We start from the raw sequence: 112,912 nt of genomic DNA, 5'->3' as shown, positions 1-112,912 counted from the left end.
ATAAAGACTGGAATACGGGTATGTACCGCAGGAGGATGACTGATCTCGTCGATTAGAGAGATATTCGGATTAGAGCGCAAGTAGCTGCGAACGAGAGTCGCGACATGTTCAAATGTTATCTCTAGTTAAGGACGAGCTCGTCGAGAGAACAAACAAACAAACAAAAAAAAAACAAATTATCGAGGAAAGAAACACGCGATGCTTCCAAACGAATTCCAAGTTATTTCTTTTATTTTTCAATTATCTCGATTCGAAGCTAGCCATATTAGGTAGATCGTATCGTTATTTTTGTCGTTGCGGTTTGGTGCTCTTCTACCGCTACCCGAGATCGTAATTATCGATTAATTATCAATTAAAAAATTCGCGTCACCGGATTGAGCTTTTTTTAGACGCGTAGTGGAAGCAATAAAATATAACGGGTGTGGTAGGATCGACACCGGCAACGAGCGAACGAACGAACGAACACGTTTTCCAAAAGGGTCTCGATTTGTTTCAACACTTTTTTTTTTCATTTTTTTTTCCTATTCTATTATATTGTTTTTCGCGTTGCGTATCTAGGAAGAACTTGCCCGCGCGTTTTCCCGAGAAATGTCAATTCCAACTGCTGCATAGGATCGATCTTTTTTTTCTCGACTTTCGATGCGCGCCCTTCTCGGGAAAATGCAACGCAACGCGACTCTACACTTTCCGTAAAAATAAATAAACAAAAATTACACGCATCATACACTGGGACGCGAGAGATATTTGCATGTGTATGGTACGCGAATACTCTAGATAACACACGGCACACACATTAAATACTTGCATACATGTAATATTAACATATGTAAGGATTAACATATGTCGTTTCGATCGACAAGAGTACAGACAAATACGTCTAGGATATATGATGTATAGTGTAATACATATATATTTTTCTTCGAGTAACGGAAGACAATATTTCTCCGATCTTCGTCGCGCGTACATATTATAATAATAAGTTTTTAGACGAGACGCGTTCGCGAGATTATCAGTTCTCTCGCGTAAATTATAACTGGGTCTATAACACGTTGCATCAACGCATAGAGAAAGAAAAACGCATACGACAAAGTACCCTCTTTGTACTTGTTGTACACGGAGAGAGAGCGGGACGCGCGTAATCGTACGAGAAAACGCATATAGGTAATATATTTAAGAAAACATTTGAACATCCATTTTGAAAGACCCGCGGCGCCACGTAATCGTCGCGAGCGCGTAATTGGTCGAAAACGACGACGACGACGAGGAGGAGGAGGACGATGATTCTTTTTTCAAAGACGGGTGTGTTATAGTAGAACGACTGCGTTTTCCTTCTATCGCGAATACGGTGAGTCTACTTAAACTCAATAATTAATAAATGGTGATAAAAATGATTAAGAGTTTCGACGAATAAGAATAAGGAGGCAAAATAATTTAGCCCGCGAGCGCGCTCTATTCGCGCTAAAAATAATATAAGATATAAAATAATAATTATCATTATATATATATATATATATTATTAAGAGAGAAGAAAACAAAACACAGAGATACTCGTTCATAGGTTACGTTTTAACGGTATGTTTATATAAGTGTATACACGTATGTGCGTGCGTACTGGACACGTGCTCGATGGGTGCCGTTGGGTGCTGCCTGTGCTCTATGCAATGTACAAATGTACGTGCGTGTATGCTCGTATATATGCGTATGTATATTATATATACATAAATATTCTATAATAATGTGTGTAAGTCGCGTTCTTCGTACGTTGGCAAACGAACAAAAAATGAAATCCAAGATTGAGATTAGCTGGAGAGAGGCGTTTTGATCGAGCGAGTCTAATAATGAAATTAATTCTATTTATAATAAGTGCAGGAATAAACACTTAGTCAATAAGAAGCGATTAATTTATATACTAAAATTCCCGCGTGGAACACGCGTCCCGAGTTTCTTCGAAGTCCGAAACTTGACTAACTAAACATTTCGAGCCGTGAAAAATGCCAAATTCCCTCGGTCTGTCTCGGGGAAATTTCATTTTTCTTTCGCCTCAGATTTGTCCTCCCCCACCGCGTAGAATTAAGCGATTTTTTTTTCCTCCTCTCTCCTATTTATTATAATTAAGGCTACTATTTACTTTACTATCCCGTTATCGAAGTATTATTTAACAAATCTTTCCTACCCCTTAAGCGATTTGTTCTTTTATTTTTCTTCTATTTTCTTTTTTTTTCCTTTTCATACCATTTCGTAGCTTTTCTATTATTATTTAAGTCGCGATAGACCGAGGGACGGGATGCGAGGAATGGAAGATAAAAAAAGAAATTAGGAGAGAAAAAGTGGCAAGCGAAATATCAGGGTACGTTTGATGAAACGGGAAGACGAAAAAAAAAACAAATGCAGCGTTTATTATCATTACCATTATTATTATTATTTTTCTAATCAATATCGGATATCGATAATCTCGGAACGACGTTGTCGTCGCGCGAGAAGGGACGAAGAATGTGAGAAATTTCGAGCAATAAGCGATAAAACAACCTTATAAAAGCATCTACAATATTACCACTTTATCAATATGTACCTATAATAATAATAATAATAATAATAATAATAATAATAATAATAATAATAATAATAATAATAATAATTAATAACGATAAGCGAGCGTTGCGTACGTAGTAAGTCTTACGAGATGATGGAAATAAAATCTAGAGATACGAAAACTTAATACTTAAGAGGACGCTGAGAAAGAAAAGAAAAGAAAAGAAAAGAAAAGAAAAAGGTTCGGGGGTGGGGCTTTTGAGGGAGAAGGTGGAAAATGAAATAAACGAGAAAGGGAAAAAGAAAAGCGTGAGAGAAAGGGCATACGCTAGGGGTGAAAGAAAATAGGGACGGGGGTGGGAAGGGTTTATCATCCCTTCCGAACGACAAGTAATATTCTCTAGTGATATACACATATACATATATTATTATATATGTATATATATATATATATAAATATATATAATAATAAATATAATAATAATAATAATAATAATAATAATAATAATAATAATAATAATAATAATTATAAACAATATATATATTATTATATGACGATAATCATACCGTATTATTAGCGACGAGAATACTTACGAGCTATGTTTATGACTTACGAATGAAAAGAATATGTTTTAGGTTTGTAAGGGATATTTGGTGAACGAAATGAACAGGAAGGGATGAGTTTGGCGAATAAATAAAGCAATTTACGCCATCGATCGATAAAGTAAACGTGGATTTGCGTGTGCGTGTGATAATGCTAACGAAAAAAAAAGAAAAGGGAAGATTACTTACAATTAATGCTATTGGCAAAGAGAGATGAACGAGATACCGGGCCTGAATCTTTACTTGTTCTAATCCATCAAATTCTCTCTCTCTCTCTCTCTCGTCTATTAACAAGAAAAATAATGATTAACGATTTTATTTTGTTTGATTCGACTGTAATAGCAACCGGTATCGCAAACGCGTCTTCCCTCTCCTCCTATTTCTCCTATTTGACAAACGGAATTTTTGCTTTTCGAGGGAGAGAAAGAGTCGTCCCTGTTTTTCTTATTTGAACACGCGCACGCTACTTACACGTATACGACACGTACGAGATAAAATTTCGGAGGAATTCTCTTTCTCTTTTTCTCTCTCTCTCTCTCTCTTTCTCTCTCATTTTTTCCGTCTTTCCCTCTCTCTTTCTCTCTCTGTGTTGTACGGCTTGCTCGTCGATAAGAGAAAAAAAAAAAGTCGAGCTTTCGTGATATTTGTACTTAACTGTTAAGTCCATTAAAAAAGCTGGTGTGTTTTTAAGTAAAATAATACAAGCGAATAATCGAATTAACGCGATTATCAAAGCGTCGTTGATAGCAATAACATTTTTGGTATATGATGATGATGATGATGATGATGGTGGTGATGATGGATGTTTGATGCGTTCGACTCGACGAGCAAGCGAATTAAATCGGCAATAATAAGTAAAAATCGCATTAGGCGAACGGGAAAATCGTCGATCGTACTTCGATGGGATTTTTTTTTCATGAAAATTGCTCGAACAAAGTTGGGAATAATTAGGAGAGAAACGAGCGAATCGAGTAGTTAGTTCATCTCTTCGCGCGGTGCACGGATTTCGAAATAAAAAGATGGAAGAAAAAACAAAAGAAGAAGGTGCGTCGAGACTGCGTTGCGTTTCGAGAATTCGTCATAGTTTCTCTCTCTTATTTTTTTCTTGCTTCCTTCCTATTTCTCATCCCTTAACGAATAAATCTTCTTCCTGGTTTTTTCTCTCTCTCTCTCTCTTTCCTTGAAATTCATATTCCCCCAACCCCCCGAACCCCATACCAAGAAATACCTACTTAATATTACCACCACCGATGATCATATATATGTATTTTACATTGCGGATGTCGAAAGTAATTTATTATTAACGTAGCTTGTATTTTGATGAGCGCTAACCATCTACTAGTTGACTGTATGAATCATTAGGTGAAGCATGCTGGTTGAATTATCTTCCACTTAATATCTTTATCTCTTTCTTACCTTTCACAGATATATATTGTCATATACATATATACATATTTACGATCGAGTAGTATATGTCTAATCGTTATTGATGAAATCACTTTCTTATTATCAATGTTGAAAGACTACCAAAATGTCGGCGACAGCTTTTATTCATTTTGCCAAATAATAAAAGTTGGAAATAATTCATTGCATCGGAAGATAGTTCTCAACAATCCTAATTAATTATGTATATATGTATACGAAATATGAATTCTCCGCTTCCTTTAACATTTTCCTTCCATTGAAGCGAGAAAGAGAGAAAGAATATCGATTCCCTCTAACTTTTTCATATTTTCCGGATTTCTTATAGAGATTTCTTTCTTTATTTCTTTTTTTTTTTGTAACTAAATGGGAATATACTGGAAAGAACGGATCACCCAGTTTATTCCGAAGATCTAGATGCTGATCCTTTGGCCGATCCACTTTTACTTTTTTTTTTCTCTCTCTTTTTCTTTCTCCAATCCAAAGTTCTTCGAAATCTTCCCACGTATTTTCTTCTATTTCATTGGAATACGTTTTGTAGCTCTCTCGCTCTCTCTCTCTTTCTCTCTGTCTCTCTCTCTTTCTATTTCTATTTTTCTTCTTTTTTTTTCGCCTATGCTTTTTTTGCGAGGAAGAAAGATGAATTATGACGTAAAGACGAAAATAAGTATAGAAAAAGAAAGAAAGAGAGAGGGAGAAGGGAGAGGGGAAGGAGATGGAATAGAGTCGTCGAATGTAAGAAAAGAAATACATTCTGACTCTCTATCTCTTTTCACGAAATCCATTTGTTTTCCTTCGACAACCACCCTCTCTTAGCCAGCTATCCAACGCCTAATTATGTAAAACCGATATTCGAAGACTTGTATTATTATTATTACTTATGATTATGATTATTAATTAATTGCCATTATTATCATCATTATTCTTATTATTAATATTACTTATTATTCTTATTCATATTATTATTGTGCATCAGTATCGCTATTACTATTATTATTATTATTATTATTATTATTGTTATTATCATTATTATTCTTATTCTTATTATTATTAGTATCATTAATGTCATTATTATTAATAAGCTACGAACACGCAAGACACTAATTCAACACACGCGATATACGGGCGCGTAAAATACGTATGCTGACGGATACATTTACACAAGCACATCATCCCACATCTACGGAAAATATATAAGGTAGTATAAAACTTGGAGTGCGTGCGTGCTCGTAGTGTATATTCTTTCGTGACTCTTATACTATCTCTCTTTCTCTCTCTCTCTCTCTCTGCCCTTTATTTTTCTTCGTGCCACTCGCATGTGCCATAGAAAACGCGACTTTTATCCCCCCCTCCCCCTGGTCGTCATTTCTTATTCGCGTCTTTGTATTCGAGCAGACACACCACACTCGCACACTCGCAGAGAGACCAACATATAAAGATTAATAGAGAAACGCGGAGAATTTTGTTCGTTAGGGCTGAGAATTCATGTCTTCCTCTCTCTCTCTCTCTCTTTTTTTCTCGTGCGCCTCCCACAGATACAAAAGCCCAGCAGCAACATCAAAATACGCAGCAGCAACAGCAGCAGCAACATACTCTTTTCATTTATTTAGTCGATTTTTACTTACTACACGTTGCTGTAACATCCGGAAAGAGGAGAATAAGGGCAAAAGGGATGAGAAAAGTGTGCGCGCGCGAGAGCGTGCCGAGTGCTCGTTTTTCCTAGTCAAGGGTGATGTACCATCCCCCGAACAACCACCACCACCCCGATCCACCCTCTGTGCGTGTGCGTGTGCGTGCGTTAAGTCACGAGAGGAGGAAGGTGGTGATCGATGTTACGGTGCGACACTCTGTATATGTATATCGTTTATATCGTCTAGGGGGATAGAGTCCTATAGTCGCGCCAAAAATTTTCATTCGATTAACGATTAACGATTAAAATCGTAATGTTGAATCATCGATCGATCGAGACCCCCCCTCTCTTTGTCCCTCTCCCTCTCTCTCTCTCTTTCTCTCGCATCGACTAATCATATTTTTCAATGTTAAGAACGAAGCAATACCACGTTTCCAATTATTACTAATATGTAATACGATTTACACGTACTTACAATCCTACCGACGATTATCAATTCCTAAACCTTTAAACTCTTAATCATCTACCGGACGTTATCATGCCGACAATCTTCCTCGACATTTTCGATTGTGTAACTATGATTTTGTATGTCGAGCGAGCTTTATTGTATGGTTTTTTTTTTTTTTCACGTACTTATCCTTTTTTTTTCCCTTTCTTAATTAGTTTATTAATAATGTACTTACTCTAAACATTCGTTGTATTTAAATGCGAACACTGTGTGTACTTACGTTTGCACCGATCATTACTTTTGTGTTTTAGCGAAACAAACAAAAATATGTTGCTTTTTCATCGTTCCAACGATTGCGAATTATTATTCCGATAATTGTTTGCTTTTGTTTAGCATTACAAATTAGTTATATTTATTTGAATCGTTTGCAATCGAACGACAAAGTTTTACATGCACGCACGCATCTCTAACGCAATCATTTTACACGTACAAACACACAGGACACTCATATACACGTACACACACACAGATATACAGTTATGTATATTGATTCACTCGCATAAATTCCGTTGTTTATTGAATCATATGCAAAAAGCGAGAGTAATACGCGACGAATAAAAACGTCGAGTAAAAATACGAAACAGCAAAAATAAAAAAAAGTAAAAGAACAAAAAAAAATTAACATAAACGTATTAATTAGTTTAGATAAATGCTTAGAAAATTTGCCAATAAAGTAGTCGTTTAAAACTGGTAGCTAACATCTTTGTGTATCTTCCCTTTGTATATTCTTTGATGATTCACCCTGCAATTTCCTAAACCCTCTTTAACAACAACCCGATGCCGTACCCATTCCCGTTTTGTAATTCATTACTATTGTTATTATATTATTATTCTTATTATTATTATATTTATTATCATTATTATTACTCATTATATTACCTGTAACTCGCCTAACCGTTCGGCAATTATTAGTACTTACTTTGGTGCCTGTGCATTTTATTATTTGTTCACACACACGATGTTCTCTATCTCTTTCTCTTTCTCTTCCTATTTCTCTCTCTCTCTCTCTCTCTCTCTTTCTCTCTATTTGTCTCTTCTTCTGTTCCCAAAATCAATCTTTTCCTAATTTGAGTATTTATCTTTGTGTATTTATTGTCATAATCGTCATCGTCATCGATCATTCGTCGTCGTCCTCGATGTGTATCATCATCGTATTCATCGCAACTGCAATCATCGTCATCGTCATCGTCATCGTCATCGCGATCATCATCGCAAATCATCGGCATCGTCATTTTTGTTGTTCGTTATTAAAAGGCAGCAGCATCGGTCCTGTTCTGTTTGTGCCAGTAGCGGCCCGCGGGCTCTCAGCTAATTGGCTAATTAATATTAAGCCGTAATTACCGTCGTTAACCCCGCTGGGCACTAGTTTCGCGTCGCCCTCTGGTTGGTCAAAATTCCACGGATTGTCCTCGAGTTCATTTGCTCTCTTACTCATTCTCGTTTCCTCTCTCTATGCTTCTGAGGGGGAGAGAGAGAGAGGAACAAAATCTGGCAATTTAGCGAAAACGAGACCACTAGATTTCAACCTGGAAATGACGAGCTCTAATTTTTCAAATTTAACAAGTAGAGCAGCAAGAGAGTCCTCCAAATATTCGCCGATTCTAAAATGTTTTTTTCTCTTCTTTTTTTATTTTTCTTTTTTTCGATGGATCCTGGGATACGACCAAACAGATAGCGTCGTTTTCTGCGTATATATTTCTAGTATATAGATATATATATATATATATTTGGTATACATTTAGATATCCTTTTTAATATATTATTCCAAGAACCCCCTAATATCATCGATCCTTTCCTCCCTTTTGTTATCTTGCTTATCGAGCGGTTTAAGATAGCCAGTGGATTTGTTGTAGCGGCGCATGCATCTTAGCTAGACTGACCCTGGCACATTCTAACCGGCAAGTAAGAGTACAAATAAAACGTAATTGATATATATATATTTACTCATTCTCTATTTTCCTGTTTTCCTCATCTGGGGATCGTTCATCCCGATCCGGCAAACCGATCATCGCCCACTTTCTTTCTCTCTCTCTCTTTCTATATTTCCTCCCCATTTTATCATCTTCCTCCTTGTCCTTCTTGCAAACGCAGTGGTACCACATGTATTTCCAACGAGATGTATATTTTAATTAAGTATCGTTTCATTCCCTATACCTCGTCTCTATCTCTTTTTAGCCCAACTCTTTGAAAATGATTGTAAGCCGATAAGAAGAGAACAAAAATAAGGAAACGAATTGTCTTGCCTTTGATATATAACAAACAAATGATCTCAGCTGTGTTGTACATACATACATACATTAAAAATATAAATGCATTAATACATACATACATACATACATATATACATAGTTACGTATACCGTAATGCGATTTCTAATGGATTACGGCTAAGCTATCCGAAATTTCGGACACTTTTTCTGCGCGTTTTTATTCAAACGCGTGTCTGATTAGTAATATTATAACTTAATCGTACTTATTGAGAAGAAAATCAAATAATGGTATAATACACGCCAAAGGACAAAACTTTTTCTGTCGGGAATAATAAAATGCGCGACGAGTTGATAGAATTCATTTTTCCGAGGGTTCCTTCGTTTCAAATCGTTTCTATCTCCTAAAAATGAAAGAAATAAACCAAAGAGAAACAAAACTCGAGAAAACAATTATAAATGAAAAAGTTACGCGTAAGAAAAATGAGAGAAGTAAAAAGATGCGCGCGTGCATCTTCGAGGAATGATGATGGACGAAGGGGGGCTGAAGCCGGGAGAAGGAAGGACTGTGGGAGCTAGGGATAACCCTATCTCCATCTTGATGTTTTAATTCAGTAGAATAAATAATCGCGTTGGGATTATTAAATACTTTGATCTCGGAGTACCAACGGTTAGATTTATTAGATCGTTCAAGACTCTAGAGTAGTAGATTAATATTAGTCTTCTCTCATCGTAGATCATTCTAGCTAGTCGGTATATTGAAATATATTAGTGTTATATTATTATTAATTATTACTATATGCATATATATATATATATACATATCAGTACGTGTAGAATTTGGAAGAAACAAAGAAAAACCTAATCGTATAGTAGTTTCTTTTTAGACGAAAAATTGTCTATCGCGGTGTGTGCGTGTGTGATATATTAAAATAGATCTCAAAGAATTTAAAAAAACTCGTAAACCGCGATTAGAAAATGATATTCGATCGTTTGATAATTATTGCCCTTGTACATTGTCGTTCATCTAGTCATATTCGATCTTTTAATTACGTGTTTATTAATTATTGGTAATACAGGGCGTTTATCACTGGTAGCTTCTTTCCTTCTCCAATTATTTCTTCGACAATCCCACGTATCAACCTGCTTCTTTTCTACCCCTCTCTTTCTATCTCTGTCTCTCTTTCTCTCTCTCTCTCTCTCTTTTCAACGTGCAAACGAATCTTCCTCCGTGAGTATCGGAATAACCCGTGTGCCTTAATCCGAACCTTTTTACCTATCTTTTTCTCCCGTGATTATGAACTAAATAAAATAAAACTAAAAACTAAAAAACAAAAAAGAAAAAAAAAAGAGAAAAAGAAAAGAATACAGAAAAGAAAAGGAAGTCAAAGGAATTATCGAGGACAATTTAGATGCATATTATAATCCTATAGGCAGTAGAGTTGTGTGTCGATCGCTAGAGAATCCAACCGATCTTCGATCTCTGGGTGGTTTCACAGTGACCGGGGCGAAAGGACGACGATATCAGGTAAGAAGAAATTCATTTTATTCCTTATCTCTACGTATATATTTCGCTGTTTCTCTCTCTCTCTCTCTCTCTCTCCCCCATATACCATATCGTATAGATTCATCTATCTCTATCTTCCACTCTATCTATCTATCTATCTATCTATCTATCTATCTCTTTCTCTTCCGTAGATGACAAATTTAGAAGTACACATAGATAATCGTATAATTAGCGTGTTTAGTGCAAGCATATATCATTTGTTAAAACTAACCAAAAATTTTGGAGCCAATTTAGGAGTTCGGCTAATTTTATTTTCCTAGCACTCTGCTTTAGTTAGTTTTCCCTCGATGACGGAGGAAAACGATGATGCATCGGGACGTATCACGCATTATTTGATAATGAATGTAATGGCGTAATGTGTCTTACTCTCGGGTGATGATCGATCGGTCGTCGATCGACAGTAGTCTACGCGTTTTATTTCTTTTTTTTTTTTACCTTTCATTTTTCGTTCTCCTTCACGAATATTTTTCTAGGAAAAATTCCAACGAGTCCCGACATCGCACACCCCACACTCACCCTCGTTGTGTTATCTTTGCCATTGCTATTTCTTTGTATTTATTCATTTATTTTATTGCAGATCAATGTGATGTGTGTGTTACGGTCAACACAACGGGATTGCCACATGTGGATTGTTGTTTTTTCTTTTTTAATATTTTTTTATATTTTTCGTTGGAGTATTCGTTGATTAATCGTAGTATACGTAACGTTTACGATCGTGAAAGACCGAGCTTTCCCTCATCAGCAGCATAGAATAGCATATATTAACAATGTAAAAGCTATTCGCGTTGATAGTTTGAAAAGGCAAGTCTGTCGAAGTTGTGTGGTGGTACGACGCAAGTATACAACGTGCATGCGTAATGAAGCCTATGTAACTAATCGATAGATTAAACGATTGTCTCGTATCGGTTATATTTTTCTTTTGTCTTTTTTCTTCCACTTAAAAAGATACGACAAAGTTCATTAATTCAAAATAATCATTAGGCAACGATTGAATTAACTTTGACGATACGAGACAATGGTGCGCGTAGGTACGATGAATGTGTTACAGCGGAGCCTATAATATTTTTAGTAGTCGCATGCGTGATTTGAGGAAAAGAAAAATTGTTGATCTCGGCAACGGTGAACACCTTTACTGCCATCATCCATTTAACCAACCAACTACAACCATTACCTCAGTCGACGGCGAATATATCGAGGGAACAGAATTAATATTAAATTATAAAAGAAAACGTGTTTCATTGACGCATTCGACACGCGAAAGTTCAGATGTCAATTTTTATGCGAGTCATTTCCGACAGTCGGAACATTTGAAAACTCCGACGTTTATTTTTCATAAAATCGTTTCGATTATTTATTTCTTGTAGTCATTTATAATACGAATTTATCAATTATAGTATTAATCACGTATTATATTATATATATATACAGGGTGTTTTTATTCATTTATTTGTATCTCGAGTACGAGCAAAATGTGTGTGTGCGTGCGTGCGTGTGTGTTATTTTTTTTCTATTGATTTATTTATTCATTTATTTATTTATTTATTTATTAATTTATTCACGTAATTATTTATTTATTCGTTCCCTTTCTCTTAATACATAATTCGTTTGAAAAGTCATGGGACCCGCGCATATTTCATAGCGCTTTTACAAAGGTTTTCTAGCCTTATCTCTGGCGTGTGCCGGTGTCTTGTTCTTCCAATGCATACTCATGTATGTAATACTTGTAAATATATTCACATACATTACATACATACATATACATATATATATATATTTATATTAGTTACATATTATCCATGTACATTGATTTTAATAACGTATACACATATATTAGATTTACAATTAGCATTATTATTGGCCAAATTGTGCCAAGCATGCGTTCAAACGTAGCTCAGTGTTTGTAGATCTTACGGGAGAAAACCTAGTGGAGAAGAGTCGTACTAAATTTATTCAAGATGGCAGGTGACCCCCTCCCTTAACATTTTTCGCTTAGTCCTAAGTTTCCGTGCTCGCGAATTAAGAGAATTTATTTGAGAAATTAATCGTAAAGATCAAAATGACTGTAGAATCTCCACGAGTCTCTCGTATCTTTGTCTCTCGTTTCCTACCTCCCTTTGCTCCGAAAAATTCTCTGTAAATAATTGCATATTTCAAATCCCGTTCTCGCGTGATACGAAGGGTATACATATTGTTGTTAAAGAAGAAAAAAAAAGGAACAATTCGTTGAATTTTCTACACGCCCAAGTACGAGGGAGAGAATGGGAGAGAGAGTGAGAGTGAGAGAGAGAGAAGAGAGAGAACACACCAACGTGGCCTTGACACGTTTCATTTCTTTCCCTTTTTCTAAGAAAAATATCAAATAAAATAAAAAACAAGACAAATTGAAAATGATGTAAAAGAAAGCTTAATGTAGTAAACTTGTTTTCGACTCTAACGCAATTAGGATAATTTAGATTGATCGACGAGTACCCAGAAGTGAGTGAGATAGCTCATTAATTAACATTCCATGTAATCACGCAACGAATTCTTCTTTAAAACCAATGAAATCATTCTCGATAATAACACTTTATCTTGTTGTAATTTTTTTTTTATATAATTAGTATTGTCTAGAGATGTTTCTTTTCTCGTATCGTACAAACTTTGAACAAATAAAAATAAGAGACCAAATCGAAAGAAAAGTAAAACAAATTTCTATCATTCTCTTTTAAGAGATTTATTATTAGGACAAATTCGAGTTTTGAAAAAGAAAAGAGAGACGGAGAAAGAGAGAAAGAGAGAGAGAGAAGACTCGCGTTACGTGTCAAAATTATGAACATTCGAGTAAGATAAATTGTAAAAAAAAAAAATGCGCAGTCTTCCAAGATGGTCGCGTTGGGGGAAATGGAAGAAATAAAATAAAATAAAATAAAATAAAATAAAATAAAAAACAAATAAAGAGAAAATCTTTTAATCGGGAATTATTGGAACTCGCGTTGATCCTGTCAAGTTCGGTAAATATATATATATATATATATAAATTATATATCGTGTAAACATATTAACATACGTACTATATTATATATACTACTACGCATACACACATACACATATATATAAATATATTTTTTCAATCTAATCCGAGTGTGATCTCCCTCTTGTTAACTCTTTCGTTATGGCAAAGTTTTACGTAAATTCAATCGGTCGTCGTTCATATGGGGCCTTTGCATGGACGCCGGTAACGAAAGGGTTCAAATGGATTACAAAAATAAAAGAATAAATGAAAAGGGGATAAAAGTGAATAAAAAGTTTCCGATATTGTTCGTTGATTGATATACGCGGATGGATTTTTTTGTCTACGTAAGAATTAAAAGAAAAAAAAAAGTAAAGAAAAAAGGAGACTCAGCAATACTCTTCGAAAGAATGACAAAAAAGGGAGGAAAAGAAGGAAAAATAATAATTGCCGAATTACCTCGATTTTCACAATTTGGATTCTTTTCGCGCGACATTATATTTGAAACGCGAAACTCGAAAAGAATCTCTCTTTCTTTCTATACTATTTACGCATACATATAAGTATATTACACGAGACACACATATTTAACAGACACAGGTGTAGTATATATTTCTTTTGTAAATAGTTTCCTCTTATGAGCGATCTAAGCCTTATTCTAATCGGACGAAGTTGTAGTACTCTCCCCGACAGAGTTATTTCAAAAGTTGAATCGATCAAAGTTCATTAACGATTCAAACCGCGCGATTAATTTTTCCCACATATCTTTTTTCTAATTCCATTGGATAAACATTAACGATCGCGGTTTGGATCGTTGCAATATATCGATATTGATTTTTAGAGAAACAATTAGAAAGTAGAATTAGATCTTAGAGAAGCCCACTCTCGCAAGATTTCGTCGTTAACGCGAATATTATAACTTCTTTTCGATACTATAATATAAGATAAGTGAAAGAAAAAAAGAAAGATGACAAAATAATCGTCGTTCATATCAAAAATGTTGTGAAATATATTTATTATTCCTTTCGACGAAAAATTGCAAGACCCCGGAACACACACGCTTCCTCGTAACTTTAGTATACGTAGCAGTTAGAGAGAGTTCAATAAAAAATAATAAGAACAAAGCAAGAGAAAAAAAAAATGAAGGAACATTATTTAATCGTTAATCTCGTTAACCGTACATGAAACGTATTATAAATTATTGCGAAGTATAGTAGTTATCCAATGTTTCTCTCCTTTCGTCGAATTGTGCTTTTGAATTATTATTCGTTTCCAATGTTGTTCGGATATCGAACGTGTTCTCTCCATTGAAAATAAATCACGTTATGTATGTATGTATAACGTAGCCATAGTGTTCGCTGGTTCGTTTAACACTTGTTCCTAAAGGAAATGACTCTTTTTATTTTGTTTTAAACGAGATCATGGTCGTACACGTAAAGAGTTGCAAACCTGTATGATATTATTATTATTATTTTATGTATCGTTTGTGTTCGCATCGTCGAAATAAACCGACGAACGTAGTTTTAATCATTTTCAAAACCCGTGAACGTATGTACCAAGTGGCAACGATTTCACATTATATTTTCTATTCTATATATATATCTATATACTTATAGAATAGATGAATTTATTTGAATCGTCGTCGAGTCAAGACACAATCAAAAAATAACAGTTTACAATTTCCTTGATCTTGTATCGTCTATTTGTTTTCTTCCAATTTTGAAGACTGATGCTAGATCGTTGCCAGTAGAGAAAAAGACCCCGAATTCCGTAAATAAAATTACAGCTATCATAGAACGCTAGTTAGTCAGAGCCGAATAGTGAGAAATATGTAGCGAGTGTACGTAATCGATAAAAAGTTATACTTTGATTATTAGGTAAGATTTGAAAAGACAATTAATAATTATTTATATATATATACATACATACACACACGCATACACGTGATTATACAAACACAACACACATACACGCGTGTATAAATACACCATTAGTGAGTAGTCAAGAGAATGGACAAATGAGAAAGAAGAGATGCGAGGATGCTAGAGCTAGATGATGGAGAAAGGATTGTAAGCGACAAAAAGAAAGAACAAAAAAAGTCAAAGATAAGATAAGATAAGGATAAGAAAAGAAAAGAAAAGAAAAGTATAGAAGAAGAAGAAGAAGAAGAAGAAGAAGAAGATGATGAGATAGATGATGATGATGAGAAAGAGAAAACGAACAAATAATTACCAACGTATTTACTGCAGGTAAACTGATTAACTGTGTACCTGTTGTTGTTGAAAACATTAAAAATACTCTTATTCCATGCTAAGCGCTTGCGGTATATATCTTTTTGCTCCTCTCCACCATCGTCCATTATAAAAAAACATGAAAAAAGAAAAAAAAAAGTTAAGGACCTTCGTCCGCGTATTTCCTTTCCTATCTCGGACCGAGCAAGATTTCAATCGCGATAATAACGGTGTTTCCAAAGAAGGAACGATAAATAAAAGTAATATATTCGTTAAATAAAATCTTCTATACATATGAAAATATAGGGAATGTAGAAAAATTTGTGGGATACAATGAAACATTGGTTTATCGGCGGGACACGTTTTTAACCAATTTTGTTTTTCTTTTTATCGAAGTATGTATGACGAAAAGTACGCGAGTGTCAATATTTGTAAATAACATAGATATTATATCAGTATTTAGAGAAGTAGCTAATAATCACCCAATATTTGTGTCCTTTGACATACACAAAGAGAGACGAGCAAACAAATCTACTGATACCTATCATCCCCCCCCTTTATTATATACATGTGTACACGTATATTAACATACATTCCCACTGTAAGCTACGACGTTGAAAGTTGAAGCAGTAATTATTAATCGAGCATGATGAGATACGTAATAATAAAAAAAGAAGTACGTTTTAACCAGGAAAGTTCAGCCTTCTTGAAAGTTTATCGAATCGAATTATTTGTTCATTTCTTTTTCCAAAAAAAGGAAATCTTATCTTTTCATTAGAAAAATCTTCTTCGAGAGATTCAGATTCGATATACTTTCGAGTAACACGTAGAAGGACGAAGATGATGGCGATGATGATGATGACGATGATGATCGAAAAAGTAGATAACTCGCTTATTCGTACCAAGTCGGAAAGTAATTAGGAAAGTTCTGAGAGGTGAGTGACAATAAAGGAGGAATATTTTTGCATATATTTTTAGCTTCTAACAAACATATATGTATATGTATATGTATATGTATATGTATATGTATATAATTGTGACGTGCGTGCATACGTTTCAATTCCCTCTTACATTTGAACCTTTTCGATCGAGAGACATATTGTTCTTTTTTAACAATCCCAAGACGTTAGTACCACAATCCTGTATATAGGTATTATTTATACGAATACTAGTGTAAAATAACGTTAGTAGTCGTCGTTGCGTAGAAATATTAATACAAAGTTAATCGTCTGTGAAATCGTATAATGAAATTCTTTCTTTTTGGCAACGAATTTCCGAATTTATTTAGGATCTATCGAGAACGATGTGGCCTACGATGACGTTAGAAAAAACTAAACGAGAAAATCAAAATAAAGTAGAAAACATTGTACGTCGTCTGATTCATTATTAAATATACATATATTTATATATATACATAAAATATACTCGTATACACATATAAAATGTATGATTCCGTAGGATCTTCCAGCTAAGGTCCTTCTTTAACGCGCAGGGGAAAACTTTTGAAAAAAAAGAACAAAAAAAGAAAAAAACAAAGTTTTACGCTCGACGGAATGGGAAACTAGGGCGTGAACGAAACAAAAAAACAAAAAGAAAAAGAAAATTAACAAAATCTTCTTCTGCGCGCACTTTCAACGACAACGAAATTTCGGAGGAATATTTTTGTTTCCAGAAAAATGGCTAAAGGGAACACCAGGGCAAGCACATCGATTAGAAATTAATGATAATGAATGATGATAATAATATATTAATGATTAATTACGACGAGATAATAAAAATACCTGCACGTGTTAGATAACTCGAGATAAATATAATGTACGTTAGAAAATATTTGTACGTTGCAATCGTATATGAAAATAATTATGGATGAAAAAAGAAAAAAGAAAGAAAAAAAAGAGGAAAGCGATCGATCTTTTTGGATTCTAACAAACCTCGATTAAATTTCCCATGGACCACTAATTAATTCGTTCATTTGATCAGGACCATTTACCCTATTTCTCTGTGCATAAACAGCGTGTCCCATTTAAACTCGAAACGAATCGACGAATTTTTCGACGATTCCTTTTAAATGAGACACCTCGTAATTTAACCCTTTCGTTAGGGCATACTTTGGCCGATAACGAAAGGGTTAAATATAATATCATACGATATAACATAGAAATAATATATAGAAAATATGTAAACGTTTAAGAAACGATCTCGAAAGGTCTTCCACGTACGCTTTTCTCACGTTTCACGGATTCTTCTTATCATCTTATCGTCTTAAGAAGAAATTTTTGTATCGTTTGATCGTTAGAAAAACAAAAAAAAAGAAACAACAAGATCTCTGATAGGTGCGATAAGGAACGTTCAATTAAACGAACTTTATATATAACAAAATTTCTATGTATAATTCTGAAACGGGCAAAATGAGATCGAATAAAGTGAGGTGCGTTTATTATTTTGTGGAATATAACGCGCACGCATACACGAATATGTTTCATATATATGAACGTAAGAATGTACGCGTGTTAGCGGCAACAGTAGCAATAAACCTAGGAAAAGTAACTTAAGTTAAGTGCTTTTATATGTTTATCCGAGTACAAAGGGTATAACATAGGAATTACATATAACACATATACGTATAATATACTATATAGATATATGTATTATTTATTTGTAAGAGTGCGTGCGTGTGCGTGAGAAGATGAGAAAATTTGGAAGCGATAAATGAAAAAAATGTTGAAAATGAAAAATAATAATTGTATTACTGTAAGCATACGACAGAGAGATATATCATCGACACTGAGAAGAAGAAAAATGTAGATGCGTTCCAGATGCGTTCTAGATGCGTTCTAGATGCGTTCTACATGCGTTCTAGATTCGCTTGATTAAATGTTTTCCAACTCAGTCGTCCCAGTACTCGAGGACGAGGAACGCGTTTTCAACGTTTCGTACCAAAGAGAAGAAATCATCTCGAAGATACAAAGAAGAGAATGAGGACCAGGAAAGAGATCGACAAAGCAGGTTTTCATTAAAATTAAGATTACAAATATTCATTAATATCATTATTATATAAATACTATCGCTATAATTTTTGTTCTACTGTGATTATTATGATTATTATTACTATTATTAATGACGTTGTCATATATCCCACCGGTGTTACTGTTCTCTTATCTCATTACGTAGAAGTATTTTATAATGGAAAATAGTGTAATAAGGCGAAAGCTTTCGTGTAATAACCCCATGACCCTATTTTTTTCGCACGAGCAGAGGATATACACGTATACGTGGTGTCTCGTCGTCGATGGAACGACTAAGCAAGTAAGTAACGTAGTATTATATCGATCGAATTTCAGCAACGCGGTTACGACGCGTTTACGCGTTACGTTACGGACGCTTCATCAAATTATTATAATTATTTCTATTCAAATGATAATCATAATCCTTGGATTAAGAATAAAAATGAAACGAAACATTTTTGATAACGCGTTGATACGAACGAACGATTGGAATAACGTTAAGGAATAGGAGATAATAATCGATTAATAAAATTTGCGTTATTCGGGTATAAAACGAATATAAATCGTTCGCCGGATAGGAGTAGAATAATCTAGCATATAAGCAAGGGAGGAAGGAAGTTCGTGACGTTACACCGTTAATATCGGTCGCATGTTCGTTCCCATGTTCGTTTCCATGTTCTCTCGCATTCGCTGCGTTTCGTTCTAAGCTAGTTTAATACCTTGACACGAGTCTTCTCGTGTCCTCGAAGGTCAGGCAGGCGAGCGAGCAAGCAAGCAGGCAGATTTACAGGCTTGGAAATGCCTGTCGTTGACCCAGAGGCGGCGGCGGTCGAAGGAACGGTTCTGGATTGTGGAGGTTGGAGAGGAACCGGAGCAAGAGGAGGAGGAGGAGAAAGCAGATCGATATTGAAACCCCCTAGGGTATACGCGTTACCTACGCTCCTGTCTGCTAAATAGCAGCTCGACCTGAGAAAAAGCTGCTTCGGGGAATATAGACCATGTGTAGTAGTAGTAGTAGAGTATTATGTGCGTTTGCCTACCTCCTTTTCTCTTACACCCCTTTGCTATCATCCGACGAGGACAAAAAGAAACAGAAGCGGACCGCTTCGCGTAGATTTTCTTTTTCTACCCAACCCCCCAGCCCCCCGAGTGTCGATCCGTAAAAATTCTTTTTTCGTTAGATGATTGAAAACGTTAGATTCGGTTCGACGGTGACATATATTCGTTTCACGCGCGTTCCCTCTCTTAAAGAATAGGGTGCGAGAGAGGGCGTTTACGCGAATCTTCCCGCAGACACACCCCTGCTGTTGGCCCGACACGAGCGTCCTCCTGCTCTATTTTCCTTCGTTTCTTCCATTGGTAAGAACGCGAGAGAAAGAAAAAGAAAGGAACTACATCATTTATTTATTCTTTCGGGAAAGATATTGCCAATTTTTTCTTGCCCCCCCTCGCGAATTGATATTTTAAAGATCCCTTTTCCACGTGCGCTGGGTAGTTTAATAATAAAAAGTAGGATACATCTATGCCTTTTTATAAGATATATCTCTCGAAGAAATAAATACACGTAGAAGAAGTTTTTCTCTTTCTTTTTTTCTTTTTTAGTCGTCGCTGACTCTCGATTTCGTTGTATAATATTCCGCGTACGTAGGCACGAGGGGGCTTCTAGAGGATTTTGTTATCACTTTACCGCGACGTGATATTCAATATAGCTGACTGCATTATGCAGCGACTCGGACCTGGACGCGTTGTTCGCTCTGGAACACGGAAAGAAAATAAAAGTAGGGAGAAAGTTGAAACTGAGTAAAGTATGTCGTTTCTTGTTCTTGCATGCCAACTAAACTAAAACTTTACGAATATCTCGCAGACTTTTGTTCGGATCTTTGACGAATTCGGTGTTATATATATATAATATCTATTTTTTTTTCTCTTATCGGAAAGAAAAAGAGAAATAAAAACCAATAACGTAGAGTTCCGATACATTTTCTTATTTTCCAAGCAAATGCACATTTCCTGTAACTCGTTTCGTACTCTCGTTTAATGGTCCACCCCTTGAGTAGGATCAGGGAGCAGAGAGAGGGTTGTAGGTCTCTTGGTAAACGTTGAAAAGAAAGGGAGGAACGACAGGGCAAAGAGTAACGGAGTTTAAATCTTTGATGCTGGAGGGATCGTCTAAATGCGCGCTTCTTTTTCTACTCGGTTTTTCTCTCTTTCGTACAGCCCAATACAAAACTTAATAAAGGTAAGAAACGAGAAACATCGACTCTGTTTCACCCTAATAAAGGGCCTGCCTCTTCCCCCTTTTTGTCCCTTTCTTTCCATCGACCCGAGAACTACTAAAAAGATCCGATAAGAAAATATATGCTTTAACGAGCGTTAACTATATTATTATTATTATTATTTTGCACTTTTATAATTTGGATTCGTTCGACGAAAGTGCGTCTCGTCTCGGACATTGAAAAAACATTTCCCGTAGAAAAGCGATCGTTTTACGAGGGATAGACGTCGAGACCCGGTTTCCTCGACATTTTTCCGTTAGGAAAAGAGGAGGAAAGAAAAAGTCGTATCGAAGGAGGGAAAGAAAAAAAAAGAGGAATTCCCGGTGGAATTCTCGGTACCATGGTACGTTTCCTTATATCTCAAGGAAATATACTGCCCTCGTCGTAAGAGTGGTACGGGTGAATGTGTAGGGGAGAAAGAAAATTGCAGCTACGTGTGTGGACCATCGAGATGGTAGAAGAGACACGCGACATTTTCTTCGAGCAGCTTCTATCTTTCTCCTTCGGTATTCTCGTATCTTTGCCCTAAACATGTCCGGCTCGGCGATGTTTTAAAAATAAACTCGAGTTGGAATATCGTTTCGACCGTCACCATTACTATCCAAGCTACGTCTCTCGGCCAGCCAGCCAGCCAGCCAGCCAACGTTCTCATCGCATTCGGAATGATGCTTTTACCTCGATTGAACTCGCGAACGAATTCCACACTCCTCCTCCTCCTCCAGGCTTTCCTCCAATTAATATATCCAATTTCTCCTGCCATTCCAACCGATTTTATCCACGCGAATCCTATGAAATATTTGCTAACGCCCCGCCGCCTAACCGGTTGGTGGTGAGCTCTTTAGATTTTCCCCGATCGAATACTAAACGGGCTGCGTTGATGATGACCTATCTCAAATTTAATCTCACTCACCTCGAATACTTTTGGCGGTTTAATGCTCTTGAAAAAGTTCCAGCGAAACTGATGCTGGAAACGCGACGAACAATCGCCCTGTTTCTTCTCGCTCGTCATCCCGATAATAATCTTTTAGATTGTACGATTTTTTTTTACGCGGCGCGTTAATTTTTATTTTGAAAATATTTATCGGTAAACGGGAAATCGATTTTCTATGTAGAAGTGACTCTAAATTATTATTTCAACCTTGAATATGATTGGCTAATGGGGTTACACCGATGTTAACAACGAGCGACGTGACAATGCAAGTAAGATTTTTTAAATTCCACGCGTCGCCGCGATATGTTGCACATTCGATTCGAGATATTTATTATATGCGTCGTCAAGGATCACGTTTCGTTTGTCTATCGTCATTCTTTTATCTCCGAAACGAACTGACATTGTATTTTGAAAAAGTTTCGATCGTACCAAATTGCGAATGCAGAATTCCAGAGAACTGTATAAACATGTCGGCCATTGGTTCGCAGATAGCAACCAAGTTACCGCTTATGCGGACGAATTTTGTAACAAATACGTTCTCCTCGATGCGATCCCGTTGTTCTGAAAAAAATAATTCAAAAGATAGCGATGAAATGTTAAAAGAGAAAAAAGCATTGCGAGCAAAAAGAAAGTTTGCATTCTTATACTGCACGTGCACATAAATAATATCTAAAAACATCCAAAAGAAAAATAGTCAATTCTCATTGGTTAATGAGAATGAAAACAAATGAATTCGTTGTTTAAAAAGTTGCGTCTGTCCGCAGCGTCGATTGGTCGTGCCATTGGCGGAGGACGCCGACATTTTTTATCTACGATGCGATTGGTCGGCGAATAAAGATGGCGGTAGTATTTAGATCGTAGTTCAAAAAAATAATTCTTCGAAGCCGGCATCGCGTTGGAGGAAGAAAAACTGAAGATTCTCGGTTAGTTTTGGCGCGATTTTATTCTTTCGGTTGGGTCTTTGGCTGGTGTGAAGTTGTTTGCCTCTGTTTTATCAAGTTGCTATCGGTTCAGGTATCACAAAGAAACTCCCATCTGGCGTGCACGCCGCGCCGGTTCTGCTGTTGTCGTTGTCGTTGTCGTTGTCATCGTTGCCGTCATCGTGCCGTCATCGTTGCCGTCATCGTCGTCGTCATCGTCGTCGCTTTGATCGAGAACTGCGAGAACAGAAAAGAAATAGAGGGGAGCGTGAGCGAATAAAAAAGCTAACAATAATGCTGTCACGCTGCGGTGTTCTCTAACGGGCTGGGAGAGATTTTTGGCGGTAGGAAAGCAAAGCAAAGCAAAGCACGCGCATCCGCGAATCGCGAGAAATTGATGTCGTGCTTTCGCGAGAGAAGGGAGACCTCCAGCGTGTTAGACGACGACGACGACGAGGAGGACGAGGAGGAAGAGGAGGAGGAGGAACAAGAAGAAGAAAAAGAAGAAAAAGGTGAAAGTGAATGGTCGACGGCGGTAGAAATAACCTAAAAATAATAATCGTTCTCGTAGGAAGTAGCTGTGTGCTGGAACAACGATAAGAGAATCCTTCTCGATAAAGAAAACTTTATAGAAAAGAAAAAGAAAGAAGAAAAGTTTAAGATAGAGAAATAGATAAATCTTAGGGTGACGTCGCGAATCGTTACAGGTGATCGTCGTTATGATCGTTGTCTCACGTTGTCTACGATGTCTCGTACCGTCGTACGCGTGACTTAGGAGATATTCAAAGAAACATTTAATTGCCGGTAAATATGGATACTTGTAACGAAAACGTAGACCAAACAGGATCCACCGATGTAACCGTCACGAAAAAAACCTGGCAGGAAATACGTGGATCGGTTAGCGATTTGAGAAGAAGAATGTCAAGTGTATCTGCAGGGTCAGTGCCTGGATCTATAACGTTTCGATCTTTACCCGATGGACGGTAAATCATTATATTTTTGCTAATATCTATTGGAAACCTTTAACACGCGTATCTACAAATTTGTGTCTATTTTTCAGCACCAGAATATATTTTCTCAGTACACCGTACAACGGTTGGGAAACTACACTTTTATACGTTGACATTGCGCACTCCGATCATGCCAATGGGTATCGGCTTCATTGGCAACCGGTTATAGAAGCAAATTTTCAGAGGTAAGAGACCGCGTTCTAAAATATTAGTGGCCCTCCATTGTACCATATTGTTTCTTATTTCTTGCCTCCCATGTGCTTTTAGCGTATCCAGTACAAATAGATTGTCCAAGGAAGAGCAGCTATTGTGGGAAAGAAAAAGGCTAGCTACTTGGGGTATAACTAGTTATGAAATTCACGCAGAAAGCGGCAAGTTAGTTTTCCCAGCTGCGAGTAGTTTATATCAATGCATAGACACCGGCTTTATGGTAATTGATCAAAGACATATTGTAACGCGTGCTTCATTTATTTATCTTGAAAAAGAAAAATCTTTCATTGTTTTTCTTCAACTTTCAGCCAGGACCCCTGTTTCCATCTGAGATTAGAATATCGACTTCTGGTGCTAAACTGTGTCCACAAATTTGCCCATGGAACAATGCATTAGTTTCCTACACCTGTTCCGGTGACTTGTACTTGTCGCATAGCGTTACAGGATCATCGGTGAGATTAACTCATGCTAGGAAAGGAGGCAGAAATATGGCGGATGATCCTCTTACAGCTGGAACTCCTTCTTACGTTATGCAAGAAGAATTCACTAGGTTTGTAACTTCGATCGTAAGTCCTACTTTGAATTTCTTACTAACAATAATGCATTTCTAGGTATATAGGCTTTTGGTGGCAGCCAAAATCTAATGATGGTATTTATAGAATAGTATACGAAGAGGTCGACGAAAGTGAAGTGAAAATATTTTGTTTTCCCTCCACGTCGAATTCCGAGGATATAGATGAATTTAGATTTCCTAGAGCTGGTATGCCAAACGCTAGGAGTAATTTAAAAATGGTGCAATTCCGATTAACGGAAACTCTACAAATCGTTGACGACGAAATATTAGAGCTTCAGTATCCTCTACAGATTATGTTTCCATGGATGGAGTATATGGTTAGAGTTGGTTGGACCCCGGACGCCCAATAGTAAGTATAAATAATCTGTGCAAGCGTATAAATTATGCGTCAAATGATTAATAATCTCCTAATGTTTTTTCCTAAATGAACAGCGTTTGGGTACAATTATTAGACAGAAAACAACAAAAGCTCGAACTGGTTTTATTATCGGTGGACAATTTTTGCGAGCCTCCTACGAGCGTATACAATACTAAATCCTCGTCCGGAAGTGTTCAGGTTTTATATTCCGAACAGAGTGCCGTTTGGGTGAATGTGAACGATTTGCTTTACTTTCTGCCTTCGGATGACCCAACCGAAGTTAAATTTCTTTGGGGTAGCGAAGAATCGGATTTTAGACATCTGTATCTTATAACATCCAGTATCACTGGTACATAAAAAGAGACCATATCTTCTTCTATCTTAAAAATAATTTATTGGAATGTTGAAATGATTCTTTTTTCTTAGGATTAAGTAACGGAGTAGAAGAATCTTTGGATCGAATGGATAGTATCTTTCTACAGCCGCGCGTTACTTCCAAAATTGCATTGACCCAAGGCGATTGGGAAGTATTGGGCAAAAAATTGTGGGTGGACGAGACCAATTCTATAGTTTATTTTTGCGGATTGAGAGAGGGTCCATTGGAACAGCACGTTTACGCAGTTTCTCTTCGTCGTCCGCTAGAAATAAGACTTTTAACAAGACCCGGTTATAGTTATAATAATGTATATTTTAATAAGGAGTGCAGTATGCTCGTCACCGTCTACAGCTCCATCAAAATATTTCCCATTTGTCAAGTACGGCGGCGATTATATGTTCAAAATAATTCATGATACGATTCTCTTTGACTATATCGATTATGCATACCTGTTTTAGGTATTTAGGGTATCCCAATCCGATTGGACGGTAGAAAGTATAACGTTAACTCCGGTTGGTTACTTGTTGGAACCATCTTCTCCCGAATCGGATTTATTCGCACCAGAGATTTATACGCATAAAATAATGTCAGGAGACACGATATACTCGATGATTTTTAAACCGCATAATTTCCAAACAGGAGTTAAGTATCCTACGATATTAAATGTCTACGGTGGTCCAGAAGTACAACTTGTATCAAACACGTTTAAAGTGAGTAGGAAATGTGTCTCATAGGTAACTAAGTTTTACAATTATATAAAAGACGAAACATTCAACAGGGTATGAGACACTTAAGAATGCATATGCTGGCTGCTCAAGGCTATTGCGTTGTTCTAATTGATTCTCGTGGCTCGCAGCATAGAGGATTGGTATTTGAAAGCTATTTGCGACGTCGTATGGGAACTGTCGAATTAAAAGATCAAGTAGAAGTTTTAAGGTGGCTAGCGGAAACGACAGGATACATCGATTTGAATCGCGTAGCTCTTCACGGTTGGTCTTACGGTGGATATCTTAGCCTCATGGGTTTGATACAATATCCCGATGTATTTAAGGTACGTCTCCCCGTTAATTAATCCATTGGATGGTAGGTGACAATGGAATCATTTGATATTTGACATTTTTTTCTAGTTGGCGATAGCCGGGGCACCGGTAACATCCTGGAATTTTTACGACACCGGCTATACCGAACGTTACATGGACCTTCCTCAAAATAATCCTCACGGTTACATGAGCGGTTCGGTTCTAACTTACGTTAGCAAGTTTCCCGACGAAGAAAATAGACTTCTTATTATTCACGGACTGATAGACGAAAACGTACACTTTTTCCACACCAGTCAGTTGATCAATGCTCTTGTAAAAACTGGCAAACCATATCAACTGCAAATTTATCCTAATGAAAGGCACAGTCTCCGAAATCTAGATGCTAGTAAACATTACGAAACCACCTTGCTATCGTTTCTGCAAAATTATTTATGAACCTACTCTTTTATTATGCTCACTTAGACAAATTGATTGACACATCAACGGCTAGATAAAAAGAAGAAATTTTTACAAAATTTGAGTAACTGCCATTGTTTTATGTATATAGAACTCAAACCGAATTAACGCGACCTATCCGCCGTTTCTCTGTATTTTTGCGATGGCATAGGCGGGCAGGTTTTATTCATTTTCAAGTTCTATATTTGGGATGGTTTAAACAGTATTAACATTTTAATCACGAAACTTGCAATAATGTCTACACGAATATGTATGTTCTATTTTTACGTATGGTTATTAATATTATTAACAAGATCCCCTCGTATGTGAAATGAAAGAAAAGATGAAATGAATTCTCCCCCCTATGCCATGGAACCATCGCGGAACACGTGTTAAACATACAACGTTCTCGAGTTTTGATAAGAACGGATTGTAGGTATTTTTTAAAAAAATCGACAATACTCGCAATTATTTTGTACATACATAGGATATGCATATATATATACATACACACAAATACATACATACATACATACATTCGTGCGTATAATCAAACGTAGATCTCCAAAAGATTTGTTTAGGGCTTTTACCCTAATTGTACTTAGAAGATATTTGTGCTATATATATATATATATATCTCTATCTTCTTTTTTGATTATTAAGAATTTTCTGCTTGACAATGTATATACGTGTGAAACTATCAAATCTTTTTACAGTAAACAATTATGAAAAGTATTTTAGCATAACACCATTTGCGATCTTGATCATTGTGAAAATAATCGTATATCCGATGGATAATTATTTGTCAATAAATAAATTCGCTATTTTATACTTTGTAAGATGTTCGACAATAACGTGCGAAGGAAAATGCATTTTATCTCCGATGATAGAAGTAACTTGTCAAATTTACATTTATTAATCTTGAAGTATAACAGACAGGGTCATTTGATTTCTTACGATTTCCTAGAAAAACCTGTCTTAGTTTTTCTATTCAACTTCTTATATAAAAACCTTATTCTCTTTTCCATTTCTTTCCATTTGGTTGGTCTTGCAATAGGGAAGATACCTGGTCCCCACATTTTCCTTTTCCTCAACAACACTTGATACTCGTTTCCTTTGACTCCTCTTAACCAAGAATGCACCTTGTACATTATTCTTGTCGGATGCAGATCATCAGATCCTAGAATATCGATATAATCATTTTGTCCAAACAATGCTCGTTTTTCTGACCAATGATTGGTAGGACGATAGATTGGCATTGGGAGTCTATTCAATCCACCAGTATGGGGCATTAATCCTGTCAAATCTATTGGATTACGATAACCATGTCTTCGTACTAAAGGACCTCTTGCAACTTTATCAGCATGATAACGATACCGTACAGTATTCACTTGTGGAGTCCAAGCACGTATAGCAGTGCGTATGGTATTAACGATGAACGACATTCTGAAAAAATAATTCTTCAACATTTGTCTAATCGTAACGATCAGAAATGTCATTTTATTCCTATACCCTAATTCACCGTGTTCTCAAATATATCATTTACGTTTGTTCAACTATTTCGATCCATTCTTGACTTAACCTCATACTTGACATAACTAATATACCTCATAGTATACGTAAATGACAATTAATCGTAAGATGATTACATACCTTTCTATTTTTAATGCGTCAATTTGTTTATACTGCAATTGAACGCATTATAGGTGTCTCATAGATTAAATTGCAGTGTCCACCACCAAGTTTCGCGATGTCGTGTTACGATTAGAATACAGAGTGCGTTGGTTTAAAACAGTATGACCAACTTCGTAAACGAAAATACGAGTAAGAAATGTGAAATCCGCGTTTTATTTGAAGTTGGTAAACGTTTCGTTATGGAATAGGATAAAAGAAGGAACGAAAATTGAATGTCTAGATGTAAAATTGTTGTGTTTTTCGCTGTTAACAATATTGTACAATGCATTGTTATAGGAATTAAGCTGTCCGTGCTAAGATTAGAGTCGATACGATTAATCCTATCGTTGCTGCAACGAACGTACCTAAAAGAACAAAAAATAAGTGATAGAAAGAGTAAGAAAAAATGAAGACGAGTTCAAAAGAGGAATCCACATGAACCTGTGTTGCACCGCATATCGTTGTCCCTGCAAACGCATTCGTTATTTTTGCATTGTAAAATATTGGGTTTACCATCGAGGAAACATTCGTAATCTTTGTTACACGAATTATATAAATCTTGAAAAGAAAATCAATGAATTATTATCATCATCGTCTATTTGGTAAAACATTAACCCTTTGCACTGGAGAAACAATGCACTCAGGGTCGCCGTTTGATTCGCCCGAATTCAGTAAAAAAGTCTCCAGTGCAAAGGGTTTATTCGAAATGCAAAGATGAAAGGCAATTATTACTGCGAGTATGAACGCATTTGCCGGTTTCGTTGACGAAATGTAGACTAGTGAAGCAACGACATTTGTTATCGATGCATATCGCACGTTCCATGGCTTCTTCGCATTCGTCCCTTCTCTGGCAAGCGTCGCCTTCCCTCGATGGCCCTAAAAAATATATGATAGTCAGTAAAAAGGAAAAGTCACGATTTGATGACGATATAACTCGAGTCACGGTTAAGTGCATCGATTAACTTTCTTATCTTCCGTCAATTTGTTTTATTTTTCCGAGGCTGATCGATGATACGCTGATATAGAAGGAAAAACAAATGAGATACGCTTACTTTTGATACAATTAGACGAATTATTTATGTCCAATGTGAACTCGTCTTTGCAAGAACACACGTTTTGACGGCAAACTGCATTGGACATGGTTGCGCAAGTAGAGTCATCCTCGCAACTCAATCCGGCTGCTGCAAAGGAGGCAAATAAAATTGCCTGTATCGTTTTTCTTCGTAATCGTCGCTAATGTAATTAACCCTAATCGTTAAATAATATTATACTTGCGAGACAAGCCGTCTTCTCAGGATTCGGTGAATAATGTTGTTCGCACTGACAGATACTTTGACTACGACAAAATGCATTCTCGATGCAATGGTAATCCCTTTCGCATGACTCACCGAACAACGCCGTTCCATGTGGTTTTTCTACGATCCAAAAAATTAATTACTAATTAATAGACTGTTTTTTTATTATTAACACCTCCTAACGCACGTTACGTTTGATGCAAGTAACACACTTACTTATAGTTTCCGCCGAACACAAGAAAAATTCAATGCCAACGAAACAGAAGACGAGTCGTCTTGTAATCGTTATCATCGTAAAGGCTAGAAATTTGTATCAACAATAATTAGATGTAGCTATCAATCGCGAAACAATGAGAGCATCGGCCACGATTTTGTCAACTGAATACTTACGAGTACATACACGTTAAATTGACTCACTTTTCTCCAATGTGCACACCTTACTGCGATAATGCTTATCTCTTTATCTATCTCTTTTGATATACACTATACTCATTTCTAATGAGAACCTTTCGAAGAATTCTAAAGAACGAAATACAATTCCGATCAAAAACTGTCCGAATAAACATTTCGAACGGATGTTGTTGTTGAACAATGTATCGGATGACAACATGTTCATCGAAAATGAATATATTTCGTACCGTTACTTCTTATGCAACGAGATGCAATAGATTTATCATTAATTCTAATATCTATTAATTTGATTTAGACTATGACGTATATTGGAATAGTAAAGGACACGCCATATCTCTTTCATTCGGTGCATAAACTCGTGCATGGCACATAACAAAGTTTCCTCCTACTCGTAGAACGAAACTTTGAATTTATTTGAAATCAGTCGGTGGTTCGAAAATACGAGCTCTTTTCTCTTATCTATCGGATATTCAGCGTCAGCGTCAGCGTCGAGAAATATCTTTTGAATAAAACGGAAATAGAAACAGAAATGTACATCAAAGCTAACGATCTTTCGATAATAAACCGACGATGATGTGTTATTTAGTTCTTCGACGTATCGTGGGATCGATTTTAAAAAGAATTGACGATTCGATCGTGGATAATAAACGTGGGATGACAGTGTCATGGTTCCTAGATTTACGTGAATTGTGATAGACGTGTAGAAGGTCTCTTTACGACAATTTATTTATAAGAACTTATAGAAAATGTAGACAATATTTATATTTCATCTCGTTCATTTTTAATTTCACTCGAAACATCGTACCAATTTGAAGGCCAGTTGTTTAAATAAAGGGAGTCAGATTTATTTCATTTGACGATGCACGAAAACGAGAGAGCAAAAGCTACGAAAAATTTGGCTTTCGGATTAGCGTTTCTTCGGAAATCGTTGACGAAAAAAAAGTATCACACGTTCCTCAAACATTTCTCTACTTGATACTCTGTAACAACCTGGTTTCGGGTGACTGCTGGTAGAAACGAGACACCTTGTATAAAAGACACAGAAATGCTGATGCGGAATAAATAGAGTAAGAGGTAGCGACGAAATACAAGTAGAAAGACAGAGAAGGAAAGTTAGAAGGCAAAATCAGAGTGAGAGAGAGTGGGAAAAGACCTTCGCTAGAGAGAACAGAGGATTCGTATTCGTCAGTCGCACGTTGCCATTTACGTTGGAAGGCACGTTCATTTCTAAGTTTAAACAATATAGTTTTCCCAGTGATAGAAAATAGATAATCGTCGTCTAGGATCCAATCATCATGAGAAATTATCTCCTTCTTTTTGGTATTTTCCTTGTAATCGATCGTCCGATCGATGGTCACAATTTTGGTAATTATTTGATCCGGCCTAACCTCTGTGCATTCTATGCACATGTCGCATGAATCATTCCATCGGAATTTGATTAAAGGATTGCTTTTAATCGACAGATTGTGCGCGTTCGCGATCAAATTCGAATGATTAAACAACAATCTCGGATCTTTTAGATTTGTAATAAAGAGGGAAGTGTTCAACGAGAAAACAAATTGACCAAATGTTCAATAAAATTAGATAAATTCTCTAATTCTTCTTTCGTCCAATTGTAATAAACGTAATATTCCGCAGATTTTCGATTATGATAGAAGTTTTCTCTTATATCGAGCACTAACGCATATTTTTCGAGTACCTATGGTTAAGGATTTCTTTTTTTTCCTTTCTCTTGCAAGAACACTGTTTATCGTAACGCGACATTGAAGCTTAGTCACAGCACGGGAGTTTGTTTTGGATTCAGAGAAATATTTCTAAGAATTACATATATTATATATATATATGGTGTGCACCTATAATTGTATACGTGTATATCGATATTATGAGTATCGAGGTTAGAACGGTCGACGATTTAAAAAAAAAAAAGAGAATAGAAAAAAAATTGCTACTAATAGAGTATAATATTATTGTCTTTAGCCAGCAAGAGGAAACGCGTTAATTGCTATGTACGCCTAGATATCCTTGAAGAGATTAAAACGATGATCTTATGAATCGACGCTAAAAATTTGTCTCCTATCATTACACTCGTTCCCGAGGATTAAATAAATTATGATTCTAATCGAAAAAATAAAAGCTTTCCCCTCTCCCCGATGTTCGTATAGCTCTGCAGTTGTCTAGTTTCTACAAATCTAACGAAATTAATTACAGATTTAACATTTCCATGTAAAAATGATCTCGATTGTTCGTCGTTTTCGAAAGATCAGAAGAATTCGACCTGCCAGAAAGGATTTTGCGTTTGCGAAAACGAGCAAGGAAAAATGTTGAATTGTTCCGGTTTGCAGATAGCTTCTCAGCAAGAAAAAGCAGCCGGTAAAGTGAAAATTACACGTGGGACAACATATATTTTGACGAATTAATGAAACACAAGGAACAACAAGTGTAGTTAAACAATTAATCGTGTTTCAGTATCGGCGCTTTATCGCACGTGCAAACACGACGTTGACTGCCAATTAAATAATAGTTATTGCAATACTAGTCGAAGTCAGTGCGAATGTGCGAAAGGTTTCGTGTCATCGATGGACAAGCAACAATGCCTTCAAGGTAAGGAAATTTATTGCGAGGAATTATGAAAACTAGCGTCAAATCGTTCAATCTTTTTTCCCCCGCAGCTGCCAAATCATTGAATTTTCCTTGCACCGAGGATAAACAATGTTTAGTTTTTCAATCTAACACGAGCTGCCAAGAACAGGAATGCGTTTGCATCGATGGCTATCACGCGGTTAACAATGTTTGCTGGAAGATTGCTGGTAAAAAGTTGCACTGCTAACAAAAATCTCTTCGTTCGTTTCTATTTCATTGAAATTTTTCCTTTAGTTTTCGGTGGACCATGTTCGAAAACGGAGGAATGTAATCACATAAAGGGAGCCATTTGTACGGACAAGAAGACCTGTGGGTGCAACAAGAACAATGCAATCGATAAAACGGGACAAAATTGCGTTCCTTTCGTGAACAATATCGACGAATCTTGTACGGAAAATATCACGTGTTCTACGATACTCGATTCGGTTTGCATAGAAAATAAATGTCAATGTCCGAATAATAAACATTTCGTGGGAGGAATTGGACAATGTATTCGCAACAGGAGTAAGTTATTAAAATATTAATAATTATCGCAATAACGCGTGGTACTTTGAATAATTATCAAATATTTCATTGGTATAGTCATCGACGAGCCTTGCAAGCAAGATTACGAATGTTACCAGCTCGACGATGATACGAAATTGGTAAATGAAGGGTTGGTATGCATTGGAACCATTTGCGATTGCGCAGTAGATTATTTTAGAAGCGGAGACAAGTGCGTTAATGCAGGTAAGAATCCACGTGGACGGATTTGTCAACGAGAAGATATCATACGTTTTCGAATATTTGTTTTTCAGGCGTTCTAATGAACATCGATTGCTCTCTGATCACGATCACGGTTGCCTTATCGTCGTTCATTTATGGTTTCTATCTTCAATAGAAATTTACTCGACGAACATTCCAATTGTTTAAGTCCGAAGAAGTTAAATAGATCTGCTGAGTCGACCCTGTCTTTCGAGTATTTAATTACTTTCATTTTCGTTACTCGCCACGTAAAGTGGTCGAGTACGAAAAACTGTGTAAAGGAAGTAACTATGTTATGCTATAAGAATAGTAGAGTTACCTGTACGCGAAAGAAGACATCAAGACATCCGAGCGAATCCGTGGTGAAAGTAGCAAAACTATTTCAGCGACTTAATCTCATCTTAATGTTAGTTATCGATCGGTATTAAAATTATGCGATACCAAAGAACAAGACAATTTTTTCAATGGGGAAGAATCTCTCGTTTTTGTGTTTTTTTTATTTTTATTCTTTCCCTTTTTTTTCTTCATTTTTTGCCTAGTTTAATCGTTCATTTTGTTCTCTTGCAAGAGTAAATGAATGGAGAAAGATTTTTTCTAGTATTTTATTTCAAGAGTATCGTGCATATATTTTATGCGAGTACTGCACATGTATACATATATAATATATACGTTTATATGTAGAAGTAGAGAAAAAGAGAGAGAGAGAGAGAGAGAGAGAGAGACAAATTGTTTAAAGAATACTTTTATATGAAACTTTATCGGAGTTTGATTTTTCTATTAAAAAAAAAAAAAAAAAAAAAAGAAAAAATTCTAAACTTTAATAAAATATATACATATATATACCAGGAAGGTTTTCGTATCGATATAGGGCGAGTTAATAAAATGTTTAATTAAATTAATAAAAGATTGTAAGTAAAAACGCATCGTTTTAAGATGCCTAGATGTAAGAAAGTAAATGGGCCAGCCATTAACTCGCTCCGTTGAGAAATATAATACGATCGTACGAGAATCTAAGCGTTCTATTATTTTGTTTTTTTTTTTTTCAATTGTGGATAAAACTTTCTAATTAAAAGAAGAAGAGAAGAAGAAGAAGAAGAAGATAAGAGTATCGCGAGAAAATCCCACCACTTTCCACGATTCCAACTCCTCCTACCACAAAAGTATCACCGATGACACATCGTTAGATAGTTGGCTGGCTAGCCGGAATTCTATAGGCAGGTGTGTGATTTTCACCTGGCATAAAAGAAACACGATCGCGACGCGTAAAGATACTGTAAAGATATTACTCGTACGATGATCGAACGGGTTCGTTCGTTCGTTATCTTTAGGTCTCGCTAACGATTAGATAAGATAAAATAAAAAAGGCATTAGCGGAACAATCGTAGGTAGAGAGAAAGAGAGAGAGAGAGAGAAAGAAAAACAGTTTCGGGCAAGCTCGTTCGTAGTTAGGAGAAGAAAAAGTATGGAAGAAGAAAGGATTTCGTCGAGGATCATCCAAGAGGACGAAGAAACGAGGAGGAGGAAGTGGTCGTCGTCGTTGTTGAGCGAGGGTGGAGCGAGGAAGAAATGGTGGTGCACGCCGATTCGAGCGCCGACAGTGTTTCTATGTTTCCTCGCGCAAACATCAGTCGTCCTCGCGCACGGACAGCATCAACATCTTTTGCAAAGACGTGAGTTTGCAACGTGACTACTTTTTATACCGATTATAATAATCATCTTTCTTTGCTTCTTTTTCGATCTCCTCGTCTGTTCTCGTTCTACACTTTTGGCACCTATCTTTCGTCTATTTTTTCGTTGATACTCGTTTGCTAGTGTTTAGTAGATTGTCGAATATACTTCGATCTTAATCGAGTAGCGAATCATTTTTTTGTTTGTTCAATGATCGATAGGTATACATTATCGCGCGTCTTATTTGTATTTCGTTTTCCTAAGATAATCGCGCAAGAATTTTCATCTCTTTCGTTATTCGTTTACTTCCGTTTAGCAACGAAATTATATCGATTAACATTTGTTCGAGGTCGGGAAGGAATTATCGATCCGAAAGGTTGTTGTAAGACGAAACTTGCACCGGTCCCCCCGTCCGTGGCAACCGGCTATTAATTTCACCTTTTCTTGCCGTTAGTTCGGCTCGCTGACTCTTTCAACAAAATCTTCTTTGGTATGTTTCCATATTCGATTATTTATACGAAGACTAAATTAATCTCTTTTAAGGGAGCTCGTTAGGATCATTGTATTCTCTTTTGCGACCCAGTAATCCATTCTTCTTCTCCTTCTTCTTCTTATTTTTCACAAAGAATCGTGAAAAGGCCGTGTTGCGAAGAAGAAGCAGAAGAAGAAGGCCGGATTCACGCTGTTGATTCTCTACCGGTTAGGTGAACCTTTTGAACGTAAGAATAAGAGGCTCGTGTGTGTAATTAGTTAAGTAGGAGAACGCGATGCGAGATCTCTCGAATCCTCCAACATTTCTATTTAATTCTAATGAGTTTAGAAAGGGAAAATGTAGATGCAACTATCTTACAGCTTCTATCTACGATACTAACGACAAACTATTAGTATTTTTCCATTAACTTAGATTTATCTGACACGCTGACGTAACACCGAACCGACGCAGTCTTCTTCTATACCTTTTTACGTAAACATTTCATCGAGTATTGTAATTCGTTTAATGACTAACAGAACGCGCGAGGAAGAAAATACGCGCTAAACTTTACACATTTTCCTTACGAGTATAAACCATTAAATAGCAATTAAGAACAGTTGCAGTTAGTGCAGTCGTGCGTGTTAAATAGATGAATAATGCAAACATATCCGTCCGTCACGAATGATTAACGGTGTAGAAACAATCGCGTTATCATAGGCCACTTAATTATTTTCTAAAGGCCTTTTAATAATTAGTTGGATTAGCTGGAAAATGACGTCTCATCGATGCCACGTGTTTTGGGAAAAAAACAAAGTAACTTTACGCGTGGAAATATAAGATGTTCGCACCTTATAAAATCAGGGCTTCGCGGGGAGCGTGGGTGTGTGTGTGTTTGGACATCGAACAAAGCACATAATCGCGTTGCGCAAGCGATCGAAACAATAAGAGTATCGTCCATTGAAGGATTGGCCTTCGGAGAACGGCGAAGAAGAGAGGACAAAAAAGTGAGATAGATAGAGAAGGTCTTGCTCGTCGGGCTATTCGGATGTACGATCGGGAAAGAGGTGGAGCTGTCGAAGCAAGAGGAAGACGAGAGGGACCAGGAGGAGGAGGAGGAGGAGGAGGAGGAGGACAGGGTCGATGGAACAACGTTCGAAAAAGGACGAAGACGAGGAGGAGACAAGAACATTCGTAACATCTCGAGGATGGTGATCGGTCTCACGAGATTCCTCGTTCTCGTGGCCGTCACCGTCTGTGCCAGCATTTCCTTACCCTTAGAGGATTACCCCAAATGCAACGATCGCAGATCGCCACCTCGTACGTAACATCGTCATCCTCCTCCGAGGACCCCCACCGATCTATTTTGTTCTTCCTTATCCTTCCTTAACTCGCATATCTCCTGCTCGCTCCTAAATGTAAATTTTGTAATCGCAGGACCGACCCAACGACGCCCCACCTATTTCCATCTATTCGGATTTATTATTTTTCCAGAGACCCTAGCGACGTGTCGTTACGACGCGGATTGCATGGAAAACGCTTTCTGCTGGAATCAGAAGGCTTGCTATTGCAAAGACGGCTACGTCGTTTACAGGAACAACAGCAATTATCACTGCTTGAAAGGTATCAACGCGTTCTTTTTCCCTACCCCGAGTTCCCACGGGAATAAGGGCATTTACATATTTCATTGTTCGCGAGTTTAACTTCTGAGAAAGAAAAAAAGAGAGGAAGAAATGAGAAACGATGGGAGGAGACTTTTCCGAGATCATTCGTTTCGATTAGTTTCTCGAAAGTTGGGCTCGAAATGATAGAAAAGTTGTAGGCCGAGCGGTAAATCGGTCTACTAAGATTTTGATTAATCGTCTTGTACTGGAGCGTTGCACGAATCGGTGTCGGCGACCTCTAAGGTGCAACGAGTGTTCTCTTCCTCATCCTACCGAACCTTCCCTATTCCTACCAGTCCCTTTCTCACGGTCTCTCCCGCCTCACTCGGAGCGTATCGTCGTTCGTCGTGCTCGCCGATCCAGCAAAACTCTTAACATAACGAAAGAAAGAGACGGGGAGTCTCGTATATACGCTCGAATATACGTATGCGCAACCCTAACCGATTGCGAGAAATCTCCTCCTATCGGCCTCGTTTCCCTGCGCGAATTTTCGAATCTTATAATTCTTATAATAATTCAAACTTTTTACATTCCTTTTTTATTTCGACGTTTTTAGTGGCCGTCAACATCGAGGATACCTGCATGGCCGATGTCCAGTGTCACTTGACCTTTACCCTCCATTCCGAGTGTCGCAATAACGTTTGTCAGTGTTCTTCCACGGCTCATTTCGTAAACGGGAGGTGTTACGAATCCATTGGTTAGTTTCGAGATGAAAATCAGATCGCAGAGATTACAAATAATACGCGTATAACTTTGTCCATTTTTAGGATTGGCCAGAATATGTCAAACGAATTATAATTGTTACGTCAAGGATAGCTATTGCGTGAATGGTTACTGCGTTTGCGATAATCGTCAACATCCCAATCCCGAGAGAACGAAATGCATCAAGAATGCTTGTAAGTATTTGCATTGGACGACTGGAATGCGAAGTTTACATTTGCATTTAATATTTCCGATTCGGTTGGACAGATTTAGGCGACAAATGCGAGCAGGATTACGAGTGCGTATTGGAGAACACGAGGTGCATGGAAGTATGCAAATGTAAAGTCGATTACGTACTTTCGGAGGATGGTACGCGATGTTTGAAGGCAGCCAACTCCGTTGGCGAAGGCTGCCGAGAAGACTCGCAGTGTCAGGAATTTTTACAGAACACCGTTTGTCAGGATAACGTTTGTACTTGCATAGACGAGTATCATCGTCGCGGTCCTGTCTGCGTCAGGGACGTTGGTCAGTTTAAAATGAAGTTTCGACGCTAAGATTACAAAATTTCCTCATTCTCAATTATCTGATTTTTCATTTTTTAGGACTGGGTCAACGTTGCGCGTCCCACAACGAATGCGTAACTCAAACCTACAAGCATTCCAATTCCACCGAGTTGATGAAAGTTGATTGTTTGGATGGTACGATACTTCTTAATCTAATCAAAAAATTCATGAAAATAGTATTACTTCGAAATTACGATAATTTGTCTATTTTTTTAAGATCGCTGTACGTGTGCAAAGGATTACATAATGTCGCAAGAACTGGACGATTGCATTCGATACAGCGAAAGTGGTAACGCAAATCAATTTTGCTCTTATTATTTATCTCGTTTCTCTTTGTCAGTCGTTTGTAACGAATAATATTTTCAGGTGCTACCAGTTTCCAAACTTATAGAATCCTCACTCTGGTAGTCTTTGCAAACTTATCAATCTGGATGCTGGAAAAGTACCGAACCAAATAGCAAAGCTCCGCGATGCACCATTTACCTTCCCCTAGATGATTATTTTAATGATATACGTATTTATTGAAAAATATTCCTTAGCTCGATCGTGTAAATAAGGAAGAAACTTGCGATAGGCGTAGATACAACCAAAGACAAGAATATTTATTTTTCAGGGTTTTGTATTATTCAACCCTTTTCCCGTTAGGGCATGCTTCCACGCGAGTATCGTCGTTCGTACATTCGTGTCGCGTCGCACGATACGATTCCTGTATAGTTTTTATGGGATCTTTGCATGGACGAAATCGTTTCTAGGTCTTTAGTAACGAAAGGAAACAGTAAGTAGAAGAAATAAAGCGGAAAAATCGTTCGCCTTTAGATTATCTCATCACGCGTATAATATTATTTGGATTTTAATTCATTAATTAATAACATTTGGTATATTTCAATTGGAGATTAATAAAAAAGAAAGAGAAAAGAAAAACCGAATTGCTAAGGGAATTTCCAATCTTCCTTTATCATGTCACTCGCTTTTTCCGCAATCATGTAAGCGACGGAAACTAAATGGCCGCTGATTATAGTCGGCATTACACTGTTGTCGACGACTCTCAACGATTTAATACCATGAACTTTCAATCGATGATCTACCACGCCTGATTTATCTCTCGGACTCATTTTACACGTTCCAGCGTAATGCCATATAGTTCCGGCGGTGTGCCGAACTAAACAACTCCAGAAAGAGTCCGTCAAATATTCCGTGTGGTCGCATCCGGGAAATTTCAAGGGCACCATGGTGATGTTGAAACGTCGAAAAGATTCCGTTGAAGTTAATTCGATCATCTGTTATCGGACAAATGTAACAGTTGGATTTCAAACGTATTGCATTTCTTACAAAACGAAAACGGAAAATGTATAGACATTGGAAAAGAAGATAAGACAAAAAAAATACCTTTTTGATCGCCTTAACAAAGGTTTTTACGTCATCTTCGTGATCAAAATAATTAGTGTCTATGATGGGATCATCGAGAGGATCGGCACTTTTTAAACTCACTCTTCCGCGACTTTTAGGATGCATCAGTACTGGAAAGATGGAGAAGCTGTTCGATCCTAGGTATTTGGCATAAACGTTCTCGTAAAATTCATCGGACAATCCAATGATCTTTTGAAAAAGTTCGGATCCCATGCCAACAAAACCGCCTAACGAGAGGATCAACTCGGCGTCTCGTTTGACGTTGATATTCGATTCTATATTCATCGAAAGTATCATTAGTCGATTATTCGTTGTCGTATGAAAAAGTATTTGGATTAAAAAATCACCATCGAGTTACCTTCCGTACCGTTGTCATTTTCCGTTGATATAAAACCAAGACATGCTACGCTGCCAGGTAGAGTCAATGGGCCAGTTCCCTTGAAGATATATTCTAAAACAGTACTTATTTTAATGGTGTCGATAACAGGCTTCTCTAAGATGAAATTAAAAACTGTCATGACTACGTGATCCTGTAAATTGAATCCTACGGGAAGATCCTCGATCGGTTTGATATCGAAAGATTTTAGATGATCCTTCGGTCCTATACCGGACAGCATCAGCAATCTCGGTGAATTTATAGCACCTGATTGTTTCACATTTCGAGACATTATTTTCGAATGAATTTTTCTTCTCGATAAACAGCGGAAATATTATTTTGATTTACGTACCAGCACTGAGGATGACTTCTTTGCTCGCTCTGACAAAATACTTTTTCCCGTTCTTGATAAAAGTAACGCCGATCGCAGTCTTGGTTGATTCGTCGATAACTATCTTTGTCACTTTACAGGATTTGTATAAATAGAGATTTTTGCGATGTTTTATCGGTTTCAAGAATGCCCTGGCAGCATCCATTCTATGCCCATTATCCAGAGTAGCCTGCGCCGTGGAAAAGCCGATGATGTTCTCTTTGGAATTGTAATCTATCAATTTGTAACCTAATTCCTCGGTAGCATTGAAAAAAATCTCTCTAATCGGAGCTACGTAGGAATCATATTCGATGTCCAAGTATCCATTGTATCCATGAAATCTAATCAAATGAATTGGATGATCGTTAAATAATATCTAATTACCTTATCGAAAATTGTGCGACAAATCGATCGATGACTCGACGAGTTTGTTCGTAACGCGCATGAAAAAAAAAGAAAAGAAACTACGAGCAAATAAAGTTACCGAGTGATCTGATCATCGAGAGAGGTATAAACGATACCTTTTGTCCGCATCGGGTACTTTGCAATTTTCTGATTTTATAAAGTATGGAAGAATCTCGTCGTAAGCCCATCCAGGATTTCCAAGAGCCGCCCAATCGTTGAAATCATCTGGCGTTCCTCTCGCGTAAATCATAAAATTAATCGTGGAGGAACCACCGATAGCATTGCCCACGTCTAAAGGACAACGTTTATTTTTGTGGGATAGACAGTGACCGTTGCTTTCATTCATTTCTCTTGACGGACTATCCACGTAATGATAAGCGGAATCGGTTAATAATGTAGCCGGTGCTGCGGCTGGTACATCCGACACAACGGTCTTCTCTTCTCCACTTTCCAGCACCAATACTTTCCATTTTGGATTCTCCGTTAATCTGTTAGCTACGACAGATCCTGCTGAACCAGCACCGATTATTATAAAATCGTATTGCGATAGAATATGTCTACTTTCGTAGAAATGATCTGTTCTTAATAGATCCCACAATACGGATGACAAAATATTGGATTTTTTCGTCAATACTGGCGCAAATATTGCCACCAACAAAATGACTAACGTATTGCCAAAGTATTTCTTCATTTTTAAACCGAGCGAACCGCGTTCGACGGTTCAACTTTTACTAATTCGACTTCGATACTCTTCCAATCTTCCTTTATACCCTTTTTCGTATTCTCAAAAATTTACTTTTAAAGAGCGTCAATATTTGTACGATATTTATTTCTGAAATACAAAATAATTATTTGCAATACACGTAATCGAGAAATCTGTGAATAAACTTGCGTTGTATCTTATGAAACAATAACGATGTTAGCTAGAACGATTAGAACCTGGCTCGTAATTCATTTTTCGGCTATTTTTGGCACCATAAGTAAAAGAAGAGAAGTTTCACAAACCTATCGCTAACTAGGATCGATAGTATACGTTGTTACGATCCTAATAGATTGTTAAACGATGATCGATCGATGTACGATTCTACCGATTCAACTTTGTCGAGTCATTTCATCGTATCACTTTTTTTTTTTCATTTTGCTATTTCTGCGAAAATTGCGATGGGATACGTTTACGTATCAATTTTTTACAAGAATTATTTGAAATTAAGCCGATATTGAGGTAAAACCATTTAAATTCTTTTCTTTATCTACGTTTTTACGTAAATTACCATTTACCCGCCAAAATGGTAATCGTAGTAAGGAGATAAATTTAGAAGCAATAACGTACGAATGGTAAAAATTCGATTACGATTATGCACGCGAAACGAATCATTTTTCATGTCAAAAAATGAATACGACCTTGTTTCCGACAATAATTATATTGTTGTCAAATTTGACAAGAAATTATCTTTCCGTTATCCATTACTAATTCCGCTTGCTTCATATGTTTGCATTCATAATACGTTTGGAATAACACTCGTTAATAACACGTTTATAAATCTTAAAAAATATATATATCTGTGATGCATTCTCGTCGTTAACTGCCCGAATAATTTAATACCGTACTCTCTTTCGTTCTCTTTCAATTTTTTTGTTCATCGAAGCGTTTAAAATTTTGCGAGCGTCATCGAGTCGGTAATGAGTTTGTTTAATTTTTTTTTTCATTGTTCATTTTGTCAGTCTCCTTGGTTGAATTTTGCCATGGCCATTTGCAACGATACGTATCGCACCAGCAAGGAAAATGAAAAAGAAGAATAAATCATGCTAAAAGAATTCCAAGTAGAAGCGAATTACTCGACTAGTTAGCCATGAAAAGTTTCGGCCGAGTCTTTCTTGATATTCATCGGTAAAAATAATACATTTCTATATTTCTTTCTTTCTTTACTAACACAGTAACGACTAATTACAATCCATTGATCTTTTGATCTCCCGCATGACTCGACTCTAAAAGCCCATGAAGTCTGAACGATGTTCCTCGTACGCGTAGACCGATTAGCGTGACTCGCATAAAATTTCTTGACCGTTCTTGGTATGATTAACAGACGGAGAGATAGAGAGAGAGGGGGGTGGGGGAGGGGGAGGAGGAAGATTAAAAAAAATATCTTCTCGTCTATCGCTAAATAGGATCGATCGAGCACGCGTGCATGCGCGTTTGTGTATCGCGATCACGATCTTATTCTACTTAAAATAGAATCTTGAATTCTGAAGTGGTGATAAATCTAGGACGACGATACCGATCGACAGACGATTTCTGTTTTGTTACTGATGCAATAACTAATTCATTATTTTATGCGGAATCATCGTGTATACCCCCATTGGCAAATTAGACTAAACATTTTGAAAAGCGGAAATTTTTGGCCGACTCAATTTCGTCATCGTCGATCAATCCTATCCACCTAAAATCTCGTTTTATAATTAAAACATTTTCATTTATTTCGATATCTCGGAGATATCAGGAAGTTGATTAAAACGCTTATTGGATTTTGAAAAAAATGATTTTATCGAGAAAGAAAGTATCAACGATGAGAAAAAGAAATGCTATGGTAAAAGAAGGGGTATCGAGAGAAGAGGAAAAGGAGCATTTGCAGGAAGGGGAATTACACTTCTCTCTCTCTCTCTCTCTCTTTCTTTCTCCTAGAATGATAGAAATACGAGGAGCTCGTGGTCATACAAGTCATTGCGAATCTTGTGTTTGTCGATGTAACGTTCTCCGTTATATGTATACAAAGATATTGCACGTATAAATATATATATATATCAATTTGTTTTATCTTTTGGTTTAATCTCTGTAAGGTGTAGTTGTTAAGATATCGCTGAACTTGCTCACTTTCAATTTCATCATCGACTCGTTAAATACTTCACGTGTTTTTAAATACTCAGTGGCAAATAAAGTAAAGTAATATAACATAAAAATACTCAAGGATAGATCGAAGATAAATAAAGTTTAGCAAAAGAGTAATAAAATGCGAAAAATAATAAAGGGGATAGGATACCATTGGCAAACTGGATTATTAGAAATCATCTGAATAACTCAACTGGAAGTTTTGCTTTTCCTCAATGAAATCCGACGAAAGGGTGAATCACTGGATCGTTCTAATACTCGATGAGAATCTAGGATAACTCGAAAGGTAAGAAAAATGAAATGACTAAAAAACTATTACACTCACGAGATCGTTACCGAGATTACAGCTTCTAGCATTTTCTTTTTATAGTTCATTTACTCACAGCTTAGAGTCTCCGGTAATTTTGTCGTTCGTTTCATCAACGACTCGTCGTCGAAAGAGTTTCGCAGGTAAACCTTTAATTGAATTTTTCTTTACAGGAGAAATCCAAAGTCGCCAAGTTTCTTAAGAAGATCGCAAGACTTTCCAAACCTTTAATTCGAGTTACAATACGTGAGTTAAGAACATATGTAATACAAAATACGAAAGTAATATTAATATCAAGAAAACATGAATATTTAACTTACAGATCGACGACGCGTCGTGTGCGATAGAATAAACGATACTGAAAATAGTCATCCTCGTTACGGAATCGTTTTATATACGTTTCAAAATGTTATCTTTATGTCAAGACTTTACTAATTCAAAACAAATAATCGTAATTATTTGATTTCCCATTAATTAAAGTCTAAATGACGCTTTTAACATATTACTTTTTTCTTCATATGCCTTTGAAAAGCGATACACGTACGATAATTATAATCTAAACGATGATAAATATCGTTGTTAATTTTATTTCTATAATTTCAACTGTTTGCTTTAATGGGAATTTTTCGAAACGTCGAGAAAAGTAAATAAAAGAGACTGAATAATAGAATATTTAGAAATGTAACACGCGTTATCGGCTCCTTTTGAAAATATAAATTATTGACAGATATAATTATGCGATTTTTACAGTTATTTCTCATAGTGACATATTTTTTACTGTTTCTTTATCGGTTGGAAATTGTTTCAATTGCTGAATATTTATACAAATATCTAATCGCGTATACTTATCAATTTCATAACGATTCGTACGCGCAATTTCCCGATTAATTCCTTGCAACAAACTATAGGATCGTCAAATCCTTACCGTTTGTTTCATACTTATTCTAATTCATCCCAACGAGTGTTATCATTCTTCTCGTTTTATCTAAATGCCGGAGGGGTCCCTCCTCTGACATATCTCAAAACATTTTTCTAATCTCAATGGAACTTCACCGAGACTTGACCCACTAAATTTGACGAAGCTTCTTTTTATTTTTACTTTTTTGTTCTATCGTTAAAACAAATAATGAGCAAGGCCAGTGATATTTTATTCGTTCATAGATCGGATATGAGGAAACGAACGTCTCCTTCGTTGAAATTTCAAATCTTCCGCGTATTTAATTCGAAATAATCAAACAATAACGTCAGACCGAAGTATCCAATTCCCATTGTTCTAATTTTCCATTGAAATATTTTTCCATTGAAATATCGGGACAATGATTCCGAGTTTACATTGTTAATCGATTTTTTCTAATGGAAAATTTCACCACGAGTCGGAATATTTTCCGATACGTATAATGTTTTCTCAATTATTTCAGGAATAGGGTAGAGGAATCCATTTTGAAAAATGATTGGAGACGTTGCGAAGAAAATATTTCGCACGCGCGCACGCCAAGAATGACACAATATCTCGAAAACCTTGGAAGATATTTTGTTCGTTATCGTTCTTCGTTAATCGCGAATACATTCTTATAAGAATAATTTTAATAATAAATAACGAAACGGAAAAATCGCGTAAAAGACATTCCGTTGGAAAAATAATTCGTCCGTTCGCGTTTCTGCCTAAGAATAGTTCGTCTAGAAACGAACGAATGTTCAGTCTTGTCGGAAAATTAATTGCTTCAATCGTTCCAATAATCGTCCTGAGAGTTCTTCAATCTTTAGGGTCAAACAATTGGCAAGAACTAAGAAAGAAAATGATTGGCATGCAAATTTCAATTATATCGTAGGATGGAAGGGGAAGATGACTATGCATGCAACGCATCCTAATCGGGTTTCAGACATTTGTACTTGTAAAACAATACGTAGATTGCATCCGTCTGTTATTAAAAGTCTCGATTACGGAGCCCCGTTTCACTTATTTCCTTCTAAAGGTTTCTGAACTTTCTAACGGAGTTAAACGGAGGATAATCGTAAATGGCAAATACATATATACATTATGCATCCTGTTATATCGATGCCCCCCCTATACAAACTCGTAACAAGCTCCAAGATCTTTGCGCTTTTGAGGTTAAGTTCGAGCCGCTGGGTATCGATCCGAAAAAGTCTTTTTTTTCTTTTCAAATCAATTACGTGCAGTAATATTATAGATTCGATGTGTATCATCGTACGAGATTCTCCAACACCGTCGCGAAAACGTGCGATAGGTGTGGAAAAATTGATCGTCGAATCGGAATATTTTTTAAAAGGACACCACCACCTCGTGGCACTCGTTCGTTCGTTCGCCGGTGCATAATTATTGCATCCAATGTGTCGTACGTGGCTCGCGATTTCTTAATTTCACCAGCAAGCTTCGCGTTACGAGGTTAACCAAGCAACTTTCTCATGCGGTTTGTACATCGATGTTTTTTGCAAAGTATCTTTCTCTTGGGTCCATGTGTGTACGATTATAAAACTACATTGACATACATTTTATCGATCGTTGATTATTCCAAAATGCGGAATAAACGATTATTATTATTATTATTATTATTATTATTATTATTTCTGTGCCAAGGATATATCAATTCAAATTGACCATTCGTTTTGTTTTTTGCAGAAGTCGGAACAATGTTTTCCCTGGGTTACGTCTACTTTTTAACCTCGTTAGGTGAGTTATTTAATGAAATTAAACTCGTACGAGGTGTTTTATTTCAAACAAATGATTCAACGAAACGTTTTAGTTAGCGTATGGGCCGATTTCAACGTTTCCACTCATGATCTTAAAGTAGGACTTTATCAAAGGAAATCTGTGAACATATACTTGACGTATGTACCTGTTTTATTATTAATTTTCTTATCGAGTGCAATTTTATTGCATAAGAAAATGACATTATTATCCCAACACTTTTCTGCTATCGCTCTAAACGAGACAGAGATAACGTCGAGTACGTTCCATGTATTCTGTAACAATATGTTTAACACTCGATTAAAACGCTTATAAAAATTAATCCTTTATTGGAGATATCTGAATGGCCATCTAATTGATTGAAATTTATTTGACAGGGAATCTATATCGCAAAATGTAACGGTAAACATAGATATACAACACAAAGATTTGATATCCGTCGAGCCACCTGAATTTTCTGCTACCACCGACAAATTGGAATACGAGATATTCGTTAAAGGTATTTCTGCTGGGCATTCAACTCTAAGTTTAAATGTCACACCTTCGAATGTTACAGTGTATGTATAGAACATAATTATCTACTTTAATAAGATATTAAATATAATTGGCGATAACCTAACGACAAACATCATTTCCAATTTGATCTTTCTTCTTTTATTCTTCAGCTTTAATCTTGCATCACGTATCTCATTGCCTGTAATAAACATTGACATCGTTTATATAACATCCTGCAATTATATATATTCATTCAAATCTTTCATATTATATTTTACATACCATAAGATTATTTATGTTATTTGTTCGACTCTGGCACAATCCTCGCATTGTTTGTTTTGTCTGACTAAGTTTTCAAAAGATTCCAATCGTTACACATGCCATTCGAGTATTCAACCGTAATTGTACAGATAGCCTCTTGACCTGACTTTGTCATCAAATCTGAAACACGAGATTCAGTCAGTCTATGTCCAGATTTGGAGCTGTATACTTCCTTTCGATCCGTGTTCAAATGTTTCTCTAGTGTTTTACGTTTCAGTGTATACACAAGTGTCATTACATTTTTCAAATCAATTGTTAAATTAAAACGTTACCGCATCATTAACGATATCTACGTTATTTTGTGAACAATGACCGCTTATAAAATCATCATTATACCCGAAGATCAATTAAATACCCTTCATTTGAAGTAAGAACATTTTTACCATTAGTTTTATCCTTTTGCGACGAATTTGTTTCTTTTTTTCTTTTTTTGGAAATACTTTATCGAGACCATTCTAAAGATTTTCCTTTCGTTTCTTTGCAGTTTTACGGATGCATTCGTTAGAGTGACAGTGGAAAAATCGGATACAATTTATCATTGTAGCGTTGTTGTCGGGTGGATTTATTTTCTAGCATGGAGCGTAAGCTTTTATCCCCAGATCTACAGCAATTACAAACGCCAAAGTGTTGTAGGCCTTAATTTTGATTATTTATCGCTAAATCTCGTTGGATTTATTATGTACGCGTTATTTAATTGCGGTCTCTTCTGGATAACAGAAATAGAGGTGAGTTTTTAACGATTACGTAAATGAAGTTTTACTCGAGTAATTACTTTTAATCCGAACGTTCTTTCATTCCTTTTCTTTTTTCTTTTTTTAGTTAGAATATTTTAATAGATATCCAAAGGGATTGAATCCTGTACAAGTCAACGATATATTTTTTTCCCTACATGCAGTATTCGCCACTGTGATAACTATCGTTCAATGTTTTATTTATGAGGTAAATACGATGAGCAAACCCATTGTAAAATAATAATAATAATAATAATGATTTGTTTAAATTAATTACAATTGAATTTGATTTTTAGACTGGTTCTCAAAGAGTTTCAACTACGGTGCGTATAGTTCACGCGCTATTCGCTATATTTATATTTATTTCTATGTTACTTGCCGTAACAGCTGTGATAATGTGGCTGGATTTTTTGTATTACTGCAGTTACGTTAAATTATGTATAACTCTTATCAAATATGTGCCACAAGCATTTTACAATTACCGAAGAAAGTCCACCGTTGGTTGGAGTATTGGGAATATATTTTTAGATTTCACCGGTGGTATATTGTCGATGCTACAGATGATACTGAATGCGTATAATTATGGTAAATCAATCATTTCATCGTTAATCCTATTAGATTAGATTCATATCAGATTTTAATGAATTTATATTATTTCTAGACGATTGGGAAAGCATTTTTGGTGATCCAACGAAATTTGGACTTGGATTCTTCTCTGTAGCATTTGATATCTTTTTCATTATACAACATTACGTTTTGTACAGGTATGATTTAACTTCTGAAATATTGTAACGATTGCTTTTTTAATCTTTGTTCTTTTTTTTTTTTAAATAATCTTTTATTATAACTCGACTAACAATGTAATCAAGTGCATGTTGCATGTATTTGTAAAGACATTTATCGTCATTCCCTGCTTAGATAATGATATCTTCGAAAGGCTATTTGCAAATCTTCATTATTTTATCGAATGCATGATTTTATTATCAAAATAACTAAATCATTCTTATTTCTTTTTTTGTTAAACCTTTTTAACGCGGGAAGATAAAAAAGAGATTAAAAGTTCGTATCGTTTTTATCGGATAACAAATAACAATTTGATTTTCTTTCTCGGGCTTGCTAGCTAATGCATTTCTTTTTGCATCGGTTAATATTATTCGAAAATTAATAGAAATATGTGCTTCGCAAGTGCTGTTTGAAAAATGCAAGTTGGCAAATTTTGAAATTTTTCAATTTTTATCTCCATACGCAAGATAGGGAAGAATTTTGATTTTACAGATTTATCAGTGAAAAAGAAATCGACCTGAATGGCAAAGTATAAGCGACCATCTATCAACGGCATATCTTTAATCTCATCAAATAAACATCCATTATTTCTGTTCGATAAAACAATAGATACAATTATTATTATAATTCGTTCAGTTGAAATAACGAATGTATATTAACGATTTTTCTAACAATGGAAATGCCCGAAACGAAATAAGAAAGTACGAATCATTTTTTCTTTTTTTTTTAAATACGGTAGAACTCATCTTATTTATTGTTGCGTTAGTATTATATAAATGCAAAGTATTTTGTTTTTCATTATTATTATTATTATTATTATTATTATTATTATAAATAATTATGATATTTAATACACAGTATTATATTCGTCAATGTTAAGGAAACATTTAATAGAAATTTCTTTTTTGGAATATTTAATCCGTTCGTTATGGTATGTTTTGGCGCGAGTATCGTCCCATAAAAATTGGCACGTGGCATCCCTATATGGGGATCGAGTAATTCATGCGATTCATTGTAATATAATATTATATACTTGATCAAGTTCGAAGATTACGAAGAAGACTACTTAGTTTACGTAAGTTAGATTAAAGTTTGAATTAGTTGACGATTGTTAATTGTGCGCGGGTTTTAAGTATCTATAATGAATTATTTTTGTTTTGTTATAATTTGACAAAGTTCTATTTTGTATATAATTATAGCAAAATAAGTTAAATAAATAATGTATTGCGTACGTTACTCAGTATTTCCCCCATTCATTCAAACTGTTATTACGTCATAATATGAATTGATAATAATGTTTAAAAAATGTTATAAATGTATATCATGTTTTATTTAACAATTGTTAAATCACTACGGAAATGTGTTTAATATTATGTTTTCTTTTTGTGTGATATATGCATGCGGCATGTTTTTTATATTAAGCATGTTTGTTTTAAGTTTGTCATTTTTTATAGTTTAAGTAATTAGAAATTATTTAATCAAAATATATCGTAGCAATCGTTGCACGTAATCTCGAGCGAGTAAATATACGATATTTCTTCGATAATTCATTCTAAATAAGAACGAACGACGTATATGGTAGATTGTTAGAAAATAAAATAGCGAAAAAAGAAAAGCTTTGTAAAGTAGATAAAAATGTCTTAAATTCCTTTTTCCACAGAAACCGTAAAGACTACGTGGACATTCCTGGTGACTGTCATGGTGATATAGAAGAAGGCACTTCTTCTTCTTCTTCTACCGGCACGCAAACCTAATCTCATATATATACATTTTTATACTATTTTATATATTTTTCTTTATTTTTAATAAATATTTATTTATGTATTAAGAAGAGTAGCGCGATTAGAAAACGTGACTAGTAATCGAAATGAAATCATTTCGTTGTGGCATTTTTTAATCGGTACAAACGAAAAACGTTGACAAAAATTATAAAGATATGTATGTGATAAAATTGATTTCCTAAAAAGTGCAATATTGTTGCAATTGTTACTGTTATTATTACGAAGAAAAATAAGATTTTATTCTCATAGGAACATGTTTTACGTAGCATGGAATAAACAAGTGTATAGCGTTTGAAAAATAATCGTCTAACGTGAAAAGAGAGGGACGTAGAAAGTGAGATAGTACCCCCATAATGAAATCAAATTATGGTAGGTTATAATTTATTGTTTTTTAGTATGGAGCGTGCGTTTTATGAATGATACGTCGAATCGATAGTTATTGCGAGATGCGTTTGTTTATAGAAGGATGAATGAGTATGAGAATAAAGAATATTCAAAATGTTTTGTTACACGAAATATAATAGTTCGTTGAGTTGATTCACGAAGATACGAATCATCGAAGAAATCATCTAACTGTACTTAAACGAAAAATATATTAAACCTGAAAAATGTTTAATCCTTTGCACCGGAGAAGTTGCTCTCGATCGTCACTTGATTTGATGCAGCAACTCTAGAATATGATCTGTTATTTCTGTTTAACAAATGTATCAAATTATATCAAATATTACAATATAAAAATTGTTTGTGAAATCATATAAAAAATGGTTGTAAGAAATTCAACAAATATGCGAAAAATCGTCTAGTAAAAAATGCCTCCAAGTAGAAAGAATTAATAATTATACTGAAGTAACAATGCGGACGGGTAAAACAACTGATATTCTCATTAAAAAATGAAAATTGAATAAACAACAATTTTTCGTAAAGAATAATGTCTAAAAGCTCAGAATATATCTTCTGCAATCCGTCCTCCTCGAAATCCACCGTTGATCTGAGCCATTGTCCTCTGTTCAAGTTCTTTTGGCGAAAGTTGTTTACAAGACCTTCCGAACGTTGCGCATGTCTAGAAAGGAAATAAGACAACTAATCAATAAAATTTAAGAATAAAACGTTATGATTTTCGTATTTTTATGATTTTTATGTATTTATCTCAATGCTCCTGCGCAGTGATGACTTCGAGGGAAAAATTCTGCTGTAACATAAAGAGAGTGCATCAATGCATTGAAATAATTGTTAAATAATCGAAAAGAATGTATTTTTTACCTAATGACACGGAGTATATGTTCGGAGCACCGTCCTCCTCGAAATTCTCCTTCAGACTGGCGCGTTGTCATCTGTGAAAATACTTTTATTGAATATTGTTTATTTGAGTTTTCGAACGTTGCGCATGTATATAACGGGTGTATTCCGAATAAATAAAATTTTTTCGTTCGAAAATCGCGCACAAAAGTCACGCACGTCATTTTTTTGAAGTACCGATATCTCTATTGGCTATCGAAAGCTTAATCAATGCGGATTGGTCGAACTAAGAGATCACGTGATTTCTACAGCGATACACAGATCGCGCTGCTATCGATTGCTGGATTTTCGTCGAATTAAAAAACAGGTAAATTTTTAAACACGTTTACAAACTAACTTTCTCTTTGATATAAGAAATATAATTAAGTTTGATAGAAAATTTTCGTCCTATTTTAATATAATTCTTGTCCTATTTTAGTTTTAATTTTAGGTTATCAACGAACATAACCTCAACCCCAAAAAATGTTAGAAATGCTATCATATACTTATCTTTTTATGCGTTTTCTCCATGATATTATTTTAGGTTGTAAGCATTGCAATGACATTCTAAAATATTTTCTCATATTCCAGAATGAATGCATCCTTATTTCTACGTGTCTCATCACAGTTAAGACCGAGTTTTGCCAGAAACTTGAATTGTTGGACAGCAGCTATAACAAAAAAACACCAGAAAGTTTTTGTGAATATGTATCCTACTATTCTCGTTCTTCCTGATGGCAGTAGCATAAACATTGAATATAATATGCCAAGAAAAATAATTGTTCTTCCGTTAAACATTGCCGAACTTTCAGAGGAAGAACAAAAGCTTAAAATTGAAACACGCAAACCAAAGACTAAGGTTGTTCTAATGGATGAGATACTACAAGATGACTTTGATGAATTTAAATATGTTAATATGAAGAAGCGATAATTTAAACTATTTTTATAGTTGTATATTTTATACATCGATCAAAATAACGAAGAAAGAATTGACGTAAAGTATGACAAATGTAAGAGTATAATTATCCGATGATGTTTATCTCGTTTCCTTTTCCATATTTGTATTACATCAAATGTCATATAATTGCAGTGCTGTACTTTTGTCTTCGTGTGCATATAAAAAAATGCAATAAAGTATTTGCTGGATGACCTCGTAGATATACATATACCAATTCAAGTCCATGAAACGAGCATTGGAAAGTAAAAAATACCGATACGAATTAATGCAAAACTAATGCTATATAATATTACGTAAAACGTGGCTAACAATAAGTTAAAAAAAAACCCCCCATCGTACTAGTTATATAATAATTAAAAGTTTCCTAATCTATTATGCATTATCTTACTGACCTCCGATCATAATATTTTTTCTCTTGCATAATAAAAATTTGTATATCAGTCGTTGCAAACGAATGAATAATAAAAAAAAGAAATAAAAACTGAAGATCGATGAACGATCTCGGTCCGGTCGAGCGAGTCAAGGATCAGAGTTGTTTTGATTGATATTTCGCAAATTAAAGTGCCCCTCGGGTGGATATTTTTTGTTGGCAAAAGAATCACGCGTATTTTTGTTTTCTCTTTATTTTCTTTTTTTTCTTTTTAAGAGATAGCCAAACAAAGATTGAAAACTTTCTCCATTTAACGCGTACGCGTCTTGTCTTCCTCTTCTTTTTCTCCCTCCCCGTGTCCTACGGTGTTTCTCCGAGAGCCGTGTTAACCACAAATAATTGTCCTATGTACCGAACGGGGAATAAACTTTCGACCAAGTGCTATGATAATAGTTGAGAGTCGGAACCCTCGTCGTAATGTGGACAAGCGAAAGTAAGTTGTCTAATGCAGGTGTTGTTATTAATCGACGATACAACAACCGGACTTGCACTTTCGAAAACGGAAGGAAAACTTGCGTTCGCGTGTAACTATGCGCGTCGATTTTATTCCCGAACGATTATCCCACCTCCTTATCGTTTCTATTTGGGTATACAGGTTCAATTTCAAATTGGAAAAATAATTCCGGGAACGTCGATGACACTACACTGTTACGTCCTCTAGACAGAAATTACGTAATTACGTACGATTTTGCTCGGTCGATCTCACAAATTGGATGCCGCAATCAGCACCTTTGGATATTTTTTTAATATTCGAAGGTAGTCAAGTTTGTCCTTTTCGTGATGTAATATTTAATGCTAATCTTATCATTTACTGATGCAATGTTAACTTTGGGACAATCGAGAGGATTGCAAATATTATGGGTACTCTTTGATTTTTTCATTTATTATATTTGGGAAAGTATTTTGTACTCCGTGTAATAGTAGAAATTAGAAAAGGTTGTTTAATAAAAATTCGTGATATAGATTGGCACCGCTCGTCCCTTCTAATATAATAATATTTGGTAACACGGTATACATCATAATGGGCAAGCAACAAGCACTTTCGATTACGGTGAAACTTTTCTATTGCGACAACCCGAGAAAATTCTGCGGTCTAAGTTAGGCAATGGAACGAGATATTGGAAGCACTTATAAGGTGCCGAAATCTAATTGATATTCGAACTTGAATTGGAATTTTGTCTTCGTTCCAGAGTCCCCAAACAAAGATATCCGATTAACATTGCTGGAAGAAATTGACGTTACCGATGATCGTCCACTCGTCGATAAGATTTTAGCCTAAATTTCATTCAAATATGAATTTAATTAACATACTAATTACGATCCTAAAAAAAGAAACGTTTCTCTATTCTCTCGGCAAGTATGTTTACTCGGTAAATAGAAAAAGGAAACGATCGATTAGAAATTCTATTACTCCTATACGATTTCCTGACGATGATGCTAAAGAAAACTAAGAAGGAATATGAAGGATTAAGATGATGAACAAGGAAAAGAAAAAGATGATCCGCAATAAATGTAGGTGTTATTAACGATAGACCAGGTGTGGAGAGGAAACGAATAGCCGAGGGCATGCGCTTATGGCAAGTAAAGAGACGGTGTTACTCCTCGGTGGGAGTCAGTTCTGTTATAGTAGGCCACGAGGTAGCAACGACTCGTGTTCCTTCAAAGTCCACGACTCTCTCTTTGTGTTTCTTCGAAAGCTGCTCGTCGTCTTTGATAGTCTCGCGTATCGTCATCGTCAAAGATTTGTTTTCGAGTCAAATTCACTGATAGGATAGAACGCGCACTTTCCAAATTTTGCTATACGCTTAGGCGGCCATTTTGGAGAACGCCGGAGGATCGAGTGAAATACGAGGAAACGTTTGGATGTAAATTTTCATCGACGAGAACAAAAAAAAAAGTACAATCGAAGGGAGGAAAGAAGGAAGGAAGGAAAAAAAGAGATCGGTGATAGACCGAATGATTCCTCGGATACTTTGTTTTGAGTTAGGCTCGAGGTAAAACGCGCGCGCGTGCCCACCACCAATCCAACGTGCTTGTACTCTCCTTCTTTCGAAAGAGAAAGCAGACGACGAGGAGGCATCGTCGTAGTTCGTCGATCGATTTTTTTTCTTCTCATTCCTCTTCCTTACAAAGACAAATATATCTCGAGAGTTTAATCATTTATTTTTCCAACGCAGTTTGAGATCAACGCATCGAATATCTATTTGCCAGTAGTTGCCGGCAAAGTATGGAACAATTTTGAACGCTACCCGCCGGCATACGACGAATCTACATTTTCTTTTTCTTTTTATTATCTCTCGATTCGTTCGATTATCGATCACCCACAATGGTGCTACTGATTTGATGTTCGATCTATCAACTTACTTCCGCGCTGATCAAAGATCCGTGCGATGATCGGCAAGACTTTGTTATTTCTTTGGATACTTCGATGGATCAGCTTTCTCGGTAAGCAACTTTCATGTCGTCATTGCTTTTTATCTCTTCTTTCTTCTTTTTTTATCCTCCGATAATTATCATTTAAACGCAACGCGATCTTCCCGTTGAGGTTTGTTTCCTCAAACGACACTTCATCGCAACTAAATTTACTTACGCGAAATAATCTGTTAACGTAGCGTTAATAAATCAGTCGTCCAAATTACAATCGTAAAACATTAAAGTCCCGATGCAGCGATTAAAATGTTAAACGCGGTCTAGGCCATCGTTTTATTGCGAACGAGAAGTTCAACGAGGAACGTGCGAATAATTGCAAACCTTCGTGTTATTTAGCGAACAGTGAAAGGGGCAGCATTCGTCGGACCCGCATAATTTTCCATACATTACAAAAATATTATCATGAAATTCTATTTCAAAATAATACTTTTCTTATTTCGGAAGAATGTAATTAGTCACATTTACGCATTTTGTAAGAGTTTACCTCGGTGAGAGATTTCTCAAAGTTACGTTTAATTCATTGTACGATTATCGGGCCAATTTCATGAACATAATCATCCTAATTTTGTTGTTCGTTATTGCGAAAGAGAATCTTTCGCGTGGCATTGACCGTGAATATGACAATTCGCAGAGATTGCGATGATTAATCATAGAAAGTAAGTTCGTTCTATAACGCGAGTAAAAAACAAAACAAAAGAAAAAGAAAAAAAAAAAGAAAATTGATCGAGTCCTCTCGTAATTGGCTCAAGTGTAACGACGTTATTAAAAAGAAGCCCGATAGAGACTTCTGTTGAAAACTATACTTTTCTTTTTGCACGTGTGCGTGTATAGAAGTTTACTACGTTCAGGTCCGTTCACTGACTCGCCAACGGATTTGACCCTTTTTTCTTCACGAGCACACGGTCCACTCGCCTTTCTCCGGCCAATTAATTTCTCTCCGGAACATTATAGTACTATATCCGTATGTGCTTGTGTGTGTGTGTGTGTGTTGTGTGTATGCAAGAAAAAAAACATCTACTCCACGCTTCAAAGATCGTGCGTCACGAAATTCGAGAACACCGTTTAGCTCTTGGATCCATCATCAAATTCTTTTGTAATAGGGGCTACTTCGTACTCGTTTCCTAGATCGTTTTAATTTTTCTTCGTCGTCATCAAAGATAAATTATTTCTTTAAATATTCGTACAAATTAGACGCGATTTATTTAATCATCATTATCGAGACATCTCGCATGATTCACGTTTCTCCTACTCAAATCAATTCGAATGATTTATGAGACAATGTCCGTTTATAGCGTTTTTAGATTTGTAGGTTAAAATAGATTTAAAAAAAAGAAAAAGAAACATCGAGAGGAGAAATGTTAGAGAAAAGTATCGAGAAAGGAGACTCTATTGCTTTTGCGAGATACGTCGTTCGATCAGGTTTTGTCTATAATATACCGGGTGATTGTATTATCGCGTTAGTTTTATTATCATTTCTATTAATTTTGTTGCCGAGAGGACTAGACGTTTACTTTAATAAAGAAATGGTTCTTACGAAAGACAAAGACAGGGAAAAGAAAGAAAAAAAAGTAAAAGATAGATAATCACTTTCGACCACGCGATTACTAACGGAGAAAGAAAACGGTTCTTTGACTATCTTACTCTCCGTTATACTCTTATATTTCGTAATACTCTTCTCGTTCCAGACTTTAATTCTCCGTCTGGGAGAATACATTTTGGAATAATTTCGTGCCAGTTTTGAGTATATCAATGTCAGGGCTACGACTCGTCTGGATTCTTCTTTTTCTTTTCCTTTTTTCCAAAATCCTATTGAAATTCGAGATTGTTTTATAGGACACACCGTAGTTCGGTCATAACTTTTGTCCGAAACTTTCTCGCGGATAGAAACGAGATTGGTCGGATTTGTAATAGTAGAAAAAAAATAAAATATTTTGTATAAATGAAACGTTTTTTGAAGTCTTGTAAAATGAATAGAATAGACAATGTTTAGAGTCAGTTAAACAACGATTATTCGTTTGTTCCCGATATTCCTTGCTTCTTCTAGTGTTTGACGAACGTCGGCTGATTTCTATTTGATAGCCTACTCATAACGAAAAAAAATAATAAAGGCATTCGAGCCAAGAAAAATAGACTAAACTTACGATGATTGAGATATCAGCTAATTTTACCGTCCACTATTTATGCACAGGAAATTGATGGTAATTTAATCGAATTTATCCGAGTAAAAGAAGGTATAGTCGAACTTGGATAGAATAATGAAATGCACTCGCGTGAGTTTGTTTTTACGCGAAGTGAAATCAGGAAGGATTCGTTTCCGGACAAAGACAAGATAGCAGTCGATGCTACGTACAGACGAAGATTAAACCTTGAAAAGTAGAGATTTATTTACGCCCGCGTTCTCAGTGAAACGAGAAAGGCTGATAGAGTATGTTGTGCAGTTGGTCTGTGCGGTATAATCTTTAAGAATTGCCTGACTTTCATCGCGAACCCAGTCGGGCGTCCACTTTCAATGCGAGTGTCCTTTCATATGTAAATCAGAGCAACGTTGCATTCCAACTTCGACGTTATTTATCAATTATTCTAACAAACTCGTTCGTTTTTCTTGACATACTCTAAACATATACCTACGACAAATTATTCCAAGTTATTTTTTCCTACGAATCGCTAATTTCTCGTTTGTTTTTTTTACGAAAACACTGAATTACGTTTGTAAGATGCAACATTGATAATTTGAGTTTGCCGACCCTCTTAATTCGTGGATCACGTAACTAGGTAAACGACTATGTTGGTGCCTACTTTTCTGCGGAGAGGTCATCATCAACGAGTGGTTACGGTTGATCCACTTTACCGTTTCATTCCTCATCTCGTTAGAGTCTAGTGTCAAGAGATGATCGTCGATGATATCGAGAAGAAATCTCTCTCGTCGACATTTTCCAAATCTTTATCGCCAAGCTTTGTTTCATTCGTCGACGCTATTTCGCACATATCTCACGTTCGAAAAGAAATACAGGTCGCTACGACGAATGATGGAAAAGGTATCTTTGTGTCTGGCTTGCATCTACCACGTCAATTGTTTTTTTTACGTTCCTCCACCATTCTCTTATGTTACAGACAATAAACATAATTCAATGTCTTCGCGTATGCGTCCCCGTGCACGTATAAAAACCCATACAAGATTAAAGGATGACACGGTTTCCATGAATCCGAGGTTAGTGAACCTACAACTAGATGCACCATACAACTCGTTCAAACCTAAATTGCATATACGTCTGACTCACGTTAATCATATTCTTGTTTATCGATCGATCGATAAACGAGAATCGCGAACAACTATTTCAACACATTCGATCGTTGCCTTGAAAAGCGAAAATCGATAGTTTGCCATTCCACTCGTGTCTTCTTCGATTCGATCACTTGGAACACACTTTGATTCAACGGTTAACTACGAAACGAGAATAATAAATCTACCTAACGAAGAATAAACATAATAATAGGAAGTATTCCTTATTAAGTTTACCGTTAATCGGATCCTATTGTCTTATTCATTATACTCAACGATATTCAACCGTTCAAATTGTCCTGTTGATATCTAAATGTGTCGTGAGACATCGGAGATATGTATACGCGTTAATTACAGAAACTCTAATTAAATGTTGAAAATGAATAGACCCGTAGACGAATCCATTGTTAAATGAGACGTTCGAATCGTTAGGAAGACAAAAACAACCGACAACGACACAAAAAATATACAAAAGAAAATGAGAAAATTGCCATTGCGAGTGGTCTTGATTGATAGAAATAAGAAATGAAGCTTTGCTAAGGTACGAGTAATAATCGTTTATTATTAAATTGGCAACGAGCGTAAAATGTGTCTCGCGTGATCCCGTTGTCGAGAAGTATAGTAGTGTTAGTCCAGACACGGTCTTTTGTCGTACCGTTAAGTCGTCCCTCTTCGAAACTCACTTGACAGCAATTCGTGTCTCTTGTCACTCGGAGAATGGCCATGACCATTACCGTTTTAAACATTACGAGGGAAAGAAACCATCGAATGATAATGAACGGATGAAAGACCTCCTTTTTATTCTTCATTCGTTGGAACTCGTCAATGAAAATTGGATGAATTATTAATCTAATCGAATGAATCTATTTCATAAATCGTGTGACAGATTATTATTATTATTATTATTATTATTATTAGAAAAATAAGTATCGTTTTATAATTCATTGAAAATTATAATACGTTTATAACACGCGTATCTGATTACGTAGAATTCTAATATGCATTATGCAATTTCCCTGACCGTTTATGTTTGCACATAGATGTAAGTCGATGCATGGATGATGATCGATTATGGTTAACGAAGGAGAAGCAGCCCGACAACGTTCTCTCATAATGCGTTTTCGCAAGGTGTCTACGAGAGAAATTAAGGTCGAGATTATCATCGAATGAGAAACGATAGAAGTTGCACACTCGAGCGTGCAATACGCCGTGTACACACGAGTTTATAATATGCCATCTGCAATCTTCTAGTTGAAAATGAAATTGACGGATGAAATGTTGATCGCCTGTTCTCCGTCGACACGCGTAATTACGCGTCTCAAATATTTACACAATGGTGTGCTCGACTTCTAACACAATTCGTTAGATTCAAATCGCAATTTTGTAAGAATTGGGGATTGGACGAAATTTCGATTGCAATTATTACGAAATTCGTGGGATAAAACACGTGCTGGTATCTTTTACGCTCGTGCGAGTTTCTTTTTTTTGGTTTTTTTTTTAGTTTCCAAACTAATGAGCACGAATAAAATCTGGGTCGTAAGTTCAGGATGGATGTACCTACACGAAAGAATCATTGAAACGTTGCATTTACTATAATTGCAAGCTCTTTATCTCATTTCCTTTTCTCAAGACTTATCTTTTCGTAGCATTGAAAATAATCTAGCCCCCATATTTCTTTCCGCTCCCTAATTGATAATCTTTTTGGTTGCCATACCGTAATTTGCAAATGCCGTCGAATGAACAATCGTTCGTTTTATTTATTCGACTATAAGATACGATCATCCGTCTAAGCTCGTTACGATTCGTCGAGGATTCCGCGAAGTTTCGAGACAATCGGATCAGATTTTCAGAGCATAATAAACGAGGTGGAAATGTCGGAGGTGGATTGATCTATAGATCGCAAAAAGAAGCCCGTTGTATCTCCATTTCAGGATGATCTTGTTCCGGGCTGAGTATTTAGGCGCGTTATGCTAATCTAAATAATTGCTGTCCGTGCACCGAACCGAGGACGACACCGTTACAATTCCTGCAATTGTTTTTTCCTCTCATTTTATATAAGAATTAAAATATTAACAAATACAATGTAGGACGATGCAAATTGAATTTTGCTCGAAGAAGAAGAAGAAGAAGGAAAAGGTGGGAAGGGAACGTTTGTTTAATTAAAAATGATGACAAATATTTGATTAGGAGATCGCGCGTTGGCCGAGGCATGGCCGACGAGCCTCGACGAGTCATTGGACGAAAAAAACGATGCGGAGATTTTTCGAGCCGTCGTAGAATCCATGAGAGAATGGTCCCTGCACAAACGCGAGCGTCACAGAAACAAAAGGGAAGTGTCTAAGGTTTGTTACGAAGATGTCGGATGTTTCGAAGATACCGGACCCTTCAGCTATCTCGAGATGTTACCTTCTCCACCGAAGGATGTTGGTACCAGGTGAGAAATGTCCTACTTTGTATTAACTAATCGCAAATAGGAAAACTTAACGAAAAGTTCAAGATCGAGTACCAAGTGTCTATTTAAGATTAAGTTAAGTATTACGTGTCTAATCGTACGTTTCTGCTGGATAATCATATAGTCTATTATTTTCTATAACATTAAATAGTATTAGAAAATAAATAATTGCACGATAGGAGCAAAAAGATTGGAAATTATTTCTATATATCAAAAGAAATAACAAACGACGTTGTTCAATGTGTCTTGATTTGTACCCGCAGATTCTTGGTTTACGGTAGCAGAAAAGCAAGATCGATACCGATGGAAGTGCCAGCCGAAGATATAAACGATAACGCTCACCGTGCCATAGATCCAGATCTGCCGACCAAAGTTATAGTACACGGCTTTGGATCTAGTTGCGATCACGTGTGGGTTTACGAGATGAGATTGGCGCTAATGACCGTTCACGAGTGTAACATCGGTACGTCCCTCGGCAATCGTTCGCAATAGAAAAATCAACTGAAGCAATAAAAAAAGTAATCTACGAACTAGTTGTGGCAAATGATTGAAATCATTGCAGCAAGGCACTTTATACTACGAGCGAGAAAGTTGATTGCCTTGATCCCCCTATCAGTAATAAATGTAATTTCGTTTGATTTTTCATGAATTTATATCCGAGATGATTATTTTGAACGAATACGAGTTCTAATTAACCTGGGATCCTCGTGGAATAATAACGTATCGCGTTGTCAAATATTTTTCTAATCGTTTGAAATTGTTCTCTCCAGTGTGCGTTGATTGGGGTCCAGGAAGTGCAGTGCCAAATTACGTTAGAGCAGCAGCCAATACTCGACTGGTCGGTCGTCAATTGGCCAAATTGATTCGAAACTTGGAAGTTCCCCAAGAGAGGGTACATTTGATCGGGTTCAGTCTTGGCGCACACGTAGCTGGTTTTGCTGGGGCAGAACTAGGAAACGTTTCTAGAATCACCGGTAGGTATATCGATCTTTTTTCCTTCTTTCTCTGACTTTTTAACGCGGATCAATCAACGCGATACATTTTCATGGACTCGAAACTGGTTTTCAGAATTCATTTTCTCGCGAATTCATTTATAAATCTTACGAAATCCGAGACAAACGGTGAACGAAACAACGTTTAACTTCGTTCCTTGGGTCTAATGTATAAGAAATGATTAAATTGGTTTTTATGTCATTGAAAAAATGCCGCAGGACAGTAATGAAAAATGAATCTGTTTAATATTCAAATAATCCATTGGAAAGGTATACTTTGCGCAACTCGGAGTGAACGTAATTATTAATCGATCAGTTGATTGATTCCCCGTTGAAAGAATTGCAGCAAGGTTGCGGCTGTGAAATTTCAATTAAAATAAATAAATAAAATGAGCTAATAAATGTGATTTACGTATCTTTTTTCTCAGGATTGGATCCAGCCGGGCCACTGTTCGAATCCCAAGATCCCCGAGCACGATTGGACGAGACGGATGCCAATTTCGTCGACGTGATACACAGCAACGGTGAACAGTTGATACTCGGAGGGCTCGGTTCTTGGCAGCCAATGGGTGACGTTGATTTTTATCCCAATGGTGGACGAATGCAAACTGGCTGCTCGAATCTTTTCGTTGGAGCTGTATCCGACATCATTTGGTGTAAGTTAGTTAAATAATAAGTTAGAAATATGATTGTTCGTATTTTCTAAACCGATCGAGCATCGAATGCACGCGCGTGCGTGCATTGTATAGATCGCCGATTAGAAAGCACAACCTCCGTCCGTTCGTATTTTATTTTCGCTTATATGTTTTATTTCGAATCGAGAGTATCTCATTACCTCCTACACGAAGGAGAAAAACTGCTTGAATTCTTCTTCTTCTTGGAAGAAAGTAGGTCGTATAGTTATACGGGTCGAGGTAAACGATACGATACGACACACCATCGACTAACTTATTTGAAAAATGACGGTGGTCGTATACTTTGATCGCTGTGCATCGATACTTTCTAAACTCGGTTACAATTTCTTACGATTATTGCATCGACATTTTTGTAGCTGCTCCAGTGGAAGGTAGATCTCTGTGCAATCATCGACGCGCTTACAAGCTATTCACCGATTCCGTCAGCCCGAAATGTCGTTTCCCTGCATTCCCCTGTTCGCGTGGCTACGATGGTCTTCTCAAAGGCGAATGCTTTCCCTGCGACGTTAACGGGGAGAATAGGCCTTGCGGTGACATGGGTTATTACAGCGACAAATTGCCAGCTAGAGGTCAGCTTTATCTAATAACCAGAGATGAAGAACCGTTTTGCGCTCATCAATACAAAGTGAAGGTGTACAACAGTCGTGGCGAAAGACCAACCAGAAGTTATGGCAAATTGCAGGTGAATTGTTTCGTTGCTTCATCAATTTTATATTAACGATATGATTATCGATCCAAGCCGTATGACCGATAATTATTACGATACTTCCTGCGCGAGTAATAAGAAATGAATTATTATTTTAGATAACGCTGATCGGGGAGGGATCCTTCAACGAAACTTTTGCCATGACGCGAAAGGACGAAGAACTTTTAGTAGGAGTTACGCTTCAAAAGATCGTCGTACCTCATCCAGCAGTTAACAACGTAGAATCTATCGAGGTTATTATCGTCCTATTTTCGATCTATTACTTTATCGATATTTATAAATATTTTCTATGAATTTTGAACAGATAAAATATACAGCCTACAGCGGATGGTTATCGTCCGGATTGGTAACTTGGAGCATAGACAAGGTAGCTCTAGTCGATAGTTTTGGTAAAACGCTGTCTATATGTAAAAACGGTTTGATCTTGGAATCTGGACGAGCTAGTCGTCTGCCACTTTATCCGGGTGATTGCGAAATACCCGTTGAGGGAGAAAACGTCACGAATCCGATGATTGTCCCGTTGGAACGCATGGTCGAAGATAGACAAGGCGGTATCGGGCCGTTCACGAAGGATCAAAATTATGATTTTAGAAATGCTTACTCTAACGAGTTCGCGTCGAAGAAGAGAACCGGCACGAAAGGTGTCGGACCATTCACGAAGGATCAGAATATTCGATTGGTCGATGGATCCAACGATTACGAGAATTCCGACGATAGTTCCAGGAATTCTTGGAAAATCGTAGAAATTTCAAACGGCGGCGAGTCGAATTCTTTGGACAACGGGGAAACCGAAAGCGGCAGAAGTTTTTCCGGCTCGAATTTTATCCAACGCGTATCGTCGTTCACCGAAAGCACCCCCGAAGACGACGAGGTCACGACGAAACAATACTTGCCAGAAATTCGAGAACCCGTCTTACGTTCGAATAAAAAAGAATCCGGGAGGTCTCTAAAGTTATCGGAGATCACCGAACCAATTTTAAGACCGCGTTCGACGAGACAAAATCTCGGTAGGAGGAATACAACTTTCGACGAGGAAAGGCAAGACGACGAGATACAAGAAACCTCGTCGACTTCTACGAGAGGATTTACCGTACAATTTTTACCCGAAAGATTGGCCGGAATACTCGCGCAAGCCGAAAAATATGCCAGGCAGACGTTGTTGCCGTTGATTTCGCAATACACGCCCAGTTTCGTTAGCGGTCTGCGTCAAGAAGAGCCGAAATATTTTCCACCTTTGGGCGATAGAATGGATACAAAGGAGTCTTTTGAAAGTACGGTAAGATCGAGGGACCAACACGCGAAGCAATTGGATTTACAAAAGGAAAGCGTTGAAAAGGACGAGAAAGTAAAGGATGTCGTCATTGATCGGAATAGTTCGATGGACGTTATTGTAAAGAAGGAGGATAACATAACCTTAAAAAGAAATGAAAGTAACGACGAGTGGGTGCCGATCAAAGAACCGGATCCTCGATCTTTCGAGGAGAACGATCGAGAGACGACAACTTCGACGAAAAAATTCAACGATTGGGTACCGATAACCGAAAGTACGCGTCAGTCGTCGACTACCATCTCGACCGATGACCCCATGAACGAGGATTCGCTCAGATCGACGAGTTCTTCGATCGATCCCGAGGATCGTTTAATAATTACCGAAAGATCAACGCCCGATGAAACGAACGAGGAACGCAAATTCATCCCGCTGATCGATTTCGAAAACTCCGATGACTTTTTTCCGTCGACCAGTCCGAACGAGATTACTGAATCTCGTACAACGATTAGCTCGACGACTCACGCTTCGCACATACAAAAGATTCCAAGATCGTCGAGTTCAAACAAGAGCAGAGAAGCTAAATCTTTCCCGAAGAGGACGATGATCTTTCCGTACGCTTACGAAAGAAGAAAGGATCCAAGAACGAGGTACATACCATTGATTCCCGAGGAAGACCTCGGTAGATCCATTACGTCCTTCGAAAGGGATCGTTGACGATCTTATCATTAGCCATGGTTAAACTAATTAGGTTTGGAACTATGCCTAAGACTTTGCTTCGATTCTCTACACCGTTGATGATATTAAAATGAGCGCGAGTGCCGATCAAATTGATATTTAAGAAAAGGGAACGATGTTAATTTATTCTTTTCGCTGAGCATTTCATTCGTCTCGTAAATTATTATCTTTATGTAATCGGTCCTTTCCATAATTAGGAAAACTAGCGTTTTTCGAATGTCGCGATGGCGCAAAACGATCGTTGATAAAAAAAAGGAATTTGCGAGGCATTCGCAAGGATAATATTGTTATTACTTTTTAGGACTACGTTCTTTTTTGTTATTTGTTAAGTCTTTTCGTTCGATGAAAGAATGTAAACGACCAGGTCGACGACAGTCGATAGCTTTTAGAGAAAGGCTTTCAAAGTTATCATCACTTTATTTTACTTTCTTTCCATTGCCTTCTATTTTCTTCTTTTGTTTTGGTAAAAATTTGGAGTCTCCTTAGTTTTTATTACACTTGTATATAGGAATCTTTACAATATAATATAGTTTATCTATATAGAACTCCGCCGAAAATTCTTTCATTCACGTTCGTCCATTACTTATTACCGATTAATCGTTTACATAACTATTATTATCTTCGTATCTCGCCAAAACGCCATTATCATTCTTTACTCTATAACCTTATTATCACTCTCTCTCTCATACAATTTTATAAATTCATCTTACAAATTCATTCGTACTAATCCGTTCAGACGTTCGCACTGCGTTTATATTTCTTTTCAACGCGAGATTTTATCTCTTTTTATTATTTACTCTAGATTTTTACTTAAAATAAATAACCCTTTTTCTTTTCTTTTCTTTTCTTTTTTTTCTTATTTTGTGTAATTTTTTTTTCTTGAGAAATGCGTCTCTCGGACCACCAATACTGTCCCCTCTCGTTACGCACACATATATATATATATACTTACAAATACTCGTAATATATTTTATTTTTACAATCGATCCCCCCCTTTATCTTTACGATGAACGATCATTTCAGGATATGTTAACTCCCGATATGTCCGCATAATAATTAATAATAATAAACCTAACACACGTTCGCAGTCCATTCGTCTCGATTCTTCAGGTACCGATTGACGCGTCGTGTAAAAAGCTGGAGAAAAATAATCAAAAGGAGGAGGAAAACATTAACGACGACGACGACGACGACGACGAAAAGAAATAAAGAAGGAAGGTAGGAAGGAAGAAAGGAAGGGTATAGGAAAATAAAAAGTGAAGAAGGAAAAATACTCTGCAACGATCGTTGCAGTTCACTGGCCGAGGAAGAGACTGCGAATATCGAGAGATATATTTTTTCAAAATTCGTTTCTATCATTCCCCTCCCCTCCCCTAACTCGGGGATACATTCATTCTATCCTTTACAAACAATATTCAACAAACGCGCAGTCTTATCAGGTAAAACCCGTGAACGAACTTGAATAAGTAAAAACGGTGTGGACACATATGTTTTTTACGTGTACGCGCGCAGATGTATGTGTGTTTCTATGTGTGTATGTACGCATATACGTGTAATGCAAATTATAATTATAATATTAATAATAATAATAATAATAATAATAATATATAATAATAATAATCATAATAATAATAATAAAATAATCTATCGGTTCTATATTAAAAGAAAAAAAAAAGGGAAAAAAAATAGTAATAATAATAATTAAAAGAGAAAAAGAATAAATTTGGTTCGACTCGTCCTATAAGAAGTAGCGCGACGAAACGATTGAACGTTTTTTTACAAGCGATTTTTTTCTTTTTTTTTTCACAGCTGCACTATTGTAATTAACGCGGACGCATTTGATTGGACGCGAACTAAGGACCACCTTCATACACCCCCACGTGTGCATTCTTATTTATTCTTTCATTCTCACTCTCTCTCTCTCTCTCTCTCGTTCTTTGTATTCTCCTATAAATAAGTCGTATCGAAAGAGAAAAAATAAGATGAAGAAGAAGAAGAAAAAAAAAAGATAAGACCACCCACTTACGTCCTATACTCTGCCCCCCATCGAATCTCTCTAACGTCCTAAGTTACTTTTATTTTTTTTTTTCTCTTCGATTTAACCATTACGACGTACAAAAAGATAAGGCCGCCACATTTAATTACACTGACTAGATCAGTTTCATATGTTTTTTTGTTGTTGTTAATGTTGTTGTTCTTGTTGTGTAGTTGTTCTCTCTCTCTCTCTCTCTCTCCCGTAATCGATTCATTCATTCGTTCATACTTTTTTCTCATTTCTCAACAAAAATATTCAGGACACGGATTTTCCCCGCCAACAAAATATAGTATATATATATATATATGGTATATATAGTATATATATATATCTTCCATTCATTCGTCCTGAGTATACTAATCTATGAATATATCTTACTACTTTCTTACTAACGATCGGGCACGAAAAAGATCGGATGAGTCTCGCGCACAGTCGTTGATTTTTCATCAAATCTCGACGAACATTTGTAAATGAAGACTCATTCGCGGAAGTACTTGTAAGAACTTAGGCCCTAACGAAATTCTTATTCGATAATCGAAGAAATACGCGATCGTCTATCTAAAACCTTTTTCAATTTATGGTAAGTATATATATATATATATATATATGTAATGTATGTACATTGTAAAATTTGTTTTCTCTTTTATCGTTAATTCCGAACAATCGTATCTTCCACCGAAAGAAAAAACGAAAGAGGAGTTTAAATAACGTTAGCAGAAAATACTCCTCCCTGACATGAAAAAATTATTCTATACGCGATCTAGGAAGCTCAATATCACCGATCAGGTCTTCTACCCCATCATCATTGTGTTTTAATTGTCGGCCCTTTTTATTTTTCCCCCCTAAAAGGATTCAAATTATTTGGATCTCTAACACACGTGCGGAAGGACGGAAATGGATATATATATATATATATATACTAGGAACTGCGAGGCACTGCAAAAAGATAAGGGCGCGAACAGTGCTCCTCCCTTTCGCACTGATCATCGTTATTTCAACTAAACCATTTTTATATTGCTTTTATCCTTTTTTTTCTTTCCCCCTCGATCGGTGCACGAATATAAGTATGTATTAATTATGTATATATATATATATATATATATATATATATATATATATATATACGGTACGTCTCTGTTCAATTATCGCAGATATATTATTCTATTCTATTCATAGTTGATCAGTGTGTGCGTCTAAGGTTGACTATGAATCATTAGACAATATTACCAGAATATTGCATCAATGCGAATGGACGAAATTTTGTTTCTAGCTTATTACAAATTAGGCCACTATTTGCAATTTTATCTCGACGAATGTTATATTGAGAGAAAGAACAAAAAAAAAGAAGAAGAAGATAATGAATAAATTTGAAACTGAAAACAGACATACCATATAATCGCAAGCATCGTGTTGCGCATAAGAGATCTCCCGCGCTAATCGGTACTCTATTATTCTTTGTAATTAAACTTCAGTGGTCGCGTTCGCGGTACTTTTTTGTATTTTTTCTATGTAGATTATCAAAAACATCACAGTCGGGTTACTAGATTTCATTGAGACGCGTTATACGATACATATAATCCGTTTGGATATTATTTATCTTTTTCTTCTCGAACATCATCTTCAGCGACATCTATTATGCGCAACAGAGCGTGCTCGGTTACGTGAAAAATGGCTTCCTTTGACACGTGGAAGGTAAATTTGCCAAGGGAAATATCTTAGACGAAATAAAGAAGTCTAAGTAACGAAGGTTTCGCGCGTTAACGGACTCGATCATTTCTTATCGAAAAGAGGCAGCTTGCTGCGAACTGCACCCTCGCACACGACCAGCCTCTGAGCTGCCGAAATACTACACAATGGAACTGGACCCTCCAAACTTGCTTTCAACAAACTCATCCTACTAGGAACTACCGAGTCGTGATCGCAAAGTCTCAGGCTACCCGCCGTAGCCTGTTTCCTCTCGAAATATTCGACTATCTTTGAAATGGTTTTACTAGAAGACCCTATCCCGCTAAGTCTATCCTCCCAACAAGATGAATCTCCACCACCGAGACTCGCTATGTCCTCGGAAGAATCCGTGTATATCGAGCTGGTTCTGTGATCGTCCAATAAGAATAGGCTACTAGCTGCCGAGCTGCTAAGGGTTGACGTGTGTCGACGATTGGGTGGTTCCGGGCTGAGATCTTCTCCGACGCAACTCCAGAAACCCGATTCGCAGCTGCCTCTTCTTCTTGGTTCCCAGCCGTCTCGGAAGAGGGGATGAGCGAAAAGACTAGCCGCGCCGACTTTAGTAGCCACCTGCAAAAGGAACACCTTAATAACGTCATTCGTTTTGCCATTGATTTTCAACGACGAACTCGTCTCCTCCTATCCCACCTTCCTTTCCCATTTCTTTCTCGCCGTAGGACTGCTAGGTTCCGAATTAGGCTTCTTTCTATCGAGAATTTTGGCGATACTATCGTTTTGGGCTGGCTTGAACTTGCCAACGGCGTCGGTAACGCTTGGCCTAACATCCTCGAGCGATGGCAACTCCAAACAACTGGAAAAAAGGTCTCCCAAAATTTTCTTAACGCCACCCAACGCGTGAAATGGATTCGCCGTCATCGGCCTGTAATGCGGGTCTCTTCTGCTAGCTAGCTCGGCTACTCTTCTCGCCGAATGACATCTGGCTTTATCCGATGGCGTCGCGTTATCGCAACCTCTCGCATCGGCGGATTGACTTCTGAGTCGAGCCGTCCTTCGTCTCATCGTACGGCCTTCTCGTACGATTTCGTCCATGCTGGACATTAGAGTCGGATCGGCCGATTGCCTATTACCAATATTATTCTTAGATTCCTCTTCGTAGTTGCCGATCATGCTATCGAGACTGGACGTGATCTCCGGGAAGGTTGGCCTCGATTTCGGTTCGTACTAAAAGTTAAATCATCGATTATCCAAACTGGCAAATAAAAATTCCTGCGTAAATTATATACCACGGTTCTTGTCTCGTAGATATTTATAAAAGAGACATAACGCATCGAATCTAGTAATATCGAGTAGCTAGTTACATCAGGCGAACTTAAAATACCTATGTAGATACTTTATTCGCGAGTTATTATCTACGGCAAGCGCGTATTACGTAGAAGAATATATCCAGATGCCAAGAAGCGTGACAGTGCCAAACGCATACTATACTCACGGTACAGCAATCGAAGGCTAGCTGCAGGAAGGCAGGTGGTGGGTCGGCAGCCGCACAGATCTCCGCCACGGCCAGATAATCGAGGCCAAAGTTATCTGAGCGTGGTAGAACGTCTGGATCAGCGGGAACGCGTCCGATCAGCTCGCAAACGACGATACCAAATGAGAAAACGTCCGATCTGTGATCGTACCATTGACCCTTCAAACATTCCGGGGACATCCAATAAGGACTGCCGACCGTGCTCAATCTATAACCCGAACTGGGATCTGGAATCTTAGCCGCTAATCCAAAATCGCCGACCACCGCAGTCATCTCGGTCGTGTTCTCGTCCTTCTTAATGAGAACGTTCTTTGAAGTTAAATCCCGATGAAAGAGGCCACGACTGTGCAAATAGGCCATCCCGCGCGCGACGTCTCTCGCAAGATTCATACGTATCAGGTGGGGCAACGGTGTATGCCGTGACATTATTAGTTGCTCCAGACTACCACCGTTTATGTATTCCGTCAAGGCGTGCAGTTGACCCTCGTGGACGCAAACTCCCATGAACCTTTAATAAAGATAATAGAAAGATGAAGCAATACTCGATGCAATTGCAAACCAGTTTCTTTTCTTTTAACCTAGAGTCTATCAATGGTTTTTATTTTTTTCTTTTTTTTCTAATCCATTCTACGAAAAAGATAAGAGAAGAGATAGGAGAAACCGTTGTTGATCTATCCGATAAAGGAGATAATTAGGATATAGGACCGAGTTTATACCATCCAAGCCAGTTCCTCGAAAGAGTTACGTCGAGTTAATCGGATTAATTAAGTTACTTTCAACGTTTTCAAAAGATTTCTTAAGCCGATAGGAACACACCTACTACATTAGAGTCTATAGTACTCGTACGCGTAAATCTTGATAGGAATTAAGCGCAACCTGGAACTGTTTAGTATTGAAATTTCTAATCTATTCGCATTTTAATTTCGTTGGTATCCAGAAACGGAAGGAATCTCTCGATGCATAAATATTCCCGGTTATTTGCGAGTGTAACAAATTAATCGCTTCCTACGTGAATCACGTTAACGTTTTATAGAGACCTCGAGATTATTCGAGGTCTTCCTTCCCCAACGCGCGTGATTCATATTTATTGTCTTTCTATTTGAGAACGTTGACGTATCGAAATAGAAAAAATATGATTATTTTCGTACAATGGAAGATTGAAAAGAGTTAATTATATTTTACGAATGATCCGTAAGACGTGGAAAATAAACGAAACGGAGACTTCGAAATGACTTAACAGATACTTAGGGCTCTCTTGGTATCTTTGTCCGGGCTGATTAAAATGCTAACCAACGAGCGAATTCAAGGTTTTCATCATTGAGATGAATCGTTCGTACGTGTCTTTTTAAATCAATTGCACGCGTACGTGGATTATTGAGTTTGTAAAAAGGTCGTTTGACGCGTTAGTCATATTTCCTTATAAAATACGTAACTCTGTTAAGTCGTTGAATGACAGTAAAGGGACGATAGCCTTTGGATTGATTGCGAGTCAATCGGATTAGTCATCTAATGTAAGAAGAACAAACGAACGATCTATGATAGATGATAAATCAATAATATTTTATTTCTCTTATATGGTTTCTCTTCTCTTCTCTTCTCTTCTCTCCTCTTCTTTTCTTTTTTCTTTTCGTCGACGAGGTTTGGTAAAAGTGGGAAGGAGAAACTACCTTGCACGGAGGTGTACTAGAGCGAATTGCATTCCGCGGGAGGTAAAAGAGGATAAATATGTGTTCATTATTATTCAGTAGCTTTCATTTCGCACGATTACGACTTTCAAATTTTGTTTAAAAGGAACGTCTCTCTCTCTCTCTCTCTTCTCACCTTTTCACGAATTAACGGAAAAGAAAAGTCATCATTTTGAAACTGCCAAAGCTTTTAACAATATTCATTGAGTTATAATTTTGTTCGATATCGTACAGGTGGTGAACCGACAAAATTAAAGAGGAAATGGCGATCGTAGGAAAAGGACAAAGTTGAAAATTACGTTGGCAGCTTAGCAATCATTGCGTATCGCTTAATATACGAGAGTGTCGTATGCAGAATGTCAGACCACCTTTCAAAATGTCGGCCAATAAAAATCCCTCCGAATAAATTCGTACCAAGTTAAAGATTATATCGACAGATATCGAATCTCTTGACCATTTTACGCGTTAACCTTTCAAAATTCGTAAAACGTACGAAATCTATGCAAAATTAGCGAGAAAAAATATCTACGGTATTAGAGAGCTCGTAAAAAAGGTGGGGGTTGAGAGATTAAAAATAATTTCTAAATGTCACTTCGCGATCGCTGAACCGAGAATCTAATCGTATAAAAAGCAAGCTCTATTCAGTTTTTTTCTTTCACGTTCCAGTAATAAAAACTACAGATTAATGAACGTCCTTATATATTTTTGTCATTTTTTCTAATATAAAATAATAAATCTAATTGACCGAAAAAACGCTCGTCGATGTGCAAAAATGTGCTGAAGATTTTTATCTTACAAACGAACGTGATAGATAGAGAACTTTGTTAAAGAAGATAAGATAAGATCTTATCTCTCGAACAACTACGAAAAAAAAAAAAAAGAAAATAAAAAAGGATTCGTCGTGGATTAAATCATTCGTTTCGTATTATAAAATTGACCAGCAGTATCGTCGAATTAATATGAATTTTTCTCGTAAACGACGTTCTTTTCCAGGATGTGAAATCACGCGTTCCTTTTTTTTCTTTTTTTTTTTTTTTTTTTTTTCGAATATAATTACACGACGAAGGAAAAGTTAATCGCATTTCGTTCTGGGCCAATGAAACCGATATCTCCAAAGACTCGCACTTTTCGTAGCCTTCAAGGAGAGAAATGCCAGAAATAAGATCCGCTAGAGGCAAAGGGGAATAAACACATTCGAAAGTGGGCCAAGCCGTTTATAACGACGGAATGCGTTGTCGCCGGTGAATGCGCACGTTTTCCTTCCCTCTTTCCACCCCTCGGTCTCCTCCTCGTCATCGTCATCTTCCTTTTCTTTTTCTTCTTCTTCTTTTACTACTACTGCTACTGCTACTACTACTACTTCTTCTTCTTCATCTAGCAAGATCGCGCGGGACACCCGTTATGTCATAACTTCGAGTGTTATTACAACAGCTAAACCCCCGAGGAATCTTTTTATTCTTTTTTTCAATGGTCTTAAATCGTCTAATCTTTGGTTACAAATCTACCTAATTATTAGCACCAAAATTACGAGTATTATCCTACGCGAGGGTCCTTCTCTCTCTCTCTCTCCGTCTGTTTGAAAAGTGAACCGGATTCGACCGAAAAAACGATCTTACCTGAGTATATTCGAATGGCTGAGCTTGTTCATAAGTTGAACCTCTTTTAACATGTTCGGCCTGTTCGCAGGCAGCTGGTTCATCTTTAATACCATCACCTGACCAGTTACCTTATGCGTAACCTGAAAAAATCAAAAGAATTCTAATGAAATTCAATCGGAAGAACATTGAGTTGAAACGTTACAAATTCATTTATAATTAGTTAATTGCGGTGTTTCAACGAACGAATTATTGTTTGGAAAGGAGATATTGTTAAGGTAATTTCTTGGCCGTTTGTAATATCCATAAAAGACAATCCCGGCGACCAGGTGATTTTCATAAATTGTTCCCTCGAAAAGAAAAAGAGCAGTCGCGGCGGAAAACGAGGTGCGATTACGCGAGTTCTCGAGGATGACATCGCAATAAGAGATCGTTTCCTTCTCCTCGTCGTCGTCGTCGTTGTCGTCGTCATCTTCGTGTTCGTGTTCGTCGCCGCGTTCTCGTCCGCCTTGATACAAATCTTGCCTCGTATTTTCACAGCTCGAGTGGAACGCAGTGAAAGAACGCCGAAGAGATTCTCACGAAAGAGAAACTTATTAATGAAACTCGACGCAACATCTGGCCGGCGAAGAACATACACGAAACATAAACGTCTCGCGAGAACGTATGGCGACCTCAATGAACACCAAAAATGGCTTTGAAATGAGACGAACTTTATCCTTTCTCTACCCTCAAAATCGCTGATATTTTTCCTTGAGATTTTAACGATAAGACCTCGGCCCGTTAATTGTCCCATTATTCCTCTTAAGATCGCGATATTACGTTTTACGACACGTTTCATTGCTGCAATCAAATGAACGAACGACGACGACCGAGAATTATAACCAAACGAAAAATGAATCGAGCAATAATTCGTATCACTCGTAAGGACGAAATTCTCTACTTGGAAAAAGAGTCGCGAAAATTTCTCTCGATAGAATTCGTTTGCCAATACCCGAAGAAGACTCGATTGATCTTAAGCCAAAACACGATGACGAATAAAAACCTACCGCAAAAACGAATCTTTCGTTTACTCTTTTTAAAGAAAAGATCAATTTATTTATTTATATTTATATTATCTTGATCTTTCAATATTTATTCCGATTAGAACAATGAGTAATTTCCGTCAATGTTTGAATAAACGAATAAACAAATAAAATGCTCGTTGGTTCTTGTTAAAAAAGACGATAAAGTATAAATTCGTAGGAAAATTTTCGGTTAAACGTTATCCGCTTCCCCGTTGTCGATCGAATTATCTGCCAAGTGTTTGTAGAAACGCAAGGGGAAGGATATTTGCTCGGTTAATTAGTAAACAGTTTCGTTTTACATGCTCGCTATCGGTCTAATTAAATACCAGAAAGCTTTATATGCGCGTATGTATGTACCTACAAACGCGCGTATGTAAATTAATGCAAATTACTTAAGAGGAGGAAGAAAAAAAAGAAGATCGATAAGTTTGATCCGTTGTTGAATCGTCGTAAATTTTCATTCTCGTAATAAGCGAGGAATATATCATCTGTTAGGGTTCGTCAACTCGATTATAATGAATCGAGTAAGAGATGTAGGTGGCGATGGTGGGGTTGAAATGGGAAGTAGGGAGGTTCGAAAAAGAGTGAACGACCGGGGTCCGTAAGAGGGTCTCATTAGAGAGTGTTCGTACTCCATGGCCAACGCGCCGTGACCGGCTTTCTCGTCTCTTCCTCCTCCTCCGCCAACACACAACATTCAACAACATTCTTTTATACGCTTGCTGGCTCCTTCGCCATACTCCGACAACGAGAAGAAGAACAACAAGAGCAAGAGGAACGAGAAGGAGGAAGAGGGGGCCACAAGAAGAGGAAATAGCTGGTGCGCCGCTGCTAACTCTTGTGTCACACAAGGCAAGGTCGTCTTTTTATCCTGGTGCCGGTCTTCTTTCGATCCCATCGAAGCGCCACTTTCCCCACCTTCGATATATTTATCGATGCCGAATATCAAACGAGACGGTAGATCATTTTTTCTCTCTCTCTCTCTTTCTTTTCTCAAAGAACGATTACGATTCCGATAAGAAAATAGAAATATCGAGAGGAAGTCGTGAATTACTGCGGTGTCAACGATTGACAAAAACAATGAGTCAACTTTTGAATACCGTCCAAGATCCAGGGAATTTCGTAATACTCGAGACGAAAACTGTGCTGCTACTGCTACTGCTGCTGCTACTTCTATCCAACGAAATTATCCCGTTCCTCGATTAGACTGAAAAATCTCCCACGTATTTCTAGAAGTTTTAATCATATCTTTGGTTAACTCATCCTATGCATGAATGCATCGTTGCTAACAAACGAAAACAATTTTATCGTCGTTCTATAACCGGGAGGAGCAGACTAAATCTCTGACGAACGTTGATAAATTTGTGGGAGGGGGGAGAAAAATATAAAGGTGGGAAAAGAAATTGCGATTTACTCTGAAAGATATCTTCGATTAATCTCTCCTTTGGAGTCCTTGACCCCGATTAATTCGCTGCGAGATAATTAATTTGACGACCTTCGCCTGAGAAGATCACGATGATAACGTCTTTAACGAAGTCGACGAGAGAAACTTGGATGGGGAGAGGAATCATTTGTGTTGCCAACGAGAAACCACTCACTCGCTCGCTCGCTCACTCTCTCTCTTTCTCTTACTCTCCGAGATGGTCGTCATCGTTGAATAATTCTCATGTCAGTGGGGAAAACTGCTAGAACAGCAGTTCGGTCCAAAATCTTGGCACCAAACTCGTACCATCCTCTTATTCAGACACGAGTGCCAAGAATGTGTGACCTCTGGCTCACAAGTGTAACCCTACATCCATGTTGTCTTTCTTTCTTTCTTTCTTTCTTTTTTCCCCTCTTTTTATTCATACACGCTTAAACTATGAATTAATGTAATGAAGAGTTCGAATTATTTTCTATACTTTTTTTTTCTTTTATAGAAAATCTAAATCATATCGGACGTGATATATTAAAGGAACAAATTGATCGATTACTTTCATTCTACTTCGATTTCGCGTAGATCGTCGGTAATACAACACTTTCTAATTGAAAAATCGAAAAAAAAAAGAGAGAGAACCGATTTTCATGATTTTTTTCGATTAAATCGGTACTTCCTCTCTAACGCATTTCTAACTACCAGATATTCTCTCTCTTTCTCTCTCATTCTTTCTTTCTTTCTTTCTTTGGAACGCATCTGTCGGTTAAATTGTAGCATCCGAGCTGCCATACGTCAAATAATAACATTCGTCACGTGTTCTAAACGACCAAGGCGCTTTCTAAAACTCATTCGTTTAACACGCGGAAGATTTTTCTCCAACTATACATATATGGTACAATAAAAAGTACGATTCTATTTTCCACGAAATTTGTACCAGGAATGTTTGGAAGATTTCAATAAAAAAAAAATACCTACGAGTAGGAGGAAGCCAGACGAAAAATAACAACGATGATTCCTCAACGATTTCCGTTTTCTCTATCAACGCAAAGTTTTTTTTATATAATGATAAAAATAATCACGAAACATCCTATCCTTCCTTTTTGTTATCCAATATATCTAATACGAATTTTACGTTACACTAAGTACCCACGAGAAATAATTCAAACTTATCCAACTCGTGCACGTTTCACGTTTTACGAGTTTAAACGATAGATCGATCAACAGATATTGGTCTAATGATTATCATTTAAATTGATTCGCGTGTGTGCTACTCGAGGAAAAGATACTTTGATATTTTCCGTTAAATAAAATTCAAATGTGATTTATAACGTTGAAACGAGAAGAGGAAAAAAAGGATTAACTTTAGACATTGATTTGAGTTTCTCGAAAAGAGAAGTTTCCGTCGAGAGACAGGAAAAATATAAAGATCCGATTACATCTCCGAAGAAGAATAAGAAGAAACGCGATTTCAATTTGACGAAGTAAAGACAGAGAGAGAGAGAGAGAGAGAGAGAGTTCTAAGCTGGTTCTTCGTCGTTGTTCTACGTGCTCGTTTCTCGACGCGCAACCGTATCTAATCTGAACCGATACTAATCTACAAAAGATAACGTTCCTTCGCTGCGAAATTGTATTTGCAAGTTTCTACGGATTTCTTTTGGCACGATAAATATAATCGATTCGATAAGAAAAACAAATATAATAAATATCTTAGTAGTCAATTATTTGACGAAACAAAACACTATGTGCATATATAAAATAACGATAATGACGATAACAATAAAAATAGGATTTCGACTTTGACCGTCAAAAGAATTTGTTTATCTAACGGAAATATTGATTAGCGATAAATTGTAATCGGTGCGATCAACGCGATACGACAAATGAAAAGAAAAAGTATTCCGATCTAAAGTAGAATCTTGTACCTTGTAGACTTCGGAAAAGAAACCAGCGCCGATTTTCTCCATATAAAAGTCATCGAGACGATTCAAGGAAGCAACGGCGTGCCTGAGGGCTTGACAGGATGCACCGGTTCTCCTCTTGGACGAGCTACCATCTTGGAAGGTGTCACCGGAGCAAGAGTTCAGTCCGCACAAATTTCCCTCCATCTCGGTCGGTCTCCAGGTGTCCCGAGTTTTTTCGCGATCCTTGTAACTTCTAGGCGAGGATTGCAATTCGGTCGGTAAATCTTGAATGACGAAGTCGATGCAATTTTGTTGCAAAAGTTCGGCCGGCGTTCGGGCAAGATTATTGCGATGATGATGATGATGATGGTGATGATGGTGGTGTTGTTGATAATGATGATAATGATCCTTGGCCGAGATAGAATCACCTTTTTCCGTCGTTCTTTCGAAGCAACAAGGATTCTCGCAGGTCGTCGAGTTGGACCTCGAGCTTGATTTTTGCGCAGCTCGCGTTTGGTGAACGCTCGACGAAGTGGTGCCCGTCAGGATCGTCGAAGGATCCACGTATTCCTCGACGACGTTCGAAACTTCGTCGACGTTTTCAGAGGTATTGTCATCGTTGTTTCTCGATTGACCAAAGTCTCGGAAGTTAGATTTGGAAGAAGACGACTCTCGACTACCGACCGAATGTTTTCTCGTAAGTTTCGGCTCGAGATTGGAATTGATGGCAATTCTCTGGGATCTCGGCGAAATACTACCGATAGACGTTTTCGTTGCCGTACTCGCTAGTCCAGGACAATTCGGATTGGAATAGCATCTGTGGATCCTCGTGGAATCTTTAATGGAAGAAGAGGATTTATTGGCGAGTTGCGGATTCCTGTTGGTCGAGAAGGAAGCTTGTTGTTGTTGTTGTTGTTGTTCGTTTCTCGTCACCCCGTTGATCTCCGAAACGGAGGACGAAGTGGACAAGGGGAAGGAACGATCTTGAGTTGACGATGACTCGGATACCACCGGACACCAAGACTTTGCTTTATCATCGGAAGCACTCGACTGAACAGCTGGTACTTCGTAACACGAAAGGCACGTTGTTGTTGTTGTCGTCGTTGTCCCAGTCGTTGGCCTCGCGTACGACACCTTGCTCGTGGGATTTTGATTAGGTGGTCCAGGGCCTGCGTTTGAATTTATACCGACTGGCACCTTCCCGAACATCCTCGCCGTTATTCTTGCAAATTCCACTCTGCGCAACGCGAAGAATAAATGCGCGATAAGGTTCGACGATGATGGCACCGCATTGCCATATAAACGACGATACTCCTCGATGTTGATCTTAATGACGAACTAGGGGAGATTAATTCTTCTTAGATTCGAATCAGCAACAATGCTTCTTCGGGAAGACTTCCAAGTTACGTGGGCTCTCTAAACTAATCTAACAGCTTGGCATCTTTCTCCTTTTCTATCTCGCTCTCTTTTTCTTTCTCTCTCGGAACTTCTAAAGTCTCCCTTTTTGGCAGTGGAATCACGACTTCAAATCACGTTCGATCGATTAAAACGACGATCACTCGAAACAATCGTAAAGGAAGACTCTGTTTCATCGATTGGCACACATTCTCTTCTTCTGGATGAACTTCCAAAATTGTCTTGCTCCTTTCGTACCTATGACATGAACGTCTACGAGTTAAATAACATTCGGAATGCAGCCGCATACCTGACTGCTGCAAAATAAATAACTATTTTATATCGAAGAAAAAATGACTCGATCGCCACTATTATTTCAACGAAATATGTTCTTAAGGTGTATTTCTATCGCATAAAAAAGTATCCAATTGATCGACGAGCGAATAACTACGATAGTTACCGGTAAACCGATTATCTGGTTAGTTACGTAAACGAACTCGCTTCGACGCATTCTAATCTTAATTGAATACGTTAAAAAGCATCTATTTCTTTCTCGGTTATTCCTACCGACAAGTGGAATATATTTCTAAATCATTTATTATAATTAATATGATCATTTATAAATATAAGAGAAATGAATTTCCATTCAAATTTCATCGTGTTTTAACGCGTTAGATTCTAAATGCTGTACTATATTAATCTTCGATGTATTTAATCTATTCAGAGATTATCACGATCGAGCCATCGATACGCGCGTCGGTATTCCTTTTTTTTATTGATCAGCTGAACGCACGTGGTTGCGAATAAGCCGGCAAAAACGCAACGTGTCGCGATTCTTATCGAAACGAAGTACACAAAATTCGTTCCACGTGCCGGTAATTACGAAGGTGGCTCGAGTCACGTTTTCTTCTTTTTTTTTTTTGTTCTTCTTTATTTTTAACTTAACGTCAGACGGTCAGGTTTTTACGACTTGCCCGTATACAATTACTTCGGACTGCTTATTTCATGCAATTGCTTTACGACGAAATGTTCTCGCTGAGTTATTTAAACAATTTGTTATTATTCGATAACAACTAAGAACAATACTCGAAACGAATACTCGAATAAGCGTTCGCAGAATATCGACAATACTGTACTGCATCGAGTATCGTAAAAAATAATAAAAAGGATGGATGGATATCATTTTTTGCGACGAGCTCAGGATGATTTGTTCGTCTTTTATATAAGCAGCGTCATGTTAGGAAAAAAGAAAAATAATACAACGAAATATAGATAATAAAAAGTTGGGCAAAGTCTACACACCTGTTCCTCCTTATTTCTTTTGCTCTCGGCTTGAAAAGTACACTAGATCGACGATACTTTTTCTTAACGTAAAGGAATTAAAACGTGAACGTTAGCGCGTCAGCGTCACCGTCAACGTCAAAGTCAACGTCAACGTTAATGTCAACGTCGCGCGCAGTGCCCTGCACCAAAACGCACCAACGGAATCAAGAAAGAAAAGCGAATCCGACTAACAATAAGTTGTTTTTCTCGGTAAAAGAGAAACCTCCGTCTTGTTCTCTCGAGGAGCCTTGGCAGGCAGACCAACTCTGCACGTACTTGGATGATTTTAGAAGACCTTGAACCACGGTGGAGAATTCCTAGCGGGGAGGCGTGAGCGTCGAACGTCGTCAACGGGTTTCCTTCCTCTCGACAACGTCCAACTCGTCCTCTTTCCTTCTTTATATCTTTTTACACTAATTTTCTACGTCCAAGACGGACTGTCACTTTTCTGTTTACGATGCCTAACTAACTCGAGACAACACAACCGTGATACCTCCTTCTGTCTAGCGCAGAAGTGCCCTCTTTTTCTCCCCCTCCAGCCCTCTCTCTCTCTCTCTCTTTCTTGATCGTCTCAAAGAGATAACTGAGACGACGAACGAGCGGCGTCTCGTACAATTTCACCTATCCCACCGTCTGTTTTCTTGAAATATAATAACGAAGGACGCTCGTCCACGTGAAACGTGACAACGCGTCTTCGTCTTCGTCTTCGTCGTCGTCGTCGTCGTCGTCGTCGTCGTCGTCCTCTTCTTCCTCCTCCTCCACCCCCTCGTCAAATGATCGTACAAACGAGAGAAACACACTACTCACCACCACCAGTAAGGGCAAACGCATAGGCACATATGCGCTCGCGCGCACTAACTCACTCTCTCACAGAAACATCATACACATCTGAGTAGCACTAGGTCCACCTCGTAAAAGAAGAAGAATCTCGGCGTGCGCTTCTCGTTTATACTATCCGCAACTACTCCTACTACTGGAAGGAATGGAACACTATTCCAGGGTAACACGGTTATTTCTTGTATTCCCCGTTGGTTAAGAGAACGAGGAAGGTTTTTAAAGACTAACAAACACTTTCACAGCACGCGACGTTGATCGGCGCTTACTGAATTTTCACGACAGCACGTCCGGAGTTTCTTTTCACGCTCTCCCTCTCTCTCTTTCTCTCTCACTCTGATTTTCTCCCTCTCCTTGCCGTTTTCTCGCGCTCTCTCCGTCGCGCGCGCGAAGAGAACGCACTGACCGAACAACACTAGACGGCGGCCATTACGGAAATGAATGAAACACCACGTGATCGAACGACATCTGCTGGTCATACTTCTAACTAAATATTCCTAGTAGTATTCGCCTTTTCCAACCAATGACGCGCTTTGCATTCGATGCATATCGCCGTTGCATTTTCCTATTTATGCAATCGATGTTTTTTCTCTCCCCTTAACGCCTGAAATTTGAACTAAGTAAATAAACCAACTCTAAAGATATATTCGAAATACGTTACGCTATTGAATACTTTTATATATCGGCCATCATTCATTTCTAAAAAATGTCCTATATCTTCTAATCGATCTCATGATTTCCCTATACCGTCGTTCTTTTCCAAATGATTAAACAAGATATTAAGGATTATAAAGTGTAGGTACGGAGAAATTTGATCGCAAAAACGAAAGTATGATGCTTCGCACGGGAAACAATTTGTGAGAATTTTCTGTTCTCATCTCTCCCAACATCGTTTTCGCGTATGTGTCTTATGTTCATGTACACGCATCTACATATGCATTTATGTACGTTTAACGGGGAATTTTTTAACGCTTTTTATAAATTCCAATGAAAGTGTGAGAATTCTCATATGCGTCTGACAATGCCTTTCACCGTTTCAATTGTTTATTTTACTCTAGGACAGATCGGGACGATGAAAGTATTCTTAATGAATTTTTCATGTAATACGAAACTGGAACGATTAGCAGAACAAACGCATACGTAGTAAATAATGAAAACTTTTAATTCTATCCTTATCTTATTTTACATTAATTTGCAATAATCCACGACAATTGCCAACAGTCTGCGTTCAGAAAGTTTAAAAAAAAAAAAGAAGACACTGCAGCGAAATTTCTCGCACGATTATATATCGTTTTATGTTTTTCATTGCGTTTTGCAAAAGAATTTGATGTTAATATTTACGTACACGAATAAGAAAATGGATAAAAAACTGGCGTTTTCAATGATTCAAAATGACCGATATTATAACGTGAAAAATTCTAACGCCTAGGAACTTTTGTCGCTGCTAAGTTACCGAACCTGTTCACACTTTGCCTTTCTCAGGTGAACTGGGCACGTGGACATTGACGGTTATTCGGAAAAAGATAAGAAATAATATAAATAATTAATTTTAGATTAATTTAAATTATAGAAACATTAAATAATTGACAAAGATGGCCAAATTCTGTCTGAGTAAGTTCTAAATTCATTACAATAATAAAAATATGTATAGGTTAGGAGGTTGTTCCTATCTTAATCCCTGAACGAACTTGTAATTTTGTTAATTTCTTTTTTGTGCACTGTGTCACCCTATTTAATGGAATTTTTTGTAACAGAAAAACCAAGCAAACGCATACCAGCGAGGAAAAGGTATAAAATAGAAAAGAAAGTCCGAGAACACAATCGAAAGATGAGGAAAGAAGCTAAGAAGAAACAGAAAGGTACTTTGCAAGTTTCTGCTTATGAAATGCATCAATGAAGCTTCAATGAATGCTTTTGTTTAAAAATAGGAAAACCCAAGGTAATCGAAATTCCAAATCAGTGTCCATTTAAAGAAGATATTCTCAAGGAAGTAGAAGCCTTGAAAAAACATAATGAGGAGGAGAAACAAAAACAGCGGGAAGCTGCTAAAGAAAAGAAACGTGCCGAACTTGCAAAAAATGGTTTGCAAGGATTGGTAAAAGAGGCACAGAAGAAAGCTGACGAACATGAAGCCATGGAAATAGACGATAATAAAAGTCAACTAATTAAAGAAGCTGTTGCACAAAAAGAAAATTCATTAAAGGCTTATTACAAAGAATTTAAGAAAGTTTTAGATGCAGCTGATGTTATCTTGGAAGTTGTTGATGCACGCGATCCGTTAGGTACCAGATGCAAACAGGTAAATAAAAAAATATTTCAGTACGTGCAATCATTGTTAAATGACAATAATAACAATTACTTAATACAATGAATAAATTTAATTTAGTTGGAAGAAGCAGTGCAATCAGCTAAGGGTAATAAACGATTAGTTATAGTGTTAAACAAAGCAGATTTAGTACCACGAGAAAATTTAAACAAATGGTTGAAGTATTTGCGTGGAAGTTTACCAGCAGTTGCTTTTAAATCTTCGACTCAAGATCAATCGAAAAAATTAGGCAGAAGAAAGTTGGGGAAGAAGACGGAGAGTATGATTCAAAGTGGAACATGCTTTGGTGCCGAATTATTGCTATCTTTATTAGCTAATTATTGTAGAAATAGTGGCAATGTTAAGACAAGCATTCGAGTTGGTGTTGCTGGACTTCCCAACGTCGGAAAATCAAGTGTTATCAATTCTCTAAAACGAAGCAGAGCATGCAATGTTGGAAGTGTACCTGGTATCTAACCTGAATGTTTATTTAAATGCAACATCGATTATTTTTATCCGTAGAAAGACTCTTATTTTGTTTTTTACTCCTAGGTGTTACAAGAGCAATGCAAGTGGTACAATTGGATTCGAAAATAAAATTGTTAGATTCACCTGGTATTGTTTTTGCTAGTCAACAATCATCAAGTGATGGTATGGATGATACATCCATAGCTCTTAAAAATGCAATAAGAATTCAAGCTCTTCAGGATCCATACACACCAGCTACTGCAATTTTACGAAGACTTTCGAAACAACAAGTTATGGATTTGTACGATGTCCCAGAATATAATTCACCTGACGAATTTTTTGCTTTGAGAGCAACAAGAATGGGAAAATTTAAGAGAGGTGGTGTTCCTAATCAATTGACTGCTGCACGTTGTGTCTTGGAAGATTGGAATTCTGGAAAAATAAGGTACCCCTTCTATATTTACACGTCCATTCAATTTCTTCTACTAAAATTCTCGAAATTGTACTTTAGGTATTATACAGAACCACCTGAAGAACCACTGTGCCATGTATCTGCAGAAATTGTTAGCCAAATGGCTAAGGAATTTGATATTGAAAGTTTTGCTGCAGAAGAAAGAATGATGTTAGATGATGTTGAAGCAGCAAATAAAGATATTACAGTAGAACCAGTATTATTTGACAGTACAGGACCCGTAACATCAGTTATGGAAGTAGAGATCGAAAAAGATAAAGTAGGTACACATTTGTGTCATTTAATGTTTCAATATATAATAAAATGTATTCCATCTATCGTTTAGGAATTTAAAATACAAAATAAATTGAAGAAGAAACTCGAAGCTAAACCTAAAGTAGTAACTAAAAGAGAACAGAAAAAGAAAACAGATCCGCTGATGGAATTGGAGGGCAATCAAAAATTAAACAAATTACAGAAGCTTCAATTTAAAAAAGAAAAGAAAGAAAAAGTCCGAAGAGGTATGCTTATAAAGTCTTGTTACAGAAAATGTATTTATAAACCCCTTCTAAATTGATTTAATTAATAAATGTTAATTATACAATTTCAGAGAAAGCAACTGCTATTCTAGCTGATCAATTGGAAGGATTTAATATATCGTCGGATAATTATGATTTTAATACTGATTTTACGAAATAAAGTAAAATATGATTAATGTTATTTTGGAGATATTATTTTGTTCAATTGTAAATCTTGTATATACAAAATATTTGCCTTCGAAATGCGTATGTAACAAAATAAAAAAAAAATAAAAATTGGTTATAATAATTTTTTACTATGCAGGAAAAGTCGTCTGTGTTTCTTTTAATTTATGTTGAAAATATGTTTGTCATCGTTATCGTCGTGCGCAACTAACATTGTATCATTAATTTGATACTACTTTAAATATTGCATGGTAAGTACATGTAAAACACGATCATCATGTTAACATTATGTAAAGTGCATTTTTAACGAGGTTTAACCGCTGTCACCAAACAAAATTACACAGTCAGAATTGATAGAAACGTCCTCGATGATATTACTACAATTATACTTACAATTAATTAATAGAGAATAAGTAATTAATTAATTAGAAAAATTACAAGTAATTTACAATACTAGAACCTTTTATTAATATTGGTTCTTCTTTACGTAATGTATATGAAATTGTATTACGTAAAGAATGAATGAGTTTAAAATGCCCCACTCTCTAGGAATCTTCTTATTTGTACATTATCGCAGTCGACTGCCAAGTCGCAAACCTAAATTGTAAATTCGATAGTTCGATTTTCTAGACGATTTTTTTTAACGAAAGTTTCGACAATTTTGAGTAAACGCGCACACACATTTTTAAAAGTGAGTATAAATATATTATTTTCCAATTAAATCTGCCCTTCAAATGAAATATTTTAACGTGAAACTAAAGATATCTAAGTGATAGTTAGATAACTAATTGATAACGTTATAACAAAGATAATTAATCATAAAAATGACGAGTTTTTTGTTCCATCGAATTGATCGTAAGTAAGAGAAATATAATAAAATTTTTGCTGAACGTGAATAAATAAAACACATTGACGATGCAATTTTCTTCAATTTATCGTTGGCAAGAGGGACTGTCTTTAATAAAGAACATAGTGCGATCTAGTATAGCCACATTTGTCGCAAGTCACGTCAGCTTACCAGATCAACTTCTATATTTTTTCTTTGCCAATTTTTTCTTTCTTCTATATTTTTTTATTTTTCCTTTTTTGTAAGGATGAGTCGAATTGCAAAAAAGAATAAAGAAAGTGTTGACCTCGAGAAGATCAAATTGCCGCCGATAAGAACGCCTGGACCGATTAAAATTTGGAAGACGATCGATGGATTTAGAACCGTTGGAGATGAATCTAATCCCGTTAAGATAATTTTGCAAGAAATACCGGAAGACAGATACGAAGATTTTCTCGATCATATGTGCACATATTTCATCGTAGACGAACCTTGCTGTTCCTGTCTCAGTGAGTACTGCGATTATTTAATAGAATTCATTAATTTATTGATGGGCGTACATCGATTATTTATTATTTTATCAATTTTCCAACGGTTATCTTTCATGTTTTATTTTATCGAGAAATTTCGTAAGTTAATCGTTAACGTATTTAGCAAGTATGAAAAGATATCATTCACGATTTGATATCGAAAATTATTGCGTCATTTTTTATCAGATTATCTTTGTTCCGATAACTAATACTCGATAATATTTACAGAATTAATGGAAGATTCGTCGGCTGTACAAGAATTTCGTGATGTATGGACAATAATTTTAAAGCAAGGATTGTCGATTGGTGCCTTTGTCGAAAATCCCAAAGGAGGTAAACCCGAAATAGCAGGAGCTAATATAATAGGAGTTGAAATTAAAGATGACGAAAGAAAAGTTGATAAATATCCGGTAAATAATGCGCGTCTTTTTAATTACATTAGGCTCACGAATGCAATCAAATGAAAATCTCTACACAAATTTGGAATCATTCCTTATCTTTTAAGGGGTACAGTTATTCATTTTTTTTCTAGCTGGAATCACTTTTAGCTAAAAAGGTAATCGAACCTGTGATATCGTTGTGCAAAGAAGCAAAGATTTACGAACACTTCAATACGGACAGATACATGTATGCTTTTGGCTTAAGCGTTCATCCTTTTTATCGAGGTCATAATCTTGGTGCACATATTCTAAGCGCAAGGTGAAGAAGCATCTAATTTTTTAGTCCAATATCGTCGAGATTAAACTAATTAGGATTTGTGTAATATTTAGAGAACAAATTGGTCGAGCGTACAATGTTCCCGTGACGTCAACAGCATTTACTTCGACGATTTCTCAAAAATCAGCTACCCGTTGCGGATACGAAGTTCTTCTATCCAGAGATTACGACCAGATATTAGACGAGGATGGAAATGAAAACTTTCCTAATATTAAATTTAAAACGTTCAAAGTAATGGGAAGAAGATTGTATTGAATTACCGTTGTCCCCGTATTATTTCATTTAATTAACGTGTAAAGTATTGATACATCGAATATTAAGAGAAATTGTTTGCAAACAATTTAACAAAGCGTCATCGATAAAACTCAATGATAGTGAAAATAGGAAGATAACTAAAAATAATTAAAGCCGATTAACGCGACGATGCAGGACGTGTTGCGAAATCAAATACCCATCCTCGTGTATTGGATTTGAAATTTTAATTATTTATAACAGCCCTTGGCAGACCGTTATTTATTGGCTCGCAGAAGCCGAAATACGGGTGAACGTGTTTCCGTTCGAACGATCAGCTTTTGCATCCGAATGCACTTTAATAAATCATTGCACGTTTGAATGTTAAAGAAAAAATACGGGCGGTTTTGTAAGTACCCTGATAAATAGTATTTAGCATTCTATTTCATTAGAGTATAATTCTTTCAAGTAGTTAGAAAACTTTGACGATGTGTAATCTTTACGTAATTCTAATAATACAGTGTCAATATTTTCTATTTTATAGAAAAAGTTTGATCGATTCATGTGTATAATTAATAAAGATTATTCCACGATAAATATCAGTTGCACCGATGTATCTAAACAAAAAACGATGATTCTCGTAAGATGGATTCGAAGGATATTTAAAGTAGCTCGCGTTCCTATTAATTATGTTAGAAACTACCTGTTACTAATGATTTCAATGTTTCCAATTAAAAATGCGTGACAAAATTTGCACGAAAACATGGTGATTCTACGAGAATCGTTGTAAAAAAGAAAAAGGATCAAAACTTGGAGCAAATTAGATGAAGTTTGGCGGTGGTTGCTGGAAAGAGGATCACTAGGATTCAGTCGTTCATTCTCCCTCCCTTTTTCGTTGGTCTTGCTTTCCCACCAACTCGTTTCCTCGTTCACTAGCGTGCGCGCGAATTCAGTCATCGTCGGCGATCTTTTGAAGCGACTACTCTCACCGTTCTCTTCCTTCAGTCGCGTTTCGCGTTTCGTACGAGCTAGTGTAATTTTCGTCGTTCTCTTATTTCTTATTATCTCTTTCTTTTTTTTTCCCTTCTTTCTAATTCAATATCTAAATATTTCTATATATATATATTTTTTTCTTTTTACACATATTTATATTAGAAATTTGCAAACATTTAAAAAAATAAACTTTGGTAATCTACTGAGAAAATCAAACACCGTCAAAGATTATAAAAGTTATTACAATTTGGAAAGAGATGAAAAGAAAGGGATGAAAACTTGTCGTTTTCAGTAAAAAAGACGTCATTAAACTCGTCGTAGGATGATTACTCCGAAAATCTTTTCCTAGAAAAACTTTTGATAAGAAAATGGGATAAAAAGTCACTTTGAACATCGTTTAGCTCTTTAAAGAAGAAAACTCCCTTAGCTCGCATTTCAGCGTCACACGTGGAGGAGGAGTCTAGACTTATCCTCCGTTCAAACTCGATTTTCGGTTTGTAATTTAGGTTCAAAGTGCTTTGAAATTCTTCGTGGTAAATTAGAGAGATAAGAGACCATACAACCATGAATCTTTTAATCAAACCATTTCCCTGTAATTGCAACTCTAAATTGGAATCTTCCATAGATATCGAGATCGAACATTTCAAAGAAGATTATGTAAATGACTTGAAAAAAAAAAAATAATTACATAATTTCATTGGATGATAACTCCGTTTCTTGTTATTTTCTACTCCGTCATTTAATTTGCCTTTTTCTGTCATCGTTTAATTGACGAGATTACATATCAAATGCACCGGTTATTCATATAACGATGACTCGTAGAACGACTCGTAGGATGTTTATTGACCAGTTCAAATTCTCATTAATTATTTACATTTATCTTACTTTATATGATATCGATTGAAATTATTAATGATTCTAATAATTGAAAATAAAAGAAAAAGTAATTAGCGTGAAAGATAAATGCGCGGGTTTAGCTTGATTATACGTCAATACAATCGGGTCGTATTAGATTTGCATTGGAGAATGCCCGGTAATCGAGTCTAACGCGTATCACAGATAAGCCGATCGATCCCTTTAAAGTGTTTTAACTCAACGCGAACATATTCATTCTCATAATCGAAATTTGTCCTCGCGTTCATTCAAAAAGACTATCATTTTTATACGCAATAGTGAGATATTTCCGAATAATAAAAAAAAAAGCTGATCGTTTGACGAAAATATTCATCCAGAAAGAGGTTGTTGGAGGGGATCGAACGGATTCGATTTCACGTAGATGAAATCACATCCGACATCACGCTGATTCGTTTTTCTCCAGGTCGTCCATAGATATTTTATTCCTGGGTTCTTTTTTTTCACCCCACTCTACTTTTTTCCCTGGATTTTCCTTTTTTGCTTTGGCGAGGCGGTACAATCGATTCTCGAAGAAGTTTCAGAAAAACAGGTGGCGAGGATATTATCCGATAGATGAGCTAAGGGATTTACGATTCGAGAGCTAAAGATTAACGAGAAAACCGAACTACCCTTCTTCGACGTCTTTACCCTCATTTTGTTGTTAATGTTCTTCTTTCCCTAGCTTCGATTTTTGTTCCCCGGACGAGTGTCCCTCGTTGAGAATTATTTAAGACAAGTACGATGCCGAGTTGTTTCTCATCTGGCATGAAAATAAATCCTTTAGATCTCTTCTTTCGAATTAAATTTGAAACAATGCTCGAACGGTGCTACTACTCGTGTAATTAATTCTTCCTTCATATCGCAACACCTGTTGATCTCTTTTTATATTTAATTTGTACTTTTTCTATTATCAACATTCCACTCGAAAAATACTTTTTTATATATCGCCGACGAGTAATGATCTTTTTTCTCGGTATATCACTCGATCCCTCATATTTCTATATACAGTTATAACGTTTTCTACCTACGTAAAGAAACTTAAAGGGCAGAAGGGAATCCGAGTCTCATACGTATTCGATTTTTCTCCTATCGTGTTCGGAACATTACATAGAAAAATATAACAAAAGAAATTGCGAGAGAGAAGGGAGGAATATTTAAAACAAATATCTCGTAGAATCCCACACACCTATGCGTGCACGATGTAGATTTTCGATTCAACGAACAATGCGGAACATATATTTCAAAAAAAACTGTGTTACATTTGTGTATGTGCGCGCATATACTCATAGAATTATTTGTTCGTTTTATTTGAAAGATGCTTCAAAAGAAGATAATTTTTTGGAAGAAAGAGGAAAGAAAGGTGCCGCGAACTTTATTATTAAAATCGAATGAAAATGAAGATAAAAGAAGAGTGATCGAGAAAGAATTTTCGTGAAGATGTTCGCGAGATCTTTGCCTATTACAAAATTTCAAGAATATACAACGTTGAAGAATTAATAATTGTGGACAAAAGAGAAGGAAAGAGAAGGAGAAGAAAACAAAGTAAGGAAGGATAGAAGATCCTACAAAATGTCGATAGTCGATCAAAACAGAGAGCAAAGAAGTAATCGAAATCAAAGCGATGACGTTGTTATCGCTATTGATAAAAATGCAACCGATGGTATATTTCTAATGCAGGATTATTTCAATATCACTTCTCTGGACGTTAACGCAACCGAGGAGATTGATTCTTTTTATTTCTACGAGGTAAATATTTTTAATTATATTACTTATTTGTTGTGACTAGTTTTCGAGAAATTCGCCAAAGAAATTGATATAACAAAATCAATTGTTTAATCATCGTTTTCAATACCACAATCCAAATAGAATTCAATTGTATTCTATTAAAAAGATTAATGTTTAAAAGGAAAGGTATTTGCACTAGAGAGTTATCCTTTGATATTCGAATAAAGTATAATACTTGAAGAATATCTTTGAGAAACAATATATCCTTGCATTACCCGAGACGAAATCTTTCATTCACACAAGTGATTCAACGATCTCGATTAAATAACTCGATTAAATATTCAGGAAATACTAAACATAGTCTTGAAAATTTAGAATCAATAGAAAAAATCTAAATCGTTTTATCGGCAGTTCATAATCGCGAATATCTCGGACGTTTGATGGAATCCAAAGAGTATCGTAGACCGGTCGGTTGTTAAAAAAAAAGCGTTAGAAATGACTAGTTCTACAATTTATCGTTCTCGAAGGAAATTCCAGGTGCTTTGATCGGCCTCCTTGCAGTAATAATCGTTTCGCGGTTGTTCAAAGAATTTATTATGAAAGACTCGTTCGTTAGCTTCTCTTTGCTGCAAAATCTTGTAACTTTTTTTTATTATCCCGAGAGACTCTATTAATAATATATATTTATTTATTTCGACAAAGTTTTAAAACGCGAGTACCATTTTAAATGTAATTTATTACTAACTGCAATTATGTTCTCGAAGAATTATTAAATAAAATGTGAAAAGTATGAGAACGTGTTCTCCTTAGCTTTGCAAGAGGAGTCTCGAGAGAATTTTAACATAAATCTACTTATATTGTAACAAGCTTTATTAAATCGATATCAGTGTGTTCAATTCTACCGATCCTAAAAGTATTCTTTTCCGGAAATCAAGATTCGCGATAGTAGTCGTAGGTATTATCCTAGAATATCCTAGAAAATCCTTTACCAAAAGTCCTCCTCCTCTTCTATTGTATTTTTTTACGAAGAAACTCGTTAAATGGGCTCGCTAAAGAAGATTTCTTGTATTAAATTTTATGTTATAATGAAAAAATCAATTAACGTCGCATCAAAAACGAGAATGAAATATTTCGTAGCGGCTGCTGTTGTAAAGAAGTACGTAAATCGATCATTTGTCGATTATTTACGAAGACATTAAAGAAAAGATATTTTTTAACTAGTCAGTGAATTATAAATTTGATTGTACAAAAGAATAAAAAAGAACAAAATTAACGATAATTCAACTCGAGACAAATACAGCTCGGTAGTCTTCCTAATACAAATTCGACGCGTGTATCGTAAAAATATTATTCTTTTTTAACACGATAACTCGCGAACGATAACGATGTTTATTTAGTTATTATTTAGGCAATACCGTTTTATAATTATGACTGTTTATATTTTTTTTCACGAAGTATTATATTATTTAAATTCTAACAGTCGTTGACGAGACGAGAAGCAGACGAAAATCTATGCTAAACGACTGATTATTTATCGAAGAGTTTATTAATATTTAAATGAATTTTTGTATGTTTGTTAATTATTTAGCAGACTTTTTTAAATCACAAGAATATCTCCTTTATACATTTGATACTATAAAATGTATGAGATTATAATGATGACTTGACGTGCGTATGAAAATGTAATGAAATATTAATTTGCCGAGTTCTACGATCCTTCCAAGTTTAAATTAAATTATTATCGACCTGCGTGTTCAAAATTACTGTGACAAGGAATGCATAACACTGCTTATAAATATATTCACGCAATAATATATAAATAAAAGTTTTATGATTTAAAACAAACCAAGCTAATTTTGAGTTTTCATTAAATTCAATGCATATTCAATACGTTTATCATTTCCGCCAAAATAATAATACAATTTTATCTAAATTATTTATCTCTTAATTAGATTTATGATATAACTTCTTTTTAATTTTAAGTTATAATTTGAAATGAAAAGATTTTGAAAACGCACCGAATGTTATAGCCATTATGGATCGATGGGTCTTTTGTATGGATGACCTGTGTATGGGTTACTAGTAACAAAAAACGGAACACGTAGATTGATGCACCTGAAACATACATTTTTATCATTAATATTTGATTCTTGTAATAATAAATTATGTATGCATTTCCACAGTATTAAATATTCTTAAATAGTGAATTTAATTAACTACAAGTTTAATAATTATACAAATTTAAAAAGTGCAACAAGTTTAATAATTATATAAATTTAAAAAGTGCAACAAGTTTGAAAACTCTTTTGTATATATATTTGAAAAATATATAAAATAAATTCGAAAAAAACCAACTTTAAATAATTAGATTCTATAAATTTAATATTCTTTTTTATTTGTTATAGAAATGCATGAATTCATATATAAAAATTGTAGATAGGAGTCTGATCGGCAAAAAAAAAAAATAAAAAAAAAGAAATCAGCAAATCCAACGAAGATCACCTGAAACAAAACAGAGAAACATATATTAGTTATATGATATTAAATTATTATTGATAATATCTGGGACAGATAGACTTTCCAGTTAACTTGCCAACACGCCTGATAAAAGTGGCGTTTCTATCCAAAACTACCTGCGAACAGAAATGACAATAACAAAAAGAACAAATTGAAGAAAATTAGAGACGAGCATAATAAAAATATGATAAAATTATGAGTCATTTTTTTAAAGGAACACAGAATATGCTGCATCCTTTGAAGAAATGGCTCATCATAAATAGGCCTCTTCAGCCACAATTAAGTGGGGCCTTCTTCGGCATAATGCCTCTTCTTTCTTCATGCCTATACGCTACTGTGAGGCTTTTTCTAAACGCATTTTACAATAGATTTCCGAAACAACCGTATAGTTACATTCGCTCGAATGCCTCAACAGATATTTGATCTAATCGATGAACCTATTACTAACACTTTGCATTTAAAAAATTAAATATGGTCTTACTTTTTTACTCGACCACTTTTATCTTCTACCTTTACTCTACTTTGAATTTACTATACATATATAACAAATGAAGTATTCAGTAGGAATTACTAAAGAGCAAAGCGTTAATATACTTAATATTAAGTAAGTATCCAACGTATTCAGCAATCTTTACTTTTTCGAAAAAAACTTAATTTTTAAGAGAACGCAAAGACTTTTGAATCGTTCGATACTGATTTATATCTCGCGGTACAGAGTATCAGCAATATATGGAAAAAATACAAGAAATATTTAAATAATAAATGAATCTAAAGGTTGCTGAAACTTTGTATAATATCCGGAGAAGCAATTTTCCACTCCTGAGTGGAAATTACAATCGCGCGACTTCTCCGGTCTCTACCTACTTACAAATTAAAAAAACATTCACACCTAAGTATGCTACCTGCCTATATATTGGCAATATGTAAAACGATCAAATATACGTACATATCCACCCACTCACTCCACGATTCTCACACATACCACCAGGGTGCAAAAGCCTACACTAGAGAGCATGCCCCGGGGCATCTCCGACACCCTAGTTCAACCGCGTGTTTTCTAAACTTATGGGAGTACGTACCAAATGCTGTAATCGTCTGCCAAGGCTAGTGATTATTGCATAAATAACTAATGCAAAAATACAGGTATACACTAGTATATATGCATACTAGTAATATACGAGTATATTAAAGTTTCCACAAATAAATGCAGTAACTCTACTATGCAAAACCGTATAAAAATGAAAAAAATTAAATATATTTATAATATTATATTATATTATTTATAATATATATATTACATATGTAACTTTACAAGTAACATTTTCATTAAACAATAACTTTTATATAAGGATAATTATCGCGAAACGATGTACTATGCACACTACCTATTACGCACACACAGGTGCAAGTACACCGTGCAATCACTAACACAATGACAGCCGCCAATAAGGGAAAAACTTAAAACTAAACCCATACAAACTGTTTCTCACCCATACGTGTAACACCTGGGCACACGCATAGATGAGAACGCAGAAAGTATGGGGGGAGAAACGGGAGATTAGTTTATTAGAAGCTGAAAATCCTAATCTAAAAATTGATTAATAACATATAAAATAGTTTTCTTATAGATTTAAGCGGACTAAGACTCTACAAGTTATTTGATTTTAATTTTTGTTTGTAAGAATTTAAGAATTTAAAAATTTAAAAATTTAAACATTTAAACATTTAAGAATTTAAGAATTTAAAAATTTAAAAATTAAAAAATGTAAGAATTTAAGAATTTAACAAAAAGAAAATATTAATATATATATATAGAAAACCTCGGACGACTCCTTTAATTAAGTTGGCTGTTCTAATGAAAGAATTGTACTTTGCGCCATCACTTAATTGCTAGAATCTATCCGTTCGCGGGTTGTGTTGCTCTTCTTGTTCATTTATTCTAATAATATTAAAGTATTGATATATTGAAATCACGATTGATAAACTAATTAAAAAGCAAGCCATATAAAACAATATTACATACTTTTTTAGGTACGAAATTAAGTAAATAAATGCAGAATTTTAAGATTAATAACTCGAGCAAAAAACGAAGTGTATAAGAAAGTGCATCAATTGGTTGCACTGTTAAATTAATGAATTAAACCGATGAAACAAGAAGATCCTATCCTGATATAATAAATGCACATAAAATAAATAAACAATAATTTACTATTCATGAGTAATTCCAAAATGAATTACTCATGTGCTCGTCAATAATTTCTTGGAATAATTACAACCAGTAACTCGTGCCGATTCGGACCTTTCATCCTCGGCATGATTGAGCACTGGAGGGACTTTAAATTTCGTTGCTCACTACTTGAGAAGTTCTATGGTGGCTCCAAAACACTCGTCCGCGATGTAAGTGGAAATTGAGGAAGGTTGAAAGTGATGTGGGTTGATCTCAGGTAGTCGATAAGGCCACATTCCATTGATCATCTAAAAAGAATTGAAACGAAATGTTTAATAAATTCATTGTAATAACAAGAAAATGTAAATGCTTATTAGCTATAAAATGAATAAATGTATTTACCGATATTCTTCTTCCTATTTATTCTTATTTCTCGTTGATCTTCAGTGATGCACTGATTCTAATACGCGAACAGTCTATATGACTGTTTTAAAATCAAACTTACGAACAAACCCTAACAGCAAGACTGCGTTGCATACAGTCAATTTAAATATATATATCTTTCTAAATTTGATGTCGCGAGACGCGCCCGAATTTAAACCGCGAAACGCGAACGGATTGAAATGAACGAACGAACGGACGAACGGTGCATCTAATTCGCGATTTTCATTTTATTTAAACGATGCAATATTCCCGTCCATTGCCTCGCGCACGATTGCAATGATTGTCTGAAAAAGAAATAAAAACAAAGTTATTAACGTCATTGTTAGAATACAAAAATTGTATAATCATTAAAAAAAGAATTGTTCTTACCTCGAATCTTCATTGATGATTGCACGATGAGCATCCTGCCCCAGGATCACACCATGATGGATGATTCTGCTTCTATCAAAGCTGCAAAGCTGCAAAGAATACAAAAGAATTAATTCTTTATCCAATTGCCATTAAATAATTGTAAGAACTATTGAAAAAAGATTTAAAAAATAAATTTACTTACCCGAGCTGTTGCTGATCCTTTGCACGATGAGCATCCTGCCCCAGGATCACAGGATGGTGAATGATTCTGCTTTTATCAAAGCTGTAAAGAATACAAAAAAATAAATTCTTAATCCCATTGCCATTAAATAATTGTAAAACCCATTGAAAATAGATTTATAGAATAAAGATTTAAAAAATAAAAAAAGGAAATGAACCAGAATCATTGATGGTCCTTTGCATGATGAGCATCCTGCCCCAGGATAACGATGATAGAACTATTTATCACTTTTTATCACTTTTTATTGCTTTTCATCACTTTTTATTGCTTTTCATCACTTTTTATTGCCTTTTATCACTTTTAATTGCCCTTTATCACTTTTGATTGCCTTTTATCACTATTTAAACTCACAATAAATGAATCACAATATGCACTAAAAAAAAATAAATTATTAATACCATTGCCATTTTAAAAAACCGTTGAAATTATTAAAATACTATTTAAACTAAAATACGTAATTATATAATGTTTCTATTATAGTTTATTTAAATTATATTATAGATATATAATATATTATAATTAATTATAATTATAATCCGCGAAAAATGGCAACCCTGGATAATTTCAACAATCTCAGCAAAATGGCAACAGTGTCAAGTACACCTAATACCGATCACTTTTTTTATGTTGCCAATATTTAAAGAACACTATAATACACTGACTTATTAACGCAGCCTCATGAAGATCACGTATTTTTTACTATCGATTAATATATTAGAAGAAATTATTTGTTAGAAAAAACCAACTTATCACTTTTTATTAATTAGAAATACCACTTAAGATTATTACGATACCACTTAACGAAGGATAAATTCAAATAAGACCGTTAGCCAGGAGGGGGTCCTTCTTCTCCACCCCCACAAGTAAGCAGCGCCACAGCGGAGCTATTTGGAAACAAAATTTGGTTGCCAATTACATGCAAATATATAATATTAAAAAAATATATGAAATAAATCAAAAACAATGTTAATATCCGATGTCGTTGAGATAAATAATTACTTTTTAATTAATTAACTAAAATATTTTACCTCTGCACACTGTAGCACTGTATGTAACGCCTGTTTTTTAGTTAGACAAAAATGAATTGGCAAAATGACCGTTACATCGAGAAACTAATTTATTTTGGCGAATATCTCCGTCTAACGCTATAATATTGTAATTTTATACTGCACCTTTACAAAGATCACTTGTTTAGCTATCGATTGATATATCACAAGACATTTTTCTTTAAAAAAATACCTAATTACTTTTAATTACGAGGATAATTAACACCACGACTCCACTTAATGAAGGACGAAGTTGAAATGACCGTTGGCCAATGAACGCATTGCTACCCCTACTATTCGCTGATTGGTGGAGAAAATGCCAATGCATTTCTTGCAAAAATTATTTATTTCTTAAAGTTTGCATTAAAATATAACTTATAATATAAAATTTGAAATGAAAAAAATTAAGAAAAATTTTAATTATTAGTCTCGTCTTAATAAATTTACCTTTCTTTCAGTAATTAGCTAAAATGTTTTTCCCTTCAAACAAATGCCGTTACATTAGATGTACGTCATTTCCGTCTTTTTAGACAACGTTAATCAAAAAGTAAACCATTTTAAAATTACTATAAAATAATATTCCTGGCATTTTATTTTAATATAATGTAGATTCGTAGGGAAATGTATTTTCTTTCTTCAAAAGAAAAGAAAATAAATGCACTAACATACAGCAAATACATTTATACGTTTCCTAGGAATGATTCATAATAATTCCAATTTTAACATTTAATATTAAATATTCTAATGTAACTACATGAATAATATTTATATTCCTCAGAGATTCCTCAGAGATTTTATCTATTTTATTAATAATTAATAATATCCTTGAGCTGAAAGATCTCGTACAAAGCTTAACAGAGGAAAACTAAATAAAATACATGCATAAAAGTTTCTAGATAAAAAGAATTAAAATAATTTAATATCTCACATCTTAAGTTTTGTAAATAAACAAGAAAAATATTCAAATTAGAAATAGAGAGTACAAAAAAATAAAAACTTACATGATTTACATAAATTAATAACTATAATTCTAATTTATTTACAATATTCTTTTCATCTTACTCAGCTTGGGGTAAAATTTTCATTACCGAAGGCTGTTTTTTATTGTTAGTTTATAATATTAGTAGTTTCATCGTAGCTAAGCTTTCAACTTAAGCGCAAGTCGATACCAAACTTCTTCCGATTGAACATGTGGTAGAAAAAAAGATAAGTTTATCTTACTGAACTATATACAGAAACTTTGGAAGATAGACAAACCTTCTTATGCGTCTTGTCGAGTGAATTAATCTATAATACATCATCGATTACTATTACAACTCGAAATTTTATCTTATACATTCTTAATTTCAATATTCTATAATAAATATTATTTATTAATTATAAATATTCAATTTTCTAACTACTATACATATATGCCTTTCTGCTTGATAAAAAAGCTAACGAGATATTAAACCTGGTCTAATGGTTTTGTTTTCTTTAAGTAATTAACACGAAAGTTAATTACTCTCTCGTAACAAAAATGTGGAAAAAATATGTTGAAGAGAATTGTTTACTCGATAAATCGCAAATAAATGGTAGAACGTAGTAATTAGAGTAGTTGAGAAACATGTTTGAGAACAGAGAAAATACAGAGAAATAGTCGAGTTCGATTAACACAATACCCTCTACACAATTAACGAAGTATTCTGTAAAGAAATGAAATTCTTGCAAAGAACTGGCTTGCTGTATAGCTTAAGAATAATTTTTTAGTTTCAGGGTGCATTAATTACTCGACAAACTATAAACCAATTTTTCGCTAAATAATTCTAAAGTATATTATAATATTCATTGGAAGATGGAGGTGTTAATACGTAAATTATAAAATTTGTAGTAATTTAACAAGCAAAAGTTATGTCGGATTTTCCGGAACGAATCTAACCACGCGCCTAAATGAATCTATAAAACTATTCTTCTTTCTCGAAAACGCAGTGTGTCATATGCATGCTCGTACAGATTTCGTAACGTGTACGTTCATTAAAATTTTTAATTAAAACGGCCATCTCTCTCTTTTTCTTTCTCTTTCAACGGAAACATCGAAAGGTAAAAAGAAAGAACGTATGACATTATTTGTTAACAATAATGCGTTCTAACAAATTTCGTTTACAAGAAAAAATCTTTTTAGTGTGGTTCGCCAAAATAATATAACACGTAATTTTCATTGAAACTTTCGCTTACTACTTATTACATTTCTATCTCATTGCAGATTTCCTATTTCTAGTTTCTATGTTCACTTAAGCAAGAATCCTGTCACGTTAAAATCTACTTTCCAGTTGTTTGAAATTTTAACAAGTTTCTGAACGTTGCAACCAGACGATTTACACCCTTGTTCGTTTTCAACGTTTCCTCCTTTGGTATCAATTGACGAGTATAAATAATCGATGCATTTTGCTTCGTTACTCTCTCAATTTCTCTCCACAATTCTCTTTCTACTCTTCCTTCGCTCCTACAATTCTATTTCCTCGCTCAAGTATTCTCTTAACAAATTTATCTTTCTGGTACTTTGTCGACCACGAATTAAATTTTATGTAATAAAATTAAATTCTACTATGCACAAAATGTTATTTACTTAATAAAATCATAGAGAGATCAATTTGATTCCTATAACTTCAGAAGGAAGTAGGCCAGTCTGTGTGTGGTAAAAAAAAAAGATTACAAGAGGGAGGAAGAAAGAGAAGAAGATTAATGTTAGCCAGGAGAGTATTTCATTCGAGCGGAGATTCGTCGATTCGACGATATTTTGTCGTACGATAGCTAGATAATTTAACGTTTGGAAGAAAATACTGTCGCCACAGGCTAGTCCTATACTCCCGAGGGGTGTAATCTGCGTTCGTGGACGTAAATAGGATGTTTTACGATCCCTTTCGATCCCCTTCTTCACCTTCGTCTTTCACACGATGCCTTCAACGATGACGTAGACTGGAGAAGATCACTGAACTACTCTTACTACCGTCATCATCATCAATCCTCGTTCACGTTTTAGCTTAAATGTCCTTTCCACAAAGCATGATTCATTTGTACTCGTAGACTTATTATTAAACGTTGAAAATATCTCTTCAAATCTTGATGATAATAACTAAAAAATAATAAAAAAATATATAAGAAAACGATTCCTTGTACGTCTGAAAATTTGTCATGCATTTTAAAGATTATATAGTAGGTAAGTAAGATTATAGAGTAGTAGTGTTTTAAAAAGTACTATAGCAGATCAATTAAGTATACAGTATTGTGATTAAGATTGTTCTAATTCGATGCTTTTAGATCAATATACGTTTGTCTTACGTATATAAATCCATACATAGATAGATAGATATATGAAACGTTGCAATTTCGTAACTACCATCAACGATACGCGTACGATAGTACGTTATAGCTTGTTATTCGCTGAGTGAGTAATGGACGAACTGATTTCTAGTACTCGCTAACGTTGCTTGTAGCTATCGCTCTAGGAGAGTAGTATTATCCTACGAGTTTCCATTCGAGGAGACAGACTGATCTTGTCAGTATTGATTTCTATATAACAGTAAGTAACGAGGTATCTTTTGAAATCATTTCTATCGATAATATTTCGTGTTTGATTTAACGAATTAAAAAAGAACTTTGATTCGATTATTAAATAACAAAGAGGAGGAGAAAGAGAGAGAGAGAGAGAGGAAAGGGTTCTATTCGAAATTCTCGTGAAACTTTGAACTTAGTTATCTCTGTTGAAAAAAGAAGAGAAAAAATCTACGAGATAAAACAGACAACGAACGAAGACAATTAATAGATTGGAGTAATTTGCCAAAGTATTTACTTCGTGAAAGTAAAAAATAGATGAACGAGATTTATCTCAGCTATGTACATCTTACATGCATGCGTACATACTATATTTGCCAGAAACTTGCATGAAACGATTTAAGAACTGACTGCTCTTTCTACGAGAGATTATTTTTAAAGAACAGAAATGCTCTTCATACCGGAACACGAAGATGCGTTCTATTTTCACAGCGATTAAGTAAATAAACCGAGGAATACAATTTTTCCAACCTTTCAAAGAACGCGAATACTCTGACTCTGAAAATATATATATATATATACATATATATATATATATCTATATATGAATACATCTCATGCATATCGCATAAGTCTTGTAATGTTAAATCATAAATTAAATTGGATTTATTCCCTGCTGTATTGCACTTGGTTGATTAATATTAAAGAGTAAAATTGACTTATTTACAATGCTAAATCAATCAACTCTTTGCCTATTTATTTATCATATAAATTAATAATCAAAATAACAAGTCTCCATTTCATAACAATATATATATACGAAAATATAAAATTCTACTTTTTCACACGATCCAACATTCTTTTGCAATAACATTAGAGATATTGACGACCAGAGAAAGAGATAAAGAATGGTGGAAATAAATTTTGTCGAGGAAAAAAATCAAAAGAAAGAGAGAGAATAATTTTGTCACGAAATAAAAAAAAGAAAAAAAAAATTAAATAAAAACAAGATACTCTTGCTCTCTTTTCGTCGCAATTTCGGGGAGAAGTCGAGCGCGTAATTATCCTACTGATAAATATACAGGTAGGTGGTAGTCGTAGCACATAGCGCATGTGATTTATGAGAATGGCATAGCAATTAAGAAGGGGGCGATATCTTAACTTGAATCGAGTCAAGTATGAGAAGAAGGAGGAGGAGAAGTTGGTTAATAGCACCTTCGTCGTTGCTCACCTACGCAAACAAATCAATTATGTTGAAATGACGACTATCTCTTCCTTCCTTCCTCTCTCTCTCTCTTTTTCTCTCTCTATTCCTCTTCCTCTCCTTTTTTTCTATTTTTCGAGAAGCCTTAAGAAAAGGCGAAAAAAAGAAAAATTGGTGATACGATGACGAGGAGGAAGACGACGAAATAGCGTGCGTTTCGCTTTACGACGGAGAAAATAGATGAGAATCTCGTGGAGGGACGATTGTAATAATTCTCGGTCGTCTCTCAAGTACAACAACACTGGATTTGCCACGAACATTATGTCGCCTATTAATTCTCGACGCCGTGCTTTTCGCTTAGTTGTTCGAGCTTTTTTTTCTTGAGAAAGACGTCGAGCAACAGAGAGAAGACTTCCTGACGTTCGTGATTTCAATGACTGATTAAAATATCACAGAGAGCACGTCAATCCTTTTTTTTGTTAATTATATAAATAATACAATTAACTACAAAATAGTAACTAAAAATAATATAAAATAATACAATTAATACACAAAATATATTTTGTTATATATATAAATACGTATCAAGTTTTCTTAAATGTTTACTCACGTATCTTTACCATGATTTTCCACTTTTGCAGACCGAACAATTTACAGTATTGTGGTTACTATTCGCTGTGATCGTTGCTGGTAACACTGCTGTTCTAGCTGGTCTCTTGCTGGGAAAACGTCGAAAATCTCGGATGGATTTCTTCATCAAGCAACTGGCTTTCGCAGGTTAACTAAATCAATTACAAAGTTTATTTTAGTATATTATTACCATACCGATAGAATTTCATGGAAAACGCTTACAAATATATTGTTTTTTTAATATATCACAAAAAAAAAGAATTAATAATCGTAAGTTTAAATTGAAACTGTTAAACGGAAATTCATTTCACGCTGGAAAAATTTCTGTTCTTTTTTTTTATTAATTCTTCGCTGATCTATATTCGATAAAATATCAAATTAGTTCTTCCGTTGCAAATTAATCTGTCGATTTAAATCTGACATTCTCATTTCACCGTGCACGAATTTGTTTCAAGGATCTTACATTGCTCACCAATTGTCGGTCGTCACTTTTATTCAATTAGAACTTTTATATGAAATGTAATAAATATGAAGAAATTATAAGGGTAAAGTTAGCCTCCTATAAGAAATAATGATGGGAGGGTAGGATAACGCTTTAAAAAGTTTTCATAGAAATGGAATCTTACTTTGAGAATCAACGATATTCTTGAAATCACATCTTCATATTATCCTTTTGTCAATCACGAAGAAAATATAAATATTTCTAACAAGGGTAGATCTGGTTGGTAGAAGATTCAATCAGAAATATTTCATGAGCATGACCTGCGGATATAAAACAACAAATGTAGAATGTACATTTAACAAGTTATCATGTGCAAAAGAAACTATAGAAAAACCATTCATTCATATGTTATTCTTGTCATGTCTGTTATGACAAAAATTTCAAAATATGTCAGAATATTTCTACGATTGACAATAAGTATAAAAATATATTTGTTTTTCTATAAAATTAAAACAGAAAAAAGAGTTTATCGCAAAGTAAAACGTTTGCAAAGTGATAGGGAAAGAGTATAAAGAGGATCGTTTCCCTGTCTCTAATTTCCTCCTCGCTTACTATCGTCGTTTATTTCAAGAATTCGCGTAATGACGTCACCTACATCGGTCTGTATATTTATTCGTTTGGAAATGAAGTGGACGAAACTCGGATAGCAGTTAATAATAACGCACTACGATGAATCATACCACTTCACTATCCATCCATGTTCACAGATCTTTTAGTCGGTTTGATATCAGTTCTGACGGATATAATTTGGAGAACTACGGTCACCTGGCATGCTGGTAACATTGCCTGCAAACTCATCCGGTTTATGCAAGCCGTCGTCACCTATAGTTCTACCTATGTATTGGTTGCATTATCGATCGACAGATACGATGCCATTACTCGACCGATGAACTTTTCAGGAAGCTGTAAGTATATTTTTGTTTACTGTTATAATAATCGTTAGCATACTAGATAAATAATAATCCGGTCGACGATAAAATTTCATTTGCTACTTCGAATTTACCTTTATGAGCTTTCCAAAATCTCTTCTACAATTCGTAAATGGAGAACGAAGATTCTCTTCGAATTTACTGCGAGTACTTTGAAACAAATATCATATATATATACGATATAACATAGAGAAAGTGTCGAGAAGATCCTTTTGTACCTGCAATATATAAAAATAATCGTGAGTTGCGATGTCCGACCATTGTACACAGAGAAATATAACGATAAAGCTCGAGAAAAGAAGTAAATTGCTGGATCGGTAACACCTTGCATTTTCTACTTTTCTCTCTCACTCTCTATCTTCTCCAAGTAAGATTTTTATGACTTATAAAATACAGAGTTACCTCGGATAAGTAGAAGAAGCTCAAAGATACCTCTTGTTTCCTTTTCCCCCTCTCTCCCTCTCTTATACATTTTGAAGTTGTATTCGAAAAAGCCGAGGCAGCAAACGCGTACACACATTTCACGTTATTCTCGAGAGAAAAGCTCACCAAAGAGTGGTGAGCTGGACGAAGAGGCAGACACAGAGGAATAAGAAGAAAAAGCTGTAATTTAAAGGTCGCCAGTCAGTCGCAAGCTTTCCTCTTTTCAGACTTTATATTTACTGTCGACCGAGAAATCATTTCAAACCACGAAACCGATTTTCAAAAAGATATATGTATATATATAGTTGTATGTTAATATGCGTGCGTATAATATACAGGATGTTTTACCTTTTAAACTTTGTTATTTTCTCTAACGCGACTCTCCTAATCCGTTATGAAAATCAACAAATTCGTATCGTTTAACATTTTTCGTTCTTTTTCGATGATAAAAATATTCTTTTAACCGGGAAAAATATTTGAACCAAATAATCTCTTGTCAAAATAACTCATAGATTTAATCCGTTCCCTTTTCTATTCTCGCCTCATTTCATCCTGATATTATACCTCGTACAAATAAACTCTCTCGTGGGAAGAGAAGTAGACACAAATATAAAAAAAAAACGAATGAAGAGAGAGAAAGATACTTTCAATCGTCCAAATAAGAAAACCACTTACGCGTTTACGACTAAAAATACAATGTTAAATACATAAAACAAATGTTCTGAAGTATGAGTATTATTCTCATCAGTTTTAGTCTCGTTTCCCTCATTAGCCTTTTTATTCCGTTAACTTAATGCAAAAGCATGCAAGAGATAATGCAATTTTTCTGCCAAACTAATTGTAAGTCTAACTCATTGTTAGTAAAGATAATTATAATCAATTCTTTAGTAAAAAAGTTAACGTCAATGCAATTTCCCAGAGATTAAATAGTTTTCGAACCCCTGCCAAACCTTTTCCCTCTATTCCTGTATGTTCTTATAATACAGTTTAATTAAAATGATTTGCTTATTTGCCGTTTCCACTTCAATAAAATTATTAAATTAAAATAATCGATGAGAATCTCTTCGTTATAAAACAATGATTAAATATTATGTATTTGACATAATTTAAACAAAATGATCGTATAATTAATATTGAAATCAAACCTGATCAAATAAAAATTAAATAGAATTTTACTTCAATTATAGACGTGTTCGAAGTTAATTAGAGAGCAAACCAATATATCCAGTGTTCGGAATATTATTTCCATGTTCTTCGTATGAAAAATATTACCGTTTATAGTACCGGTTGGTAAAGATTTGTAAGGTGAAGAATTTGACACACAGGGTGGAGAGCTCGAGTGTTGGTGGTGGTTGCTTGGAGTCTCTCAGCACTCTTCAGCGTTCCCATCATTTTTCTCTACGAGGAGAAACGTATACAAGTATGAGAAAAGAAAATACATGTGTATTTATTCTCTATCAGATAAAATAATAAAAATATATTGCGATTTTTTTTTTTTTTTTTTAAGGGAATGAAGCAATGCTGGATAGACTTGGGATCACCGATTCAATGGAGGATTTACATGAGTTTGGTGAGCTTTACCCTGTTCATAGCTCCCACCCTTATAATAGGAGGCTGTTATATGGTCATCGTAGCAACGATATGGTCACAAGGAAGCGCATTACGTCAGGGTCCAACTAGGGATACCAGAAGAGCTTCGTCCAGGGGTCTTATACCACGAGCAAAGATCAAAACCGTTAAGATGACCTTCGTCATAGTATTCGGTAAGTAGTTTCAACTTTTCCCTACTTCGAATAAACGACTGAACTTTTTATTATTATTATCATTGACCAAAAGTTAGACTTTAACGACGAATATCAAGGATTAAATGGAATAAATGGAAAAGTTAACTTGATCTAGTTAGATTATTTCCGAGATTTTTTGATCTATTCTTTCACGAAGGCTCGGTGATAAATCTAATATACAAAATTCAAATGATCGATGGAGATAGGTTTGACAAGAAATATCTGCTTAGTTACGACCGAAATAAAAAGCTCTCGAATGAAATAGAATTTGTGTACGATTAGAGGGGCTCTTTCGAAAGTTGGAGGAAAAGTGACTCGACGAATTCGACAGTAAAAAGCTATAACCCTCTCTCTCCCATGCGACACACTTCCCTATAGATAGCTATGTATTCTCCTGCTCGCACGAATATCGTCGAACCGTTTTATTTGCACGGCGTAAAAGACGTGGCCACAAGAAGATAAGCGAGTGTTCTTTTTCTCTCTTCTCAGCATCCATATACGGCTTGGAAAGAAGAGAGCAAAATACGCCTGGAACTTCAATATACAGTGTGTCCGTTGAATATACGATTGTCTTCGGTTACATTGAAGAACATTGAAAAGACAGATGTCGAGGAATATAAATGTGTCTCGTACAAAGTATGAATTTAAAATACACGAACGTTCTCCGAGTAACAAAAATATACAATAATGAACAGTAGACGTCGATGATTCGATGAATTTGAAAAAATATCGAGAGATCAAGTAGAACAAATCAAAATGAAACATTCGTAACTAATATTTCGATTAATTTTAAAAGATAAAAGATGAAGCAAAAATATATGTAAAGTTACGAATCACTAGACTTTGTCTAGGACACCCTGTATATCTCGATTTCTATGGTTCGCGTACATCGTTCAACCTCCACCCCCTTATCTTGCCAGGGACAATTTTACGCGTACGAGAAATCGCTCGGGCTAATCAGATTCGCTTCTTGCGATTGGCCTTTTTGGAGGTCTCTTCTTTTCTAGCTGACGACGATACTTTCGCGAATGGAGGAGTCCAAGGATGGGATCTGTCGATACGACACCCTCGATATTCTCCCAAAGTGAGAAATTTTCCTCTCAAAGAGCGATGATACAGAGTTGATAAATGATAAAAAAACAACAAAATCACTCCTCAACTTTTGTCTTTTGACTAGAAAAGAAGAAAAAATACTCCAAAGGAAAAAAAGAAAAAGGGAAATCCGATGACCTGGCCAGATTTCAAACGTACTTGTGAACGCTCGAAACAACAGTAACTACATTTAGCAATCGGATTAAAAGGGAACGAATACAATCAGTTCGTTCAGCCAGAACATTCTTAAAGTGTTTATACAATCGGAATGGCTATCAGGATTCTGAATCACGATCCAAACATGTGGCCATTACAAGAGTTTACTTTTCATTCGCATGTACAATGTACTAGATCGATCACTAAAAAAATAATTGGTTTATTATCATATTATTTTGATCGTTAAAATTGAAGAAAAATTCATCGTCTTACCATACACCCAATTCTTCTAATTATTGCAGTATTCATCCTTTGTTGGAGTCCATACATAATCTTCGATCTCCTACAAGTTTACGGACACGTACCAAAAACCCAGACGAACATCGCAGTAGCTACTTTTATACAAAGTCTAGCGCCATTGAATTCCGCTGCCAATCCCATCATCTATTGTCTTTTTAGCACGCCCTTCTGCAAAAATGTACGGTGAGTTAATCGAAATTGCAAATATAAGATTAATGTTGTCATTACAAATTGTAGAAAAAAGAATGTTCTATAATAAAGAATGTTCTAAATTATTAATGAAAATGGTAAAAAATTGTAAAGAGCAACTGTTGCTCGGTAGGAACATGCAGGCGATTTCCTGGGTTTCGGGATGGTGCACTGCAAATCCACATCACTGCTTTGGCACCGGTGGTGCTAAAACCACAAGTACGAGGACGACAGTGACGACGTCCCTGACGGCACATTCATCTCGTAAAAGTGGACCAGGGATGCTGCACTCGACAACTTCGAGGAAGCACGTGATGGTGTCATTGGTTTAAATTGTTTAAAAGATCCACCGAGAGAAAGAGAAATAATATTTGAAACTTTTATTTTTACTTATGTTTCTTTTTCTAACTCTCGAAGAAACTCCCGACAAAATTCTTGAGCAGCCTACCTACTTGCAACCCACCAATCAACCAATTCTTTCGTTTACCCGACCAAGCAAACTCGGCTTTACTTTAACAATAAATCACTTTAAGGCGTCTTTCATTCTAAAGTAAATACTCCTTTCAATCTCTTTTTACAAAACTCTTCTAAAGAACTACTGTTATAAATAATAAATCACCGAAACTATCATCAATCAGTGCGATAATTATTATAAATATTACAATTAAAAGATTTTCTTTAATTTACAATATAATAGGAATGTTTCCCATAGCAATATTTATTCAAAAATTACTTTTAATTTTGTACCTTTCGATATCTCATCGAGGATATATCGAGAAAAGGTATTTTTCTTTCGCATCGTCATTTAAATTGTCTCTTTGAACGAGTACAGGCTTTAACCTACATTTACGAACGCTTTAAAGTTGAAATTCTTGGAGAAAGGAAGCTAATGAAGAACAAAATATAGAGAGGAGAATCATTAAAAAAATAATTGGTTCGCGATTTCTCTTTAAAATTAACAACATTTTAATGAACACGATAGAAATAATTTTTAATAATAAAACTGTATTGCTACGTTACTACATTAATACGACCGTCTCTGTTTTAACTTGGCCGTACAATTATAAACGTGCATTTATATTGCTTTTACAAAAGTTTGATCCTCGTACGATCAAAATTCATTTTTATTCACCCTTTTAAAATCGAAACTACCTTATTCCAATTCTTTACAATACAAAGATAAAATAATAAATGACGATGTAAATAAATTTAATGTAAGAAGAATGAGATATTGTAGGTAATTAAAAAAAGTAACGTATACTTAAAGTGAGTGAATCGTAAAATGTCTTGAAAACAAGTACGAGGAAAGGGAATATTTCACGATTACATGATATCTATCATAAATATAAATATATACAGATAGGAGAAAATCGATTTGATATTTCGCAGCAAACTCGTGGAAATAAGAAATCGACGTTTTCTTCGCTTTTTATATATATATGTATGTATCGGTGAAATTCGATGGAAAATAAAATGCTCGAAGGTATATACCAACGTGTACATACACCTATATATATATAATAAATATAAATTTACATAATAATAAAATAATACTATATGTAAAGAAAATTTCACAGCTTTGTGTCTTTCAATGTATCCCATTATTATACATACATACATACATACATATTTATTCATATAATTTATATCTCGATTAAAATAATAATTTATTATTATGAATGTAATGGGCTTTCCAACGACAATAGCAAGAACTTGTAAATACCACTGAGAGAATAAAATCAATGATCAAAAACAGAAATATATTTTCTCTCAATAAAAATATTCCCGATGATTTATCATATATTCATTAAATGGAACAATAAAATCACGTATCACAAATCTCTTTCCCTTTCCTCTTTTATTTTAGAAAGTTCTTTTTGTTTTCCGAATACTTTCAAATTCGCAAAAAATAGAGGAGAGTTAACATCGAATCGTGTATTCGTTTTCGTCAGTGAAATAAAATTTTATCGTGTTCTTCCATTCTCTTTTACGGCCTAGCACACTCGACAAGCGTGTAAAATCCAATTACTGCCATTGATGTCAAGTCAAATAGAAACTGAATTATAGTTTTCGCTTCTCATTTTCTTTCTTATTTTCTTTGACGTAAGATCGTAATTGTGCTAAGATTTTTATAAAGATATCCAGAAAAAATTTCTAAAGAAAAAGAAAACAGAACATTTCTCATTGCAAAACATTACCAATTAATTTAAATGAATATCAACTTTCAACTACGATTTGAAATTAGCGAGAACAAAAGAAAATGATGATCAATTTCAGATTGTAAAAAAAAAAACTTTTGTCCAATTAAGAAAATATTAATTTTTCACTGACAATTGTTATTGCATCAATTATAGCTAATATGTAAAAATTTCAAAAAGAGAAGAAAAAAAACAGAAAAATATAAATTTCCTTTCCTGCTGCTGAGGAATCTCAAGAAATTGGAACTCAGCCAATAAAAATATCAAATTTGCATGAGAAAATCTAGTCGTCGGAAGATATCGATAAAGAGAAGATCCAAAATGTCTTGCTTGAATTGTCGATCGATGGATCGTGGAATGGATCGGACGCATCATCTAAATACTCCGCGTTCTTACGATCATTATAATTCTAACATACATTCCCCGAATATTCGTAGTCCTTGTACCGAAATGTACAC

The 112,912-nt window shown here is 35.7% G+C and overlaps 12 protein-coding genes and 2 long non-coding RNA genes across 27 annotated transcripts; 9 read left to right on the top strand and 5 right to left on the bottom strand.

Moving 5' to 3' along the window:
* Positions 1–21,697: 21,697 nt before the first annotated feature.
* Positions 21,698–26,909, top strand: LOC122515417 (dipeptidyl peptidase 9). The gene is made up of 10 exons (XM_043632752.1): positions 21,698–23,800; positions 23,878–24,012; positions 24,095–24,257; positions 24,346–24,587; positions 24,649–24,960; positions 25,044–25,318; positions 25,396–25,724; positions 25,804–26,055; positions 26,124–26,396; positions 26,473–26,909. Exons 1-10 carry the CDS (start codon positions 23,628–23,630, stop codon positions 26,818–26,820), a joined length of 2,502 nt encoding a protein of 833 aa, XP_043488687.1. The 5' UTR covers positions 21,698–23,627; the 3' UTR covers positions 26,821–26,909.
* LOC122515424 lies at positions 26,430–26,684 on the bottom strand. Its single transcript, XR_006303259.1, has 2 exons — positions 26,596–26,684; positions 26,430–26,501 (listed from the first exon to the last, which is right to left on the bottom strand). It is a non-coding gene; the product is annotated as an uncharacterized LOC122515424 (long non-coding RNA).
* An 804-nt stretch (positions 26,910–27,713) lies between the features above and the next one.
* On the bottom strand, positions 27,714–28,604 carry LOC122515423 (39S ribosomal protein L51, mitochondrial). The gene is made up of 2 exons (XM_043632786.1): positions 28,474–28,604; positions 27,714–28,266 (listed from the first exon to the last, which is right to left on the bottom strand). Exon 2 carries the CDS (start codon positions 28,263–28,265, stop codon positions 27,774–27,776), a length of 492 nt encoding a protein of 163 aa, XP_043488721.1. The 5' UTR covers position 28,266; positions 28,474–28,604; the 3' UTR covers positions 27,714–27,773.
* A 128-nt stretch (positions 28,605–28,732) lies between these two features.
* On the bottom strand, positions 28,733–31,281 carry LOC122515422. Its single transcript, XM_043632785.1, has 8 exons — positions 31,006–31,281; positions 30,180–30,308; positions 30,006–30,089; positions 29,766–29,909; positions 29,547–29,675; positions 29,227–29,370; positions 28,936–29,052; positions 28,733–28,859 (listed from the first exon to the last, which is right to left on the bottom strand). The coding sequence occupies exons 3-8, from the start codon at positions 30,079–30,081 to the stop codon at positions 28,795–28,797; spliced, it is 675 nt and encodes a 224-aa protein (XP_043488720.1). The 5' UTR covers positions 30,082–30,089; positions 30,180–30,308; positions 31,006–31,281; the 3' UTR covers positions 28,733–28,794.
* A 120-nt stretch (positions 31,282–31,401) lies between these two features.
* LOC122515604 (prion-like-(Q/N-rich) domain-bearing protein 25) lies at positions 31,402–39,262 on the top strand. The gene is made up of 14 exons (XM_043633005.1): positions 31,402–31,565; positions 32,409–32,570; positions 32,667–32,801; positions 32,870–33,007; positions 33,075–33,344; positions 33,423–33,569; positions 36,742–37,041; positions 37,216–37,344; positions 37,942–38,082; positions 38,153–38,281; positions 38,355–38,612; positions 38,690–38,785; positions 38,868–38,939; positions 39,017–39,262. The coding sequence occupies exons 1-14, from the start codon at positions 31,496–31,498 to the stop codon at positions 39,106–39,108; spliced, it is 2,139 nt and encodes a 712-aa protein (XP_043488940.1). The 5' UTR covers positions 31,402–31,495; the 3' UTR covers positions 39,109–39,262.
* LOC122515418 (glucose dehydrogenase [FAD, quinone]-like) lies at positions 39,232–51,908 on the bottom strand. 8 transcript variants are annotated; one of them, XM_043632755.1, is made up of 9 exons: positions 48,306–48,670; positions 47,884–48,042; positions 47,722–47,800; positions 47,255–47,381; positions 41,325–42,040; positions 40,786–41,144; positions 40,416–40,700; positions 40,037–40,332; positions 39,232–39,927 (listed from the first exon to the last, which is right to left on the bottom strand). In XM_043632755.1, the coding sequence occupies exons 5-9, from the start codon at positions 41,897–41,899 to the stop codon at positions 39,580–39,582; spliced, it is 1,863 nt and encodes a 620-aa protein (XP_043488690.1). In that variant the 5' UTR covers positions 41,900–42,040; positions 47,255–47,381; positions 47,722–47,800; positions 47,884–48,042; positions 48,306–48,670; the 3' UTR covers positions 39,232–39,579. The 8 variants fall into 8 exon arrangements, with proteins under 8 accessions (XP_043488690.1, XP_043488692.1, XP_043488688.1 ...); XM_043632757.1 differs by having other exon boundaries at positions 47,727–47,800; XM_043632753.1 differs by lacking the exon at positions 48,306–48,670 and adding an exon at positions 51,819–51,908 and having other exon boundaries at positions 47,255–47,800.
* Positions 44,292–52,143, top strand: LOC122515419 (cystinosin homolog). 4 transcript variants are annotated; one of them, XM_043632764.1, is made up of 10 exons: positions 44,292–44,378; positions 44,573–44,645; positions 47,038–47,088; positions 47,162–47,246; positions 47,484–47,663; positions 48,407–48,647; positions 48,742–48,861; positions 48,950–49,238; positions 49,315–49,417; positions 51,097–52,143. In XM_043632764.1, the coding sequence occupies exons 3-10, from the start codon at positions 47,049–47,051 to the stop codon at positions 51,188–51,190; spliced, it is 1,152 nt and encodes a 383-aa protein (XP_043488699.1). In that variant the 5' UTR covers positions 44,292–44,378; positions 44,573–44,645; positions 47,038–47,048; the 3' UTR covers positions 51,191–52,143. The 4 variants fall into 4 exon arrangements, with proteins under 4 accessions (XP_043488699.1, XP_043488698.1, XP_043488701.1 ...); XM_043632763.1 differs by lacking the exons at positions 44,292–44,378; positions 44,573–44,645 and adding an exon at positions 46,737–46,828; XM_043632766.1 differs by lacking the exons at positions 44,292–44,378; positions 44,573–44,645; positions 51,097–52,143 and adding exons at positions 46,737–46,828; positions 49,929–50,147.
* A 573-nt stretch (positions 52,144–52,716) lies between these two features.
* Positions 52,717–53,641, top strand: LOC122515429 (39S ribosomal protein L55, mitochondrial). 2 transcript variants are annotated; one of them, XR_006303263.1, is made up of 3 exons: positions 52,717–52,820; positions 53,084–53,502; positions 53,583–53,641. XR_006303263.1 is itself a non-coding variant. In XM_043632789.1 (2 exons), exon 2 carries the CDS (start codon positions 53,085–53,087, stop codon positions 53,421–53,423), a length of 339 nt encoding a protein of 112 aa, XP_043488724.1. In that variant the 5' UTR covers positions 52,717–52,820; position 53,084; the 3' UTR covers positions 53,424–53,641. The 2 variants fall into 2 exon arrangements, 1 of the variants encoding a protein (XP_043488724.1); XM_043632789.1 differs by having other exon boundaries at positions 53,084–53,641.
* A 1,830-nt stretch (positions 53,642–55,471) lies between these two features.
* LOC122515428 lies at positions 55,472–67,397 on the top strand. Its single transcript, XM_043632788.1, has 9 exons — positions 55,472–55,874; positions 56,058–56,325; positions 61,778–62,024; positions 62,306–62,505; positions 62,813–63,016; positions 63,463–63,690; positions 64,086–64,411; positions 64,534–64,668; positions 64,740–67,397. The coding sequence occupies exons 2-9, from the start codon at positions 56,271–56,273 to the stop codon at positions 66,417–66,419; spliced, it is 3,075 nt and encodes a 1,024-aa protein (XP_043488723.1). The 5' UTR covers positions 55,472–55,874; positions 56,058–56,270; the 3' UTR covers positions 66,420–67,397.
* On the top strand, positions 56,422–60,064 carry LOC122515430. The gene is made up of 2 exons (XR_006303264.1): positions 56,422–59,345; positions 59,422–60,064. It is a non-coding gene; the product is annotated as an uncharacterized LOC122515430 (long non-coding RNA).
* Positions 67,398–69,837: 2,440 nt separating the features above from the next.
* LOC122515433 (probable serine/threonine-protein kinase DDB_G0282963) lies at positions 69,838–83,530 on the bottom strand. The gene is made up of 6 exons (XM_043632791.1): positions 82,052–83,530; positions 79,376–81,007; positions 74,991–75,112; positions 71,651–72,197; positions 70,849–71,382; positions 69,838–70,770 (listed from the first exon to the last, which is right to left on the bottom strand). The coding sequence occupies exons 2-6, from the start codon at positions 80,561–80,563 to the stop codon at positions 70,246–70,248; spliced, it is 2,916 nt and encodes a 971-aa protein (XP_043488726.1). The 5' UTR covers positions 80,564–81,007; positions 82,052–83,530; the 3' UTR covers positions 69,838–70,245.
* Positions 83,531–84,354: 824 nt separating this feature from the next.
* On the top strand, positions 84,355–86,850 carry LOC122515434 (guanine nucleotide-binding protein-like 3 homolog). Its single transcript, XM_043632792.1, has 8 exons — positions 84,355–84,517; positions 84,661–84,765; positions 84,835–85,205; positions 85,293–85,680; positions 85,764–86,124; positions 86,191–86,410; positions 86,477–86,651; positions 86,741–86,850. Exons 1-8 carry the CDS (start codon positions 84,499–84,501, stop codon positions 86,827–86,829), a joined length of 1,728 nt encoding a protein of 575 aa, XP_043488727.1. The 5' UTR covers positions 84,355–84,498; the 3' UTR covers positions 86,830–86,850.
* Positions 86,851–87,373: 523 nt separating this feature from the next.
* Positions 87,374–89,329, top strand: LOC122515447. Of its 2 annotated transcripts, XM_043632812.1 has the most exons (5): positions 87,374–87,525; positions 87,928–88,169; positions 88,419–88,600; positions 88,723–88,889; positions 88,961–89,329. In XM_043632812.1, the coding sequence occupies exons 2-5, from the start codon at positions 87,929–87,931 to the stop codon at positions 89,160–89,162; spliced, it is 792 nt and encodes a 263-aa protein (XP_043488747.1). In that variant the 5' UTR covers positions 87,374–87,525; position 87,928; the 3' UTR covers positions 89,163–89,329. The 2 variants fall into 2 exon arrangements, with proteins under 2 accessions (XP_043488747.1, XP_043488748.1); XM_043632813.1 differs by lacking the exon at positions 87,374–87,525 and having other exon boundaries at positions 87,809–88,169.
* A 3,255-nt stretch (positions 89,330–92,584) lies between these two features.
* On the top strand, positions 92,585–112,015 carry LOC122515446 (cardioacceleratory peptide receptor-like). 2 transcript variants are annotated; one of them, XM_043632810.1, is made up of 7 exons: positions 92,585–92,771; positions 104,893–105,028; positions 106,091–106,288; positions 108,061–108,155; positions 108,243–108,498; positions 110,070–110,250; positions 110,390–112,015. In XM_043632810.1, the coding sequence occupies exons 1-7, from the start codon at positions 92,595–92,597 to the stop codon at positions 110,586–110,588; spliced, it is 1,242 nt and encodes a 413-aa protein (XP_043488745.1). In that variant the 5' UTR covers positions 92,585–92,594; the 3' UTR covers positions 110,589–112,015. The 2 variants fall into 2 exon arrangements, with proteins under 2 accessions (XP_043488745.1, XP_043488746.1); XM_043632811.1 differs by having other exon boundaries at positions 110,400–110,607.
* The last annotated feature ends 897 nt before the right edge of the window (positions 112,016–112,912 follow it).

Source organism: Polistes fuscatus, unplaced genomic scaffold (assembly GCF_010416935.1).
Source record: "Polistes fuscatus isolate 324 unplaced genomic scaffold, CU_Pfus_HIC Scaffold18, whole genome shotgun sequence".
Classification (NCBI taxonomy): Eukaryota; Metazoa; Arthropoda; class Insecta; order Hymenoptera; family Vespidae; genus Polistes; species Polistes fuscatus.
The sequence above is the reverse complement of the archived record's forward strand: the minus strand, read 5'-3'. Positions and strand labels throughout refer to the sequence as shown.

Excerpts from the sequence above, each read along its gene's own strand:
- LOC122515434 (XM_043632792.1), top strand. Across the intron at positions 85,681-85,763 it reads CAATGTTGGAAGTGTACCTG|GTGTTACAAGAGCAATGCAA; the intron begins GTATCTAACCTG and ends TTTTACTCCTAG. Across the intron at positions 86,652-86,740 it reads GAAAGAAAAAGTCCGAAGAG|AGAAAGCAACTGCTATTCTA; the intron begins GTATGCTTATAA and ends ATACAATTTCAG.
- LOC122515428 (XM_043632788.1), top strand. The coding sequence starts at position 56,271 with ATGATCGGCAAGACTTTGTTATTTCTTTGGATACTTCGATGGATCAGC. Across the intron at positions 62,025-62,305 it reads CCGAAGGATGTTGGTACCAG|ATTCTTGGTTTACGGTAGCA; the intron begins GTGAGAAATGTC and ends TTGTACCCGCAG. Across the intron at positions 63,017-63,462 it reads AAACGTTTCTAGAATCACCG|GATTGGATCCAGCCGGGCCA; the intron begins GTAGGTATATCG and ends CTTTTTTCTCAG.
- LOC122515429 (XM_043632789.1), top strand. The coding sequence starts at position 53,085 with ATGAATGCATCCTTATTTCTACGTGTCTCATCACAGTTAAGACCGAGT.
- LOC122515446 (XM_043632810.1), top strand. The coding sequence starts at position 92,595 with ATGTCGATAGTCGATCAAAACAGAGAGCAAAGAAGTAATCGAAATCAA. Across the intron at positions 108,156-108,242 it reads ACGAGGAGAAACGTATACAA|GGAATGAAGCAATGCTGGAT; the intron begins GTATGAGAAAAG and ends TTTTTTTTTAAG. Across the intron at positions 108,499-110,069 it reads GACCTTCGTCATAGTATTCG|TATTCATCCTTTGTTGGAGT; the intron begins GTAAGTAGTTTC and ends TAATTATTGCAG.
- LOC122515447 (XM_043632812.1), top strand. The coding sequence starts at position 87,929 with ATGAGTCGAATTGCAAAAAAGAATAAAGAAAGTGTTGACCTCGAGAAG. Across the intron at positions 88,170-88,418 it reads ACCTTGCTGTTCCTGTCTCA|AATTAATGGAAGATTCGTCG; the intron begins GTGAGTACTGCG and ends TAATATTTACAG. Across the intron at positions 88,890-88,960 it reads GCACATATTCTAAGCGCAAG|AGAACAAATTGGTCGAGCGT; the intron begins GTGAAGAAGCAT and ends TGTAATATTTAG.
- LOC122515604 (XM_043633005.1), top strand. The coding sequence starts at position 31,496 with ATGAGAAATTATCTCCTTCTTTTTGGTATTTTCCTTGTAATCGATCGT. Across the intron at positions 37,042-37,215 it reads CGATCGCAGATCGCCACCTC|AGACCCTAGCGACGTGTCGT; the intron begins GTACGTAACATC and ends TTATTTTTCCAG. Across the intron at positions 37,345-37,941 it reads CAATTATCACTGCTTGAAAG|TGGCCGTCAACATCGAGGAT; the intron begins GTATCAACGCGT and ends CGACGTTTTTAG.
- LOC122515419 (XM_043632764.1), top strand. The coding sequence starts at position 47,049 with ATGTTTTCCCTGGGTTACGTCTACTTTTTAACCTCGTTAG. Across the intron at positions 47,664-48,406 it reads ACACCTTCGAATGTTACAGT|TTTTACGGATGCATTCGTTA; the intron begins GTATGTATAGAA and ends GTTTCTTTGCAG. Across the intron at positions 48,648-48,741 it reads TCTGGATAACAGAAATAGAG|TTAGAATATTTTAATAGATA; the intron begins GTGAGTTTTTAA and ends TTCTTTTTTTAG.
- LOC122515422 (XM_043632785.1), bottom strand. The coding sequence starts at position 30,081 with ATGATAACGATTACAAGACGACTCGTCTTCTGTTTCGTTGGCATTGAA. Across the intron at positions 29,910-30,005 it reads GTGTTCGGCGGAAACTATAA|AAAAACCACATGGAACGGCG; the intron begins GTAAGTGTGTTA and ends TTTGGATCGTAG. Across the intron at positions 28,860-28,935 it reads CGATATGCGGTGCAACACAG|GTACGTTCGTTGCAGCAACG; the intron begins GTTCATGTGGAT and ends TTGTTCTTTTAG.
- LOC122515423 (XM_043632786.1), bottom strand. The coding sequence starts at position 28,265 with ATGTCGTTCATCGTTAATACCATACGCACTGCTATACGTGCTTGGACT.
- LOC122515433 (XM_043632791.1), bottom strand. The coding sequence starts at position 80,563 with ATGTTCGGGAAGGTGCCAGTCGGTATAAATTCAAACGCAGGCCCTGGA. Across the intron at positions 75,113-79,375 it reads TCTTTTCCGAAGTCTACAAG|GTTACGCATAAGGTAACTGG; the intron begins GTACAAGATTCT and ends TGATTTTTTCAG. Across the intron at positions 71,383-71,650 it reads TAGCCTTCGATTGCTGTACC|TACGAACCGAAATCGAGGCC; the intron begins GTGAGTATAGTA and ends TTTAACTTTTAG.
- LOC122515417 (XM_043632752.1), top strand. The coding sequence starts at position 23,628 with ATGGATACTTGTAACGAAAACGTAGACCAAACAGGATCCACCGATGTA. Across the intron at positions 25,319-25,395 it reads TATAACATCCAGTATCACTG|GATTAAGTAACGGAGTAGAA; the intron begins GTACATAAAAAG and ends CTTTTTTCTTAG. Across the intron at positions 26,397-26,472 it reads AATATCCCGATGTATTTAAG|TTGGCGATAGCCGGGGCACC; the intron begins GTACGTCTCCCC and ends ATTTTTTTCTAG.
- LOC122515418 (XM_043632753.1), bottom strand. The coding sequence starts at position 41,899 with ATGAAGAAATACTTTGGCAATACGTTAGTCATTTTGTTGGTGGCAATA. Across the intron at positions 41,145-41,324 it reads GTACCCGATGCGGACAAAAG|ATTTCATGGATACAATGGAT; the intron begins GTATCGTTTATA and ends TCATTTGATTAG. Across the intron at positions 40,701-40,785 it reads AGAAGTCATCCTCAGTGCTG|GTGCTATAAATTCACCGAGA; the intron begins GTACGTAAATCA and ends TGAAACAATCAG.